Source organism: Microcaecilia unicolor, chromosome 1, assembly GCF_901765095.1.
Source record: "Microcaecilia unicolor chromosome 1, aMicUni1.1, whole genome shotgun sequence".
NCBI lineage: Eukaryota > Metazoa > Chordata > Amphibia > Gymnophiona > Siphonopidae > Microcaecilia > Microcaecilia unicolor.
In genome coordinates this window covers 504,157,539-504,301,717 of record NC_044031.1, presented here as the reverse complement: position 1 = coordinate 504,301,717, position 144,179 = coordinate 504,157,539, and the positions used below count along the sequence as shown (strand labels likewise).

The 144,179-nt window shown below is 44.9% G+C and overlaps 1 protein-coding gene across 3 annotated transcripts; it reads left to right on the top strand.

Annotated features, from left to right (window-relative positions):
* The first annotated feature begins 39,490 nt into the window (after positions 1-39,490).
* LOC115477848 (alpha-tocopherol transfer protein-like) lies at positions 39,491-130,786 on the top strand. 3 transcript variants are annotated; one of them, XM_030214971.1, is made up of 5 exons: positions 39,491-39,753; positions 70,141-70,294; positions 76,524-76,717; positions 110,603-110,713; positions 130,752-130,786. In XM_030214971.1, the coding sequence occupies exons 1-5, from the start codon at positions 39,550-39,552 to the stop codon at positions 130,776-130,778; spliced, it is 690 nt and encodes a 229-aa protein (XP_030070831.1). In that variant the 5' UTR covers positions 39,491-39,549; the 3' UTR covers positions 130,779-130,786. The 3 variants fall into 3 exon arrangements, with proteins under 3 accessions (XP_030070831.1, XP_030070816.1, XP_030070823.1); XM_030214956.1 differs by lacking the exon at positions 130,752-130,786 and adding an exon at positions 124,838-125,103; XM_030214963.1 differs by lacking the exons at positions 110,603-110,713; positions 130,752-130,786 and adding an exon at positions 124,838-125,103.
* Positions 130,787-144,179: the final 13,393 nt, after the last annotated feature.

Below are 144,179 nucleotides of genomic sequence, written 5' to 3'. Positions count from 1 at the left end.
GTGCTTTTCCCCCTGCCTACTGGGTCAGAGTGTGCCCTGTTGTGTTTCCTGTTGTAGTCCATGCGGTAGTGGCCATTTTTGTAAGCCAGTTTTAGTTCCCTTTCCTGTGTTAGCCACGTTAGACAACTTAGTTCTTCCCTTGAATGTGGCTGAAAGAGGGCATTGTACAGCATTCTGCCAGCTCTGACCTACTGCTCATCTCAGTACCAGGGAGACTCGTTGCCAGTGGGGCACAACCTCTGATCTGCAGTTAACTGTGAGTAAAGGCGGTTATTCCAATAAAGGATGTTTTCGGAGAGATTAGTCTTCAGGTGTCAACTGGTGTGCCAATGTTTTATAGCAGCAACCAGTCCTAGAGGCCTGCGTGTATGCAGGTCCCTGGAGCACTTTTAGTGGGTACCGCAGTGCACTTCAGCCAGGTGGCCCCAGGCCCATCCCCCCCCCCCACCTGTAACACTTGTACTGGTAAATGGGAGGCCTCCAAAACCTACTGTACCCACATGTAGGTGCCCCCTTCACCCTAAGAGCTATGGTAGTGTTGTACATTTGTGGATAGTGGGTTTTGGGGGAGGGGGGTTGGGAGCTCAGCACCCGTGGTAAGGGAGCTATGCATGTGGGAGCTTTTTCTGAAGTCCACCGCACTGACCTAGGGTGCCCAGTTGGTGTCCTGGCATATCAGGGGGGCCGGTGTACTACCAATCCTGGCCCCTCCCACGACCAAATGGCTCGGATTAGGACGTTTTTGAGCTGGGCGTTTTTAGTTTCCATTATCGCTAAAAAAAAACAAACGCCCAGCTCAAAAACGTCCATTTTTTCGAAATTTCGGTTCGGCCCGCCCATTCACGGACCCGTTCTCAGAGATAAACGCCCATGGAGATAGGCGTTTCCATTCGATTATGCCCCTCCACGTCAACATGGATTTAGTGAAGGGAAATCTTGCCTCACCAATCTACTACATTTCTTTGAAGGGATGAACAAACATGTGGATAAAGGTGAGCCAGTTGATATTATGTATCTGGAGTTTCAGAAGGCAATTTATAAAGTTCCTCATGAAAGACTACAGAGGAAATTGGAGAATCATGGGATAGGAGGTAGTGTTCTATTGTGGATTAAAAACTGGTTAAAAGATAGAAAACAGAGAGAAGGATTAAATGGTCAGTATTCTCAAAGGAGAAGTGTAGTTAGTGGGATTCCCCAGGGGTCTGTGCTGGGACCGCTGCTTTTATCTTTTTTTCTTTATTCATATATTTCCATATATCATCACAATACATGAATATGCAATCGACATTTATACAAAAGGCAAAAATAAAAAATAAAGAGAGATATCATTAACAGCCTTTCTGTCCACAAGTTTAGGAAATTTTGGAATCCAAGAATTTAGAATTTAAAGTAAAACATATAGCAATAATTAAGGACTAGTTGTTGCAACCTCTGGTTCAGACCCCAGCCTGCATTTAGGGAGGGCACACAGCATTCAATTCCACTCTAGCATCTAGAAATTGTTTTAACTGTTTTGGGTCTACAAATTGAAACTGTTTACCCTCAAGCATTACATTACAATAACAAGGAAAACGTAATATGAAAGTTGCCCCCAGTGCCACCACCCTAGGGCGGAGTTCCAAAAAGGCCCTCCATCTCATCTGTGTAGGCCTTGAGAGATCAGGAAAAATACGAATTTTTGAGCCCAAAAACAGATTTTCTAAGTGTCTCAAGGAAAGCCTTAATACGGCATTCCTGTCAGGCTCCAGCACAAAAGTAACAAGCAGTGTCAACCTCTGAGTAATTATCTCCAATGAACTTTCAAGGAAAGAAGTAAGATCCATTCCTTCCCCTGCTATCGGGGGATTTTCTTCCACCACTCCACCACTCCTGATGTAATAAGCCCGAGTAAGGGGAGGCAGTGAGTCCTTATCCATTCCAAGAATATCAATCATATATTTTTTAACCATGTCCAAAGGGGAAATTAAAGGCGATTTGGGAAAATTAAGAAACCTGAGGTTTAATCTTCTAGTCTGGTTTTCTAGGTACTCCAATCTTTTATGTAGGAAATTATTATCCTTAACCAAAGCCGTTTCTACAGATCCCATTTCTTGAATTTTAATATTCACAGTCTCCAAATCTAAGATTTGCTGTGCAGTCTTTTGCGCCTGAAGCAGGGCAGCCTCAGAAAGAGTCTTTATGTCAGAAGTATTCATTTTTAAAGTAGTTTGCATAGAAGTGTGAATGCTGTAAACCATATCCCATAGTGACTCTAATGTCACAGTTGCTGGTCTATTCACACCACTAATGGCTGGAGAAGGGTGAGGTTCAACACAAGCAAGTTTAGAAACTATATCCTGAGGCAATACCTTTGAAGCTGATTGTAGCAATAGTTCTCGGTGTTGAGATTCAGCCTCCCTTACTGCAGACACTCCCTCAAACAGGTCGGGCTGAGCCCCTTCGGCTTCCTTCCCTGTCAGAGCTGCCAGCAACTCCCCTCCAGGCTGGGGTGGAGCAACTCGTTCCAGGGGGCTCAGGGAAGCCCCGTTTCCATTCTCAATCGACACCGAAGTGCCGAGAGTTGCAGAGGGGGTCGAAAAGCCCTGAGGACCTGGTTGCTGTCTGAAAAATTGCAAAGTTGTCTGCCTTGTCACTGAAGAAGTCACAGGAGCTGAGGGATGTTCCTTCACTTTTCCCCTCCGTTTCCCCATGCTTAATGAGGCGACAGAGGCGCCGTAGAGGACCTACAAACAGAGCAACTTCCAGGAGCTAACACAGGTGCGTCCATTCACAACACCATCTTGGAATCCCGGGACTGCTGCTTTTTAACATATTTATAAATGACTTAGAGATGGGAGTAACTAGTGAGGTAATTAAATTTCCTGATGACACAAAGTTATTCAAAGTCATTAAATCGCAGGAGGATTGTGAAAAATTACAAGAGGTCCTTACGAGACTAGGAGACTGGGCATCTAAATGGCAGATGACATTTAATGTGAGAAGTGCAAAGTGATGCATGTGGGAAAGAGGAACCCGAATTATAGCTGCGTCATGCAAGGTTCCACGTTAGGAGTCACAGACTAAGAAAGGGATCTAGGTGTCGTCATTGATGATACGTTGAAACCTTCTGCTCAGTGTGCTGCTGTGGCTAAGAAAGCAAATAGAATGTTAGGTATTATTAGGAAAGTAATGAAAAACAAAAATGAGGATGTTATAATGCCTTTGTATCGCTCCATGGTGCGACTGCACCTTGAATAAGTGTGTTCAATTTTGGTCGACGCATCTCAAAAAGATATAGTGGAATGTCAGCAGGTCTCCCTTCTACTCATTGGCCATGGTCAACCCTGCTTAGCTAGGCTATTCCAACACTGACTCCTGCTCCGTCTTCCACCGGGCCACTCTCTGTCTGATCTCCACCTCCGTTTCCTCCTTACGTCAAGGAACTTCCCCACGGTGATTTATGGATAGTATATCCCCAAAGGATGACCAAAGATTCCAGTCATATTCAGTGGCATAGCCAGACAGCCAATTTTGGATGGGCCTGAGCCCAAAGTGGGTGGGCACAATATTTTCTCTGCCCTGCCCTACCGCAAAATATAAATACATTAGCTAATAAGGATCCTCAAGCTCTGTCAGCTGAAGACTTTCTCTGAAGGTGACCAGAACTCCCTTTTACCAAACTTGGCAAGCAGCAGCAACATCCGTAAGCCACTGATACCAGCACCCTATGCGTGCTTAGCTGTCGGTGACTCAAGCATGCTGTCACCGACTGCAGAGCTTGGTAGGAGGAAGTTCTGGCCGTCTTTGGAGGAAGTCCTCAGCTGGGGAGGCTTGGGATCCCTACCAGCTATACAGCAAGGGTCAGAACTGGTGTTAGACAAGCAAGGGCCCCCTCCCTGAACCCTTCTCCTCCCTTCCTTCCCTGCAATTTTCCAACCTGCCATTACTGTCACACCAACAGACCCTCACCAAATACAGAACATGGGATCGCGTATCAGAAATAAAAATATTTAGACAAAAATTGAACTCAGAACCCCAAAAAGTTAAACTTAGCATGTACTTCAACACTGGAGAAATAAAAACAGAAATGCATTTCCTTTCTCCTGAAAACAATACAAACACATTTGTTATGTAGATTTCCCAAAGCCAACATATTCCATTTAAAACATTCAAAATACATTGCTTTTTTCTACCTTTGTGGTCTGGACATTGTATTTTTCCATCATGTTGGTTGCAGTTTCTTTTCTGCTTTCCTGTCTGTTGTCTTCTAATTCTCTTTCGAGTGGCTGCTGTCCATTTGTCTTCTTTTACCTTCACTACACCTGCTTCTGACATATTGGCTTCTTATTTTTAGTTCTTTCCTCTCTTTTTTCTTCTTTCTGCCTTGCTGTCAACTCAAATTTCACCCTCTCACTGTTCTCCTCCTTTTTAGTTTACAGCTACCTATCAGATTTTCATCTTTTTCTTTCACCCACTAGCTTTTCCATTTCCCCATCTCACTCCTTCCTCAGCCCTCCATTCCCTTTCATTACCATATTTCTATCCTCTGTAATCACTATCTTTTTATTTATTTATTTATTTATTTATTTATTTATTTATTTATTTATTTATTTATTTCCTTGCCACCCTCTTCCTCTCCCTCCTGGCCTCTCCCACATGGTTCCACCATCTTCCTTCCCTCCACCCTTCTAGCCCAGCATCTGCTCCCTCTTTCTCCCCACCCCACTCTTGTAGTCTTACATCTCTCTGCCCCCTTCTCTCTTCCCTCCTGCCCTCTCCCCATGTTCCAACATTTCTCCCTCTCTCTTCCCTCACTCCCACTGTCCGGCATCTCTCCATCACCCTTCTGCTCCTGAATCCAACATCTCCTCCTTTCTCCCCTCTCCACCTCCTGTGTTTCTCTCTCCCTCTCATTCACCCCCAGGTCCAATATATCTCCCTCTCTCCCACTTTCTACCATTTCTCCCTCTCTTGTGCCATGGGTCCAACACTTCTCTTCCCCCCTCCCCCCATGCAGTATTTTCTCTCTTCCTCCCTTCCACTGCCATGTCCAACATTTCTGCCTCTCCCCCTCCCTTGTGCCCAATCCAACATCTCTCGCTTCCCCCTACAACATCTCTTCCTGCCCTCCACCATCATGTCCAATTTTTCACCATCTATCTTCCCCTCCTCACCACCCCCTGTCCAACATTTACCATCTCTCCCTCCCCACTACCCCCCTATGTCCAACATTTCTCCCTCTCTTGTCCCTCTCCCCTCCCCATGCAAGAATTTTTCCTTTCTTACCCCTCTCTACCCTACGTCCCACAATTCTCTCTCTCTCTTGCCCCTCTCCACCTCATGCCCTCCCATGCAGCATCTATCTTAAGGAGACCTCCTCCCAACTCTCCCTCTCTTCAATGGGGCACCACCCTTAGCAGGCTGAGCTCCGATCCTGCATCTGTACATAAGTAATACCATACTGGGAAAAGACCAAGGGTCCATCGAGCCCAGCATCCTGTCCACGACAGCGGCCAATCCAGGCCAAGGGCACCTGGCAAGCTTCCCAAACGTACAAACATTCTATACATGTTATTCTTGGAATTGTGGATTTTTCCCAAGTCCATTTAGTAGCGGTTTATGTACTTGTCCTTTAGGAAATCGTCCAACCCCTTTTTAAACTCTGCTAAGCTAACCGCCTTCACCACTTTCTCCGACAACGAATTCCAGAGTTTAATTATACGTTGGGTGAAGAAACATTTTCTCCGATTTGTTTTAAATTTATTACTCCTTCAAAGAATTGAAGTAAATTTGTCAGGCAAGATTTCCCCACACAAAAGCCGTGCTGACTCGGTCTCAGTAATCCATGTCCTCGGATGTGCTCTGTAATTTTGTTTTTAATAATAGCCTCTACCATTTTCCCCGGCATTGACGTCAGACTCACCGGTCTATAATTTCCCGGATCTCCCCTGGAGCCTTTTTTAAAAATTGGCGTTACATTGGCCACCCTCCAATCTTTCGGTACCACACTCGATTTTAAGGATAAGTTGCATATCACTAGCAGTAGCTCCGCAAGCTCATTTATCAGTTCTATCAGTACTCTAGGATGAATACCATCCGGTCCAGGAGATTTGCTACTCTTCAGTTTGCTGAACTGCCCCATTACGTCCTCCAGGTATACTGTGAAGTCAGTAAGTTTCTCCAACTCGTCCGCTTGAAATACCATTTCCGACACCGGTATCCCACCCAAATCTTCCTCGGTGAAGACCAAAGCAAAGAATTCATTCAGTCTCTCCGCTATGTCTTTGTCTTCCCTCTGCCTCCCTCTGCCTCCCTCTCTCACGGCAGCTCTTCCCAGATGCTGCCTACCTACCACCGCCACGATCCTGCATCTACCTCACATCTCAGCAGCAGTGGACCAGCGGTAGCAATTCATGCTGCCTCTTGCTTCGTTCTAACCTGGAAGCGTCTCCTCTGCCGCGCGCCCATGTCCTGCCCCAGCAGAAACCATGAAGTTGTAATAATGGGGCGGGACGCAGCAGAGGAGACGCTTCCAGGTTAGAACAAAGCAGGAGGCAGCATGAATTGCTACCGCTGGTCCACTGCTACTGAGATGGGAGGTAGATGCAGGATCGTGGCGGTGGTAGGTAGGCAGCGTCTGGGAAGCGCTGCAGTGGGAGAGAGGGAGGCAGATGCAGGATTGGAGCTCAGCCTGCTCCCTCCGTTGCCGTTCAAATGAAGGTGCTCCACTGCTGGGTGGGCCTGAACCCAACCTAGGTAGGCCTAGGCCCACCCGTGACTACGCCCCTAGTCATATTATTAAAAGAATTCCTCTTTTATTTTTCACATAACACAGTTCATCTTGCTTGCAATACTTGACGTTATTTCACCCTTCATCATTAACCCTTGTTAAAATTCACAGGGTTACATAAGTGTTCCTTCACTGGCTGGTAAAATAAAGTTCACATTTCAATCATTGACCTTTGTTCCTTCCAGCCTGCTGCATATAACTCACAGCAATTCAATATTATCTTCCCTTCTCCCCAGCAGTATTCAAGCCAACCTGCTGACAACCTCCACCCGACAGGCAGCTTCACTCTCTCCTCCACCTAAGTCTCTGGGTTACTTTCTGCCACAGCCTCTTCTCCAGCTGCCTCAATTCATTTCTTCCAATACCACTCAGTTTAGGAAAAACAGCAGCCAGCAAACCTCTCATCTTGGCTCCTCTAGTCTGAGCCCATGCAGACACCTCCATTCCTTCCTCCTCCCTCTCCCCTGACTCTTCCACTTTATCTCATTCCATTACCTCCTCCTCCCACTCAGGTTCCCCCAGCTGTTCATCATCACCCTGATTGGAGCTCATCTCCCAATCCTGCTCCTCCTCCTCCCCCACTGCTTGCCCTTGCTGTCTTGGGTCAGATGCATTATGGGACTGGTAGTTCCTCACCTTATCCCTTCCTTCACCCACTCTTTTACCCACCAGGGGGTGAGCTTCCTGCTCATACGGGACATGTGCTTTCCTCCTTCGCTCTTTCTTGGGCTGCTCTCGCTTTCCTTGCGACCGTCCTCTCAGTAACCTCCCACAGGAATTAGAAAAGGTGCAGAGAAGGGCAACAAAAATTATAAAGGGGATGGAACGACTTCCCTATGAGGAAAGGCTAAAGCAGCTAGGGTTCTTCAGCTTGGAGAAAAGGCGGCTGAGGGGAGATATGATAGAGGTCTATAAAATAACGAGTGGAGTGGAACGGTAGATGTGAAGCGTCTGTTTACGCTTTCCAAAAATACTAGGACTAGGAGGCATGCGATGAAGCTACAATGTAGTAAATTTAAAATGAATGGGGGAAAATGTTTCTTCACTCAACGTGTAATTACTCTGGAATTCGTTGACAGAGAATGTGGTAAAGGCGGATAGCTTAGTGGAGTTTTTAAAAGGTTTAGACGGCTTCCTAAAGGAAAAGTCCATAGACCATTATTAAATGGACTTGGGGAAAATCCACTATTTCTGGGATAAGCAGTATAAAATATTTTGTACTTTTTTGGGATCTTGCCAGGTATTTGTGACCTGGATTAGCCACTGTTGGAAACAGGATGCTGGGCTTGATGGACCTTTGGTCTTTCCCAGTACGGCAATAGTTATGTACTTATGTTATGTTATGTATGTTCACCCGTGAAAGAAATGTAGTAGGTTGGTGATGCAAGATTTCACTTCACTAAATCCATGTTGGCTTTCAGGCTCATTTTCGAAAGAGATGGATGTCCAAAAAGTAACATTAAATCAGCACTTGGTCGTCCTTCTCACAGAGAAGTCCAAATCAGTATAATCGAAACCCGATTTTGGACATCTTTGTCAGAAGTCTGTCGCAAGGATGTCTAAATCTCAAGGGGGCGTATAGGAGATGTGTTCGAGGCGGGACTTGGGCGTTCCTAAGACTTGGACGTCTTTGAGCCATAATGGAACAAAGCAAAGTCGTCCAGCACTAAAACTTGGACATTTTCACCTAGACCTGTCTTTATTACGAATAAGGCACAAAAAGGAGCCCAAAATGACCAGATGACCACTGAAGGGAATCGGAGTTGACGTCCCGTTACCTCCCCAGTGGTCACTAACCCCCTCACACCCCCAAAAAGCATGACTAAAAATATTACTTGTCAGCCTCAGATGTCATACTTAGGTCCATGACATCGCATGCAGGTCCCTGGAGTAGTTTAGTAGTAGGTGCAGTGCACTTCAGACAGGTGGACCCAGGCCCCCCCCCCTACCTGTTACATTTGTGGAGGAAACATCAAGCCCTCCAAAACCTACCAGAAACCCTCTGTACCCACATATAGGTGCCCCCTTCACCCGTAACGGCAATGGTAGTGGTTGGGGGTAGTGGGTTTTTGGGGGGTTTGGAGGGGCTCAGCACACAAGGAAGGGAGCTATGTACCTGGGAGCATTTTTATGAAGTCCACTGCAGTGCCCCCTAGGTAGCCCAATTGCTGTCCTGGCATGTCAGGGGGACCAGTGTACTACAAATGCTGGCTCCTCCCATGTCCAAATGGCTTGAATTTGGATGTTTTAGATTTGGACGTTTTTGGTTTTGAAAATGGACAAAAATCAAAGACGTCCAAATCCAAGGACGTCCAAGGATGTCCATGGTATTGTAATTTAGGGGTAAGTTAGGATTTAATTTTAAACGAAATTTCATTTTTTTACATTGATTCCTATGGGAAAAGGTAAAAGTAGTATGGAGACTTGGTTGGGTTAGTTAGGATTCCAATGACCAGAGGAAAAAAAAAAGGAATTCTAAGGGACATTCTTATTGGCTGGGAGACCACTGGTGCTCCAACTGAGATTCCGTTGCCTTGGCAACACTGCTGCTGGCTGTTGGCAGAAGGAGCTGAAGCTGAGGGAGTGAGAGGGTGTGTGATGCTGTATGTGCAGACTGATTTAATTGCCGAGTTAGGATTTAATTCACTAATAGAGGTTGGGGATTGATTGAAGTGAAAGAGTGGGCTCTGAGAGTGGGTTTTGAAGGTAAGGTGTTATTACCTCCTTCAGTTTAAAAAATAAGTACATATTATTAGTGGGGTGACTGGTTGCAGAATAGTAGCAGGGTGAATGGATGTGTGAGATATTGACACGGGTATTACAGGGATAAGGTTCTGGAACTGGGGTAATTAAGGAGGAGTGAAGGAGTGTCTGATTGGGTGAAAAGGAGTGAGAAGGATAGAATGTGCTGTGAAAGAGAATTTGAGAGGGTTGCTGCATGAGAAATAGTGAGTGGGATTTCATTGGCCGCTCCTTTTAGAACAGGGTAACAAAGTGAGAATAGGTTTGAAAGAAAAGGGTATTTATTTACATTTTGTTTGAGTTAGTACATGGCCAAAGTCTTTGAGTCCCGAAACTTAATGTCACATAGAAGAGGGTATGCTGTAAGGATAGGGAGAGAGGGTATTGCCTCCCATTTTATTTTATTAAGTAAGGTGTAGGAGGAAGAGGAATTCGGGAGATCGGACGTCTAGAAAATTTCCTGGGCCCCCACGCAAGCAAGACTTCATTCTGCAACTTCCGAGAGACTGAATAACAAACTTTCACAGCTAAGTGATATGTGAACCAAAACAAATACAAGAGAAAATACTTACCTAGTGAATAGGTCAGGTCCTACATTCATGAGGAGTGAGGGTCAAGGCCCTGTAAAACAAAAGTGGTGCACAAAGATCAAATTCTTCACCAATATAAAAACAATAAATTAAAGAATTTAAAGGCACTCAGTTACAAATTTGTAAGGGTATATAAGTAAGGGTGAAGGGAAAATACGTATCTGATGGAGGTGGATGGATGTTGTGGTTGAAGTAAACCTGTTAAAATACAAAGAAAAACCAATGAGATTTGTTTCAATTTAATCTTTATGTATCTATATAAATAAATAAATAAGGGAAAGATTAGTTGAGGAAAAGAAACACTGTTCTTTAAATTCAGTAGAGTTACAAAGTTCTGAGTGTTACTGTTTCATTTAAAAAATACATAAGGGAACATGCGGCTATCCAAGATGGCGGCGTAGCAAGATGCACAGAACAGCAGCTCTGAGCCCGATCTGGTAGTAAAAATACTTTTAAGGGTCCCAAAAAACAACAAGGCAAACGATCTGCAAAATCCAATATGGGAAAGAAAGCCAGCAGATCAATGTCACAACAAAAAGATTTTATTGAAGATACCGTGTATGAACAAATCTTTTTGTTGTGACATTGATCTGCTGGCTTTCTTTCCCGTAAAACTACTTTTAAGCAGAATGCCACATACAAAAAGAAAGGGGTAGATGGCGTCCTAGCTAGACCTACAGCAGTCTCTGTGCTAGGGGGGGGTGGCAAGATGGCGTCCTAGCTAGACCTACAGCAGTCTCTGTGCTAGCGGGTGTTTTGGTTATTCTGCTTTTTTTTCCTCCAAACTCGATATGCCGCATACAAAAAGAAAGGGGACAACAAGGGGCCAACCGTCGCTTCCTTTAACATCGTCTCCTGCCCAGCTAACACTCGACCGATATGTAAGAAGCTTACCTCCCGAACAAGGATTGGCGCGCCCCGCATTGAGCGATGTCGAGGGAGCGGCATCCACTCAGGGGCTGGATACTACTCTATCGCCGCCTATGCTGAGACCGCCTCCTTGCCCAGCCGCTTCCAGATTTGAAGAAGCAGACCAGACAGCGTCCGATGAGTCGAGTTTGAGCCTGCTTGGCGGTTTATCGTCTGGAGGAGCGGTTGGAAACATCGAGGAGCAGGAAATGCTCAAGGAGGCGTCATTGGAAGTTATTTGGCAAGCAGTCCAGAGGCTGACGGTTGAGGTGGCAAACTCTACAAAGCAAATGTCTACAGTTGTGAGTAAACTGACGGTTATGTCAGATTCCTTAGACAATATAAAGCAAGAACATACTAAACAGATTGGGCAATTGGAAACGGATGTTAACTCCGTCAAAAATGTAATGGATTCTCTGGTTCAAGATAAAATAATTTCGGCTCGAAAGTTAGAGCAGTTAGAAAATTTTAATCGAAGACTAACTTTGAGATTGTTGAACTTCCCAGTGCTACCAACTATGACACCTCGTGATTTCCTTAAGAAGTACTTTCTAGAAATATTGAATCTTTCTTCAATGGATATTCCCCCTTGTAATAGAGTGTACTACCTCCCAAATGTTTCAAAAGAGAGAGATGTCCCTGAGTCAGCGAAGGTTGCTTTGGATATTGACACTCAAAATTTAACTGCTATCTTAGAAGATTCTATGGGAGATGTTACAACAAGAGGAACTTTAATTATGACATTAGTCTTTGAACAAGATATAAATTTGTTGATGAAACTTTATTTTAAATATTCCTCAAAATTATTTTGTGGCCAGAGAGTCTGGATGTTTCCAGATGTAGCTAAGATTACACAACAAAGGAGGAAACAGTTCTTACTTTTGAGGAATGATGTTAAGGGATTGGGAGCAACATTTATGCTGGCCTATCCCTGTAAATGTTTAATTCGCCTATCTGGAATCAAATATGTTTTTTTTGATCCACTTCAATTAAAGACGTTTCTGGACTCTAAAAGACCATCTAGTTGAATGATATAAATAAATCTCAGTGACGACGTATTGGGATGAAAATCAGGATTAGCCTCAGTGGAAAAAGTTTGCTTTAGTGTTACATACTCCCTGAATTGTACTTACAAAACCACTCTCCCCCCTCCATATTGTGGTCTGAGGAAGAGTAAATACAGATGTTTCATTTAATTTTGATGTATTTTTCGTTTATATAATTTCTCTGTATTTCCTTACAAATGATTGTTTGTTTGTATTATTGAAATCATATAAATAAATAAATTAAAAAAAAAAAAAAAAAGAAAGGGGGTAACGCGGGTAGTTCCCCCACCTACCTCGACTGCCATGGTGCCTCAATCGGGTATCGAATGCTTTTTTGTGCCAGTCTCTCATACAACAGGAGATACGGAGCCTTTAGCGGGGTTCTCTGGGGAAGCGGAGGCCCTGCAAGGCAAAGAAATATCTCTCTCTCCATCTGCAATTGTGAAACCTCCATGCCCAGCGTCTACGACAGAGCCCGATGAACAGGGACACCCTACCGGAAGTGTTGTGGGAGAAACTGCTAGTGAGGGGCAGGAAACATCGGGGCAGTCGCCAAAAGCAGAAGAAAGATCACTAGGAACATTGAAGGAGGTAAACCTGGCAATGATATGGACAATGCTGAATAAAATGGACGATATGGACAATGCTGAATAAAATGGACGCAACATTACAACGAACATCAGAAGTGAGTACTTTTGAAAAAAAATTTCAAGAATTGAATTTTAAAGTTGACCAGTTAAAAACAGACATTGCTGAAAAAGTACCTGATCTCCAGAATAAAGTAGACTCTTTTCAAGAATTTAAATTTGGTGTGGTTAAAGATAATGCAGATATTCGAAGAAAGTTGGAACAAATTGAGAACTTCAACAGAAGATTAAATTTGCGTTTATTGCATTTTCCCAAACTCCCGGGGATTAATCCTTATGATTTGTTTAAAAGATACCTAAATTAAGTCTTAAAAATGCCCCTGGAAGCGATGCCGCCTGTAAACAAGATTTATTATATCCCAAGTCCCAAAGGAGAGAAAGGGAAAAAACAAGATGAATTACACACCAATTTAGACCTTGACAATATCTCAGCAATATTAGAGTCTTCAATGGATGAAAAAGCAGAGCGATCAACTTTGATAGTTTCTTTCATTTTTGAAAAGGACTTGAACAATATTATGAGACTCTATTTTAAAAACGTACAAACTCGTTTTGGTGGGGTGAAAGTACAAATCTTCCCTGATGTTACAAAATTGACCCAAAAGAGAAGGAAAGCTTTTTTAGCACTGAAAGTAAGAACGTTAGAGATAGGCGGGTTGTTTTTCCTCGCCTACCCGTGCAAATGTTTAGTTAGGTTGGGTCAGGTTAAATATACCTTTTATTCACCAGAAAGTCTAAAATCATTTCTAGATTCTAAGCAATTGTAAATAGTTAAAGTAAATGGGAGTATTTACGCCACCTAGTTTCTTTTGTGTAGAGATATGAAAAATTCTTCCCTAACTCTGATCGCCTCATGATTTTAAATGGGGTCTATGGAAGCATGAAGATTCTGTTTGATAAGATTTTGAAAAGTATGTTAATACTTTCTCTTGTTTTACTGTTTATATGAAGAGTTATTAACTTCTGATTAACCAACTATTGCTGTATTTAACAAGTGTATTCTTGTTAAAAGTGAAAATTAATAAACAAATTGAAACAAAAAAAAATACATAAGGAGGAGAATTTCACCATTAAATATTTATCATTTATGATATATAAAGCATGGGATTTTATTTCATACCAAAAAATAGGGAAACAATCCTGAAATTAGCTTAAATTCCTCTCTCGCTCTTTGAGGGCGGGAAACGTGGTTAGTTTTTTTGTGTCATCTCTCCAGTCCTGGGTAATGTGTTCTCGGAAGCCGACCACGACTACTATCATCAGCTGAACCGTGTTTGTGCTTTTCGTGCCGCATCCAGAGTCTCTAATCACGGCTGGGCACTATTCACACAAATGCAATCCCCTCGACCGATACCTTAAAAGAACCAGACAACTGGTAGCACTATTTAGACTGCAACAAAGACAAAAAGAGACCAAGGAAGCGCTTCCTGGGGTTAACACAGGTTTATTTAATTATCCAGAGATTAGGATAAAAAAATAAGAAAATATTCAAGTATAGTCTAGTATAGAAAAGAGGAGAAAAAACATGAAAGGACAATGGAAATGATCAGGTCAGGCTCTCCATCCCCTGGCATGGGGCAGAGTGCACTAGACACTGACCAACTTCTTATCTGACAAAGACATAATATATAGAACTTTCTTTCCCTTACAGTACAAAAGAGCAAGAGAGAGGGGAGGGCTTCCCTCACCTCCTCAATTAGTATCCCACAGTCAGTCAGGATCTCCCGTCAATAAAGAAATATATAGCATCTGTTTTGAGGAAAACATTTGGTGTGTTTGTCCATCTTTACAGCTTTTCTCACACAAGGATATATTTCTCAGAACCTATGATCTTTTATCTTAGTATTTCCCCTTATTCTAAAAGAGGAGACAAAAGTTAACTACTACAGCCTTACTTCCAAGGGGCATGGGAAAATAATTCTGTCACCTGAATTTCCCTGAGACCGGTCACACTTAATGGGTGAGATTGGGGGCAATTCAGATTTACAATTCACCTGGCTTGGCAAGAGGGGGGGAGGTAAAGTGCAAGCTCTGTTTCTCATGATTTGGAAGGAGAGACGCCTTCATTCCTCTCTGTCCAATATGAGAAAATTAATTCTGTATATTAAATATTTGGAGGCCTTCCACCTCTATATTAAATATTTGGAGGCCTTCCACCTCCTACAACAATCCTACAACAACCGGAACATATTAGTATGTTAACTTAACCCAGGAGTGGGGGAGAGACTACAGTATTTTCGAACACAAAGACAGACGTCCATCTTTTTTCGAAAATTATCTTTTCCCCACCTCCAAATTTGGATACTTTATAAAGACGTCCAAATTCCAACTTAGACGTTTCTTTCGAAAATGCCCCTCTTTGTCTCATTAATCCATGCTTATGCATATGCTCTGTAATTTTGTTCTTTATAATAGTCTCTACCATTTTGCCTGGCACTGACGTCACGCTCACCGGTCTATAATTTCTCGGATCTCCTCTGGAATCTTTTTTTTTTAAATCGGCATTACATTGGCCACCCTCCAATCTTCTGGAACCATGCTTGATTTTAAAGATAAATTGAGAGGTGTGGTAGCCGTATTAGTCCATTCTTAAAGGTTATCAATAGAAATCAAACAAAAAAGGTATCGTCTTATTTTCTTTTCCAAAGATAAATTGCAAATTACTAACAATAGTTCTGCAAGTTCATTTTTTAATTCCATCAGTACTTAGGGATGAATCCCATCCGGACCAGGAAATTTGCTACCCTTCAATTTATCAAATTGTGCCATTACATCCTCCAGGTTTATAGAGATTCCATTCAGCTTCTCTGTCTCATCAGCTTTGAATGCAATTTCTGGCACCAGTATCTCTCCAAAATCTTCCTCGGTGAAGACTGAAAAAATAATTCATTTAATCTCTCTGCTATGGCTTTGTCTTCCCTGAGTGCCACTTTTACCTCTCGGTCATCTAGCGGTCAAACTGATTCTTTTGTGGGCTTCTTGCTTTTAATATACCTAAAAAAATATTTTACTATATGTTATTGCCTCCAATGCAATATCTTTTTCAAAGTCCCTCTTTGCCTTCCTTATCAGTGCTTTGCATTTGACTTGCCATTCCATATGCTGTTTCTTATTATTTTCAGTCAGATCCTTCTTCCATTTTCTGAAGGATTTTCTTTTAGCTCTAATAGCTTCCTTCACCTCACTTTTTAGCCATGCCGGCTGTCGTTTGGTCTTCCTTCCTTCTTTTTGGTCTGGGCTTCCAGGATGGTATTTTTGAAAAGCAACTACTCCTGATGTAATTTTTGAACTTTGCAGCTGCTCCTCTAAGTTTGTTCTTCATTGTTCTTCTCATTTTATCATAGTCTCCTTTTTGTGTGTACTTACTTCAGAGCTTATATCAAATCTGATCTTGTTCTGATCACTGTTATCAAGAGGCCCCAGCACCAATACCTCCTGCACCAGATCGTGCGCTCCACTAAGGATTAGGTCTAGAATTGTTCCTTCTCTTTTTGGCTCCTGAACCAGTTGCTCCAAAAATCAGTCCTTGATTCCATCAAGGAATTTCACCTTTCTAGAATGCACTGATGTTACATTTATCCAGTCAATATTGGGGTAATTGAGATCACCTATTATTATTGTGTTCCCCAGTTTGTTAGCCTCCCTAATTTCTGATAACATTTCTACATCTGTCTCTTCATCCTGGCCAGGTGGACGGTAGTACACTCCTATCACTATCCTTTTCCCCTTTACACATGGAATTTCAATCCATAGGGATTCCAAGATGTGTTTCGTGTCCTGTAGAATTTTTAGTCTATTTTATTCAAGGCCCTCCTTAACATATAATGTTACCCCTCCACCAATTCGATCAACCCTATCACTGTGATATAATTTGTATCCTGGTATGACAGTGTCCCTCCCACTGGTTTTTCTCCTTCCAAAAGGTCTCAGAAATGTTTATTATATCTATTTTTTCATTTAGTACTATATATTCTAACTCTCCTATTTTATTTCTTAGGCTTCTGACATTCGCATGTAGACATTTCAGATTATGTTTATTGTTCTTGTTACATCTTGCTCAGCAGTTGACAGTGATAATGTGCAATCTTGAAAATCTGTCTGCTTTTTATTTAAAGACTCATGGTCTACTATGCTTTCTATTGCAACCTCACTATCGGGATCCCTATCTTCCCTGTATTGGTGATATCTTTGAAAGATACCTTATTCTGAACCATGCACTTTTGAGCAACTGTCGGCCTTCCTCCAGTTTCTAGTATAAAAGCTGCTCTATCTCCTTTTTAAATGCTGATGCCAGCAACCTGGTCCCACCCTGGTTAAGGTGGAGCCCAGTTCCTAACAAATCTAAAACCCTCCTCCTCCCTGCACCATCTTCTCATCCACACATTGAGACTCTCACATGGGTGCAGCCACTGGATGATAACTGGACTTCGTCCAAGCCTATGGATCCCAGTTTGTGTGAACAGACACCCTTTCATTTCCATTGTGAACCTCATCAGTTTAAAGAGACTGACAGCTCCTGCTAGAACAATTCTTTCTCCTGCTCCCTGACTGCCAAACTCTCATACTCACTGACTACCTCACACATTTTGTACTACCTTGGAGCAGGACACTTATTTTTTTATCTGTTCTTTCCCCAAAATATTTGTTTTGATTGCTCCATGCGTACAGGACATTCATCTTCCTAAGAACACTATGCTGTATAATTCAAACTAGTTACTGAACAATACCTGGTGCAGTCAAACACCTCTGGTCTCTATCACTATTTACAGGACAACATATTCCACACCTCTGGTTACCAATGACTCTATTGACATTCCAGACTTTATCTCATATGCATATCCTGTGCATCCATTACTTCTTAGTATGGGAGAAGAGACTTTACATAAACTGCTGAACTTTACAGGACATCAGGCCTGTATTGATCATCTTAAGACAACCTCCAAAGAAGTGAATCATACCATCACTTATCAGAACGGACAGATTCAACAAACTGTTGAAAATTTGCTACAAGATGCTCATGTCTCTGTTTGGGAACTTTTATTTGGTGTTCACCTACTGCTGATCATGTCTTTAATATTCTTCTTCACCCTATCATTATTTTAACTGTTGTACAAATTTTGTTATGCATTGTCATGATCTTCCTGTGCTGTAAAATGAGACACATGTACATCTCCTTGCAGTGTATCTCCTAACATTTTAAGTTAGCTTCACATATTTTTTTCCACTATTTTTCCAATACCTGCTTTTTTCTAGCATCTCCCTCTGAAACAGTTTAATTTGGCTTTCCTAGTTGGCCTTTTCTATTGCATTGCATTCTGGGAGTCAGCTGTAGTATATTGTTGTTTCCCACTCTCTCATATCCTCACTCATGGCATCCTGGTTCCGTTAGGCCTTAACCCTCTTCAGAAAATTCCTGCATTCCTTATGCTCTGTTCATTCTCTCTATGATGGGCACTGAGATGGCATATTGGGTTTCCTCACCCAGTAGTGGCTGCCCTACCTAATGCAAGAGGTTTGGACTCATAAAGGGACTTGCTTATCTCCTAGCTATGGAGATAATACTGTGCAGGACAGGGACCTGCTGGCATGAGCAGCAGAAGTAATATTGGAGGTATGTAAGGCATAAATGTATGGCATGCTGGCCACTGCTGTGTATGAAGCAGGCGTCCATGTACTGCACTTTATGTAAACTTGTTTGGAAGATATGCAAGTGATACAAATTGAAGCTGTGAAGTGGTTAGAATACAAAAAGAAGTCTGGATTTGAGTGATGTTATAAATAGACTGAAACATTAACAGCTGGGTTGTTGATTACTTATATTACTTGTGCATGAAGCAGTGGCAGATATGAATACTGTATCAAGTATCCAGGTTTGCCTCCATGGTTTCCCCTGCAAACAGAAAATAAATAAAAGTGTGCATGATATCAGTATTACTTTGTGCTGTTCAAGGCCATGAGACTTCAGGGTCAGAGTGTCAGCCTAAAGCCTCTGGGAGAGAATACACAATCCCCCTCCTAGTCTGATCCCTGGGAATGTCAGTGAAAGATAGGATGTCTTAGAACACCTGGGCTTCTGAGTATTAAAACAAACCAGAACCATTGCTCAGGAAAAACAGTAGAAATAAACCACTGTCTCCATGTACTGTGCCTTCACAGGAATTTACACTTCCTTGGTGAATCAGGAGACATAGGATCAAAGCAAACCAAATTATATCACAGGCTAGGTGTATGGGAAATGAAGTCAGTTATTTAAACCCACAGAGGGACAAAGAGACAGATACCAGACACATACAAATGAACACACATCCATACACACCCTCCCACCCGCATCTGTTCCAAGCACATCCCCTTGCTCAGCACAGACATTCATTCACTCACAGACAGGCAGACCCTGAGACACACTGCAGCAGTGCTGTATTATCTTTCTGCCCTAAGTGCTGTAAGCCTATCCTATATAATAAAAAGCACCTCCAACATTCTGAAGCTGACTCCCTGGCACTGTGGAAGTGTAGGGTTCCTAAGTCTGTAGTTCAGCATTTCATTGGTTCTCACTGTCAACGAAGAACCAATCAGACAGAACGGAACTTGGAGGAGGGCAGTGGAGTGGATTGAATCTCTAACAAACAATCATATACAGGGAGGTACGAATATCAGTGGAGGCAAGTGCACAGAACGGAAGGGAAGACAAACATTTAATCACTTTGTCACTCACACACATCACACACACAGACATCACACACACACACTCAATCACTCTGTGTATCTCTCTCTTACACTGTCTGTAAAACACACTGTCACTCTCAGTCTCTCACATGGGCAACTGTATGTTGCATTCTCACAAGTAAAGAGCTCTTTTGATGTGATTGTTAAACTGATTGAAGGGCATAGGCGTAGTTTGAGTGTTTCATTTGGAGGGGCAAAGGATGGGGCGGAGCATATTAGCATATTCATTTGCATATATATATATATATATATATATATATACAGTATATATGCAAATGAATATGCTAATATGGAGGAAGGAAGGAAGGAAGGGAAAAAGCTGGCTTTTTTGGGGAATAACCACAATGAATATGTATGAGATATCAAGCCAGCTCTTTCTCCCTTCCTTCTGTAAACCCCCTAGTTGTGGAGCAGGTGAATTACAATAATAATTAAAGAAATAAATATATGAGTGTCACAGTTTTAAATAGGGTTTCCAAATAAACTCCACACAACCTAGGGATTTAACAAGAAAAGAAATATTAAAGGTTTTATTAAAGGGTAAAGTAAATAGAAACACTGGGATATGTTTCTTAAAGTTGGTACCAATTTTAAAGCTTTGATGGTATTTTACAAAGAGAATAAAAATACGAACATGTTCAAAAGTACAATCACAGTTACCAAGACCCCAACCCCACTGCCGCAACGACATAAAACATCCCAAACATGTATACAGCTCTAATTATTGCACTCAGATCTGATATATATATATATATATATATATATATATATATATATTCCCCCGTTTGTGTGCACACAATAATGTTACTGGTATATCAGAATCTTCGCTAGCATCGCTGCTTTCTTGCGTTGGGTACCTTGGTCTTCTCCACATCCACGTCTCCTCGGCTGGCAAAGTCAGCTCACTGGTTCAGGAACTGCAGGGTACCTACTGCTCTGACTCAAAAAAACTCAAAAAAGGAAAACCCTGACTTTCTGTGGAACTTGTGGACTAACTAGATTCAAATAAAAAGATAAGCAGGGAGATTTCCTATCTAAAACCTCCCAAAACACGACCCCTTTTTTTGTGTTCTGCTACACCACCCCTCTAATCACACTGATGGGCTGCTAAACTAAATCCCCTAAAGGCAGGCAGGGTTTTAAATGCAGGGCTCGAGGGCAGGCTTAGGCTGGACAGTTTTCTTCCCAGGACAGGCTTCTGATATTTTCTCCTGAGGCAGACACTTGCTGGCAGGTACTCAAAAAAAAGTTCCTTTGGAGTCAGGGCATTCACTGCAAGGGGAGGGGATGTCTCTCTCCCTTTGTGAGGCTTCTTCTCTCTCCAAGACAGACACTCACAAGGCTGGCTTTCTCCTCTGCTCTGGACAGGCAAGCACACATACGGAGGGATGCACTGGGTGGGCTTCTGGGATTCAGGGACCTCACTAAGTCTCTCTCTCTCTTCAGCACTGCACTGCTCCCAACACGTCTCAGCTTCCCCTTTTCTTCCTCTGCTCCTCTCTACCCGAAGAACGGCCTCTTGTGACTACGGTTACAGCTCCTCTTCTGCGCACAGCTCGCTCAGACCCCCTTTTCTCCTTCCCCTCTGCTTGGGTGCCCGTATTTCTTTCAGGACTCACCAGCTCACTCCAGACCCCCTTTCTCCTCTTCTGTTCCTGTCTGCTTCAGTGCCCAGCCACACTCACCAACACACTTTTTCTCTTCATCTGGGGCTCATCAGTGGGTCCTCTATCAGCCTGCAGCTGTCTCTCCTTGTCTTGATTGGATCTTATCCTCACCCAGCCTGTTTGAGCATGCCCTCTGCCTGAGTCCGATTTCTCCTCTCAAGCCATGCTTGCAGTCTCCATTGTCTCCGATTGCCTTCTTCTTCCCAGGCAGCCTCTGCACTGTAAAACTTCTTTGTCCCACCTCTCTGTCCCCTTGATTGGCTTGAAATTTGCGCCAATCTAAGGATCAGACTGCCTCCTGCTATCCCATTGGTCCAAATTTGTGCCCTTTAGCAGATCCTGGCTCCTATTGGCTGTCTTCCACACTGTCCCTCCTCTAGCCCTCAGCTCACTCTGGGCTCTCAGACAGCCAATCGGAAGGCTTGTAACAGATTTCCCTGACCCTTCCACACAGATTCAAACTCGTGAAACTTTAAAAACACACACATCTAGCAGCCATGGACATCTGAGTCCTTTGTACAACAGTGCTGGAGCATTTTAAACACTCTAAACATTTTAACTAAAAGGTGTCAGTGCTGTGCTGCCCTGAGACCTCTGTACCTCCCTGTCCTCTGCAGGATGCCCCCCTCCCAGGAAAAAAAGGGGGGGGGAAGACAAGGTAAAGGCTTCTTTTTTTTTCTATATTTACACTTCCTTACTTCTTTACTCCTTACCCAGCACTCCCTCTTCCTCTCCAGTAGTATTTCCACACCCCCTTTCCCATACCATGCCAGTGTTGACCTTAGAAATGCATAGGCTCTATATGTAGATCCTTCCAGAGGTAGTGTGTCATGATTTATGCTCTACACCCTTTCTGATGTTTTGGTGCCACCTCAGTAAGGCCAACACACAATCTCTCCACTGCAAAACGCTATACACAAACTTGTGCAAAAACACACTCATAGCCTTACTAAACCAAAACAGCACTAATTCCAAGGACAGGACGAGCTACAACCTTATGCGTGAAAAGGCAGAACTGTAATTACACCAGGCTCTAAAACACCAATACACTACCCCGTGAAAAAAAAGCAAAACAAAAAGGGCTGCAAATACTACACGCTAGCAGCATAGTGCACCTTGATCACACATGAAAAACACATGGCACAACAGACATGACACAAGGAACTACAAATTAAAAAACATGAAGGCAAAATACTGAACTGGAAAGTTAACTCAAGAAGTTAGACTCAGCATGCAGCAATACCAGAAAAATTGCAACTTACATGCAAAATACCATAGATGCACATTTCAAAAAGCTGACATATTCCAATTAATAAATTTTGAATAAAATACTTTTTTCTACCTTTGTTGTCTGATCATTAAGTTTTTCTATTCGCTTTGGTCCTAGTGTCTTCTGATTTATGCAGTGTCTTCTTTCCATTTGATATTTTTTCTCTCACCATGTCCACCATCCTCCTGTGTCCTTATGTGTCCTGTCTACCATCTGTAGCCCTGTCCCTATCCTTCCTCGAGTTTCAGCATCTGCCCTCAATGTGTTCCAAACCAGCCCTTAAACTCAGCAGTTTTCCCTCCATCCACATCCAGCATTTCTCCTCACTCTCCTCAATTCATGTGCATCTACTTCCTCTGTCTTCCCTTCCCTCCATCCATGTCCAGCATTTCTCCTCTCCCTTCCCCTCCATCCATGTGCATCTCCTTCTGTCTTTCCTTCCCTCCATCCTTGTCCAACATTTCTCCTCTCTTCCCTCCTCTCCATCCATGTGCATCTCCTCCCTGACTAAGTTCTCTCCCCTCCCTCCCTCCGCTCCATGTCCAGCAACTCTCCATTCTCCCCTGCCCTCTCCTCCATCCACCCACATCCAGTAAATGTCCTCTCTCACCTGACCCCCTCCATTCATCCATCCATCCATCCATGTTCAGCAATTCTTCTCTCTCCCCTGCCCTCCCCTCCATCTATGTCCAGCAACTCTCCATTCTCCCCTGCCCTCTCCTCCATCCACCCACATCCAGTAAATGTCCTCTCTCACCTGACCCCCTCCATTCATCCATCCATCCATGTTCAGCAATTCTCCTCTCTCCCCTGCCCTCCCCTCCATCTATGTCCAGCAACTCTCCATTCTCCCCTGCCCTCTCCTCCATCCATCCATGTCCAGCAATTCTCCTCCTACCCCTGCCCTCCGCTCCGTCCAGCAACTCTCCATTCTCCCCTGCCCTCTCCTCCATCCATCTCCAGCAAATTTCCTCTCTCCCCTGTCCCCTCCATCCATCCATCCATGTCCAGCAATTCTCCTCCTTCCCCTGCCCTCAGCTCCATCCAGCAACTCTCCATTCTCTCGTGCCCTCTCCTCCATCCATCCTTCCATCTCCAGCACATTTCCTCTCTCCCTTTTCCCCTCCATCCATCCATTTCCAGCAATTCTCCTTCCCCTACCCTCTCTGCTCCGTCCAGCAACTCTCCATTCTCCCCTGCCCTCTCCTCCATCCATCTCCAGCAAATTTCCTCTCTCCTCTGTCCCCTCCATCAATCCCTGTTGTCCAGCAATTCTCCTCTCTCCCCTGCCCATGCCCACCCTTTTTCTGTCCATTCCCTTCCCCCTTCTATCCAGCATCTCCCCCCCCTCTCTCCCCCTTTGCAGCCATATGTAAAGAACGACAACGTGGATGCAGCAGCTCACAGGTTTGCTTGCTGTATTTTAAGTGAATGGTGACGGCTGCGCGGGGGAGTGGAACAGTGATTAATCAAATGTCTTCTCTTCCTTACTTACAGGCTGGCTCACTTCCATTCTCCTGAAGTTGCAGTGACGAATGGGTGGGCAGCGCTGCGGTAGCAAAAGCAACAAAGAGCAGCTTCGACTCCGTGCTTCGCTTCCCTGCCCTCTCAGCGTCCTGCCTGAAAGGAAATGACATCAGAGGAAGGTGGGACGCAGAGGGCAGGGAAGCGAAGCACGGAGTCGAACTTCGAAGCTGCTCCTTGTTGCTTTTACTACCGCAGCACTGCCCACTCATTCGTCGCTGCGACTTCAGGTAAAAGTCGCAGTTCCACGTTCCAGTCGTCATCGTTGTTTGGAGGGCAATGCCCCCGCTCGCCCCCCCTCAGTCTACGCCCATGTTGAAGGGCCTGAACAAGGAAAACTTTTACCACATTGTAACAGTTTACACAAAAAATATTGTATATAAAGAAATCTTACACATGTAAACAACAATTATATTCAGAATACAACCGTGGAAACATTAATGACAGGAACTCATTACATTGCTAGCGCCCATTTCATTGCGTTAAGAAACGGGCATTTTTTACTAGTTTCTAAATAAAATACCTTTTGCCAAGCCACACGTGTGTTGTTTTATTGTACCACCAAACCTACTGCCCCTAAGAAGTGGACCCAGGACCAAGGAAAGAAACTCAGAACCAGACAAAGCCAAAGGCTGATATCTGACCTTTGGAGCTTATAACTTACAAACCCATTCAGAGCTAAGTTCCGGTCCAGGCTTCTGCATACAATGCCATCTTGGATCCTGAGCCACTGGCTTCTTCATGGAGCTAAAATCATCACACATCGCTCTCTTATATGAATGACAGCTACCCCACAAATCACTTCAAAATTCCTACCAAACAATGGCGTATTTAAGGTAGGTGCATCATGGTATTTGCACCCCTGTCAGACACGCTCCCCTTAGAATCTTCTCGGCTTCATCCAGGCAGCAGGTTGCTTCAGGGAGGAAGTCCTGGAGCAGTCAGCTGGCAGCCTTTGAATGATGCTGCCCAGGTAAAGCCGAGAGGACATTATGGTGAGGGTGAGGGGCGGGGAGATGGGGCAGCATAGGGGGGTGGGGGAAAGAGGCACCCCTGTAAAAAGTTCCTGGCTATACTACTGCTACAAAACATACAAAATGAAATCAGTCCAAAAAATCAAAACAAAAACAGTACAAAATAAAAATAAATCCTATAAACGTTCAACAATATCTTACTTTGGAGCCATGTTTCATTTACAATTTACCATATGATTTAACTGATAAAAGATGCCAAACCCCAATATATAACTGATAAAAGAGCCAATCAATAGTCAAAAATGTCACATGATCCAAGATGGCCAATAACCACTCCCTTCCAAAATTCAAATATTATGATATACAAATCATTACATTACATTACAGCATGTCTTATATTCCGCAGTTAACCTCTCGGTTCTACACAGATAACCTCTCGGATCTACACAGATTACACTTTTCAAGAGGTGGACAATTGCCAGGAACAGAGTATGCTAAACATTTACCAGGAACAAACTGTGCTAAACAATTGCCAGGAACAAACAGTGCTAAAAGCAAATACAACCATAGAATCTAACAAAGCTACAGTACTTAAAACAGTATAATATCACCAGTTTAGGATATCATTCTCTAGCATTCTGGATGTATCTCTTGAATAGGTGTGTTTTGAGACTACTTCTGAATTGCGTATCATCAGTTGCAGTTAACAAAAGTCCTAAGAGCTCCTTATCTAGTCTTGCTGCTTGAAACGAAAAGAAACAACAATTTTAGCTCTCTTTTTGATTTTCAAAGAGGGATAGGCAAAAAACGTAAATTTCCTAGTAGATTTGGTAGATTTTTGAAAAGAATAATGGATAAGTAGGTATAATGGTTCAGCACCAAAAATTATATTAAAAGTTAGACATAAGAATTTTAAAAAGGCTCTGGCATATAGTGGTAGCTAATGAGTTTTTATGTAGTGAGATGATAAACTATCATATTTATTCAGGGAATTAAACCTATATAATAATTCTCACCTCCAATGTTCTGAAGTTGCCTGGGACCGTGGCTTCTGCCGAAGGTGGTCTGCTAGGTGCGGTAGATCACGATGATGTCATGACTTCCACACTGCAGAGAGAATCCAATGAAGTGGCACGCGCTGGGTTCGTAACAGGCCCCGCCCTCACGTCAAAACATCGCTGGACCCCCGCCCTCCCTCACCTGGACTCCGAGTCAATGCTGGACACCACCCTCTCGCTCCGCTCCCTCCCAGTCGCCACTGGACCCACTGATCTCTCCCTCCCCCCTCCCGAGTCACCGCTGCACCCCATCCCCCCACCCACAGTCCCCCTCACCCACCCTCCTCCACGATGGACACTCGCTGCAGCCGCACACTCGCCATTCCACCGCTCTCCCTCTCCTCTCCAAGTCTGAGTTCGGAATCTCGGAGAGGACGAAGAGGGAGGGCGGCGAGACAGCGAGCGAGCGGACTGCGGCGAGTGTCCAATGTGGAGGAGGCGGGTGAGGGCTCAGGGCGGGGGTCGGGGTCCAGTGGTGACTCAGAAGAGGGGGGATGGAAAGAGCAGCGGGTCCGACTCCAGCGTAGCTGTCATCCCCACTCATTCATAGCAAAGCGAGCAAACCTATGAGATGCTGCAGGACGTTTAATAGACAGGAGTGGAAGTGAGCCAAGCAAGTCTAAGGTAAGCAAGGAAGCCCATTGGTTAATATCTGTTTCCACTCCCCACGCAGCCGTCATTGGTATACACTCAAAAACAAGCAAACCTACGAGCTGCTGCTCCACATTGTTGTTTTTAAATTGTTGTTCCATCTGAAGCAAGTATAAAGCTGTTTCAACTGGATAGACAGTGCCTTACAATGTGGAGGACAAAAGGAGGGGGGAGACAGACAGACCCTGCAACTGGAGGGAGGAAGGGAGGGGGGACCCCCCTGCAACTGGGAGGGAGGAGGGGACGACAACCCTGGAACTGGGAGGGAGGGGGACCCTGGCACATACTCTCATTCTCACACACACACACACTCGCACCCAGTCTCACTCTCTCTCTGTCACACACACCCACACTCGCACATTCATTCTCTCTCACACAGTCACTCTCACACACACTCTCTCAAACATACACACTCCGAGAAAAACCTTGCTAGCGCCCGTTTCATGACCTCCCGTTAGTATGAGGTACGTGGAGGACAGCTGGGAGATGCGGGGACAGCAGTGGGGAGAGCGCTGCAAAGTTGAAGCGCAAACTCGGAAGGGAGGGAGGGAGGTAGGGGGTCTGGAACTCGGAAGGGAGGGAGGGAGAGGGTGTCTGGAACAAGGGAGGGAGGGGTCTGGAACAAGGAAGGGAGGGTGGTGGTGGGGGGATTACCTTGCTAGCGCCCGTTTCATTGCCTACCGAAACGGGCTTTTTTTACTAGTTGAACATAAAACAGTGCTTTGTATAGTTTGATGCCTTTTAAATACTTGTTTGGAGTAATCCAGATAAGTGATACTACAAGAGATTGTACTAATAGATGGAAGTCTTCATGGTCAAAATATTTTTGAACATGTCGAAGGTTTTGCACAACAAAAGACGCCTTTGGAGTTAAGGTGCTATCTACATAAGTACATAAGCACCGCCATGCTGGGAAAAGACCAAAGGTCCTTCAAGCCCAGCACTCTGTCTCCGACAGCGGCCAATCCAGGCCCCAAGAACCTGGCAAAAAACCCAAAATTTAATAACGATCAATGGACTTTTCCTTCAGGAATCTGTCCAGACACCCTTTAACCTCAGCAAGGCCAGCTGCCATCACTACCTTCTCTGGCAATGAGTTCCAGAGTCTAACTATGCGCTGAGTAAAGAAAAACTTTCTCCGATTTGTTTTAAACCTACCATATTCTAATTTCATCTTGTGTCCCCTGGTTCTATTATTGTTAGAAAGTGTAAACAAACACTTCACATCTGTCTGTTCTACCCCACTCATTATTTTGTAAACCTCTATCATATCACCCCCTCAGCCGCCTTTTCTCCAGGCTAAAGAGTCCTAGCTGTCTTAACCTCTGCTCATAGGGTACTCGTCCCATCCCTTTTATCATTTTTGTTGCCCTTCTCTGCACCTTCTCCAATTCCTTTATATCTTTTTTTGAGATGAGGTGACCAGAACTGAACACAATACTCCAGATGCAGTCGCATCATGGAGCGATATAACGGCATTATAACATCCTCATGCTTGTTTTCCATCCCTTTTGTAATAATACTCAACATTCTGTTCACCTTCTTAGCCGCCGCATCACATTGAGCTGAAGATTTCAACGTCCTATCCACGATGATTCCCAGATCCTTTTCTTGGTCCGTAACTCCTAAAGCGGAACTCTGCATAGCATAGCTGTAATTCGGGTTCCTCCTTCCCACATGCATCACTTTGCACTTATCAACATTGAACTTCATCTGCCATTTGGACGCCCAATCCCCCAGTCTCATGAGATCTTCTTGTAATCTTTCACACTCCTCCTGCGACGAGACAACCCTGGATAACTTTGTGTCATCTGCGAATTTAATTACTGCACTAGTTACTCCCATCTCGAGGTCATTTATAAATATGTTAAAAAGCAGCAGTCCCAGCACAGACCCCTGAGGGACCCCACTAACTACCCTTCTCCATCAAGAATAATAACCATTCAACCCTACTCTCTGCTTCCAATCTTTTAACCAGCTCTTAATCCATAATAATACACTGCCTCCGATCCCATGACTCCAGTTTCCTTTGGAGTCTTTCATGAGGCACTTTGTCACATGCCTTCTGAAAATCTAGATATACAATATCAACCAGCTCCCCTTTGTCCACATGTTTGTTCACCCCCTCGAAAAAATGCAGTAGATTTGTGAGGCAAGACTACCCTTCACTAAATCCGTGCTGACTTTGTCTCAGTAGCCCATGCTTTTGTATGTGCTCTGTAATTTTATTCTTAATAATAGCCTCCACCATTTTTCCCGGCACCGATGTCAGACTTACCGGTCTATAATTTCCCGGATCTCCTCTGGAACCCTTTTTAAAAATCAGCGTTACATTGGCCACCCTCCAATCTTCCGGTACCACACCTGTTTTTAGGGATAAATTACATATTACTAACAGTAGCTCCACAAGTTCATTTTTCAGCTCTATTAATAGTCTGGGATGAATACCATCCGGTCCCGGTGATTTACTACTTTTCTGTTTGCAGAACTGCCCCATTACATCCTCCAAGTTTACAGTGAATTCGTTTAGTTTCTCTGACTCACCTGCTTCAAATACCCTTTCCGGCACCGGTGTCCCTCCCAAATCCTCTTCGGTGAAGACCGAAGCAAAGAATTCATTCAATTTCTCCGCTACAGCTTTGTCTTCCCTGATCGCCCCTTTAACACCACAGTTGTCCAGCCAGCAGCCCTACCGATTCTAAAAAAATGTTTGCTATGTGTTTTTGCTTCTAACGCTAACTTTTTTTCAAAGTCCTTCTTAGCCCTCCTTATCTCCTTTTTGCATTTGGCTTGACATTCCTTATGTTTTAACTTATTGTCTTCAGTCGGTTCCCTTCTCCATTTTCTGAAGGATTGTTTTTTGGCTCTAATAGCTTCCTTTACCTTACTGTTTAGCTACGCCGGCTGACGTTTGGTCTTTTTTCCTCTTTTTCTAATACGCGGAATATATTTGTCCTGTACTTCTAGGATGGTGTTTTTGAACAGTATCCACGCCTGATTCAAGTTTTTTTACCCTTTCAGCTGCTCTTTTTTTCACCGTTCTTCTCATTTTATTGTAATCTCCTTTTCTAAAGTTAAACCCTAGTGTATTTGATTTCCTGAGTTCACTTACTTCGTAGCCAATATCAAAACTGATCATATTATGATCGCTGTTATCAAGTGGCCCTCGCACCGTTACCCCCTGCACCAGATCATGAGCTCCACTAATGATTAAGTCTAGTATTTTTCCTTCTCTTGTCGGCTCCTAAACCAGCTGTTCCATGAAGCCATTTCATCAAGAAATTTCACCTACCTTGCGTGTACTATTTCACCTCCCTTGCATTTGTAATGTTAATCTAGAATCAAGAAAAATTCCCAAAATTCTAATAGGGAAAAAGTATAAGTTATTTGATTTATAGTCACCTGTTGTTCCTCTTCTACTAGTGCATTACTGATAAGCATGAACTTTGGGGTTTTTTTTGTATTGTTTTAATTTATGTGATTGCATCCAATGATGTAGGATATTTATTATGAAATATTATTCAACTTCATGGTTCTTGGTTCAAACCATCACTGTCATCCATCAATAAATTCAACATTGCTTTTTTCTGAATAGTATCCTCAAAATATTGTCACCTCAAGGCAGCAACACTACTTTTCTACTCAGAAATATTTAAAATCTGGAGCTGGGTCTTTTTGCCAAGGGATGTGAAAGCTGAGCCATTTCTTCATAATCCTGCTCTGATTGTAAGGATGTTGGCCCCACTCCCCCCTATAATGTGATGTCATATCTTTTTAGACAGAGCTACAAAGGTCAAGGATCTCCTAGATAGTCAGTGAAGACAATAGGTACAGTCAAAAGTACTAATGTGGCATATGAGCTTGGCATACCTATGCATTGTTGTTCACCCATCTCAAAGGATTTATGGATGTCCTACTCCCCACCCAAATCCACTGTTATAATAGGTTCTATAAATCAAACAACCCTGCCCTTCTGATATCCCCATCCCCCAATCCTGTATATCAGCTTTGTGAAATTCTGAAAATTCTCCAACAGCATAACTTGAGTAATTTATGTGATTTGCTCTTAGAATGATTCAAGAGCATTTTGAGGAGAGCCTTTTACTCATTTTGTTTCATGCCATGCATTCTCTGCCCTACAATCACAGTCCTGATGCAGTATTGCAGGATGTACTCAGGAGCAAGACAGGCCACTGGTGAAAATATAGTACTTTGAATTAATCACAGGACTTGCTTGGGGGATCTATACTGGAAAATCATTCATAGTGTCCTCAGCAAGAATGATATTTCTCACACTTTCCTCACCCTCCCCCCCCCCCCCCCCCCATAACATTTATGAATGGATGGTGTCAGTGTTTCATGTGTTATATCTGTTTACAGCTGAGCTTTTAATTTTTAATTTGTAAAAATATTTTTGGCCAAAAATTCAAAAGGGTTTAACTGAACAGGAGAGGCTCCTACCCAGTTAAACCCCACTGAGCGACCCAGTACCTGATATTCAGCGGCACTAAAACTAGTTAGATTCGCTGAATATCACCACTAACCGGCTATCTTCTAAACCGGTTAAGTTATGGGGCGGGCTGGATGTGGAGCATGGGTGGAGTGTGGCTTAGCTGGTTCATGGCAATTTTCAGTCCACTAACCGGCTAAGTAACCACATAAGTTAGGACAGCCAAAATATTGTCCTAACTTTATGTACTAAGCCAAATGGGCAACGGTCTGATTATCAGCCAGTGCCCAGTTAACTACCAGGTGAATGTGATACCCAGATATTTAATGCCAGGAGCCGTGCATGTCCTAGCATTAAATATCAGAGGTCAGGTCAGCCTGTGGCTGTGAGCAGCTCTGATGCTGCATACCACCAAGGGCTGAATATCAGGCGGTTTGTTTCTGAAGTTCTTCTTAAACTTTCCTCCTCGCTAGGCTAAGACAAATCAACTGTTTACCTGAGAAAAACCTGTTGGACTGCAGTACCCTTTTTAGGATAGTGGGGTAGTTTATAGGAGATGAAGAACTTATGTGCACAGAATATTATGATCTGGAGATGATCAGATCTGATTTTAAGATGGTTTATTTATTTACTAGTAAAAAAGGCCCGTTTCTGACACAAATGAAACGGGCGCTAGCAAGGTTTTCCTCGGAGTGTGTATGTTTGGGAGAGTGTATGTGAGAGTGACTGTTTGAGAGTCAGAGTGAAAGTGTGAGTGTGTGTGCGTGAGAGAGAGAGTGAGTCTGGGTGTGAGTGTGTTTGTGAGAGTGTGTGTGTGAGCCGTGCCCTCCCAATCCCTGCCCATCTGTCCCCTGCCCCCTCCATTCATCTTTTTCCAGAAATTCCCCTCTTTCCCTGAGCCCTGCCCTCCCAATCCATGGCCATCCATGCTCCTCTGTCACCTGTCCCCTCCATTCATCCCTATCCAGCAATTCCCCCTTTCTCCCTGCCCTGCAATCCATATCCATCCATGCCCATCTGTCCCCTCCGTTCATCCCTATCCAGCAATTCCCCTCGCTCCCTGAGCCCTGCCCTCCCAATCCATGCCCATCCATGCTCCTCTGTCACCTGCCCCCTCCATTCATCCCTATCCAGCATTTCCCCTCTCTCCCTGAGCCCTGCCCTGCAATCCATATCCATCCATGCCCATCTGTCCCCTCCATTCATCCCTATCCAGCAATTCCCCTCCCTGAGCCCTGCCCTCCCAATACATGGCCATCCATGCTCCTCTGTCACTTGCCCCCTCCATTTCATCCCTATCCAGCAATTTCCCCTCTCTCCCTGAGCCCTGCCCTGCAATCCATATCCATCCATGCCCATCTGTCCCCTCCATTCATCCCTATCCAGCAATTCCCCTCTCCCTGAGCCCTGCCCTCCCAATCCATGCCCTTCCATGCTCCTCTGTCACCTGCCCCCTCCATTCATCCCTTTTCAGCAATTCCCCTCTCTCCCTGAGGCCTGCCCTCCCAATCCATGTCCATCCATGCTCCTCTGTCCCCTGTCGCCTCCATTCATCCTTTTCCTGCAAGTCCCCTCTCTCCCTTCCATGACCCCCCCTCGATCCATGCTCCTCTCTCTCCCATGTCCCAGCCTGGCCCGCCCTCTTCTCCCCCCCCTTCGCATCCTTGCCCTCCCCCTTCGCATCCATGCTGTCGTTCTTCTCCCCTGCCCTCCCGCTCCCATGTTCTTCTTTACTGCCCATCCTCTTCTCTTTCCCTTTTTTTTTTTTCTTCTTCTTTTTAAATTTACCTCCGTGGCGGTTCCGGCAGCGCAGCGTCAGGGAAGGAGGCGGCGTTCCCGACGTCTAGCCTTTCCTCGCTGTGTTCCGCCTTCTTCTGACGTCAAGATGACGTCAGAAAGAAGGCGGATCTCAGCGAAGGGAAGGCTGGAGACGTCGGGAGCGCCGCCTCCTTCCCTGACGTTGCGCTGCCGGATTTGTTTGTTCTTGTTTCCGCTCCGCCCTCGACGTCATGATGTTTGACGCGAGGGCGGGCAGAGACGGCTGGGTGGCTTCACACCACGAACGCCACGAACCCTTCACTCAGGGAGTGTTTTAGTGACTTCAGAACGTTGTCCTCAATAGAACGTTCACGGTGCGTTTATTATATAGATGTATTTGTTACATTGTATCCCACATTTTCCCATCCATTTGCAGGCTCAGTGTGGCTTACCAGTACCGTACAGGCAATCGCCAATATCGGTATGAAACAAATACAGAGTGATGTTGTAATATAGACGGTTCATGTGTTGAACAGATTGGGAAAAGTGACGGCAAGAACCAGGAGGTTGCTTGGGTGCATAGGGAGAGGAACATCTGTGAAGAAACAGTGTGTTTTAAGCCTGTAAAATGTATTGGATATTTCCTGTCTTAAATATGTCCGAAGTATATTTCTCCTATTTGGCCAGCAGATGGAGTATGTTTATGCATCAAGCTGTTACAGAGAACTGACTTCTCTTTCTTTTATTGGCACATTGATAATAGGAAGTGCCTGTAGTGATGTCACCAGTTTTTTTTTGTTTTTTTTTTTTTGGGGGGGGGGGGGTTATTGTTCTCTGCTCTGATTCACCTGGAGTTTTGAAATTACCCAGCAGTGGCTGTCTGTTGCTTCAGTCTTAGCCTGGAAGAAGAAGGAGATAGATCTCTTTGCTAAGGCTCTGTGATCAATTATATGTCCTGATCTTCCCAGGTACTGTTTAGACAGTATATAGATGTTTATTTCATTTTCTAATTGATCCATTTTTCAGTTACATGTTATTGTTTGCTACTTTCTCATTTTTGTTTACTATTCAATATTTTTATGAGAATAAACACAATTGTTTGTTCATTCTGCCCGTCTGGACTGATAAAGAATCCTGGTGGTTTGTTTGTTGGGTTTGTGAGTGCTTTCTGGGAACTAAGGGACCACTGGGAATGTGGCCTCCAGTAACCTAGAAATCACTGGGATAATTTAGGAGCAGGAGACACCCAGACGCGGTTGTGACCCAGTCGGCGGGAGGAGAGTGCTAGTATAGAGCACAAGCGGCAGGTGCAGGCAGGCCTGAGCTGTGCTGGGGATAGACCCTCTGAGTGGCTGCAGGGTAACCCCAGGCAGATGGCTAGGTGTTTCATCACAACATTCATCAGCAAAAAGGAGGCAATAATGTCTCTATAAGTCCCTGATAAGATCTCATTTGGAATGCTATTTAAAATTCTGGAGAACACACCTTCAAAAGGATATAAACTGAAAGGAATCATTCTAGAGGGAGACTACTAATATGTTCTATTGTCTTTGTCATGAAGAGCATGAGGACATACTTAATTCCAAGATTTACATTCCACCTTTTCAATCAATATGTATACTCTGGAAGAAGGTGGAAGAGGAGAGATATGATAAAGACAATTAAATACCTCTGTAGTATAAATGCATAGTAGGCAGGCCACCTTGAAGTGTAAGAGGATCTTAATATTTAGAACAGTGGGCTCAGAACCAAGAAAGCCTGGTTCAAATTCCACTTTGGCTCCTTATGTTCTAAGGCAGTACAAACTTAGATTGTGAACTATAGGGTAACCAAAATCACTTTCTTCAGTTTCAGTCAAAATTTGCCCCTTATCCTACTGTCCACTGTCCTGGTGATCTAGTAGGTAGTCAGCTTAAGAGCAATTCCCAGTCACTCCTGCTCCGGTCCTCCCTGTGGCAGTTTTGCAAGACTGCCGTTGGAGTTTGCAACAGCCATTTTGAGATTGGAGGCAACATGGGAAGGTGTGACTGGGGATCACTTCTGCCTGTGCCGGTTCCAATCTGAAAATGGCTGCCACAACTTCCAGCGGAAATCTCATGAGACTGCTGCTAGAGATTGCTGCAGCCATTTTGATGGTAGAGAGGACATGGGCAGGAGCAACTGGGGATCACTCCTGCCCTGACCCACCACGGCATGGATGGTAGGCTGGGAGGGGGGCTCATTCTGTGTGTGTGAGGTGGGGGGGGGGGGTGAGATCTGTGGGAGCCTTCATAATGTTTTGGTTCCAGACAAAAATGCACTTGCATTTTCATCGAAACTGAAATAAGGCTGAACATGAAATTCGAGCTAGTTTCACAGCCAAAAAAGAAATTGAAACCAACAATTGGTCAGCCTCTTGTGGAGGTATAAGCCTAATATAAATAAATTGAAAGGAAGTTCTCGAATGAAGGGCTATAGGATAGATTCTGAGTAATTGAAGGAAATATTTCTTTATGGATAGGGTGGTAGATGTTTGGAACTGAAGTGGTGAAGATGAGGACATTATTGGGCTCATTTTCAAAAGAGAAGGGCGCCCATCTTTCGACACTAATCAGGAGATGGGCGTCCTTCTCCCAGGGTCACCCAAATTGGCATAATCGAAAGCCGATTTTGGGCGCCCTCAACTGCTTTCCGTCGCGGGGACGACCAAAGTTCCCGGGGGCTTGTCGGAAGCATAGTGAAGGCGGGACTGGGGTGTGCTTAACACATGGGCATCCTTGGCCAATATGGAAAAAAGAAGGGCGTCTCTGACGAGCACTTGGCTGACTTTACTTGGTCCATTTTTTTTGCGACCAAGCCTCAAAAAGGTGCCTGAACTGACCAGGTGACCCTGGAGGGAATCGAGGATGACCTCCTCTTACTCCCCCAGTGGTCACTAACCCCCTCCCACCCTAAAAATAATAAACTTTAAAAATATACCCAGCTCCCTGACAGCAGTATGCAGGTCCCTGGAGCAGTTTTAGTGGGTACTGCAGCGCACTTCAGGCAGACGGACCCAGGCCCCCCCCCTACCTGTTACACTTGTGGTGGTAAATGTGAGCCCTTCAAAACCCACCACAAACCCACTGTACCCACATCTAGGTGCCCCCCTTCACCCCTTAGGGCTATGGTAGTGGTGTACAGTTGTGGGGAGTGGGTTTTGGGGGACTCAGCACCCAAGGTAAGGGAGCTATACACCTGGGAGCAATTTCTGAAGTCCACTTAGGGTGCCCGGTTGGTGTCTTGGCATGTGAGGGGGACCAGTGCACTACAAATGCTGGCTCCTCCCATGACAAAAGGGCTTGGATTTGGTCGTTTCTGAGATGGGCGTCCTCGGATTCCATTATCGCCGAAAACCAGGGACGACCATCTCTAAGGTTGACCTAAATGTTGAGATTTGGGCATCCCCGACTGTATTATCGAAACGAAAGATGGCCGCCCATCTTGTTTCGATAATACGGGTTTCCCTGCCCCTTTGCCGGGACGTCCTGCGAGGACATCCTCAGGAAAACTTGGGCGCCCCGTTCAATTATGCCCCTCCACATGAATTTAGGGGGTGAGGAAAGGATTTTAGAGGTGGCATAGATGAGCAGACTGGAAAGGTCATATGGGCTTTCCTGTTATTTTCTACTAAAGATGCCTTAATCTGTCCATTGTTCTCTTTTGGTGTCAGCCCTTCCTGACTTTCCCCTATACCTTTTGTGTAAAGAGTTTTCTGTCTTTAGGTAGTTGACAGGTTTAATTGGGTCTATATGTGAAAAGACAGATACTTAATGAGTTTTAGAAGTGGAGGGAGGACAAACCTTGGAAAAGGGGAGAAATCCAAAAATTCCTCTCACCAGGGTCATGGTATCTCTGCTTTCCTTCAATAGACTTCCAGCCTCATTCTATCCTAATTCCTCTCATCATCAATCTGAAGCTAAGCAATTCTTACAATGAAGCTGGATGAGTCTAGCTTTACTTAAAGTGGACTTTTAGTAGCCTCCTTGGATTAAAGTGGGTGCATCTGTTTATTCACTTAGGAAGAACTGGGTTTGGCAGCAACCCTCCCTCCCCTATCAGTTTGCATTTTCTATGAATAGAAAGCAGAGGCATGGCCTAGTGGTTGGAGTACTGTACTGGCCTGATAACAAGAGAAGCCTGGTTTAAATTCTGCTGTTGCTCCTTGTGATCTTGAGCAAGTCATGTAATCCTCTTTTGCCTCAGATGCAAACTTAGGGGTCCTTTTAGTAAGCTGCAGCGAAAAGTGGCCTAAACGAACCCTAATGTGGATATTTCCCATGTGCTAAGACCACTTTTCACAACAGCAGTAAAAAAACCAAAATTCTATTTTTTGCATTCATGGCCATGCATTAATGTTGCAATAAGCATGAAGCAATTTTTGAAAATTACCAAGTAAGCACTTAACGTCACCTATTTTGTAGGTGGTAAAGCGTGCACTAACCAGTTAGCGCATGGTAATGTAGGTGCTCTAACTAGTTAGCACAGGAGCCCCCTCTCTCTGCCATGACACACCCTCAAAAAAATTAGAAACATTTTTTAGTGTGTGCAGATTTCAATGTTACCACAGGATGCCTGAGCGCACCCTGCGGTGCTCCTTGTTTTGCTGCATTAGGTACATGTTAGCGCTTAATGTGGTTTAGTAAAGTAAACCCTTGGATTGTAAACCCTCTGGGGACAGGGAATATCTACTACACCCGGTGATGTGCTGGAGCTGACTCGCACCAGCTCGCAAGAGCCGGTTGTTAAATTTTGTTCAGACTTGCGAGCCAGTTGTTAATAAGCGCGAGTCGGCTCTCCTCCCTCCCTCCGGATCCGGTCCCTCACCGACCTGACTGAGTCACCCTGCCTGCCTTGTCCATTGAATTCTTCGGGGCAGGCAGTCTTGCCTGCCCGCTGCCGGCGCTGACCCTCCCCCGCTGCCGGTTCGCTCTTTAAAAATGGCCGCCGAGACTTCCAGAGGTGGCCTCGCGAGACTTCTGCTGAAGTCTTGGAGGCCGTCCTTGTAAGTCTCGGCGGCCATTTTGAAGCACGATCCAGCAGCGGGGAAGAGTCAGCGCTCACAGCGGCCAGGCAAGACTGCCCCGAAGAATTCGATGGACAAGGCAGGGTGACTCAGAGTCAAGTCGGTGAGGGACCAGATCCAGAGGGAGGGAGGGAAGGAGAAAAATTCGCTGAACAACTCGGGAGGGGGTGGCAGGGGAGAGAAGGGAGTCGCCCGGCATGGGTGGATGGAGGGGAAAGAAGGGTCGCTGGGTATGGGTGCATGCAAGGCAGGGGAGAGGAGGGTCGCTGGACATGGGTGGATAGGGAAGGCAGGGGAGAGGAGGGTCGCTGGGTATGGGTGCATGCAAGGCAGGGGAGAGGAGGGTCGCTGGACATGGGTGGATAGGGAAGGCAGGGGAGAGGAGGGTCGCTGGGTATGGGAACATGCAGGGGAGAGCAGGGTCGCTGGACATGGGTGGATGGAGGGCAGGGGAGAGGAGGGTGGGTATGGGTGCATGCAGGGGAGAGGAGGATTGCTGGACATGGGTGGATGGAGGGCAGGGCAGGGGAGAGGAGGGTCACTGGGTATGGGTGCATGCAGGAGAGAGGAGGGTCGTTGGGTATGGGTGCATGGAGGGCAGGGGAGAGGAGGGGAGAGAGAAGAAATGCTGGACATGGATGGAGGGGAGGGAAGAGTGAGGAAGGAGATGAGATGAGGGAAAAGGAAGAGAGGAGAAAAACTGCACATGGATGAAGAAAATAGGCAGAAGCTGGATCTACTGGACAGTCAAGTCTGCGGAGGACCAGAAATGAAGAAGAAAGGAGGAAAGGAAAGAAATAAATGGAAAGGAAGCCCTAGAAACGGGGTTAAGAGGACAGATAGCAGCAGAATCGGATACTGGGCCAGCATGATCAGAAAAACAGTCACCAGACAATAAAGGTAGAAAAAAATCATTTTATTTTCATTATAGTGTTTGAAATATGTTCACTTTGAGAATCAGGTGCACAGCATTAAAAGTTTATATTTATTTACTTATTTATGGCATTTTATCGCACATTAAACATGAATTAGATTGGAACCTGGGATCATTTAATTTTTTTTCCTGGAGTAATGCATTGCCACCCCCCCCCCCCCCCCCCCCAGGCTCTCTCCCCGGCTATAGCCAGCTCTGCAATTTGGGGGTAGGGCGCAGAAGGGGACCGGGGAGAGAACCTGTTGTTAAACATTTACCAGCACACCACTGACTACACCTGAATGTACCTCATCTTAAGCTGCTACTGAAAAGGCATGTGGCAAATCCAAATAAATTTCCATGAATTTCATAGTCATATGGTGGACTATAAACACCCCAGGCTGTGGAAAGAGTTAAGATATGTACAACACTCTAATGAAGAGATCCTATACTTTTGTACATGATTTTTACATTCAGATTAGCCAAGGCTTTGGAAACAAGCTGGCTGAGCCACCAGAATTATATCTATAATAACACAATATGAAGAATGCATTGCAAGGGGGCCCGGGGGGGAAGCAATCTTCAAAAACATGGAAACCGGCAGAGGAGAATGTGATGAGGGCTCACCCACTTTGCAATTTAAGTGCTAGTGAAATCCCAAATGCTCCACCCTGTTAGCTTCTAGCCTTCCTATTTTTTTTTCTAGTTTAAGTTAACCACAGCTCCCCTTAGCCAAACTGTGCTGCTACTGGCAACAGCATCTGTCCTGTGCACAGCCTGCAGTTGCTTTTCTGCACTCATTCCTGTCTGTAGTATGTCAGAGGTACTGCCAGACTTCAGCAGGGGAGACCCCGAACTCAACCAGCTGCCAGACCACTCTAAGGTGGTTAGAAAAGCCATCAACCTCCTTAAACAGCGAGCCCAAGGGGAGAGTGAGCACTGGCCACTTGGCTTGGCTGATGACTTCTTATTGCGCTTCCTCAGAGCCAGGGATTTCAACATTGATCTAGCTTACAAGGTAAAAAAAAATTGTATATTTTATTTATATATATATGTATGCTGAGGAAAGGAACAGGAGAGATTCAGTGGAAGATAATCAGTTGTAATTTCCCAGACACAAAGTTCAGGATTGTATTTAGAGTTTGATGAAACAGCTGAGGATCACAAGACGGGCAAACACTTGTTGTCTGTGAAAATAAGATCAGAAAAGTATAATTTGGGATGACCAGTGGCAAAACTACAGGGCTGAGAAGGAGGGGGAGGGAACAGACAGCCCTGTCCTGCTTGACACAGGTGACATACAACAGTGAAAAGTTTGGAAGTCCTGCAGTTTTAGAGAAAATGAGATCTCGTTAAAATGAAATAGAACTATTTTTTTTAAATGGGTTCTACTGGAGATATTAAGAAGATATGAGTACTCAGGGCTTTTTTTTAGGGGGTACTTGGGGGTACTGAGTACCGACACCTTTTTTTCATTGTCTGCTAAAATTAACTCATGGTCCCCAATTTATAGGCTCTACACACCAATTCTGCCTTTTCATAGATTCTGTGACTGGTTGCAGGGGGCCTGGCTATTGTGGGGTGGGTCCCTCAGTGATCACCCCAGCTCTGAAGGGTGGTCTGGCATTTGAGTACGGGCACCTTTTTTGCTAGAAAACATGCACTGTGAGTACTTGTTATGCAGTAGTAAATCTGGGGTGTTTTTATGAACAGTGGCAAAACTACAGGGCTGAGAGGAAGGGGGAGGGAACAGACAGCCCTGTCCTGCTTGACACAGGTCACATCCAACAGTGAAGTTTGGAAATCCTGCAGCTTTAGAGAAAATAAGATTTGGTTAAAATTAAGTAAAACTATTTTTTAATGGGTTCTACTGGAGATATTAAGAAGATATGAGTACTTGTTATGCAGTAGTAAACTGGGGTGCTTTTATGAACAGGGGGTGTTGGCAAAGGAAGGGCAAAAGGACACAGCCAACTATTTTTGGTTGGTGGGGGGGGGGTGGAAGAAATTAAAGTTTTATGTATACATTTTTGTTTCTTAGGTAAATAAGTCAGAACCTTGGGTTAGTATGTTTGCTGACCTGCTGAGGATCACAAGATGGGCAAACACTTGTTGTCTGTGAAAATAAGATCCGAAAAGTATAATTTGGGATGACCAGTGGCAAAACTACAGGGCTGAGAAGGAGGGGGAGGGAACAGACAGCCCTGTCCTGCTTGACACAGGTGACATACAACAGTGAAAAGTTTGGAAGTCCTGCAGTTTTAGAGAAAATGAGATCTCGTTAAAATGAAATAGAACTATTTTTTTAAAATGGGTTCTACTGGAGATATTAAGAAGATATGAGTACTCAGGGCTTTTTTTTTAGGGGGTACTTGGGGGTACTGAGTACCGACACCTTTTTTTCATTGTCTGCTAAAATTAACTCATGGTCCCCAATTTATAGGCTCTACACACCAATTCTGCCTTTTCATAGATTCTGTGACTGGTTGCAGGGGGCCTGGCTATTGTGGGGTGGGTCCCTCAGTGATCACCCCAGCTCTGAAGGGTGGTCTGGCATTTGAGTACGGGCACCTTTTTTGCTAGAAAACATGCACTGTGAGTACTTGTTATGCAGTAGTAAATCTGGGGTGTTTTTATGAACAGTGGCAAAACTACAGGGCTGAGAGGAAGGGGGAGGGAACAGACAGCCCTGTCCTGCTTGACACAGGTCACATCCAACAGTGAAGTTTGGAAATCCTGCAGCTTTAGAGAAAATAAGATTTGGTTAAAATTAAGTAAAACTATTTTTTAATGGGTTCTACTGGAGATATTAAGAAGATATGAGTACTTGTTATGCAGTAGTAAACTGGGGTGCTTTTATGAACAGGGGGTGTTGGCAAAGGAAGGGCAAAAGGACACAGCCAACTATTTTTGGTTGGTGGGGGGGGGGGGGTGGAAGAAATTAAAGTTTTATGTACAGTGGTGGAAATAAGTATTTGATCCCTTGCTGATTTTGTAAGTTTGCCCACTGACAAAGACATGAGCAGCCCATAATTGAAGGGTAGGTTATTGGTAACAGTGAGAGATAGCACATCACAAATTAAATCCGGAAAATCACATTGTGGAAAGTATATGAATTTATTTGCATTCTGCAGAGGGAAATAAGTATTTGATCCCCCACCAACCAGTAAGAGATCTGGCCCCTACAGACCAGGTAGATGCTCCAAATCAACTCGTTACCTGCATGACAGACAGCTGTCGGCAATGGTCACCTGTATGAAAGACACCTGTCCACAGACTCAGTGAATCAGTCAGACTCTAACCTCTACAAAATGGCCAAGAGCAAGGAGCTGTCTAAGGATGTCAGGGACAAGATCATACACCTGCACAAGGCTGGAATGGGCTACAAAACCATCAGTAAGACGCTGGGCGAGAAGGAGACAACTGTTGGTGCCATAGTAAGAAAATGGAAGAAGTACAAAATGACTGTCAATCGACAAAGATCTGGGGCTCCACGCAAAATCTCACCTCGTGGGGTATCCTTGATCATGAGGAAGGTTAGAAATCAGCCTACAACTACAAGGGGGGAACTTGTCAATGATCTCAAGGCAGCTGGGACCACTGTCACCACGAAAACCATTGGTAACACATTACGACATAACGGATTGCAATCCTGCAGTGCCCGCAAGGTCCCCCTGCTCCGGAAGGCACATGTGACGGCCCGTCTGAAGTTTGCCAGTGAACACCTGGATGATGCCGAGAGTGATTGGGAGAAGGTGCTGTGGTCAGATGAGACAAAAATTGAGCTCTTTGGCATGAACTCAACTCGCCGTGTTTGGAGGAAGAGAAATGCTGCCTATGACCCAAAGAACACCGTCCCCACTGTCAAGCATGGAGGTGGAAATGTTATGTTTTGGGGGTGTTTCTCTGATAAGGGCACAGGACTACTTCACCGCATCAATGGGAGAATGGATGGGGCCATGTACCGTACAATTCTGAGTGACAACCTCCTTCCTTCCGCCAGGGCCTTAAAAATGGGTCGTGGCTGGGTCTTCCAGCACGACAATGACCCAAAACATACAGCCAAGGCAACAAAGGAGTGGCTCAGGAAGAAGCACATTAGGGTTATGGAGTGGCCTAGCCAGTCACCAGACCTTAATCCCATTGAAAACTTATGGAGGGAGCTGAAGCTGCGAGTTGCCAAGCGACAGCCCAGAACTCTTAATGATTTAGAGATGATCTGCAAAGAGGAGTGGACCAAAATTCCTCCTGACATGTGTGCAAACCTCATCATCAACTACAGAAGACGTCTGACCGCTGTGCTTGCCAACAAGGGTTTTGCCACCAAGTATTAGGTCTTGTTTGCCAGAGGGATTAAATACTTATTTCCCTCTGCAGAATGCAAATAAATTCATATACTTTCCACAATGTGATTTTCCGGATTTAATTTGTGATGTGCTATCTCTCACTGTTACCAATAACCTACCCTTCAATTATGGGCTGCTCATGTCTTTGTCAGTGGGCAAACTTACAAAATCAGCAAGGGATCAAATACTTATTTCCACCACTGTATACATTTTTGTTTCTTAGGTAAATAAGTCAGAACCTTGGGTTAGTATGTTTGCTGACCTGCTGAGGATCACAAGACGGGCAAACACTTGTTGTCTGTGAAAATAAGATCCGAAAAGTATAATTTGGGATGACCAGTGGCAAAACTACAGGGCTGAGAGGGAGGGGAAGGGAACAGACAGCCCTGTCCTGCTTGACACAGGTCACATCCAACAGTGAAAAGTTTGAAAGTCCTGCAGCTTTATAGAAAATGAGATCTGGTTAAAATGAAATAGAACTATTTTTTTAAATGGGTTCTACTGGAGATATTAAGAAGATATGAGTACTTGTTATGCAGTAGTAAATCTGGGGTGTTTTTATGAACAGGGGTGTTGGTGAAAAAAGGGCAAAAAGAGACAGCCAACTATTTTTGGTTGGGGGGGGGGGGGTGGAAGAAATTAAAGTTTTATGTATACACTAGTAAAAAAGGCCCGTTTCCGAAACCAATGAAACGGGCGCTAGCATGTGTTTTTTTTTGTGTGTGTGTGTGTGTGTATGTGTCACAGAGTTATTTTTTGTGTGTGTGTGTGAGGGTGCGATGTGTGTGCAGGTTGTTGATGATGGAGGTGGTGCGTCGGTGTGCGGTTGTTTCGTTAGTTTGGCAGCCAGTCTCCAGCGATTCCTAGGCAGGGAAGGAGTACTCCTCCCCTTCCTTGGTTGCTGTTTGCTGCTGGCTGGGTCGTGGGTAATCCTTCCAGCATCGATGTATGCTTTTGCTTGGGTCTGCTGTTTCTCACGACCAGCACTTAAGGGCTTGCATGAGCTTCCTCCTATTTCCAAAACAATCAAAACCGGCAGATTTTGCAGAAAGAATCATGAGAGAAGCATGAGAATCATATGAAAATCTCTCTTTCAACACCCTAACGCCTGCTCTGACCTGGCGTTATTTCTTACAGCGGTAAGGCAGTTTTGTTTCAGGCACTCTTTTCTGAGCATTGGGGAGGAATACAAAATGACCTCATTAACATGAGCTTGACTATATTTGCATGCTGTTCGCACTACTGCCTGGCACGCTCGTCGTTTCCTGTGTTAGACCCCTCTGAACATTCTGCGCTGGTAAATATGGGCGCTAATATTGTGCTAATGGCCTCTAGTACCCAGGTTTATTTTTGAACATGGGGCCTTCTGTGTTCTATTCAGACTGTAGTCACCTTTTACATGTCTGGCAGTGGGGATTTGTAGAGGGATCTGCCGAACTGCACCCTGATCTACTTGGCTTCACATTGATCAGTGAAAAAGTAAAAATAAAACAAGACTGGAGCTTTCGAAACATTAAATAATTTCCTCAGAATTCAAAATATCACATTAGAAGGGTAGGGCAAATTATTTTAATTTTAATTTTAACTGTTTACTGAAATATCTAAGTATACTTCTTGTTGCTTTGTTTGAAACTTTGGGAATTTTAATTATGTTAAGAAAACTTTTGAGTAACAAACTTGTTCACTGTTCAGTAATGCATCAATACATCCACTTCTGAACTCTCATCTCCCGTAATCTCACCTCACTTATACCTTTACTCACCGAAAAATGTATACCATATGTCTTTTTGTTATTATAAATTGCCCTTTTAGCTTCCCGTTGTCTCCTTTCAATGTTTCACGGTTCTTTTCCATTGTTATATTCCTTAACGATACTTTGATTTTGTCTCGCATAACTCTTCACAATGTAATCCATAATCGAGTTGTAACAAATTGTATTTCCATCATTCATAATGTATTGTAAGCCACACTGAGCCCGCAAAAAGGTTGGAAAATGTGGGATACAAATGCAATAAAATAAATAAATAAATATATCAATGAGAGACTTTATATTGACATCTACAATTTGATTTTCTATTGTCACCTTTTGCAAAGGAACATCTTCTGTAAATTGATACTTTTTCAAGGACTAGAACCATTTTTTTTGAATTGCCTGCTAGCAATGTCTGCTAAAATTGTAATGGTATCAGTTTATTATATTTTGCTGGATTATATATACACCAATATATTTGTCCAGCTTTTATATATTTGACACTGCAGCAGAGAAAATAGTTTCATTTCAAGCCCCTCTCTCCCCATTCCTTTTTCTGGGAACTTCTGATAGCAGGGATAGTTAATTACAAACACTTAACAAAGACAAAAGAGAGATATATAACTCTCTCTGCCCTCCCACCTAAAAAGACTGAACAAAAGGTGGGTACCTGGACACTCATCAGGACATCTCTGAAAACCAAAGACCCAAGAAACTGAAAGTCTGGAGAGCCCATTGAAGACAAAGACTTCAGAGGGGAAACCATAAACAGGACATTTGCTTGTCAAAGGTATACCTGCCCCTCCCATCAGCTTTCAGACATGTGCAGAAAGGAAGGACTTATAATGTGGTCATGTGAACAGACTACATTAACCATAATGCCTTGCAAAATATCCAGGACATGCACACACCATGCTTCTCTGCTAACATTATAAAAGGCCTGGAAACAGCCCAGCTCGCTCTCTTGGAACCTGCCTCCTCTTGGGACCTGCTGCTCTCTTTGGGGTCCGCTGATGCCTTGCTCCTGAAACATGTGCTCATCAATCAGCTGGACCACAGCATGCTTGTAACAAGGACTTGTAAGTAACATAACTTTTGATCTAGATCTGCTACTTTGCCTTACTTACGCACAGATTATCTGTAAAGATCTCTTAAAACCTACCTCTCGTGTGCAATTGTATATTAAATCAATCTTTTTGAAGCTGGGATTCCAAGATGGCGGAACGCATATAGCAACGTTGCAGACCGCGTTTGATTTCCTGGAATAATTATGCCGAAACGGAGAGGGAAAACATCGGTCCGTGCTTCCCTGATGCCTACCTCTCCTTCTACAGGTCCGATGGACAGATTCGCGCGGCCTGTGGGTCAAAACATACAAGTTGGGAGCGATACCTTAGGAGGTGCTGTGGCTAAGGAGGGCATTACGGCGTCTCCAGGTCTTGAAGTCACTCTGAGCCCCAATGAAAGAACTCCACCCTCGCAGCCTCAGTGGACAAGCTCCCCCTCCCAGGAATCGGGAGGCCCCGTACCGGAGTGTGAAGGGGAAACCTCCCTGAGTGAAGCTCTTTTAGAACAACCGGTGAGGGAGTCGGAGGGTCGGATTTTACCCTCAGAAAGTAACAACTTGAGCTTTTCTGAGATTGGAGACGCCACGGAATCAGGTCAGACTCTGGAAACACTGTTTGTATTACCTCCTGGAATGTTAGTAAAACCAGCAGAGGTTACCTTGAACTCATTGTGGGACTTAATGGCTCAGATGTCCCAAGCTTTTCTTAAGCAAACAAACTTTATGGTACAGAAATCAGTTGACATCGATAAGAAAGTAGAAAAAAACTCCTTAGATATAAAGACTCTTGAAAAACACTGTGAAAAAATAGAAAAAGAAGTATCTAAGGTTGAAAATATTCAAGCTACAATTCTTAAAGATATATCGAACCTTAGGAATAAGGGGGAGATATATGATAATTATATGCGTAGACACAATCTTAGATCTGTAAATTTTCCAATTATGAACATGATTAGTCCACTAGATATGTTAAAACGATATATGAAAGAGATACTGGAAATACCGGAATCTAATTATCCACCATTTACTCAGTCGTATTATATTCCACAAAAAGAGAAAGTTATGCAGACACAACAACCATCTCTGAATTTAACAGACTTTCTTGAAACATCAATGACAGAGCAGATAACGACAGCAACATTGGTTGCAGCCGTAGCTCTGTTACCGGATAAGCAGTGGATTTTTAGACTTTTCTTTCGGCATAAAGAGAAGTTATTTTTGGGACATAAAGTATTATTGTTCCCTGACGTTGCAAGGGATACTCAAAGAAAGAGGAAACAATTCCTCTTGTTAAAACCTGCTGTTTTACAATTGGGAGGAACCTTTTACTTAAAATTCCCATGTAAATGTATTGTGAATTATAACTCCCTTAAATATGTGTTTATGGATCCGAGTCAATTGTCCGCTTTCGTGGCTTCAAAAAACACTATGGGAGTTAAATGAAAATTGTTTTGCACTAGAATTGCTATATGCTAAGATTGCTTAGTTCTTTCTTTTTTCCTGTTTTCTCCACTTCAATCTTGGAATCTATATAATGAGGACTTAAGTGTTATTATTTAATTTTGTTGATTATAGTGTATAAATGTTTCTTTGATACTTGTGAAGTTATAACACTTCTTATACAAGATTGTTCTTGGAAATGTAAGTTGAAATTGAAAAAAAAAAAAAAATCTTTTTGAAGCTAAAAATACGGTCTCCTTGTGTTCTGAGTATATGGTATCTTATATATATACTTAATTTATTTAATTTATTGCAATTATCACCTTTGGTGATTGGTGGAGAAATTAATATCCTAAAACTTTTAAATACAGCGCCTGCTCTTAAATTATAAACAGTGGTGAGTTGCTCTAGAGCTATTTTCCCCAAAATAAATCCTTTCTTGTAACAAAATAAAGTCTGGCTTCAGTTCCAAGATCAATATTTAAGTTTCCAATACCTGGAATATATATTCACGTGCATCACAGAACTCAGAATGTCAGTTGAGTATCCAGAAGAACCATTCTGGCACTTGAACAAGCTAGGGAGGCCTTATGAAAATAAATAAAATGATCCAGATTGCTGGCTCAAGATGTACCAGATATCAGAAAAACACACAGAGTTTGCAAACCTCTAATATGCTTCAACCTCTCATGTCAGCTAGGACAGTGACTGAAGGTTAATCAAGCACTGCATGTAACCTTCAGTCAATCAACTGAGCAAATATGCCTGGGCTGTGGCAGGTCACAGTGTAACTCAGGTATCAGAATAGCTCTCCCTTTCCCTTGAACCAGCCCTAGGTGTAACTTTAACCCAGCGTGCTGCCACACTGATGAATTCTACCATTTCTAGGTACAGTGCTCTCTATTCTGCATTATTTGGTTATCTTTTGAAAGGGTGGAAGGTGGGAGAGAGATCAGGAGTGGGCAAAGTACAAACCCTGCATCAAATAAGTTTTGTTTATAGCCATAACATTTTTCTTCCCAATACTCACTGGCAAAGTATTTGGGTGGAAATGAAAGGGAATACTAGAGTGCTTGTGCGTAACCCAGTGATTCCCAAACTTTGTTTCCTATGGTGGAACCCCTAAAGTATTTTTCATAAACTGAGGAACCCCACTTCCCACCCTCAGCACAGACTTATTGAATCTCCTTTCCCAGAACCACACATAGGCCCCCTCACCCACTTCCCCCAGTCGATCCTGCCTATGCTGGCTCTGTTGACAAAATGGCTGCCAGGACCTCCTGTAGCTGTCTTACAAAACTGCTACTAGAGATCCCTGAAGCTATTTTGAGATTGGAGCGAACATGAGCAGGAGTGACCCACAGTGTTCCTACCCAAGTTGACTCCACTCTCAAAATGGCTGCTGGGACCTCCAGCAGCAGTCTCATGAAGCTGTCATTTATTTATTTAGTTATTTATGAGGATTTAGTTACCGCCTTTTTGAAGGAATTTACTGAAGATGGTGTATAGTATGGGAGGTCCCAGTAGCCATTTTGTCAGCACAGTCAGCATGGGCATGAGTGACTGAAGGTTGCTTCTGCCACAACTAATGTGGAACCCCTAGAGAAAGTTCACAGAACCCTAGTTTCACGAAACCCAGTTTGGGAATCACTGACCTAACCCAAGGATTCTCAACTCATTACACAGGATATACCCAGTCATGTTTTCAGGATACCTACAATGTATATGTATGAGATAAAGTTGCATGGATTAACTACATTGTATGCAAATCTACCTCATGTCTATTCATTGTCAGTATCCTTAAAACAACTGGCTAGGTATGGCCTGAGAACTGGATTGAGAACTACTGGTCTAATCCCATCTAGTGTCTGCTATTGAAGTAACTAGCAAATGGTACCAGAGCTAATGGGGGAGGGGGGCTAAAAAGCAGGGTAATTGTCCTGGAGCACCTGTGCCACACGGAGTTCTCAAACTTCTCTAAAGCTGAATGAGGCCCCCTGCTAAATTTCTGCCCTGGGCCTCAGCATATCTAACACCAGCTGTGGGTGGTGCAACAGTGCAGAATGTGCTGCTTCTCAATCACTCCCAGCTACTTTGTTAAACTGGAACATGAAGCTAAATAGGAAACTATTAACACTGCACTCTTTAACTGAACACTGAAGGTCCACCCGCCTTTTTTTTTTTTTTTTTTTAAATCCTTGGAGGATGCTACAATTTATGTAGTCCCGATTTCAACATATTGGAACCCTGAGGGGCGTTGACTCATTTTTCCTTCACTAAGGGAAGGCAAAATGGCCAAATATCAGTCGAATGTACCTAACAAATGATTTGGTATTCAATGGAGTAAAATATAGTGGAATCTCAATTGAAAATCTTAGGTGTTATATTAGACAATCATCTAACTTCTGAATCTCATGTCCAGTTGTTAACAGCTAAGGTATTTACGTGTGGAAGTTAAGACATTTTAGATTCTGCTTTCAAGCAAAAGACTTCCAATTAATTATACAGACACTATTAATGGCACATTTGGATTATTCTAATCAATCACAGAAGAACTATTTCCCACAAAAAAATGCCAAGTTAAATCACCAAAACAGTGAGAAATGCACACTCAGGAAAAAAGCTTCGTGTAACCTTCTTAATAATTATAATATCAAGTCACATTATTTACTTCATATTTCCTTTTTTTGTTTGTTTTTTTCATATTAAAAAAATGGAGGAAAAAAGGGCTCAGTAGTAAAAGGCTACAAGGTGCCATAGTAATACGCACTATGGCTGTATATAAATGTCACCATTCATTTGACGGCTGCATTTTCTTTTAAATAGAACCAGTCATCAGCCAAAAACCTCCTACAAAACTTTATTTTTGTGTTTTCAAATTTTGCATTTTCAAAATGACTTTTCAGTTCTTTAAAGTTACCACTAATACTACAATAATGCAGGATATTGCAGAATAGCGAAGATACTTACCTGTAGCAAGTATTCTCCGAGGACAGCAGGCTGATCTCACATGTGGGTCGACGTCTGCGTCGGCCTAGGAATCGGCATTTTGCAAACAAAATATTAAAAATTTTTTTGCCAGAGTCTTCTGTTGCGCGTGCAACACGTACCGCGCATGCGCGGACTGATTTCCCATCACGTGAGCATGTTCCCTAAGTTAAATCAAAAAGTATAGAAATAAATAAATGACAATTCCAAAGGGGAGGTGAGTGTCACGATCCCAGGCTTTGAACAACCAGGCACAAACTCAGGAACAATGTGAGCCCTTGGCCTACTGTCGTTGAGCGGCAGCAGGAGGCAACATCCCTCAAGCAAGACTGGGCTGGATACAGGATGCACTTGGCTTGGCTACAGTCAGATACTGGAACAAGCTTCGTTTGAGTGGACTGGAACCAAATGCTGGAATGGACTTGGCTTGGCTGGACTGGAATTGGATGCTGGAACAGACTTGGCTTGACTGGACTGGAACTGGATACTGGAACAAGCTTGGCTTGACTGGAATGGGATTCAGGATACTCAAGCAAGATTCAGGATTTAAAAACAAGCTTGGCAGGAACAGGAGCTGAAAACAAACATGGCAGGGACAAGCTGGAAGGGGGCTGGAGCTGAAGGCAGAGGGAACTAGAACAAGCAAGACAGACTAGGCAGAACACACAGCTGACCACACAGACAAACAGCAGAACTATGGCTGAAGCTAAGCTAGAGGTAACTAGAACAAGCAAGGCAGACTAGGCAGGACACAAGGCTGACCCACACAGACAATCAACAGAACAATGGCTGAAGGCAAAAGGTAGAGGAGACTAGAACAGCAAGACAGACTAGGCAGGACGCAAGGCTAACAAACAGAGAACAACACCGGCATGTTAAACAGAACTGCCCATGGGCACACAGGCTAAGAACAAAGCAGAAGTGCCCACAGGGACACAGACAAGAACAAGGCAGAAGTGCACACAGCACATGGACTGACCTGGAGACCTTTGGCATTGCAAAGGCCCTGAATGAAAGTCAACCACTTCCTTATAAACAGGACAGTGACAGGAAATACACAGAACCCAAAGTGAGGCTTGAAACACAAAGGAAGTGGAAACCCTACACACTGAACACCAAAGTGAGGCTTGGAACATGCAGGACAAACACAACAATACAGATAGAAGCCAGCTCATGAGCTGACCAGCAGAAATAAGGTGAGTCAAAAGAGGGGTCAAGGCCACAATCGTGACAGTGGGCGGGTTTGTGAGAACAATCAGCCTGCTGTCCTCGGAGAATACCTGCTACAGGTAAGTATCTTCACTTTCTCCGAGGACAAGCAGGCTGCTTGTTCTCACATGTGGGGTATCCCTAGCAACCAGGCTTATTCAAAACAATGAACACTGGTCAATTGGGCCTCGCAACGGCGAGGACATAACATAGATTGACCTGAAACCATAAACAACTAACTGAGAGTTCAGCCTGGAACAGAACAAAAATGGGTCTAGGGGGGGTGGAGTTGGATTCTAAACCCCGAACAGATTCTGCAGCATTGAGTGCCCAAACCAACTGTCGCGTTGGGTATCCTGCTGAAGGCAGTAGTGAGATGTGAATGTGTGGACCAATGACCACGTTGCAGCCTTGCAAATCTTTTCAATGGAGGCTGACTTTAAGTGAGCCACTGACGCAGCCATGGCTCTAACATTATGAGCCGTGACATGGCCCTCCAGAGTCAGCCTAGCTTCGGCATAAGTGAAGGTAATGCAATCTGCTAGTCAATTGAAGAGTGTGCGTTTTCTCATGGCGACTCCCCTCCTGTTGGGATAGAAAGAAACATACAACTGAGCGGATTGTCTAAAGGGCTTTGTCTACTCCATGTAAAAGGCCAATGCTCTATTGCAGTCCAAGGTGTGCAAACTGCTTTCGCCAGGGTGGGCATGAGGATGGGGAAAAAATGTTGGCAAGACAACTGACTGGTTCAGATGGAACTCCGACACCACCTTTGGCAGAAATTTAGGGTGCGTATGGAGGACTACTCTGTTGTGATGAAACTTGGTATAAGGTGCATCCACTACTAAGGCCTGAAGCTCACTGACCCTATGAGCTGAAGTAACAGCCACCATGAAAATGACCTTCCAGGTCAAGTACTTCAGATGGCAGGAATTCAGTGGCTGAAAAGGAGCTTTCATCAACTGGGTGAGAACGACGGTGAGATCCCATGACACTGGTGGAGGTTTGACCGTGGGCTTTGACAAAAGCAAACCTCTCATGAAGCGAACAACTAAAGGCTGTCCAGAGATAGGCTTACCCTCTACACTAATCGCACTAAGGTGAACCCTTATGGAGTTGGTCTTGAGACCAGACTCTGATAAGTGTAGAAGGTATTCAAGCAGGGTCTGTGTAGGATAAGAAAGAGGATCTAGGGCCCTGCTGTCACACCAGACGGCAAACCTCCTCCATTTTCCTCTTCGTGGAATCCTTCCTGGAAGCAAGCAAGATTCGGAAAACACGCTCTGAAAGACCCAAGGAGGCGAATTCTAAGCTCTGAACATCCAGGCCATGAGAGCCAGAGACTGGAGGTTGGGATGTAGAAGCGACCCCTCGTTTTGGGTGATGAGGGTTGGAAAACACTCCAATCTCTACATTTCCTCGGACGACAACTCCAGAAGAAGAGGGAACCAAATCTGACGCGGCCAGAAGGGTGCAATCAGAATCATGGTTCCGCAGTCTTGCTTGAGTTTCAGCAAAGTCTTCCCTACTAGAGGTATGGGAGGATACGCATACAGAAGGCCTGTTCCCCAATGTAGGAGAAAGGCATCTGACACTAGTCTGTCATGGGCCTGAAGCCTGGAACAGAACTAAGAGCACTTGTGATTGATCTGAGTGGCAAAAAGATCCACCGAGGGGGTGCCCCACACTCGAAAGATCTTGCATGCTACGCCCATGTTCAGTGACCACTCATGAGGTTGCATTACCCTGCTCAGCCTGTCGGCCAGACTATTGTTTACGGCTGCCAGATAAGTGGCTTGGAGAAACATGCCATGACGGCGAGCCCAAAGCCACATCTGGATGGCTTCCTGACACAGAAGGCGAGATCTTGTTGGTGTAAACTTGATTGTCTGTCTGAATTAAGATTACTCGGTTGGACATCCAATCTCTGAAATCCTTTAGAGCGTTCTAGATCGCTCTTAATTCCAGGCGGTTGATCTGCAGACCTTTTTCCTGAAAGGACCAGGCTTCCTGAGTGTGGAGCCCATCTACATGAGCTCCCCACCCCAGGAGAGATGCATCCGTTGTCAGCACTTTTCATTGCTGAGGAACTTGGAATGGTCACCCCAGGGTCAAATTGGATCAAATCGTCCACCACTGAAGAGAATTCCGAAAGTCGGTGGACAGTTGGATTACATCTTCTAGATCCCCCACAGCTTGAAACCACTGGGTAGCTAGGGTCCATTGAGGTGATGTCATATGTAGATGTGCCATAGGCGTTACATGAACTGTGGAGGCCATGTGCCCCAGAAGTCTCAACATCTGCCGAGCCGTGACCTGCTGAGACGCTCAAACCATGGACACCAGGGACAGAAGGTTGTCCACCCTTGCCTCGAGGAGATAAGCTCAAGCTCTCTGAGTGTTCAGCAGAGCTCCAATGAATTCCAATTTTTGGACTGGGATGAGATGGGACTTGGGATAATTTATGATGAACCCCAGTATTTCCAGCACCTGAATAGTCATTCGCATGGACTCCAGAGCACCTTCGTTCGAGGTGGTCTTCACCAGCCAATCGTCGAGATAAGGAAACACATGCATTCCCAGTCTGCGTAGCGACGCTGCAACTACAGCTAGGCATTTTGTAAACACTTTGGGCACAGACGCCAGGCCAAAAGGCAGTACATGGCACTGAAAGTGCTGGGTTCCCAGCCAAAATTGAAGATACTTCCTGTGAGCTGGAAGTATCAAGGTCTGTGTATAAGCATCCTTTAAGTCCAGAGAGTATAGCCAATCGTTTTCCTGAATCATGGGAAGAAGGGTGCCCAGGGAAACCATCCTGAACTTTTCTCAGATAAGAAATTTGTTCAGGGCCCTTAGGTCTAGGATGGGATGCATCCCCCCTGTTTTCTTTTGCACAAGGAAGTACCTGGAATAGAACCCCAGCCCTTCTTCCCCTGGTGGAATGGGTTTGACCGCTTGGGCCTGTAGAAGGGCAGAGAGTTCCTCTGCAAGTACCTGCTTGTGCTGGGAACTGTAGGACTGAGCTCCCGGTGGGCAATTTGGAGGCTTGGATTCCAGATTGAGGGTGTATCCTAACCGGACAATTTGAAGAACCCACAGGTCAGAGGTTATAAGAGGCCACCTTTGGTGAAAAAACATTAACCTCCCCCCAACCAGCAAGTCGTCCGGTACGGACACGTTTACTAAGGCTATGCTGAACTGGAGCCGGTAAAAAGCCCGTCCTTTGCTTTTGCTGGGGAGCCGCAGTGGCCTTAGGTGCATGCTGTTGACGAGAACGAGCGTGCTGGGACTGAGCCTGGGCAGGCTGCCGAGAAGTAGGAGTGTACTGTGAGAAGTCAGGTTTTGGGGAAGAGGAGGGGGCTCAAGAAAGAAGTAAAGGGAAAGTTTTTCCTTCAAGAAGAACAGACTACAAGTCCGAGAGTTCTCGAGGTAGGGTGGATCGCCCCCTGGTGGGAAGGGATCAGTCGAGGTTCAAAGGGAAGACAGAACTACAGATCCCAGAAACCCTTAGAGCGGAACAGGGAACAGGAAGGGCAGAACTACAACTCCCAGCAGCCCTCAGAGGAAGAGGAAGATTTGGAGATGGGGTCCTATCAAGTAGAGGAGGAGCACCTGTGAGATGAGCCAGGTGAGGAGTTGAAGGACTGGGATAAGGCTATGCAGGGAGCTGAGGGAGGGGGAGACTAGCTGGAGGAGGAGTAAGAAGGGCTAATGGAATACTCGGCTCTTGCTTAGGTACAGCCAAAAGGATTAATAAGTGATAAGAACTGTTACAACAGCTGTACTAATTTTGATAGGCTGTTGTGGAGGAGTTGAACACAGCCAAATTGATCCTTGGGGTGGTTGTTAGGAGGTTATTGACTGACAATTGAGGGAGGAGGGTCTCTTTTCCTTAACACAACTTGAGGAGAAGAAGTTACAACTTACAAAGAAGAACAACTTACAAAAAAACTTCAGACCGCCCAAAACACTGCGGCCAGGCTGATATTTGGTAAAACATGCTTCAAAAGTGCCAAACCCCTCCGAGAAAAACTACATTGGCTCCCAATCAAAGAACGGATCACCTTCAAAATCTGCACCCTGGTCCACAAAATTATCTGTGGTGTAGTCCCAGGTTATATGATAGACCTTATAGATCTACCAACCAGAAACAGATTCAGATCATCTCGTACATACCTAAACCTCCATTATCCAACTTGCAAAGGACTCAAATACAAAACAACCTATGCATCAAGTTTCTCCTATATAAGCACACAAATATGGAACACACTCCCAAAAGCTGTGAAAACAATTCATGACCACTTAAACTTCAGAAAATCGCTAAAAACCAACCTCTTCAAAGGGGCCTACCCTACTGATCCAACGTAAATCCCCACATCCGGCCACACAACTATACCAAAGAACAAACTGGACAATAAACAACCCCACTCAATTCGACCCTACCGGAGCCAAGAAATCAGCTACCTTATTCGAACACAACATAACCTTGTATCTGCTCTCTACCGGATTGGCAAACGCCTTTACGGTACTGTGTAAGCCACATTGAGCCTGCAAATAGGTGGGAAAATGTGGGGTACAAATACAACAAATAAATAAAATAAATAAAGTGAGGAGTTTGGACTGTGTTTTGAGAGATGGAGAGAGAGAGAGAGAGGAAGCACTGACATAAACTGTTGTTGGAGTACATTAACACCCTGCTCCCTCGGGAGAAAGGGGTGAGCAGAGGGACAAAAAGTTATTAGGACTGGCTGTTTGAACTGCAAACCTACAGTCTTGTGGGATGGGTACTGCATTCCACCAAGGGGGGAACAGACTGAGTGGGGATGTCAGCCATTTTGGGAAAGAGGATATTTTGCTGGGTAGGACGCTATCCTCCTAAAGTAATTCACTGCGGAAAAGAGAGGCAGACACAGCTCAGCATCAGAGCTTGGAGGCTTGGGCAGACAAGTGGGAGAGGAATCCTGCAGCAGCCCAGCAGCAGAGGTCAGAGGTTTGGACACACCCGTGGGAGAGGAGTCCTGCAGCATCCCAGCATCAGAGTTGGAGGTTCGGACACACCTGTGGGAGAGAAGTCCTGAGCAGCCCAGCAGCAGAGGTTGGAGGTTCAGACACACCCATGGGAGAGGAATCTTACAGTACCTACACCTAGCATAGGAATAGGGAGCACTCCTCTTCTCTCCAAAAAAACCTCCTAGATGAGGAGGTATTAGCAGAAGATGCCTGGCGGGAGAGAGAATCCATAGCATCATTGTGCTTCTTGATCTGGTCAACTAGATCCTCTACTTTCTCACCAAAAAGGTTATCCCCCCTGGCAAGGAACATCCGCCATCCACTGCTGGACCGAATGATCCAGTTCAGAGACACGCAGCCATGAGAGTCTGCGCATCACTATACCTAGGGCAGCGAACCTGGATGCTACATCAAAAGTGTCGAACATATGTACCCCTGGCCAAGAATTTTCAACACGCCTTCTGCTGCCTGACCACCTGGCGAAAAGGCTCAGCCTGCTCCGGAGGGAGTGCATCAACCAAGCTGGACAGTTGCCTCACTGAGTTCCGCAAGTGGACGCTCGTGAAGAGCTGGTATGTCTGAATCTTGGCAGCGAGCATAGCGGCCTGATACGTCTTCCTCCCAAAAGAGTCCAAGGTTCTAGATTCTCTGCCTGGGGGCACCGAGGCATAGTCCCTAGAGCTCTTGGCTCTTTTGAGGGCGGAGTCCACCACCATGAAATTGTGAGGTAGCTGAGACCTCATCAATCCAGGTTCACCATGGATCTGATATTGGGATTCAGCTTTTTTCGGGATCACAGCAGGGGCGTAGCTACGGGTGGGCCACCCAAACTATACTCAGGCCCACCCAGTTGTCCTGATAGGATGTGCGCTTTGGTGCCTTTGTGCCACGGCTCAGTTGAGCCTCCACGACGTGCAGCGTTTCGGTAGCCAGCAGCGCCAGTCCTACTACCGCTCCTACTAGACTTAATTTTTTTTTCTTAATTTGGGTCCCCTTTCCTGATCTAGACCTGGCCAGTCTACCGCTGCACACTCCCACGACGCTACTCACTATGAGGTCTGACTCTATCTTCACTCTGGACTCTGCTGCTTTGCCTTGCTCTCCTTTCAGCACAGTGCAGAACTTGCTTTGGTAACTGCTTAGTAAATCAGGAAAATTCCTTTGAAAACTGCCTTAATTTCTGCCTCCGCTTTCTCTTTATCCCTTCAGAGGCACTTCTATGTTGCTTCTTTCATTTGCAAAGGGAAGGTACTTAAATTAGTGTTGCTGCAGCTCCTTTACTGTGCCCTGGCTAGAGCAATATCAGCCTTTTCTTGACCCTGCCCCTCCCCGGCCACCCTCAGCACTGCCCTGCGGCCCCAGGCCAGAACAGGCATAGGAGCCAGCACACACAGAACAGAGCAGGGTGCTCCAGTCTGCACTTCCTGCCACCACATGCAAGCCAGCTGTCCTCCAGGTAAAATAAATAAAATGTTTTAATTTTAATGTTGGCTGGTGGTGACTTCCTGGTGGGGGTAGGCTGTTCACTGCCTAGGGCAAAAAAAGGTATGTGTAATCATTAATATACCTTTTTTTCCTACAGTGAAGAGTCCAAAATATACCTTTATTTTGCCCTAGACAGTGAACAGCCCACCCCCCCACCCAGAAACCCACCAACAATAAATTTTAGTAGTGACCAGGTTAAAATTTTTAAAAGGTTGTAAATGTTGGTGGGTTTTTGGGTGAGGTTGGTCTCTGCATTGCCCAGGTTAAAAAAATTTTCTAAATTTAATGTAGGCAGGTCTCTGGGTGTAGGTGGGCTCTGCAGGGACCAGGACATTTAAAAAAATTATATTTAGTGCTGGTGTCCTTTGGGGGAGGGGGGAGGAGATGATAGACCATGGGGGATGGCTAGGGGGTAGGACAGGGCTGAGACTAGGCTACAGGGAGGAGTGGGAGAGAGGGTAAGGTAGGGCTGATACCTGGCTATGGGATGGACGGTGGGGATGGGCTGATACTGGGCTATGGGGATGGTTGGGGAGGAGAGGGTAAGGTACAGAAGGGAATGGCTGATGCTAGCTAAGGATGGACTTATGTCTGGTCAAGTTTGATATGGCATAACATAACTATATTTAAAAATATTGTTTTTTCCATTAAATATGTTTGGGGTTTATGTTGATGCAGGGCAGCTGTTGGGCAGAGAAATCCATCATCAAGTGCATTCTAAGGCATTATTTTGTAGTATGCCAAGAAACACTACTCATGCTTATATACATAGTGCCCACCCATGTTAGCTCTGGGCCCACCCAAAATGTCAGGTCTGGCTACGCCACTGTATCACAGGATTAGACAGAGGGAACGACCAGTTTCGCAAAAGGACTTCCTTCAGTACATTATGCAAAGGAGTTGTTGCAGCCTCTCTAGGCGGAGAATGATAATCCAGGACCTCGAGCATCTCAGCCCTGGGTTCTTCCTCAACCTCCATAGGGAAGGGAATAGCCGCAGCCATTTCCCGGACAAAGGAGGTAAAGGATACACTCTCTGGTGGAGAAAGTCTCCTTTCTGGTGGAGGGGAAGGTTCAGAGGGAATCCCATAGGACTCGTCAGAAGAAAAGTACCTGGGCTCTTCCTCTTCCTCCCACGAACGCTCATCTTCAGTATCGGAAAAGACATCCCTCAGAGCAGTCCGAAACTGAGCCTGTCTCGATGCCGAGGAGCGATGTCCTCAATTGTGGTGCCGAGAAGTCGACGCCTGCCTGGACTGCGGTGAAGCTTCCTCCACCAACATCGAAGGGGAGTCGTCCTGGCTGGCAGCTGACACAGATGCCACAGGCGGCACCGAGGTCGGGGACCTCGTCACAGGCGAAGGGCCAGATGCCGTTGCAGCAGACAGTACGAAAGGAGCAAGCACCCCCGACACCAAAGCAGACTGGCGCAGCAATCCTTCCAGAAGCTCTGGAAGCAGGGCCCTGATGCGCTCATTGAGAGCCGCCATCAGACAAGGCTGCGGGGCTGGTAAAGGAGCCAGTGGCAGAATCTTTCGAGGCTCGGGAGCAGGTACCGGGTTGCCAGAAGACCGACGCATTGGCATCTCCTGAATAGAGGGGGAGCGATCCTCTCGGCGCCGACGCTGCTCGGGTGCCGATTCCCTCGATGCCCCGCACCTCCCGGCACCGTGTGTCGAAGGAGAACGATGATGGTGCTTCTTCGCCTTCACTCAATGCCCGTCATCGAGATTCCTCGGTACCAGTGAGGACGCGGAATCCTCACACCTCCTTGGGGCCGGGTCCGACGAAGGTCGGTCCCGGGGGGGCCTGCATAACAGGAGGCCTCGAGGCAGGTGGAGACCCACTCAATGCCTCACTGCTCCCAGCGCGAATTGGTCTTCCAGCAGCTATTACCTCCGCTCCCGACTTCGATGCTTCCCTCGATGTTGATGTCGACGATGACGACCTTGGTACCGATGTCGATGTCGAAGGACCGGGCCAAGCCCCAAATAGCTTTTCTCGTTGGGCTTCTCGAGACACTTGGGTCCATTTCTTCATACGAAGACACAGACTGCAAGCGGCTGGGCTATGGTCGGGCCCAAGGCAGTGGATACACCAGGCGTGAATATCGGTACCTGAGATGGTCCGGTTGCACCGAGTACAATGTTTGAAGCCGCTGGGTGTCTTCGATCACATGGAAGGAAAAGCGGCTTCGGCAAAATCAAAAGATGCGATTGTGCCTGATAAAAGAAAAAAAGAGTACTACTACTACTACTATTTAGCATTTTTATAGCGCTACAAGGGGTACGCAGCGCTGCACAAACATAGAAGAAAGACAAAAATAAGGGAATAACCTGACTGCGCGGCCTAAAAACCGGCCGTGACGAAAAATAAAGGAAACTCGAAAGGGGACAAAACTAAAAGTACACTACAGGAACTTTTTTTTTTTTTTTTTTTTAAATAATAAAATAAAGAAAAAATGAGGAGAAAAAAGTGAAAAGTCAAAGACTCTTTCCTGGGCCTGAGAGGAGCGCAGAAAAAAACTACCGCACCTCAACGCGGAGAAAAGAAAACTGAGGGAACGCGCTCACGCGATGGGTGGGAAATCAATCCACGCATGCGCGGTTCATGCTGCACGCGTGCCAGAAGACTCTGGCAAAACATTTTTTATATTTTGCTTGCAAAATGCCGATTCCTGGGCCGACACAGACGTCGACCCACATGTGAGAACAAGCAGCCTGCTTGTCCTCAGAGAAATTGCCTTTTCATCAAACATGTAGTGAAAAAAGGAGGTATTCAATTTCTACTTAGCTTAATAAATCCCAAGGGGAACCCATTTCACCACAGGACAGGCTTCTTCAGGGGATTTTCCACAATTGTTTGAAATACTTCCTGCATAATCTTACACTGTGCTGCCAGGCAATACCCAGACAGTGTGGATTAAGTTTATACAGGAAGTATTTCAAACATTTTCAGCCATCCATCTCTCCCTGTCTCTCATCCGCCCAACTCTCCCTGTTTCTCACCTAACTACCCCTACTCATCCTGTGAGACTGTCATTGGAATGCTTTTGTGTTTCACTTATACTGATATTTGTCAACATTTGCTTATTTGCAATCTGAAGAAGAGGGGTTACCTTCAAAAGCTAATCAAAAAATGTTTTAAGTTAGTCCAATAAAAAAGGTATCATCTTATTTTCTTTTCTATGTTTTGAATTATTTCTATTTATTACCTACATTACTATGAATGCTGAGCACAGGTGTTTATAGTAAAACTGATAAAATCCCTCAGTTATAAATCCTAAACGCAGAGACAGATAAAGAATGTTGTAATGTGTATTAAGGTGTTTCATCTGTATTATGCTGTCATTGTGAGAATCATATCTGTATTATATGAATGTTTTTCCATGTTATGGTATCATTTTTATTCTGCTTATGTTTATCATATTTCTGTTAGATGTAATCTGTGTTATATTCTGTACATTATTATGCTTTATTCACTTTATTGTTTGTAAGCCACATTCAGCTTGAGTCTATTTCATGCTAATGTGGGGTATAAATGTCATAAATAAATAAATGTTTCACAGTTCTGATAAATACTGATGATACTGTATCATATTAGTCCTATTACTAGAATACTATCTCCAACTTTGTCTCACTGCCGATATTTGGTCATTTTACTATTGTCATGCTGCTATCAAAATGGTAAATTTTATTTCTAGCTGCATGTGTTGTATACTGCCTTGGGGAGGGGGAGGGGACAATAATGTGCATAGCTTTGCATCTTCAAAACTAAAAGAATAAGGTTGAAGGGATAAAGCATGATCTAATTTCTGTGTATGGTCTTCTCTGGGGCAATTTTCAGGTAAAGGATTTTTTTTAATTGGGCTAGAAAATGGACGTGTGGCAAAATGAAAACCAACTCTGCGGTAAAAGAGAGAGAGAGAGAGAGAGAGAGAGAGAAGTGGTGCTGGAGCAGGGACTAGTGCCCAGTCTGTATTGCCTGAGACTGGGAACTGGCTAATGGAGTCATTGATGTTCCCAGTATGCTTATGCATAATGAAGCTCCTGGTGCCACTCTCAAAACTGCTGTGCTCGATTTATTTACCGCCTTTTTGAAGGAATTCACTCAAGGCGGTGTACAGTAAGAATAAATCAAACATAAGCAATAGACAGTTACAGCAGTAAAAATCCTATATAATAATTCTCACCACCAACGTTCTAATGTGTCTGCCTGTGTCCGTGGCTCCTTCGGAGTTGCTGAGCTAGGCTCCATAGCCAGGCTGATGTCACTCACAGTTGATTCCCAGCAGGAACCCCCTAAGTTTCCCTAACGATGGGGTTGACCCTGTAAAGATGAATACAGTTTGACTTGTGTTACTCTACCTGTAATCTGTATTTTTCTCTTTATTATTTCACAGTGGCTTACCTAGCATATTTGACACCCAGAGTGGGTCATTTTTTAAACATCCCTTCAAGCATGTCATTCTTCATCCCCCTTCCCCCCACAAGCCCCAGCGTTTCCTCCATTTTTCTGCCCCTCCACCACCCCACAGGTCTGGCATCTCTGTAGTACCCTCTCCTCCCCCCTCCCCCGTGGTCTTCAAAACATATGGGAGGTCAATAGAGGTAATGTCATATACAGACTGCCTCCAGCTGGCCCCACCAAGGGGGTCTCTCCTCTGCTGCATCTCACCCATAGGAAGTGACAATTCACTGCCTCTGTAGATTGCTCAGGCTGAACCAGCTGAACATCAAAGCGCAGAGAATTGTGGCCTTAGTCACAGTGCCAGTCTACATTGTCACTATAATGCTACTACTACTACTACTTAGCATTTCTATAGCGCTGCCAGGGTTACGCAGCGCTGTACAAGTTTAAACACGGGGAGGGACAGTCCCTGCTCAAGAGAGCTTACAATCTAACAGTAATGACAATCAGCAACAAAGGATTTGACAACTGAAAGAACTGAAGAAATGGGATTAGAGAAATTTATTATGGTTGTGTATGACTCTGAATTCAGAATGTTGAATCAGTTGCATACAATATGCTGTGGTTTCAGCTTGTTGCATAGCTAGTCATGAAATGCTACTGTAGTACTGAGCAGCTGTCTTTTGCAAGAACATGACACCTTTTTTCAACAAAGATTTCAGTACCAGTGGCATAGCCAGGCCTGACATTTTGGGTGGGCCCAGAGCTAATAAGGGTGGGCACTGTGTATATAGGTATATAGGTAGGTAGGAGAATCATAACAAAGTGGCCCTTTTACTAAAGCTTAGCACTTCCACCCCCACAGTCTAGCTCAGTTATTCTCAACCATAATGTTTATGTAGGCGAAACACTGAACGCTGCAGTTTGTGGTACAAAAAAAAAAGGGCATGAGGGAAATATACAGTGGCATGCCAAGGGGGAGGCGGTGGGGGCGGTCCACCCCGGGTGCATGCCGCTTGGGGGGTGCCGTGGCGCGCGCCTGCTGCGAGAGTTCGCTAACTTCTCTCGTTCACTGCAGCTCCCTCTGCCCCGGAACAGGTTACTTCCTGTTCCGGGGCAGAGGGAGCTGCAGCGAACGAGCAAAGTTAGTAAACTCGCAGCAGGTGCGCGCTGCGGCACCCCCCCCCCCAGCGGCATGCACCCGGGGGGGGCTCTTTCGTGGGGGGGGGTCTTTTGCCGGGGGGCGCTGCACCCAGGGGCGGGGCGCCGCCCCGGGTGTCCCCCCCCCCTAGGAACGCCACTGGAAATATAGAGTACTCTTTACAGAATTTACTTTTATTTCAACAACAATTTATTTACACCAGTTAATAAACTTACAGTTTTCAGAACTGTTAACCTTTGTCTACTCTTCAACACAACAAAAACGCATGAAACAAAGCCCCAGATTTCTAACTAATGAAATAAGAAAATCACTGTCAACGTTAAGATTTGTTTCTACCTACTGTGGAATCTGTAGCATACAGAACATAACTAGAATGTTTCCTCTTACAGCTTTCCATAGGAACAGTTTATTCAAATTCTGGTAGCACCTCACTAATAGCAACAAAAAAATCCCTTCACTGCCAGGTGCTTTGTGAAATAATACTAAATCCTGCAAAGAGGCTTCTCAGAGCCTATGTTGCAAGCCATAACACCAATTCCAGTAACAAAGGCACAACCCTCATCAATTACAGAACTGCCATGAGTGGAAAAGCGCGGGGTACAAATGAAACAAATAAAAAAAACTGTCTGCTCTCAACAACCACAGTATGCAAAATACAGGAGGAAGATGTCAAGTTTCCAAAAACGAGTGGGGGAAAAAAAAGCAGGGAAAATTCATCAACCTTGATTTGCTCTCTCTCAGAAATTGTAATTATTCATTAAGATCATTAAAAAAAAAAAAAGCGAATAACCAGATCCCTTAGATCCAGGAAGGAATACAACTTTAGTTACCCACAAAGTTTTCTAATAACACACACACACACTTGAATCCAACAAACTATGAACTTCTAAAGCAAAGCTAAACTTCAAGCTAAAGTGACAGGTCGCTCAGTTTTGGCTGGCTGCGTGCTGCACTTTCCAAAGTGATTGGTTCAATGGAGCCGCCCGGACCTGGCGGGATCCCCAGCTTTTACTCACCCAGGCCGGCAGATGCTGGACTTGCAGCCCCCTGCTACTGGCTCCCACCTCGTCTTCCAAAAGCTCATGGGCGGCGGCCAGGCGGGACTGTTTCCAGTTCTTGTTCTTCTTCCACTACATCCACAGGAAGAGCCCGATCAGGACCCAGCTGACGCTGAAGCCCAGGTAGCCGACCAGGTAGATGGGGATTAGGTAGAGAGACGCCCAGACCAGGTAGGAGAGCACCTCCAGCATGAGCTGGTTCATGGCTACCGTGTGCTCCTTCTCCCCAGTGGACTCCCCCGGCTCTTGCTTGGATTTCGGGACTGTTTCCCTGCTCCTCTTCGCGATGCTCCTGCTGGCTTACACTAAAGGGCAACCGCTTTCGCTGCCGGTGTTTTATCCCTCATGGTGACGCTGTTGTGGGGCCGCGGAGGAGTGCTGGGGCCTGTGGAGAAAACTGATCTTTCCAGCCACAGCGGGAACTGCGGGACACTGACGGCAGACAGCAGATTTGTGCACTAGTCTGTGGCATTGTCAGGCGCACGGGGGGGGGGGGGGGGAGAGAGAGGAAAGCGAGCACGGCAAAGCAGGAGCAGAGTAGTCCACACACCGGATGGAGGCAGTGAGCGATGGTAGTGGTAGCAGCACCGGTGTGCAGCTGCAGCGCTATGGCCTACAACTTTCAATTCTGGACCCGTCCAACCCGCCAGCATTAAAAAAACAAATGTAAGCACAATCGATTCGTGGCAGGCCAGGTAGGACTGGAGGAGGAGGACCGGAGAGCTGCTGGCTGCCTGGGTGGGCCTGAGCCGAGATTGGGTGGGCCTGGGCCCATCCAGCCCCACCCGTAGCTACGCCCCTGTTCATTACTGGCTCAAGGGGTTGTGGTGCCCAGAGCCAACTGTTATTGCTGCCTCCTTCCCCCCAGCATTGACTCTACCTGCTTTTTCACAGCAGCGAGAGCATGTTGCTCTACTTTCATCGCTATGCCCTCCTCCACTCTTGGCTGCTAGCATTTCCCCCAGATTTAAATGCAATCAGGAAATATCTGTTCTCGCATTTAAACCTGTTGTAGCATTGGTGGCTGTGCAGAGTAGAGAAGACAGTGGTAAGAATAAATCAATATGCTTTCACTGCTGTGAAGGCTATTTGGCACCCAGAGCCAGTGCCTCACTTGACTCATGCCTTGAGCCAGCCCTCACAGATTCAAATGGCTATGTGAAATTTTCAAATGAACAATATTAGATACAATTGAGTGATATTTATGCTGTAGATAAACCTTTCCTTCTGTGCATTAGTAGAATGGAAACCTGTTCTTTGTTGATGAGTATCAGTTTTGACAGAATGACCAGTGTTTGAGAAATTCCTTCATAAATGTCACTTTTTAAAATGCATGGAAGCAATTCATAGTATGTGTTGCTTTGTTCTGTTGTGATATTACTGTAGCTTTGATATGATATTTTGGGAGGGAATTCCATTGCTTACTAGCTTGATATGAAAAACTGGCATGATTGAATTGATTTGTAGAGGAGATTCTTACAGTTCAGAAAATGGTGAAGTAGATAGTCTCTCGACACACGATGGGCATTGCATGATGGTAATTGCAGCAACTGTTGTATATAATCAGGGAGAAGACCAAACAAAGACTGTTCTGTGTATAAAACAGCCTTTACATGAAGAAAATGCTGTATAAATTACTGTCATAATGGGCAGTCTCTACTCTTTAGTGTTTACAGTCTGGTGAAAACCAACAAACAAGGTGCACTTTCACACACTCTCTCTCTCTCTCTCTCTCTCTCTCTCATGGTTTTGAGTGTCATGACTCTTGGAACTTGGTAATTAGAAGCCCCAATATCATGGAGCATAACCCTGGCACAGCAATCACCTGAAGTCTCTATTATTTTATGAAGTCTCTTTTATTGAATAAATCACAGATAATTTACTCACAGATGGATGTTCAAAGATGCTGCTTCAGGATACAGAGACTTCTTAATCTGGAGGCTGTGGGAGGTGGAGATCTGAGGGGAGGTAGTTGTGTTGCAGGAGGGGGAGAAAGGTAGTTGAACAGGTAGAAATAGTCCAAAGCTAGGTGAATGGAATGTGCAATATCTCATTTGGGAGGAGATATCTTCAGGGTAAAAATCCAGGTTCGTTACAGGGAGTTTCAGCAGGACAGAGCTATCTAGCATAAGATGATGCATGCTCTAAGTCTCTGGCTAGATGGTATTAGAAAGCCTCGTGGCTGAAAGGACAAAGAGGTGTTGGGGGGTTGCACAGGCTCAGGGAGGAGCAGATAGAGTCCAATGGGAACAGAGCCTGCCATTGGGTAGGAAGGGGTGGTCCTAGAGATAGGAGGGAAAGGTCATACCTGGCTGACCTCTCAGAACAGAGATAGTAAGACTGAACAGGGAGTGATAGGAAGACAAGAGAGCCAAGACTGTCAGAGAGAGAAAGGATGTCTGGGCAGCCTCCCAACCAGTGGTAACAGTTCTTACACAGCCAAGCGAGTGTGGTTGTACTGCCTATGAACTACATTACCCACAGTGCATTGCTCATGTATCTTGCAATAAGAGACTGCAGCAGCGAAAGTCCTTAGAAATGAGAATTATAGTAAAGGCCTTACACACATTTCAGGATCACGTTATGAACTAGTGCAAGGCTGTCGGGGGACAGAACATTGAGTTATGGCAGAAAAGCAGGGCCGTGCCGATGCGGTAAGCGAGGTAAGCGCCGCAGGGGGGCGCCCACCTCTGGAGGGCGCCACCGCGGTGCTTACCCTCGCCCCGCGCCCCCGAGGACTTTAAATTACCTCGGTCGCAGCCGCTGCAGCAGCGTCGGTGAAAGCGCTGCCGACGTCTCCCTTCCCTTGCACTCATTGGTTCCCTCAGTGTCCCGCCTTCTTCTGACGTCAGAAGAAGGCGGACACTGAGGGAACCAAGAGCGCGGTGGGGGCGATGCGCCCCGGGTGTCAGCGGGTGGGGGGTGCGCCGCTCCCGCTGCTCCCACCCTACCTTCTTTTAAAAAAGAAATCAGTAAAGCGGCGTGGCAGGCAGCACAGCTTCGCGTCTGCCCTGCTTGTAAAACAAGTAGATCTCCTTGTCGGGCCTTCGCTCACTGGGTCCCGCCCTCGAGGAAATAGGAAGTTACCTCAGAGGAGGGCGGGACCCAGTGAGCGAAGGCCCGACAAGGAGATCTACTTGTTTTACAAGCAGGGCAGACGCGAAGCTGTGCTGCCTGCCACGCCGCTTTACTGATTTCTTTTTTAAAAGAAGGTAGGGTGGGAGCAGCGGGAGGGGAGCACCCCCCCCCCCACCCGCTGTCATCTGGACAGAGCTGGTAGTGGGGTCGGATCAGGGGTGCCCAGATGGCAGATGGGGATGGGGAGGGGAGCCCAGATGGGGAGGGGAGCCCAGATGGGAGAAGGGGATGGGGTGGGGAGCCCAGATGGGAAAAGGGGATGGGGAGGGGAGCCCAGATGACAGAAGGGGAGGGGAGCCCAGATGGCAGAAGGGGATGGGGTGGGGAGCCCAGATGGCAGAAGGGGATGGGGTGGGGAGCCCAGATGGGAGAAGGGGTTGGGGTGCCCAGATGACAGAAGGGGAGGGGAGCCCAGATGGCAGAAGGGGATGGGGTGGGGAGCCCAGATGACAGAAGGGGATTGGGTGGGGTGCCCAGATGACAGAAGGGGAGGGGAGCCCAGATGGCAGAAGGGGATGGGGTGGGGAGCCCAGATGACAGAAGGGGATTGGGTGGGGTGCCCAGATGACAGAAGGGGAGGGGAGCCCAGATGGCAGAAGGGGATGGGGTGGGGTGCCCAGATGACAGAAGGGGATGGGGTGGGGAGCCCAGATGGGAGAAGGGGTTGGGGTGCCCAGATGGGAGAAGGGGATGGGGTGCCCAGATGGGAGAAGGGGATGGGGAGGGGAGCCCAGATGGGGTCTGGGGCTGAAAGGGGAGGCCCTAATGCAAGGCATGTGGATGAAGGGAGCTGGAGCTGGAACTGGGGGCTGAAAAGGAGGGTAGGTGGGATAAGGGGGCTAGTACTGGGACTGGGGGCTGAAAAGGGACAAGAGCTGAAACTGTGGGGACTGGGGGCTGAAAAGAAGACAGGGAGAAGTGGCTGGGGCTGAAGCTTGGGACTAGTGAGAGAAAAGGGCTGGGTTTGAAACTGGGGGCTGAAAAGGGGACAGGGAGAAGTGGCTGGGGGCCGAAGCTCAAGACTGGTGGGAGAAAAGGGCTAGGGCTGAAACTGGGGACTGGTGGGATAGTGGGGCTGGAACTGGGGGCTGAAAAAAAGGGGCAGAGAGAGGGGACAGATCCTAGATGGAAGGGGGAGTCAGAGGGAGGGCAGACCTTAGATGGATGGGAGAGGGAGGGCAAATGGTGGATTGAGCGGACAGAGAGAAAGGGCAGACAGTGGATGGAAGCGATAGAAAGGGCAGACAGTGAATGGAAGGGGGAGAGAGAGGGCAGACAGGGGCAGATGGTGGATGGAAGGTGCTGAGATAGAGGGCAGATGTAGATGGAAGGGGCAGGGAGAGAGGGCAGACATTGGATGAAGGGGACAGCAGAGAGGGCAGACACTGGATGGCAGAGAGAGAACAAAGACAGATGCTGGATGGAAGGAAGGAAGACAGTGAAAAGAAGATGAGGAAAGCAGAAACCAGAGACATCAAACTGTAAATAAAATATTTACTTTTATTTTTTTTGCTTTAGGATATAGTAGTATTGTAGCTGTGTTAATAAATGTTTATAATAGGTAATCTTTTTATTGGACTAATTTTAATACATTTTGACTAACTTTCGGAGAACAAAACCCCCTTCCTCAGGTCAGGATAGGATACTGTAACAGCACTATACTGTATTGACCTGAGGAAGGATGTTTTGGCCTCTGAAAGCTAAATGTATTAGTCCAATAAAATGGTATTATTTTATTTTCTATATTTGTTTTATTTCTATTTGTTAATTTGTAAAGTGGTGATTGGTTCTTGTTAGTTTTTTTCAAATTTACATCTGCAGTCTTTATATTTTGCACAGTACTAGGGGACATTTTCTGTTTCTGTGGTGTTGCATTGTATGCAGAGTCTGGCATCTTGGGGGTTCAGTTTAATTTTTGTCTAGCGTTTGGAATATGTCCACTTTGAGAATTTACATCTGCTATCTTATTTTGCAATGTATAGCAATTTGTTTCTAAGAATATTGCTGACAATTCCTGTCAGTGTGGCAAGTGGTGAGCGATCATTTTCACCGGGGGGGGGGGGGGGCGTGATCATTTTCACGGGGGGTAGGGGCGCCAACTGATAGTCTGCAGGGGGGCGCCAGAGACCCTAGGCACGGCCCTGCAGAAAAGATTAGATTTCTGTCTATACCACCTATTTTAGTCTTTGTCATATCACTGCTATTTAGAGAAATCAAAATATGGGTGGGAGTTGCCAGTTGGTTGTGAAGATAAAGACCTTAAAGTTTTCGCTCATTGTACCATAGATTCTGGGTTGTATCATTTCTCATTATATGTCCTTGAGTAAATCAAATCTCTTTCCAGCTTTTGAAGAACTATCACAAATGGAGAGTTGAGTGCCCTGAAATCAGTGGAGACTTGCGTCCGTCTTCCGTCATGAACCTGCTTTCCGCTGGTTGCCTTGGTGTTCTGAGGTCAAGGGATTCCTCAGGTAGCAAAGTCCTAATTCACAGGATTGGTAAGCAGTTTTTTTAAATTATTAGGTAACTATAATAGGAAACCAGTTTGTGTAGTTGTTCCCTTCACTCCAGAACCTAATTGTTTTCCATCATTTAAGAACATAAGAACATAAGAGTAGCCATACTGGGTCAGAACAATGGTCCATTAAGCCCAGTATCCTGTTTTCCAAACAGTGGACAAGCCAGGTCACAAGTACCTGGCAGAAACCCAAATCGTGGCAACACTCCACACTACAAATCCTAAAGCAAACAGTTGCTTCTCATGTCTGTCTCAATAGCAGACTATGGACTGTACCTCCAGGTATTTGTCCAAACCTTTTTTAAAACCAGATATGCTAACCGCTGTTACCACCTCCTCTGGCAAAGAGTTTCAGAACTTAACTATTCGTTGAGTGAAAAAATATTTCCTCCTATTTGTTTTTAAAGTATTTCCATGTAACTTCCTCAAGTGTCCACTAGTCTTTGTACTTCTACTATATGATATTACAGTATTATGCAAATCCCTTATTTGGCAAGAATTAATGTTAATATTTTCCCACAAGGCTTTGGGTTTAATTGAAGCAGGGTGGGAACATTTGTCACTGCCGGTAGAAATCCGTTATTAACAGAGATTTTCTGTGTACAAAACTAAATATACAGAAATAGGGTACATTTCACATTTCAACTTTGAAAAACCACAAATAAAAATAATTATCTAAGTTGTTTACAATAATTATAAGGAAAAGGCGAAAGAACTGATTAGGAGGTCTAGGTTACAAAGAACGATTATAAGAGGTGCAAGGGGGTACCTTAATAAAACAGTGACAAGTAAGGGAGATCTGCTACTCAGAAGGGCCAAACCCCATGTTAGGAAGGAACAGGTAATAAATCAGCTAGTGGGAAAGGCCTGTTTAAAGTAATACGTTTTAAGAGCTATCTTAAGTTTTAAATTATGAATCTGTTTAATAGATGATTGTGCCTGATAAATATATCAAGTGTGATATTATGGGATTTTAGATTTGGCTCACTCATTTTCCAGGTGAGTTATGTTTAGGTAAAGTAGGTATTTTTCTGTCCCTGGAGTCTATTCCTCCTCCTCTTGGGTATCTTTGGGTATCTACAAACACTGCTAATATTTTCATTTCTTTCTTAATATGACTTTTATACATTCTATATTTCATTGCTACTTTCTTTCAGCTCAGTAAACCACTCTCTTCTATGCAGTCTTAAAGCACAGGGATTCAATGACCATTCCTCAACCTGGTGTAAGTCTGGTTTCTTCTTTTGGTCAAGGTATCCAAGTGCACTTAATTTTGTTTCACCTTCAGCTGTTAGTATAAGTGTCCAAATCACAGGATGAGGTTAATTTCTTTGACTTCTGCCTCTTTCATCAGGCATTTGCCCTGCAGCATGGGTGCTGTGTGGTCTCATGCAGTTCAGCTTCTTTCTACTCTCTTCTTCCCCACTACCTGTGACAATATTTAGATCTGTGGCCTGCATTTTAGAATCTCTATTCATGTTATGCCCACATTGTATGAATGTCTAAATAGGGATAGGAGATGGGACCTGATATACCACCTTTCTTTCCTTACTACTACTAGTAATCATTTCTATAGCACTACTAGATGTATGCAGCACTGTACCCATTATATGCAGGTACTTTCTTTGTCCCTAGAGGGCTCACAATCTAAGTTTTATGAAAAACTGGGACAATGGAGGGTTAAGTGACTTGCCCAAGGTCACAAGGAGCTGCAGTGGGAATTGAACCCGTTCCCCAGGATGAAAGTCCACTGCACTAACCACTAGGCTACTCCTCCACTGTCGCTTACAATCAAAGCATCTATCTAACTATATAAATGAGAGGTGACCGACTCACCCGCAAATGCGCAGTAGAGACTTCCCTCTCTGTCCCGCCCCCGCGTCAAGACGTGATGAAGTCAGAGGATGGAACAGAGAGGGAAAGGAACGCTGCACTGAAGGCCAGCTGACAAGAGGACTCACAGGAGGTAACAGGAGTAAAAATTTTTGTGCCCTCCCACTCTGGGCTCAGACCCACCCAAAATTGTCTGTTTGGCTATGCCACTGCTCTGGTTGATTTCATTTGGTCTGCTAAAACTCCCAGAAAGCTCTTAGTATAAGTGTCCAAATCACAGGATGGGGTTAATTTCCTTGACTTCTATCATCAGGCATTTGCCCTGCAGCATGGGTGTAAATGGTTTAGCACTACTGAGGCTGGGACAGGCCCACATGGCTCAGGCAGGTAGAAGAGTTGCTAACTGTTCTACCGACCCTGGTATGAAAATCACGGATAAACTTCTCAATAAACATTTGCTTGAGGCAAGATGGCCGATCAGAGCAGACGCAGGTGTCTGAGCTCCTGACTTACCAGGCCCTTGATCGTTAGGAGGTTCGTTCCCTCGTGCAGGACATGGGGAAGCGGAAAGGAAAACCCAGGGCGTCGGCCTCTTTACTCCCTGGGAGTGTTCCCCCCTCGCGACAAACAGTTCTGGAACAATTCGGGGTTCAGCCACTGATCATGCGGCAACCCGCTACAGAACGCTTCGTAACAACATCGCCGGAGACCAGTGAGGAGGCGATTTCGCTTACCCCGCCTGGGAACATCAATCCTCCACAACCAGGAAGTAGAGTGACCCCGACGGTGAGAGCGGATGGGACGTCCGAAGTGGTCGATATTTCCCTACCCTCAGGAGGCCTCGATGGTGGTCTTTCCCTAATCGGAGCGGAACAGCAAAGGGGTCCGGTGACTTCTACCCCTTCTCCGATGGGAACTACTCCGGTATTATTGGAGGTAAAAAAGCCTAAAGTAGTGACTTTAGAGGCCCTATGGGATGTTATCCAGGGAATGAACGCTATGCTTTCTCAGGTAACTTGTGACTTTTCACAAGATATTGATAAATTATAGCAGCAGCAAAATCAACTTGTGGATAATTTTCATACCCAAGAAGTGCAAATTGAATCTTTGAGAACTGAACTTTCCACTTTAAAAAACTTTGCGGGAAATGTGGCGAAGGACAGAGAGATTCTGGCACGTAAGCTAGAATTTCTTGAGAATCAGGGGAAAAAAATAATTTGAGGTTTATTAATTTTCCCAAGTCGCCATTAATTCCAGCTATGGACATGTTGAGAAAATATTTCAGAGAAATTCTGGGTATACCAGCAGAGGGATTTCCGCCTATTACTCGAATACAGTATATAACCGGGAGAACAGTGAATCCGCTGAATCCTCAGTCACAGCAACCAGAATTTAATATTATAGAGTTTCTAGAAAACTCATTGGAATTAATTATGGAAAGAACTACTCTTATCGTTTCATTTGCACTGGAAATGGACAAAACAAATATCTTTAAGCTTTATTTTAAATTTTTGAACAGTAAATTTCTTGGGCAAGCCATTCGAAGTTTTCCAGATTTAAATAGGGAGACTCAAGCCCGTCGGCGAGAGTTTCTCGGTTTAAAATCCAAAACTTTAGCTTTGGGAGGATTGTTTAAATTAGTTTTTCCTTGTCGTTGTATAATAACATTAAATTCTGTTACATATATGTTTATGGATCCCAAGAAATTGAAGGAATTTTTGATTTCTAAAGAAAGTGTAGAATGTTCGACCCAGGTAACCCAATAGGGTGTGAGAACTCGCTGAAGTCTGGCTGCGGATTGCCTTTTTTGATCCTGCTCTTATTTGTTTTCTTTTTCCTAATATTTTTGCCTTGTACCTTGTCAAGTTGTGGTCTAAATGAAATTAATTTTTTCCATTAAGTTGTGAAATTATTATATTTCTGTATCCAACATTTATTGTTTAAATAGATGGATGTTAAATAAAATATATAATAATAATAAAAAAAAATAAATAAACATTTGCTTAAAATATCCAAAACACATTCAAAGAATTAGAAAGTAAAATGGATTTTGAGGAAGAGTACTTTGAAAAAATACCTATTTGGGGCAATGGGATTATCTTCAGATCCAAAACTAAAAGATAAATAGGGTGTGCTGGCAGTCACATGGGATGTGGCATTTAAAACAATTAGTGGTTGTGAATCAGCTAAAATCATTTGCAGAGGTGCAATGGGATTATTGTACCACTAAAATTTTGCTTTCCGTGGCTCCAATTGTGACATATCATTCAATCTGACAAAGTAAGGGATCCTTTTACTAAAGCATGCTAATGGATATAGCACATGCTAACAATTAGCGTACGTTAAATCCATTAACATGCCTCAGTAAAAGGACCCCTAAATCTTTCCTCATTATCAGACTATTGGCAGATTTGAGGATTTCTCTAAGGGAGCTTTGGTTTTGTTGGTGGAGGTGAACTTTGTACTTATGAAGGCCTAGACCAAGCAGTTTCAGTACTGCTAAATATCTAGTATCTAAGAAGTAGTCTATAGACAAAAAGAAGTGATTTCTTTTTTTCTGCAAATTACAATGATATTGAGCAGGCCTGTGGAGCAAGTGCCCCACCTCCTCTCCACCTTTCTCTGAGCAGGCAAGTAAAAGACAATGAGCCCTTGTCATTCGCTGTTTACATGAGTGTGTTTATTAGCCTTTGAGAGACTTTTAGGATGCAGATCAAAGCGAAGTTCCAGATGACAAGGGGGCAGGGCTGACAGAGGAGAGGGATAGAAAATCCTGCAATTCAGGACAGGATAGGAGAATGGCATGATTGCAGAGGGGGTCCTGAGAAAGGAATCCTAAATCCTTTAAAGTGAGATACAGATTGCTTTTATTTGAAGATGTGCTGAAGATGTAACTTTTAAGGAAATGCAATATATATTTTTATGTGGGCAATTGTAAGAAACAAATGGCATATCCTGCATGACATATGATGTGTTCCTGAGAACCAGTTCTTTGTACTACAGCCTATATAACTGCCTGGTCTGGAAGACAAAGGGAGTCCATATAAATCTTCCTCAGTCTATCTCAATAGATTAAGGAATATGAGACCATTTCCATGGCTCCTCCATTTTTTATGTTTCCTCAATACCCTGTTTCTTATGTGCTGCTCCTAATTTTATTATTCCTTATTTTTCTTGTTCTTGGGTAAGAATAAAATGTTGATAATGTGAGAAGCTTCTCTTGTTTATAGTTTTTGGTACTTATCAAGCCGGAGGGTCTAAGAAATCAGTTGGGGGAATTTGTATGGGAAGGGTGTCGGGTTGCAGGTTCTGAGGCCCAACACCAACAGGCCCAAACAGTTTCTAGGAAAAGGGTATCATATTTTATACACTATTATGTAAGTGGAGTGGAGGAGTGGCATAGTGGTTAGAGCACCGGTCTTACCATCCAGAGATGGCTGGTTCAAATCCCACTGCTGCTCCTTATGAGCTTGGGCAAGTCACTTAACCCTCCATTGTTTCAGGTACAAACTTAGATTGTGAGCCCTCCTGGGACAGAGAAATATCCAGTGTACCTGAATGTAACTCACCTTGAGCTACTACTGAAAAAGGTGTGAGCAAAATCTAAATAAATAAACAAAAGCTTAACAGTCCATCTATGGGGATAGAAAAATATTGGGGAAAGATAAATTATACTTTGGTGCTATTCAGAGGGAGTTCTTTTGGAATCAAATAGCCCAAATTTCCCACTTTGCACTGATCACAATCTGTGTATTTTATTGCACACAAAGGTGTCTGGACCTCAGTTAAAACTTCTAAAAGTGACTCATATTGCTACTGATTCCTGTTGGCCATGTAAAAATAAAACATATGCTCTCCCTTATATTAATTTGTTTTTCAAATCTATCATGTTTTTGGTCTGCAATATGGGAGAGGGTCTGTGATGTATGGAACATTCATGAACAATTGATGTATAGAACTGTTATATGGAAGTTTATGGGAACGCAGAGAAAAATGAAGACAGATAAAAGACCATACGATGGTCTGCACATCCAAGACATCTTCTACCCCTTCCTCTCCCTTAGAGAACTTACATACTTGTCACAAGCTTTCTTGAACTCAAATACCGTTCCGCTTTTGTTGGCCGGCAAACTCATCCTTAGTAACTGGAAGGCTCATTTGGCCCTAAGTTTTAATATGTGATGGAATTTTTTGTTTGTCATACTTAGAAGTTTGAAAGAGCTGCAATAAAAAAAATGGGCCTTGTTAGAGCAATATATTGATTGCTATGTTATATGTCTCATTGCACTGTTTTGATTGTTGTGTTACTTGTTAATTTGAAAAATATCTAATAAAAACATTTGGAACCCTGAAGTTTAAATGAATTTCCTTTACAGGGCAATGTGACCCAAAGCTTTTTACAGCATACGAAGTGTATCGTGTATGTGTGATCACATCAGAACTCATTGTGAAGGAAACAGAGACACAGAGGAATGGGGCCAAAGTTATCTGTGATCTTCAGGACTGGCAATATGCTCACGCATTTCAATTAACCCCCCAAATTGCCAAGAAAATAGCCAGTGGGCTCACAGTAAGTTTAATGCTTTCTAATTAAAAATCTACTGGGGCTGTTTCTTTGTTTCTCATCTTAGTTGGAACATAGTATTAGTATTTCTGATGTATTGCTCAAAGTGTTTCTACATACTCTAATGTACAGAGAGTAGAAGAGCTAACATGAAATGTCAGCTGTTGTGTTTTTGTATTCTATCTTGTAGTTCGATTCCCACTTCAGGCACAGGCAGCTCCTTGTGACTCTGGGCAAGTCACTTAACCCTCCATTGCACCATGTTAGCCGCATTGAGCCTGCCATGAGTGGGAAAGCGCGGGGTACAAAATTAAAAAAATAAAATAAATAAAAATATTACATTTTAAGGTAGTGTTTTTCTCAAGTTGGTCCTGGAGTACCCCCTTGCCAGTCATGTTTTCAGGATATCTACAATGAATATGCATTAAATTGATTTGCATACACTGCTTCCACTTTATGCAAATAAATTTCATGCATTTTCATTGTGAATATTCTGAAAACCTGACTGGCAAGGGGGTACAACTTGCGAAACACTGTTTTAAGGGATCAATATTCAAAGTGATTTAACCGGCTGGAAACAGCTCTTGGACGGTTAAACCACCTGTTAAGAGCTAACCAGTCATTTTCAATGGCAGTTGACAAGTTAGTGGCATTGAAAATGACTGGTTAGCACTTAAAGCAAAACCAGATATTTGGGAGGTATTCTGTGGATGGAATTTGCATATAGCTTGTTAAGTGTCGATACTCAGCACTTAACCAATCAAAGACACTGCATAAATAGGACTCTATAAAAGTCAGTGCTGAATATCGTACTTAACCAGCTATGGTGTAACTGGCTCCAGAAACCCAGAAATTCAATGCTGAATCCTGGAATGGCCCAGCATTGAATTTCAGCCATAACACTAGCGACAGTCAGCAAAGCACTGAACATCATCAGCTGAATATCGACCTCTAAATTATTATCACTGCTTAATATTAAACTTACCTTGTCTTTGTTGATGCTTTAGTTTGGGCAATTCCCATTGTGTTTAAGGGTAAAATAACAAAGCTCAGAACAGTTTAAAAAGGATGGTTCAGACCTTGTAGATGCTCCTTGTGACCTTGGGTAAGTCACACAGCTGCTAAGTCCTGAGGAATCCTTTGTGCTGAACAGCTCCAAACTGCTAGGGTCCTGAGGAATCCTTCTCACTGAATGGCTCTGAACCTAGCAGGTTAGAACCATTCACCAGGAAGGAGTATTATAAAAGGCACACTGCATGCAGTTGAATGAAATAAAAGAGCTATTGTGACTCCTGAAGCAGGCATTTGATGCCGAAACATGGCTCTGTGTCGTCCCTTTTTATTTATGTTTTTATGCTTATGCTTATTGTAAACACTTGATTAATCACCAAATTTGGGCATGGCAAGTCTAGGCAATGTACAATATAAAGTCATCAAAGAAAGGAAAAGAACTACAAATGGACAGGACAGATATACATTCAATCAATCAATCAAAGAGAAAGAAACCAACATGCAAGCATAGAACATAGTGACTGCCCCTATCAATCCCCAATCCTACATTCCTTATGTTTTAATTGCCTCAATGAAAACATATGTTTTTAAATCTATCTTAACTTGTTTGTAAGGCATTTCAGTGCAAAGTCCTAGAGGCGAAGTATTCCAGAGAGAGGGTGCTGAAAAGAAAAAAGGTACTCATAGTAACATAGTAGATGATGGCAGATAAAGACCTGTACAGTCCATCCAGCCTTCCCAACAAGATTAACATTAACAATGTAACTTGTATTCCGCCAATACCTCATGGTTCAAAGTGGATCACAGTAGTAGAAGCTTGGCATATCCAGGAATCTGCAATCAATAGGAACAAGAATACACATTCACAATAAAATAAAATCTACTAATCCAAACTAGTTAGTAGATTGCAAGATGAATTTCTGGAAAAAGTACGTTTTTATATATTTTTAAAATTGAAATAACTTGAAGTAGAAAGCAAAAAAAGGCTGAACATTTTTATCAAGACAGGCTGCTGGAATGAAAATAAAGTATCTAGCAATCTGAATCTTTTTGTGTTTTTGAAAAAAGGAAAAGTAGAGCTATTGATCTTGTAGTTCTAATTTTTCAAAATGATCTACAAAATACAGTGGAGCTAGTCCATAGGTAACTTTCTAAATAAAACAATAAAGTTTGAATAGAACACTTGCATAAACCAGTAACCAGTGACTCCTTATGAAAAATTGAGATACTCTATCAGATTTTTTCAAAGAATAAATCAAAGTGCCAAGTTCTGAATGATCTGTAACCACTTCAATAATTGTTTTGAGACACCCAAGTAAATAACATTACAGTAATCTAACATACCCAGGGTCAAAGACTGCACTATTAGATGGAAATGATCTTGATCAAAATTTGTGTAGCCATCTGAGATTACGCACAGTGAAAAAGCTTTCTATGTTAGCATATTGACAGAAAATCAAAGAATAACTTAGAATCTAATAAAATACCCAACACTGATATAACGTCTGATTAATTCTTACACTATTTTCTTTTTCCAAAGCTGAATTACTAATGAATAAAAATTTAGTTTTGTCTGTATTTAACTTAAGTTTGTGCATTTTCATTCAAGAATCTAAAGTATCAATGACATTGTGAAGTAAAACAGAATAAGATGCAACTGTTGAATTAATAGGTATCATAACATATCAGTAGCATAACTATAAAAATAGACCCCCAATTTCTCCAGAACATACCCCAACAAATACATATAAACATTGAATAAGAGTGGGGACAAGGGAGAGCCATATGGCATACTGCTAGGATTACTCCACTTCTCTGAAACATTGAGATACTCTATTAGATTTTTTTTCAAAGTGGAGGAGTGGCCTAGTGGTTAGGGTGGTGGACTTTGGTCCTGAGGAACTGTGTTCAATTCCCGGCACAGGCAGCTCCTTGTGACTCTGGGCAAGTCACTTAACCCTCCATTGCCCCATGTAAGCTGCATTGAGCCTGCCATGAGTGGGAAAAGCGTGGGGTACAAATGTAACAATCATCAAACGAAGTTCCATGGTATGATGTTATACTTCATATGTGTTCCTGATCTTGATTTCTCCTTGTAATTTCAAACTGTAGAAGTCTGTCTGGTGCTGTCCTTGTTCTAAATTTCTGAATTTGTCAAAGCCCCTGAAAAGCTCCACTGCAGCCCATCCAAATCTATTCAGCCATGATCAAGGCACAGACCATAGAAGTCTTGCCCAGTACTGGCTTTGCTTCCCAATTAGTGATGTTGCTACCTCATCTCCGCTAAGCTTCTATGGATCCATTCTTCCCAAACAGGGTTCCTTTTTGTTTATCCCATGCATTTTTTAATTTTGCTACATTTACATCTCCACCACCTCCCGTGGAAGGGAATTCCAGGTACCTACCACCCTCTCAGTGAAAAAATACTTCCTGACATTATTCCCGAGTTGGCTCCTTTTCAACCTCAATTCATGTCCTCTAGTTCTATCGCCTTCCCATCTCTGTAAAATGTTTGTCTGCAGATTTATACCTTTCAAATATTTGAACATCTGTACCATATCCCCTGTTTTCTCCATTCCTCCAGGATTTACATGTTCAGGTCAGCAAGTGTCTCTTCGTAAGTCTGGCTATGCAAACCCCATACCATCTTTGTCATTTTTTTCTGAATCGCTTCAAGCCTTTTTACAACCTTAGCAAGATACGGCCTCCAAAACTAAACACAATACTCCAAGTGGGACCTCACCAATGACTTGTACAGGAGCATCAACACCTCCTTTCTTCTACTGGTTATAATCCTCTCTATGCAGCCTACTGCCCACAGCCACTGCTTTGTCACATTGTTTCATCACCATGAGATGCTCAGACACCATCTCCCCCAGGTCCCTTTCCTGAGTTGAGCTTACCAATCTCTACCCTCCTATCCAGTACATCTCGTTTGGATTTCTGCACTCCAAGTGCATCACTGTGCACTTCTTTGCATTCAGTTTTAACTACCAGACCTTCAACCATTCTTCCAACGTTTGAAGATCCCTTCTCATTGTTTCTACTCTCTCTAGGGTATCTACTCTATTAGCTATCTTTGCATCATCCACAAAAAGGCAAACTTTTCCTTCTAACTCTTCAGCAGTGTCTCTCACAAATTTGTTAAACTGAATTGGCTCCAACACTGACCCCTGAGTCACTCCACTACATACTTTCCTTTCCTCTGAGTGGATTCCATTTACCACCACCCTCTGTTGCCTGTTGGTCAACCAGTTTCCAATCCAGTTCACTATTTTGGGTCCTAAGTTCAGCCCTCTCAGCTTATTCGTCAGTCTTCTGTGAGGGACCATATCAAAGGCTTTGCTGAAATTCAAGTACATGACATCTATTGTATGTCCTTCATCCATTTCTTTGGTCACCCAGTCAAAGAAATCAATCAGATTCATTTGGCAGAATTTTCCTTTGGTAAAGCCATGTTGCCTTGGATCCTGTCAACCCGTTGGCTTTTAGAAATTCAACTAACCTTTCCTTCAGCAGTGACTCCATTATTTTTCCTACCACCGACCTGAGGCACGCCGGCCTGTAGTTTCCCACTTCTTCCCTGTCTCCACTTTTGTGAAGAGAGATTACATCAGCTCGTCTCCAATCCCGTAGAACCTCTCCCATCTCTAAAGATCTATTGAATAAGTCTTTAAGAGGTCCCACCAGGACTTCTCTGACCTCCCTTAGTACCCTGGGATGAATCTCATCCGGCCCCATGGCTTTGTTCACTTTCAGATTTTCAAGCTGTTTATAAGCACTTTCTTCAATGAACGACACAATATTCACTGCATTCACAGATATTGCCTCAGCAGACTGTGGTCCTTCTCCAGGTTTTTCTTCCATGAACACCAAAGAGAAGTATTTGTCTAGTACATTTGCTTTATACTCATCACTCTCCACATAGCTATTCTCAGTATCTTTCAGTCTTACAATTCCATTCCTATATTTTCTCCTTTCCACAATATATCTGAAAAAGATCTTGTCACCTCTCTTTGCATTTTTAGCCATTTTTTATTCCACCTGCGCTTTCACTAGCCATATTTTCCTCTTCACTTCTTTGAGTTTAATCTTGGAATTTTTTCCATGACCCTCTCGTCGCGTTCTTCTGTATTTCTTGAACGAAGCTTCTTTTGCCTTTATTTTTTCAGCCACTTGTTTGGAGAGTCATATAGGCTTCCTGTTTCTCTTGTTTTTGTTTACTTTCCTTGTGTAAAGATCAGATGCCATATTTATAGCAGTTTTTAGCTTGTACCACTTCTGTAATGTCTACCCCTGCTATTAGCTTCTTCTTCAGGTATTCCCCCATTTTACCAAAATCAGTACATCTGAAACCCAATACTTTGAGTTTTGTGTATCTCCACTCTGCTTTTGCTCTTATATCAAACCATATTGTGTGATTATCATTATTACCTAGGTGAGCACCCACACGGACATTGGAAACACTTCCTCCATTTGTGAGCACTAGATCCAGCGTTGACCCTTCCCTTGTGGGTTCCATCACTATTTGTCTGAGCAAGGCACTTTGACAGGTATCCACGATCTCTCCACTTCTTTCCAATTCTGCTGATGGGACGTTCCCGTCCACATCAGGCCAGTTAAAATCTCCCAATGGTGCCTCCCCTTTCATACCAAACTTATGAATATCTTCTATCAGATCCTTGTTCAGCTTCTGCATTTGTGCCAGAGGTCTGTAGATAACACCTATGTGAATATAGATTCCATCTTCTCTTTCCAGGATGATCCATATAGCCTTTTCCTCAGGTTCCCCGCATTTCAGCCACTCCTGATATTGTTTTTTTTACGTACAGCGCCACTTCACCTCTTCGGTCCTCCCTATCCTTCCTTATATCCTGGTATGGTCACATCCCATTCATGGGAATCATTGAACCATGTCTCTGTAATAGCAACAATATCCAAGTTTTTCTCAAACATCGAGGCTTGCAAATCTTGAAGCTTTTTACTTAGACTAAAAGCATTTGTGCTCATTGTTTTCCATGTGCTATGTGAGTTTGGATGGTTTTCTATATTTATATGACCTTTGCCTCTGCCATCATGTTTTTTCTGGGAGTGACTTTCTGAGTTCCCTTGTTTCTTTTGTCACCCCCATCCCCTAGTTTAAATGTCTAGAAATATACTGAATTTGTCCCCAAGGATCCTTTTTCGTGTCACAGGATGTAGCCCATCATTACAGTACAGCCTGTTATTTTCCACATACTACCCTATCCTCCTACATATCTAAAACCTTCCTCTTTACATCAAGCTTCAAACCACTTATTGAATTCCTCTGTTTTACGTAGTCTTTCCTCTCCCTTCTCACATATATGAATTACTTCAGAAAAAGTTGCAGTCTGAACCAAAAATGTATTATTATTATTATTTTTATTTGTAGCATTTGTATCCCACATTTTCCCACCTATTTGCAGGCTCAATATGGCTTACATTTGCCGTAGTTGCGATTGCCATTTCTGGACTACAGAGTTGCACATGGTTTTACATTCAAGTGCGTACATACATAGTAGAAGAATACATTGTGATCTTGCGTAGATGTCAGCATTATGTTGTTGCTCAGGTATCGACATTAGGGTGAGAGTGATAGTGTTTGGCAGTTAGGTTAGTCAGCATTATGTGGTTATATAGTAATCGATTTTAGATTAGAAGTGGTATTGTTTGTTCATTAAGAGCATTGAGGTTATTCGGTCGCGTGGTTAAGGTCGATCCAGTCTTATTCTTCATTCTTATTGTTTAGTAATTAGGAAGGTTGTTTATTGTATGCCTTCTTGAATAAGTCAGTTTTCAATAGTCTTCGGAAGATAGTTAGGTCTTGCGTTGTTTTTATGGTCTTCGGAAGTGTGTTCCATAGTTGCAAGCAAATGTAGGAAAAACTGGTTGCATATATGGACTTGTATTTTAATCCTTTGCAATTGGGGTAGTGGAGGTTGAGGAATGTGCATGCTGATCTTTTTGCGTTCCTAGCAGGTAGGTCTATTAGGTCTGTCATATAGGCCGGAGCTTCCCCTTGTATAATTTTGTGGACCATGGTGCAGACTTTGAACGCAATACGTTCTTTTAATGGAAGCCAGTGTAGTTTTTCTCTTAAGGGTTTGGCGCTTTCGTATTTTGCTTTCCCGAATATGAGTCTGGCTGCTGTATTTTGGGCTGTTTGAAGCTTCTTAATGACTTGTTCTTTACACCCTGCGTAAATTGCATTACAGTAGTCTAGGTGGCTTAGCACCATTGATTGTACTAGGCTGCGGAATGTTTCCCTTGGGAAGTAAGGTTTGATTCTTTTAAGTTTCCACATGGTGTAAAACATTTTCCTTGTTGTATTTTTCGCATGGTCTTCTAGTGTGAGATTTCGGTCAATCGTAACTCCCAAAATTTTCAGGCTTTCAGAGACCGGGAGAGTATAGGTTGGAGTTTATAGTATTGTTTTTATTTGGGTTGTATTGGGAAGATAAGATGAGACATTGTTTCTTTTCTGGTTTAGTTTCAATTGGAATGAGTCCGCCCATGAATTCATTATTTGGAGGCTGTGTTGGATTTCTTTTGTAATTTCAGTTAGGTCATGCTTGAACGGGATATATATCGTGACATCATCTGCATAAATGTACGGGTTGAGACCTTGGTTGGATAGCGATTTAGCTAGAGGTGTCATCATTAGATTGAATAAGGTTGGTGACAATGGTGATCCTTGTGGAACTCCACATTCTGGTGTCCATGGTGTTGACATTTCTGATTTTGAGATCACTTGGTAGGTTCTAGTTTCTAGGAATCCTTGAAACTACTTTAGTACGTTTCCTCCAATTCCGAAGTAGTCTAGGATGTTCGAGAGTATTTGGTGGTTAACCATGTCAAACGCGCTGGACATGTCGAATTGAAGAAGCAGCACACTGTGTCCGGTTGCTATTAGTTGTTTGAATTTAGTTATGAGGGTGATTATCACTGTTTCCGTACTATGGTTGGATCTGAATCCTGACTGTGATTCATGTAGTATTGTGAATTTGTTTAAATAATTGGTAAGTTGTTGTGTTACCATACTTTCCATTATTTTGACAATCAGGGGGATGGATGCCACTGGTCGATAATTGGTTGTCTCATTTAATTTTTTCTTTGGGTCTTTGGGTATCGGTGTGAGTAATATGTTTCCTTTGTCTTTGGGGAAGCGTCCCTGTTGTAGCATGTAATTCAGGTGTGTCGTGAGTTCTGTTATGAAGCGTTTGGGGGCGGACCTTACTAGATAACTGGGACAAGTGTCCAATTTGGAGTGAGTTTTGGAAAATTTGTTGATTGCTTGAGAAATGGTGTTTTGGGTTAGTAGATCGAAGCTGTTCCAAATTCGATCCGCTGGGTATTCACCGGGGGTTGAGTCCTTCCCCAGTCTTCTGGAATGCTCTCTGTGCTCTAAACTTGCTATTGTTGGCCAGGTCATTTATTCCCAGATGGATTACAACATCAGCATTAGAATCCTTACTCTCCTCTCGGATCATGTTCAGTATTTGTTTGATACTTCTGGTGGCTGAGGATCCTGGAAGGCATTTCACGAAGTTGGGTCCTTTGAACTGTGTTCCTAAGTTAATGCCTCTGATAACGGAGTCTCCCAGTAGTAAGAATTTTCTGGTTTGCACCAATCTGTCATTGTTTCTGGTTTGCACTGATCTGTCATTGTTTTGGGGATGTCTCTTGGATTATGTCACATTCCTTGCCTCTGGTTCTACATCAGTGCTTCTTTTCTGAGCATCATAATGCTCCAGCGCAGCAAAGAAATTATATAAAGGCAAAGGTTGGGAGGGCAAATGCCTCTATGTCACAGGTCCTAACCTACCCAAGTTTACTGTGACTCAATCTATTCCTCTGTTCTTTATTCTCTATGGAAGTGCTGGTGGTAAATTGGCTGAGAATTGGGTAATCCTGGATGCTTCATTAATTGTAGCCAATTCCTTCTTGAGGTTGTTGATTTCATCTTTAATAGCTGATATTTGGAGACAGATGGGGCAAGATCTAAGGTTCCAGATGGTTTGCTTTAGGACTAAAGCACAACATGTATTTCATTGAATGAAGATCATGTTGATGTGTTTCACAAGGGTGAAAAGGTGAACTGTGTTAAGGGATATAAATAAGTAGGATTGACTACTATAGGATTTATTGAAGATACTTGGCTTTTGAGTTGCCTATATAGGGAGAGTTAACCCAAGGGAGGGTGGGAGAGGAGTGTGTAGGGAGGGACTATAAAGTCAAGATGAAGACAGATTTAGAAACATTTCAGAGGCCAGAACCTCTGTAAGTGAAAAGAAAGGAAATTTTTTTTTCTTTTCTTATAGGATAGATGGAGGTAAAGCCAGCAGATTATCAAGGCGATATTGACACACAGGTAATAGCAGATTAGAATCTCTGAATCAAACCAAACTGTAATCTGAAAATTCAATGTTTAGCAGTCTGGCAGCACTCCAAAGCAAAACTTTTCTCTTCAGGGTTTACCAAGTCTCTAGAGAGCCGCTTGCCCTTTAAAAGCACACAGTCTATTAGTCACCAGATATAATGGAACCAAATTGATTAGATTAAAATAATAGGCAACACTGCAGTAGAATGGAGGTACAAAACACAGTTCTGATAAAAAAGGCATCTTTAAAACAATTTCAGCATAAAATATAAAGACACAATGTAAGAGAGCAATTATAAATTATAAGTAATAAATCAGGATGAAGACAGATTTAGAAACATTTCAGAGGCCAGAACTACTGCAAGTGAAAAGAAAGGGAAGTTTTTTTTAAATAGGATAGATGAAGGTAAAGTCAGCAGATTATCAAGGGAATATTAAGAGAAGGACACAGGTAAGAGCAGATTAGAATATCTGAATCAAACCACACTATAATCTGCAAATTCATGGGCAGATGATCAAAAGCCCCGTGGTATTCCAAACAGCGCTCTAAAAATAGCGCTGGAACAGCATGGGGCTTTACCGCCTCCATGATCAGAGAAAATTGCATGCAAATTTAAGCACGTAATTCTCTTTGATCGTAGGGTGGAAGTGCAAGAGGATTGTACCTGAGCGCATCCTCCCACACTTGACAATCCTCCCGCACTTGTTTGACAAGTCTGAGCTGTCAAAAGCTCAGCCCTGTCAAACACAGGGGCTGGAGGTTCATGGGAACACCAGACCCCAACTACCCCCACCCCAAGCCAAGCAAAATGGGGGCTGGAGGTCCGGAGGACCTCTGGCCCACTAACCCCCCCACAAGTTCAGGGGGGCTGGAGATCTGGGGAGTCTCCAGCCCCCTAACCCCCCCCCCCCCAGCATCCCTCAGATGTCCCTGGTGGCTCAGTAGGCCACGGATCAATCCCCCCCACCTGGTGGTCTAGCAGCCCTTCCCCACCCCCCTACCTGTGTCAAGGGTCCTCCAGCCCCCTGTCACTGGGGAGGGGTCAGGTTCCTGTGGGGGGCTGCTGCATTGGGGGAATAGGAGCCTGCTAGCATGCAAATGCATGCTGGACAGGGCTCACCATTCTTCCCCAATGGTCTGCAAACCCTAATGCCAGCTCCAAGCTGGTGTAGGGTTTGCCGCGGTCAGTGAGCCAATCTTTGTTGTGCTGGCCGCTGATCATTGGGGATGAATAGGTTTAGCATACATTTGCAAGCTACTTGCACTAAGAACCCTGTTTTGCATGCATTTGCATAGTTGTGTTCAGAGCCCGCGAGCGCATTGTTTCACACGCTCGGGGGCTCTGATCATGGGGCAGTAGCAAACACAGGCACTAGTATGGTGCTAACAGCCTCTAGCGCCTGCATTTGCTTCTGATCATCGGCCCATCAATGCTTAGCTCTCTGGTAGCACTCCAAAGCAAAACTGTTCTCTTTTCAGGATTTACCAGTTCTCTGCAGAACTGCCCCGTCCTTTTAAAGGCACACGGTCTATTAAGTCACAAGATACAATGGAGCTAAACTCATTAAATTAAAATAACAGGCAACATTGCAGTAGAATGAAGGTACAAAACTCAGTTCTGATAATAAAGGAATCCTTAAAACAATTTCAGCATACAATATAAAGACACAATGCAAGAGAGCATAGATTCCCAATGTGCCTGCATAAGAGAAGGAAGGACCAAGCGATGGTCATGTGATGACCGCAAACTCCGTGCAATGACATAGGGTGTAATAAGATTAAATGGATAATCCAAATAGCCTGTTCAACACTTCAATAAAGGTTGACCTCTGGTTGCATCCTTGAATTACTCTTGGTTCTTTTTTGGAAGGTCTATTGCACTACCCTACTCTGTTGGTTTGCCTATGTTCTGAAATACCAATAAACACATGTATGCAGTGGAAGAAAAACTCCACCCCTGTGCATGCCCCCAGTGAAAGTCAATGTTTGATAATAGGTCATAAATGACTACAATATCACCATTTATATGTGCTCTTAGCACTTAAATCTAGGCAGCTCCTTATAAGATTACCCCCCTAATCACATTTTTCTATTTTTGCCTGTTTTTTCTATTTTACTATACTATATATATTTGCTTTTTAGGGGCATCACAAAGGTGTTTTTATATAAAGTATCCCTGGTGTATACTGAGAATTATTCTAGAAGCCCTTTGGGAGTTTTGCTGAGTTGACTAACGAGTCTCCCCTGTCCATCAGAACCCTTTCCTTTTGCCTTTTCTAATTTTTGTGTACCTTCTGGGGAAATCCTCACCATACCGAAGGAGAGCCATTACTTGAACATCCAGAATGATATAATCCTCTTCTTTAAATATGTGATGGAGAATACATGATTCTCAATATCTCATGTACACCATCATCATTGCAGGTTTAATAGAAAGCTATCTGCAAAGAATTCAATTTTTCTATAACCACCACGGTTAGAAAAACTCTTGAAAATACTGAAAGCTTTGAGATCCTATTTTTTTAAAACATTTATTTATATGTATCAGAACCCTGTCCAAAATATGCTCCAGGGGCGCGATATTCAGCTGGCAGCAATCATCATTTTGCTGACCACCATCAGCGTTATCTCTGGAAATTCAGTGCCGGGCCATGTCTGGGTTTCAGCGTTGAATTTCCAGGTTTATGGAGCCAGCAAAAACATAGCTGATTAAGTGAAATGTTCAGCGCTTAACCAGCTACAAAGGACTGTGTAAAGATAGGACTGACTTTTATGCGGTTCTATTTATGCAATTACCATGGCCGGTTGAGTGCTGAATATCAGCAGTTAAGCGGCCAAGTGCTGACTCCGTCCCCAGAACACCCCAAAACAGCCAGTTTCGAGTTGGGCGCTAAGTGGACATTTTCAGTGGTGCTCTGTCTAAAGTTCACTTCATATGTAATCTGTTACACAGACTTATAAGAATATTTCCAACTCAAAACTGTGCTAAACAATTCCTATACCATTGTGGTTCTTCTACAATGAGTTTAGAAAAACTAGGAGGAAAAGACCTCAGAAGCTATCGGTGCTCAGTGCAAAAGCAGAGACAATTTTAGCACTCAATGGGCATTTGCTTAATCATAGGTCAGAAAAACCTCCATATTTTTATTATCTTGCATCATTTTATCTTTTGAATTTTTCAATTTTGCATTTAGAACAACAAAATAATCAAAAGCATATAGCGTCAGGCACTTAACATCAGGCTAAGTGCCATTGAGTGTGACCAGTTAGCCCTGAACAAGTGATTTAACCAGCAAAGAGCTGCATTGAATATCAACCCGCAGATTACTTACAATAAACACATTTAAAATACAGTATTAAACATTATTAAAACAGACATATCATAAATAACATTTAAAATCAGATGAAAATCAAACAATCATGACAAATGACAATGAAAATAAATTTAAACAGAAAAAAAAGTCAAGCAATTGCCTGCTAAAAGTCAAAAGCAATACTCTACAGGCTTTCCTAAATGAAAGCAAAGAAAAGCAGAACCTGAGCTCCATAGGGACTTTTATCCAAACAGTAGGGCACAACAAGAAAAAAGCTCATCTCCATGTATGCCTAAAACTAGTAGAAGAATTTGAAGGGATTTGGAGTAACAAACAGGTCAGACCCTCCTTAAATGAGGCATTTGCCTTCACAAGAAGACTACTACTACTACTACTATTTAGCATTTCTATAGCGCTACAAGGCATACGCAGCGCTGCACAAACATAGAAGAAAGACAGTCCCTGCTCAAAGAGCTTACAATCTAATAGACAAAAAATAAATAAAGTAAGCAAATCAAATCAATTGATGTGAACGGGAAGGAAGAGAGGAGGGTAGGTGGAGGCGAGTGGTTACAAGTGGTTACGAGTCAAAAGCAATGTTAAAGAGGTGGGCATTCAGTCTAGATTTAAAGGTGGCCAAGGATGGGGCAAGATGTAGGGGCTCAGGAAGTTTATTCCAGGCGTAGGGTGCAGCGAGACAGAAGGCGCGAAGTCTGGAGTTGGCAGTAGTGGAGAAGGGAACAGATAAGAAGGATTTATCCATGGAGCGGAGTGCACGGGAAGGGGTGTAGGGAAGGACGAGTGTGGAGAGATACTGGGGAACAGCAGAGTGAATACATTTATAGGTTAGTAGAAGAAGTTTGAACAGGATGCGAAAACGGATAGGGAGCCAGTGAAGGGTCTTGAGGAGAGGGGTAGTATGAGTAAAGCGACCCTGGCGGAAGATGAGACGGGCAGCAGAGTTTTGAACCGACTGGAGAGGGGAGAGGTGACTAAGTGGGAGGCCAGCAAGAAGCAGATTGCAGTAGTCTAAACGAGAGGTGACAAGGGTGTGGATGAGGGTTTTGGTAGAGTGCTCGGAAAGAAAGGGGCGGATTTTACGGATGTTGTAAAGAAAGAAACGACAGGTCTTGGCGGTCTGCTGGATATGAGCAGAGAAGGAGAGAGAAGAGTCAAAGATGACCCCAAGGTTTCGAGCTGAGGAGACAGGGAGAATGAGAGAGCCATCAACAGAAATAGAACACGGGGGGAGCGGGGAGGTGGGTTTGGGGGGGAAAATGAGAAGCTCGGTTTTGGTCATATTTAATTTCAGGTGGCGTTGAGACATCCAGGCAGCAATGTCAGACAAGCACGCTGAAACTTTGGTTTGGATGCAAGGTGAGATATCAGGGGTAGAAAGGTAGATTTGGGAGTCATCAGCATAGAGATGGTAGGAAAAGCCATGGGATGAGATTAATGAACCAAGAGAAGAAGTGTAGATAGAAAAGAGGAGGGGACCAAGAACAGGCAGAGGGATAGAAGTAGAAGAGGATCCACCAGAGTGAACACTAAAGGTGCGGAGGGAGAGGTAGGAAGCGAACCAGGAAAGGACAGAGCCCTGGAATCCAAGTGAGGACAGGGTATCGAGAAGTATGCTGTGATCGACAGTGTCAAAAGCAGCGGAAAGATCAAGAAGAATGAGGATGGAATATTGACCTCTGGATTTAGCCAGTAATAGGTCATTGGAGACTTTAGTAAGTGCAGTTTCGGTTGAGTGGAGAGGGCGAAAACCAGATTGTAATGGGTCAAGAATAGCATGTGAGGAGAGAAAATCAAGGCAGCGGCGGTGAACAGCACGCTCAAGTAATTTGGAGAGAAAAGGAAGGAGGGAGATGGGTCGGTAATTAGAGGGACAGGTAGGGTCAAGTGAAGGCTTCTTAAGGAGAGGTGTGACCACAGCATGTTTAAAGGCAGCAGGGACAGTCGCAGTGGAAAGTGAGAGGTTGAGAATGTGACAGATAAAAGGAATAAGAGTAGGAGAGATGGCATTAAGAAGGTGGGTGGGAATGGGATCAGAGGAACAGGTGGTACATTTTGAGGAAGAAAGGAGAAGTGTAGTTTCCTCAATAGTAACTTCAGGAAAGGAGGAAAGGGAATGAGGGGAAGGAGAGAGAGGGGAACGGACTAGTGGAGGGAGAGCTGATGAGGTAGAGAAAGCAAGGTTTATCTTTTGAACCTTGTTGTGAAAGAATTCAGCAAGGGTCTGAGGAGATAATGAAGGGGGAGTTGGGGGAGGGGGCACCTTGAGGAGAGAGTTCAATGTGGTGAAGAGAAGTCGAGGATTAGAGCCAAGAGCCTAAGGTTAACACTTTTAAACTAAATCTAGTATGAAATGGGGAGCCAATGAGTTTCCATCAATATCAAATACAAAACTTCTTATTTTGGAAGTGTTATTCATATTTTAGATCGTGGGCATAAATTAGCATTTAAATGTTTATATTGCTTATGTGTCTAAGGACACTGTTTACTAAGCTGCGTTATAGGCGCATTAGCGTTTTTAACACACGATTACTATGTATGTGCATTAACTGTGTATGCGTCTACAATATCCCTACAGACACCTACATGGTTAGGGCGCACGCTAATTGTAGGCGTGTTAAAAACACTAACACACCTTAGTAAACAGGGCCCTAAATCCAATTTTACAAAGCTGGGATAAATAAGTTTAAAACTGAAAAATGCACGTATGGTAAGGGGGTGTGTTTTGGGCAGGACTAGGATAGGCCTAAAAATTAAAACTTGTATTCTCCATTTCAGAAGGGCAGTTCATGTCCATGTCCAGATTGACGTTGGGATTTATACCTGTTATCCGGGATGTCTGTTTCAGAAATGTGCTCATACTGAGCCCACCCAGAATGTGAATGGTAAAAGATATTGAATCCTGCAACATGGGACCTTTCACAAGCTGTGACAAAAAGTGGCATTAGCGCACCCTCACATGGGTTTGTCCCGTGTGCTAAAGCCATTGTTGCTGCAGCCATTAAATTGCCGATTTTTCCATTTTTTTGTATTAATAACCATGTGCTAATGTTGGCATTAGTGCGGGGATATTTTAAAAAATTACCATGTGAGCACTTACCACCCCTCATTTATAGACGGTATGGGCTCGTGCACTAACCAGTTAGCACATGGTAATTTAGCTGCACTAGCTGATAAGCACAGGAATGCCCCCTGACATGCCCCCTCCAAAATAGTAAAAGACATTATTGTAGTGTGTGGATTAGTGCGTGGTAAATTGACACTTATTGCAGAACGCCTGAGTGCATCTCATGGTACTCCATTTTAAGTTGCATTAGGCGCAAATTAGTGCCTGTCGCAGCTGAGTAAAAGGGCCCCTAAAATACCTGATATAAAAGCCTTTCGTCACATTTTCTGTATTGATTAATATGTACAATATTTGAGGAGAAGCCTAAGTAGGTTCCATTTATGTTGAATGTTTTCCCAATGTAGGAAGCGGTAGGAGCCTATGATATGTGCTTTTACAGTTTACAGTTTCTTATATAGCACATACACGTGAAATAGAGTTCTATATTGGGGAGATAGGACAAATGCTAAACACAAGAATCAACTCACACAGACACCAAATCAGAAACCCCAAAGCACCTGCATGGGTGAGTATTTTTCAGATCCTGGACACTGCATCAAAGACCCCATGGCCAGAATACTAAGAGGTAACTTTAAAACAATCCAGGAACCTAAGACCTTTGAAGTTAAGATGATGAACAAATATTTTGACATCCATCAGACAGGGCTTAACAAGCATCTGGGTTTTCTATCACATTACAAGCCATAAAATTATACTGCATTGTCACCTTCTGATTATTCATCCACCGAATATAATATTCCTATGGGCATCTACATGGTTAGCACGTGCTAATGTTTTGCATGTGCTAAAAACACTAGCACACCTTCAGGGCCAGTCTTAGCAAGTGCGGGGCCCTATGCAGACCAATTTGACGGGGCCCCACCCTAGCCCCGCCCACCATAGCCCCGCCCCACCCTCTCCGCCCCACCCTAGCTCCGCCCCCACCCTAGCTCCAGAGCCGGCCACCCCTCCCTCCGAGCTCCAAGGCCCCCCGCTCCAGGGCTTGTCGATCCTGCACAGTCAATGCCAACTGAAAACCATGTCTTTTTCACAAACACAGATACACCCTAATCCACTATAGAATAAGTAGTAATATTTAAACTTTCTATTTAGACAAAAATTAAACGGAACCCCCAAGATGCCAGACTCTGCATACAATACAACACCACAGAAACAGAAAATGTCCCCTAGTACTGTGCAAAATATAAAGACAACAGATGTAAATTTGAAAAAAAACTAACAAATACCAATCACCACTTTACAAATTAACAAATAGAAATAAAACAAATATAGAAAATAAAATAATACCATTTTATTGGACTAATACATTTAGCTTTCAGAGGCCAAAACCTCCATCCTCAGGTCAATACAGTATAGAGCTGTTACAGTATCCTATCCTGACCTGAGGAAGGGGGCTTTGTTCTCCGAAAGTTTGTCAAAATGTATTAAAATTAGTCCAATAAAAAGATTACCTTATTTACATGTTCTATTATAAACATTTATTAACACAGCTACAATACTATATCCTAAAGCAAAAAAATAAAAATATATATTTTATTTACAGTTTGTCATCTCTGGTTTCTGCTTTCCTCATCTTCTTTTCACTGTCTTCCTTCCATCCAGCATCTGTCCTCGCTCTCTCTCTGCTATCCAGTGTCTGCCCTCTCTGCTGTCCCCTCCATCCAATGTCTGCCCTCTCTCCCTGCCCCTTTCGTGCACATCTGCCCTCTATCTCTGCCCCTTCCATTCACTGTCTGCCCTTTCTATCCCTTCCATCCACTGTCTGCCCTTTCTCTCTGCCCCTTCAATCCACCATTTGCCCTCCCTCTCCCATCCATCCGGGTCTGCCCTCCCTCTCGCTCCCCCTTCCATCCAGGATCTGCCCCTCTCTCTGCCCCTTTTTTTCAGCCCCCAGTTCCAGCCCCACTATCCCACCAGTCCCCCGTTTCAGCCCCAGCCCTTTTCTCCCACCAGTCCCGAGCTTCAGCCCCCAGCCACTCCTCCCTGTTCCCTTTTCAGCCCCCAGTTTCAACCCCAGTCCCCAGCCCTTTTCTCTCACCAGTCCCAAGCTTCAGCCCCAGCCACTTCTCCCTATCTCCTTTTCAGCCCCCAGTACCCACAGTTTCAGCCCCTGCCCCTTTTCAGCCTCCAGTCCCAGTACTAGCCCCCTTATCCCACCTACCCTCCTTTTCAGCCCCCAGTTCCAGCCCCCTTCATCCACATGCCTTGTATTAGAGCCCCTCTTTTCAGCCCCAGAACCATTCTCCCACCTGACCTACGCATGCCCTATTTTCCCACCAGCCCCATGCATGGCCCCCATTTCCCATATGGCCCCTTCTCAAACCCCAGTTCCAGCCCCCTTCTCCCATCTGAGTCCCCCTTACCCCCTCCCCCATCTGAGAACCCCCACCCTGCAACCTTCTCCCATCTGAGTCCCCCTTACCCCTCCCCCCATCTGAGAACCCCCACCCTGCAACCTTCTCCCATCTGAGTCCCCCTTACCCCCTCCCCCCAACTGAGAACCCCCATCCCACACCCTTCTCCCATCTGAGTCCCCCTTACCCCCTTCCCCCTTCCCCCAACTGAGAACCCCCATCCCACACCCTTCTCCCATCTGAGTCCCCCCCCCCGACCCGACCCACCTACCAACTCCTGCTGCACCCACTAACTTTAAAAAAAAATTGAGAATTGCTGAATAGCAGGCAGCGCCTCGCGTCTGCCCTGCTAGTAAAAATCTCCTGCACGTCGTCAGGCCGGCCTTCCCGCATTAAGTCCCGCCCTCCTATGAGGTAATAGGCTCTTCCCGCATTAAGTCCCACCCTCCTCTGAGGTAATAGCCTATTACCTCGGAGGAGGGCGGGACTTAATGCGGGAAGAGCCTATTACCTCAGAGGAGGGCGGGACTTAATGCGGGAAGGCCAGCCCGACGACGTGCAGGAGATTTTTACTAGCAAGGCAGACGCGAGGCGCAGTGTTGCCAGGTGGGCGGTTTTACCGCCCAATTGGGCGGTTTTCCGCGACCCGCCGCGGGAAATTTTTGCCCGCGGCGGGTTGCGGTTTTTTGGGCGGTTTTTTAGGCTTCCGGGCGGCTTTTTGGGCGGCTTTTTGATTTTTTTCGGCCGCGGGGGGCGGGGTTAGTGACGTTTTTGGGCGGGGTTAGTGACGTTTTGGGCGGGGCCGATGACGTGGGAGGCGGGGCCGATGACGAGGAGGCGGGGCTGATGACGGGGAGGCGGGCCCGATGACGTGGGAGGCGGGGCTGATGACGGGGAGGCGGGCCCGATGACGTGGGAGGCGGGGCCGGTGACGGCGGGGGCGGGGCCGGTGACGCGGGGGTGGGGGTGTCAGGGGCGGGGTTTGTGTTTGGGCGGGTTTTGGGCTGGTTTCTGGCCCGGATTGGGCTGGAAAAAAAATTTCTACCTGGCAACCCTGGCGAGGCGCTGCCTGCTACTCGGCGCTTCTCAAATTTTTTAGGGAACAGTGATCGATCGTCGTGGTGGGGGGGAGCGGCGGGCAGGGCGACCCCAGGCGCGCCGCGCGGGGCCCCCTTGAGCACGGGGCCCTATGCGGCCGCCTCGGTCGCCTCGCCGTAAGACCGGCCCTGCACACCTTAGTAAACACCTATTTACAAAGGCATGGTAGTGTTTTTAGCCTGCGCTAGGAATATTATGGGCATCTACACGGTTAGCACGCGCTAAATTGTAGCACATGCTAAAAAGTCTAGTGTGCCTTTGTAAACAGGGCCCTACATTTTTACTATACTGTCTTTTGACTGAATACTGAAGCAGTTTATATCATAGTGTACATTCAATGAAATAAGCAAAATTTCATATAGTGACACCCTGTAATCTGAGCACTTCTGATGGATTCTACTAGTTATTATACCCATAGGTTCTCAACCCAGTCTTTGGGAATATCTTTGGGGGTTTAGTTTTCAGGATGTCTATATAAATGCCTGGTGGGAAGAAAGGGGAATGCAAGAGAAGTGAGCAAGAACATGGGGGGAATGAGTGTGAAGAGTGGGAGGGGAGAAAGGAGGGGACACTAGGAATGCCCAAAGAGAGAAGAAAAAATTTGAAAGAAATAGGGAGAAGGAGATTGCAATGGAGAGGAAGGTGCAAAGATGAGATCAAAGGGAGGGAACAAATTGTGAAGACTGCGGTGTAGGTGGGAGAGGACGGAAAAGAGGGAAGCGGGAGAACAGAGATGACAGGAGATGGCAAGATTTTTGGACTGTGAGGGAAAGAAAAGTAAATTAATCCAAAGTGATAATATAGAAAGAAGGGGGTGAGGAACAGAAGAGAAAGTACAGGAGAAAGAATATAAATGAAGAGAAAGGGACAGAAAAAGGAAGAGAATATAGTAAAACATCCCCTACTGAAAGAAAGAGAGACTGACATAGAAAAGGAAGGTGCTACCAGAAAGAAAATGAGGGGGAAAAGTAATAGTGACAAGGATACCAAAGGTTAGAAACAATCACCATTCACTATCAAATAATAAAATAAAGAAGAAAGTACGTAGTTGACTTTATGCTGGTGGAAGGAAGCAAGGGGACACCTATTGGGGAAGGAAGCGGTGCTTCATTGTTTAACCTCTATATAGTAACATAGTAGATGATGGCTGAAAAAGACCTGCACGGTCCATCCAGTCTGCTCAACAAGATAAACTCACATGTGCTACTTTTTGTGTATACCTTACCTTGATTTGTACCTGTCTTTTTCAGGGCACAGACCGTATAAGTCTGCCCAGCACTATCCCCGCCTCCCAACCACCCGCCCTGCCTCCCACCACCGGCTTTGGCACAGACTGTATAAGTCTGCCCAGCACTATCCCCGCCCCCCCCAACCACCCGCTCGGCCTCCCACCACTGGCTCCGGCACAGACCGTATAAGTCTGCCCAGCACTATCCCCACCTCCCAACCACCAGCCCTGCCTCACACCATCAGCTAAGCTTCTGGGGATCCCTTCCTTCGGAGCAGGATTCCTTTATGTTTATCCCATGCATGTTTGAATTACGTTACCGTTTTCCTCTCCACCACCTCCCGCGGGAGGGCATTCCAAGCATCCACCACTCTCTGCGTGAAAAAATACTTCCTGACATTTTTCTTGAGTCTGCCCCCCTTCAATCTCATTTCATGTCCTCTCGTTCTACCACCGTCCCATCTCCGGAAAAGGTTCATTTGCGGATTAATACCTTTCAAATATTTGAACGTCTGTATCATATCACCCCTGTTTCTCCTTTCCTCCAGGGTATACATGTTCAGGTCAACAAGTCTCTCCTCATACGTCTTGCAACGCAAATCCCATACCATTCTCGTAGCTTTTCTTTGCACCGCTTCCATTTTTTTAACATCCTTCGCAAGATACGGCGTCCAAAATTGAACACAATACTCCAGGTGAGGCCTCACCAATGTCTTATACGGGGGTATCATAACCTCTTTTCTTCTGCTGGTCACACCTCTCTCTATACAGCCTAGCAATCTTCTAGCTACGGCCACCGCCTTGTCACACTGTTTCGTCACCTTCAGGTCCTCAGATACTATCACCCCACGATCCTTCTCCCCGTCCGTAACTATCAGACTCTCCCCGCCTAACACATACGTCTCCCGTGGATTTCTACTCCCTAAGCTTTTGGTGATTTATTTGCTGATGTGCAAGTAAGTTACAGAATGTACGTAGATGATCAAGTTTTTTTCACTATTTTAGTAGGAGAGGATGTGGCTGGAAGAGTGAAACAATATATTGATTGTGTAGGGAATCCGATGAAAAGTCACAAGTTAATGTTGAATTTAATGAAGACAGAAATTGTGTTGATTGGTAATAGAGCCAGGTAAAATGTGATTTAGATGGGATTGTAGTTTTTAAACAGCAGACAGTGAAAAGCTTAGGTGTGATTATTGATTCCCACTTATCTTTTTGTGCACAGATAGGGCAAGATGTGAGTTGTGAAGACCTGTTTTATTTGTGTATCGCTGTAAAACTAAGATCAATGTTTAGTGCATGGTTCTGAAAGTCAAATGCAATTTCCTCACTGTGTTTTCTTCTTTTCAAATAGTAGTACAGTCTTTTATTTTGAGTAGATTGGATTTTGTAATATGACATATCTGGGTGTTGTGAAAAGTCACTAATTAGAGCACTCCAGGTTATTCAGACTGCAAAAGCTAGAAAGATAACTGGTGATAGCAGAAAAGAACATGTGACACCAAAGTTAAAACAATTACATTGGTTTCCAGTTGAGTATCAGATATATTATAAAGTCCTGATACAAATAATACCAATGTTTATTTTCATCAGCACCTTGGCATTTGAAACAGGGTAATTCAGTTTTATAAGTCACCGCGGCAGTTGAAATCTGATACTGAAAAGAAGGTATTTGTGCTAGATTGAATAAAATACACTATGTTGAAACATCAGCAAGTTCATTTTCTATTGCTGGACAACTATTGTGGAATAAATTTCCTGAGCATGTTTTTTTTTGCACCTTGTTGCAACAGTTTAAGAAGGTATTGCAAACCCATCTACTTATACAGGCATTTTCTGATATGTAAACGTTTAAGTTTTGATGAATCTCTGATTTGGCAAGATTATTGACAGTGTAACTCTAACAACAAAATAATAAGGCCCCCTTTTACCAAGCTGCAGCAAAAGGGGGCCTGCGTTGGTGCGTGTTTTACACACGTGCTGAGGCCCCCTTTTACCACAGCTGGTAAAAGGGCTGGTCTTGCTTTCCTTCAGGAAATAGCTGGGTGGCAAGTAAAACACTTGCCGCACTGCCATTTTGGGGGGGGGAGCCATTGAGGTGGTGGTAAGGGCTCCCGTGCTAACCCGGTGGTAACCGGTGCTACAAATTTGCATAGTGCCAGAAATGATGGAGCGGTAGGGGTGGGAAGTAACGCTGAGCTGCTGCATTAGCCCGGCGGTACTTCCTAAATAGCGAAGAGTAAGCCTGCATTGGGCTTACCGTCGCTTAGTAAAAGGAGCCCTAAGATCTATTGCACCAAATAGAAAATCAGAAAAATCTAAAATACACATTAGTGAATGTCTGGAAAAATACAGGAAATATATATGACCTTTTCAAAAATAGGGAGGAAAAGACCTCATAAAGACCATTATCAATGATACTGAGGCTCAAATTTCAATGTAGCCACTCAATATTGTAATCAATCAAAACATAATCATAGGTCTAAAAAAACTCACCAAAATTCTTTGATAGTTTCAATAATATCAAACTTTTATCCTTATCTATAGTATCTATCAAACAAATAATATGTCAAAAATGAAAGTCACACTTTGGAAGCACAACAGTGTAACTTCACTGTATGAAGGGTTAACAGCACTGTCAAATCTTCAGGCGATAATATCGGTTGTGCTCACTGTGCAGTTTCGCAAATGGCTTCTTCTGGAGACCTCACCAAAAATTAACTGGTGCTGTCCACTGGTTTAATTCCTGATGTAAAAAGCTTTATTAGCTAGTCTCCATAGCCTTTACCCCATAGTTTTAAAACTTTAATTTAATTTTCTGCCACAGACTCTAGAAGGACATTAGGGCCTAGTTCAGTCTTAGAAAAATAAAATAAAAGAGAGAGAAGCAAGTATTATTAACTAGCTTCCATAGTGTACAACCCCTTTTCCTATAGTTTTAAACTGAAACTTTAACAGCCACGAGTATTAAAAAGGATAGTAGCAAGGCTCAAACTGTCCTAAAAGAAAGTTATATTCTGTTCTTTGCCTGCTGGAGAGGTAGCACTGCTTCTGACCTGAAATATGTGTTAATTAAGGTATGAGGAAGTAGAATATTTGTAAAGGGCAATCTGATTACTGGGCTAGCTTCAAAGGGTTTGTTTGAAGCAGTCTTCTTAGAATCCAAGCAATATATAGAGGAAAGATTCCACTTAACTTCTGAGAAGTTCTGAGAGAAGAGGAGATTTTTCTGAGTAAGTGACATTATTTTGCTCTGTGTTTGGAATTCGTTCCTAGAGAATGTTGTAAAAACAGCTTAGGGGGGTTTAAAAAAGGATTGGATGACTTCCTAAAAGAAAAGTCTATAAGTCGTTATTAAAATGGACTTGGGGAAAATCCACTGCTTATTTCTAAGATAAGCAGCATAAACTGTATTGTACTGTTTTGGGATCTTGCCAGGTACTTGTAACCTGGATTGGCCACTGTTGGAAACACAATGCTGGGCTTGATGGACCTTCAGTCTGTCCCAGTATGGCAGTACTTATACTTATGTACTTATGTATACTAACCCAGTATCACCTTTTGTACTGTTAATCACAATAAGTTTTTAGCCACTTTGGAATTGATCTATTGGGATAATGTGGGATATAGATGAAATAAATAAATAAACTTTAATGCAATTGATGCAATGCATGTAAATGCATCTCATGAATGCACTGTATTGGCTGGCAGCACTTGAGGATCAGAGCTTTTTACTTCTGGTTTGGTACATCATCCTGTAACAGTCTCCATGAGGGTGAAAAGTCTGTTGCAAGCCAGTGTGAAATGCTGTTAACAAGGACAGTCTGCACAGACATTGTGCTACTATGAGATAAGGAGCAGCAATAAGATTTCAAGATGTTACTTCATTTCTTAGAAAACTACAAAATTTTGGATACATGACTAATTGCTGGGAGTCATAAAGAGTTATAGATATATTTTTAAAAGTATGACTACATTGTGGAGAAATCCTGAACTTCAGGAATTTGTGTCACAGGACTTGCAAATTAGAAACATACTTCAAAACAAAAGACTCTCTAATGGGAGAAAAGAGAGCATTTAGTGCAGGACTTCCCAAACCTGTCTTGGGGACCCCACTGTGAATATGTGTGAAGTAATGTACATGCACCAGAAATACAGGATATGCAAAGTTACCTGGCACATATTCATTATGGATATCCAGAAAACCTGGAGGCAGGAAAGTGGTAGAACTAGAGATCATGAGTTGAGGTTGCAGAGTGGTAGACTTTGGAGCAACATTAAGAAATACTTTTTCACAGAAAGGGTGGTAGATGCCTGGAATGCCTTCCCAGGGGAGGTTGTGAAGAAAAATGGTGACAGAGTTCAAGAAGGCATGGAATAAACACAGAAGATTTCTATGGAGAATAATGATGGAATCCAGTTGAAATAAACCTTAAATGACTCCATAGCTGGAGTGAGCTTTGATGGCAGCTCCAGAAATTGGAAAGTAAAACCAATACCTGAAAGACTACAGTCTGGGTCCCATATATAGCAGAAAAAGATCAGGATCAAGACTTAAGTGGGCTTCGAGGCAACTCCAGTAATTGGGAAGTAGGACCACTGCTGGACAGACTTTTACAGTGACCCAAAATTGGTAGGAAGAGGTAGAAATTAAGTATGCCAATGTTTAATCATTCAAAAGTGAAGCCTGTGCAGACAATTCTGGCCACTTTGTTGGGTAACTGGGTTATATATTTTTTAGTCTGGTGGATTTGTTGGAAACTGTTGATTTATCCACACCAGGTTGATTTTACTGAAACCCTTACATTTCCACTTTGTTGGGTAGAGTGGATGGACCATGCATGTCTTTTTCTGCCAACATTTACTATGTTACAATGTAACTTGACTGGCTGTGGGGTCCTCAGGACATGTTTGGAATGCCCTGACCTGAAAGAATACAGGTGGGTGTAAGCTAGTTTAGGCTTGGATTTCTTGGTGCTTTTTCATGTTTTTTTTCAGATCCTTTATGGTTTCACATCTGATTTATTGATTAATAGAGTTTCTTCTTCATTATTTGGATTTTCATCTAGATTGCAAAATCAATTAGTACTGTGTCCGCCCTCTGGTAAGAATGTGTAATTAATTGCTAGTACTATATTCTCAATTAAAGGGGTATCATTACGAAATTCTTTTCCATCTTTTATTAGAACAGAAAGGAGTTATTTAATATTTAGAAAAAAGGTGAAAACTTTCTTGCTTCCTGATAACTCCACTAAGTAAATGTGATTTAGTGAGTGTGTATTGTAATGTTATGCTAATCTGTTTTATTGTGTAAACTTAACTGTTAATGTAAACCGCATTGAACCCTGGAAAGGGGAGTTGAGCGATTAATTAGAATTATTTTGATATTGATATTAACTGCAGTGCATTTGCCATTTATGCAGAGATGGGCATATGTCTTATCCACAGCTTTATGGAACTGAATTTTTCTAGTTTGCACCCTTTGTATACAGTCTGAGTTTCACAGCAGAATAAATATAGTTGGAGAAAAAAATGCAAAACTTTGTCAGTTTCTCTCTGCTCCTTTGGACTTCCAGCTAAATTGGCTCTACTAGTTCTGTGGCAGCATGACCTTTCACTGGGAGCTACAAACATTTTGCCTTGTTTTTTAAGTCCTTTCCATATAACCAAAGTCACTGAGGCACCTTTTACAAAGCTGCAGCAAAGGTAGGCTGTCGGCACGTGTTTTTGATGTGTGCAGAGGACCCTTTATACCGCAGCGGGTAAAAGGCAAGGTTTTTTTGAGGTGGCTGTAAGAGCTCCCACACTACTCCAGCAGTAACTGGGCAGCAAATAGCACTGCCCGATTACCGCCAGGTACACATCAGTGCTACAAAATTTAAAATATTTCTGTAGCAACAGATATGATGTGCACTGCGATTCGGAACTACTGCCAGGCTCCTGTGGTAGTCTGGTGGTAGTTCCCTTTTAGCGAGTGGTAAGCCTGCGTTGGGCTTACCGCCACTTTGTAAAAGGGGCCATGAAAGAATAATTTTCAGTTAGAGGCCTCAGGCCATGTGACCTCTGAAACCTGTAGAGTTCATCGAGGGGGTATTTTACTAAAGATTACCTCGAATTATCTGAAGCAGTTCCCATAGGAATAAAATGGGACCTGCTGCAGATAACTCGAGCTAACCTTTAGTAAAAGACCCCTGATATGCAAAATCCTGAGAGCTGTGCCTCATCCCTGAAGCAAAAGTAAGACTCAGGAACAGGGCCACCGAGAGGGGGGGACAGGGGGGACAAAATTCCCCGGGCCCGGGCCTCCAGGGGGGCCCGGTGCCTGAGTCCCACCCGCCCTCCGTCATCAGGACTTTGCGCCTCCTGGGGCCCCGCGGTGCTTCCTGGCACTCCCTCCCTACCACATCGTTGCGACGCTCAGCTTCATTTTTTCCAGCCGCCCTGCATTTAAAAAGTTGCAGCAGCAAAAAAGCAGGCTCGCCTCTTCTTTAAGCCCTTCCCCTTCTCTTTCAGCGTGCACTGATGCAATTTCCGGTTTCCGGTTTCCGTGAAGGCGGCACAGTGCATGCTGAGAGAGAAGGGGAAGGGCTTAAAGGAGAGGCAAGCCTGCTTTTTCACCACTGCTGCAACTTTTTAAATGCAGGGCAGCTGGAAGGAAGGGAGGGCTGTGGTGGAAAACTGAGGGCACAGCTGGGGCTGGGAACTGAAATGGGGGGGGGGTGAAAAGGGGGGTAAGTTGGGGCCTGGGGGAAGGGAGGGAGGACGGGGAGCAAAGGAGAATCACTGGGGATGGGTAGGGAGGGCAGGGGAGTGAGGAGAGTTGCTATGGATGGATGGAGGAGAGGGTAGGAGAAATGCTGGACATGGATGGAAGTGAGGGAAGACAGGAAGGAGAGGCACATGGATGGAGGGATAGAGGAGAGGGCAGGGGACAGAGGAAAATCACTGGATGTGAATGAGAGGGGAGGACAGGGGGCAAAGGAGAATCACTGGACATAGATGGGAGGGGAGGGCAGAGGAGAAACGGTGGACATGCATGGGTAGGGAGGGCAGGGGAGAGAAGAGAGTTGCTATGGATGGATGGAGGGGAGGGTTGGAGAAATGCTGGACATGGATGGAAGTGAGGGAAGACAGGAAGGAGATGCACATGGATGGAGGGGAGAGGAGAAATTCTGGATACGGATGGAGGAGAGAGAAGAGTTGAAATGCTGGATATGGATGGAGGGAAGGGGAGGGAAGAGAGGACATGAGATGAACATGGATGGAGGGGAGGAAAAAGAGGATAAATGCTGGACATGGATGGAGGAGAGGGAGGAGAGGGAAGAGAGAGAAAGGAGATGCATCCTGACGGAGATGAGGGAAAGGGAAAAGAGGAGAAAAAACTGCACATGGCTGGAGAAAATAGGCAAAAGCTGGATGCACTCTATACCTCCTCCAGTCAAGTCCACGGAGGACCCAGCTTTTACCTATGGATGTAGGGCAAGAAATGAAGAAGAAAGGAGGAAAGTAAAGAAATAAATGGAAAGGAAACCCTGGAAGTGGAGTTAAGGGAGCAGATAGAGAGCAGCAGAATCAGAGACTGGGCCCAACATGATCTGAAAAACAGTCACAAGACAACAAAGGTAGAAAAAAATCATTTTATTTTCATTTTAGTGTTTGGAATATGTCCAATTTGAGAATTTACATCTGCTGTCTTATTTTGCAATGTATAGCAATGTTCTGTTTTTCTGGTATTGTGCTGCATGCAGAATCTGTATGCTAATTTGGTTTCTGTCATTTTGTGTATACTGGAGCGGGGAGGGGTGGGTGAACTGGTCTGCACAGCTCCCTGCAGTTGCTAAGACAAGCCCTGTCCGTCATCGACCGTCTGCCACCAAGCTGGGCCCCCTGCATTGAAATCACAGTGCCTCTTACCTCCGTGTGAAAGCGCTGCAGGCAACAGCAGATCGCCTCCCTTCGGGCTTCCTTCCCTCTCTGTGTCCCGCCCTCACGGAAGTTACGTCAGATGAGGGGGGTCACAGGGTGGGAAGGAGGCCCGAAGGAGGGAGGCGATCTGCTGCTGCCTGCAGCGCTTTCACATGGAGGTGAGAGGCACTGTGATTTCAATGCAGGGGCCCGGCCCAGTGGCGGGCGGAGGGGGAGCGGCGGCTACCTCGAGGGGGGGGGGGGGCGGGGTGGCCTTGTCCCAGGCCTGGCCCAGTCTCTCGGCAGCCCTGCTCAGGAATGAAATACAAGGCCTCATGTGAGAGTGCATTGTTTTCAGTTGGGCTTCAGCTTGATCCAGATCTACTATTTTTAAACTTGATCTCTGGGAATGAAAACCTTCGCTCAGTCACATAGGGGGGTTACTGTGTGCCCCAGTTAAATATAATAATAATCTAACTAGCAATGCTAATGTAAAATACCACAGAATAACATGGGTGCTCTATTTCCTTTTCATGTTAAAAAAAAAACATACAGTATATATTTAAAAAAAATAGTTTAGTGTACCACCAATATGCATTATAAAAATGACCTCATTAGAGGTGGGGAGGGGGACATATAATAAAATATTGATGATAACGCTGAATGTTAGCTATTCGAGATGTGGATATGTTAACTAACATGGTACAAGTTGAGTTTCTTGGTTGTATTGTACCTGTAATATCATCAATAAAAATTGTTGAAACAAAAAACGACCTCATTAGTAAAACATTCTTGAATACTTACCTGTTCTTTGTTTTAACTTTTTATTTATACAATTATATGAATAATTTCACAAGTATCCACTTGATTAGGAAATACAGGGCTAATACATTGTAAGAAAATAACATAAACAAAAATAATTTTAAAAGAAGATGACAGAGAAAATAAGGAATCTGTATGCACTAACCTTTCCACAGACCACAATAATAAAGGGAGTAACTACATATTATTAAGAAATTAATAAAAGAAAAACTTTAATCAATGAAACGGCGTAGCCCAATTTCCCACAGTATAAACTCTCAATAACCAATGATGAATTTAACCAACTCCAGATAACTTCTTCAGATCAATGAAAGACTTTAGATGTTTCTGTTCAAAGAACATGTACTTCACACCTAAATATAATAATACATTTACAGGGATATGCAAGAAGAAATGAAGCACCCAACACTTTAGTGTCAGCCCTGAGTCATATCCAGGAAATGTCTTCTCCTGTCCTGCGTATTTTTGGTCACATCAGGATATAACCACATTCTTTGACCACAAAAAGGTTGCTGAAAATTCTTAAAGAACAGTCTCATAAATCCATTTAAATCTTGTTCAGACACAAAGGAAATAAGCAAGTAGCTCTAACTGACATTTCTGAAACAGAATCCTTCAATATAGCAGATAAAACTTTCAAATCATTTTGTTCCTGACCAGGATCTTACAGTGTCCCTCCCCCCTTCTCCACTTGCATTTTTAGTAGATAAATAATAAATCTTGTTAACAGGAGGAATAGAATTTGAAGAAAGTTTTACCTGCTCTTTAACAGAACTAAAATTGGGATATTGCAATAAGGTAATCACCAATGTGTTCTACCTGCCAATTGAAATACTTCATCTTTGGCTAAATGCACAAGTAGAGGGTACCCACTGTAGGTTAAGTGGACCTGAAGACATCTATTTGTTGTTATAAAACATTAGCACCGAGCTTCCCAGACTGTGGGTCAGGACCCCAAATGGTGTCACAATACTCAAATATTGAGTCACATTATTCTGCACCTCCGGGGGGTTATACAATTTTATTTGGCCACTATTAAGGGGTCACAGCCACAAATAGATTGACAAACACTGTCCTAGTATAAATCCTGCAGATACTTCATATGTACTTGACTGAGGACTAAACCACAATATTATATAGAAATACTACTATGAGTATTTCTATATAGGTTTCTATGGAACTTTGGGAGGCTAAGTGCTTTGAAAATGAGCCTCAAATGTGTGTCAAAGTGGTTTATGAATAACGTGGTAATAATTCTTATATGTGACAGAGAAAAAAGCCTCTGTAACCCCGGTCAAAATTTATAATCTTGTGACCCACAGGATGAATTCTTCATTGGCCAAAAACGTCCAAAATTTCATTTTCATTAACAAATTAACTTTCTGAGTCATGTATCTAAGTTATGCATCTCTCATTATTGTATTGAAGCATAAGCCTGTAGCACTTATCTTAGTCGTCCGACGGGGTCCCGTTTTGCAGTATGGGCTTTGTCAAGGAGACCAACTTTGTGCTTATGCTGATGTCTGCAACAATTGAAACCATAATTAAAAAAACATCCTCCAAATTTTTCAATATCAAGGTTGTTACCAATTCAGCATTAATGCTCCTTACAACACAGCATTTAAACTTTAAATGTCAGGGTAATATCAAGTTACTTGGATGCAGCTTAAAATCTCTCCGCTGTTCCAAACAGTCCGCTCAAAAATGGCACCTGAATTTATAGATGCTCATTAATGCACAGCAATGTTATTGATTCAAAACATTTAAAGGGATAGCATCATACTGAAGGCAATAATTTTTTTTTAATGTTGCCCATTGTATAATCGTATTGAGCCCCTTAGATTCCAAGGATTTCAACCTAAAGATCCATCGTCAGGGGCGTAGCCACGGGTGGGCTTGGGTGGGCCCAGGCCCACCCATTTCCACCCAAGGCCCTCCTAAAAATAGTGGATCGCAATCGGGCATCCTCCATCGACGTTGAGGGGGAGTCAACCCGGGTAGTAGCCGGCTCCGGTACTGCAAGTGGTACCGAGGGCGGGGACCACCTCACAGGTGATGGCCCAGATGCCATCTCAGTAGTGGGTACGGGAGGTGCAAGCACCCCCGTTACCGGAGCAGATTGATGAAGCAATCCCTCCAGAAGTTCTGGAAGAAGGGCCTGGATACGTTCATCGAGAGCTGCCATCGGAAAAGGCTGTGGGGCAGGTTCAGGAGTCAGTGCCAGAATCTGAGGAGGCTTGAGAGCCGGTACCAGGCTGTCGGACAACCGACGCATCGGCACCTCCTGAATGGAGGTCCAGTGGTCCTCCCAGCGCCGACGATTCTCGGGTGCCGACTCCCTTGGCTCCCCGGAGCTCTCGGTACTATGTCTGGAAGGAGATCGATGATGATGCTTCTTCGCCTACGCTCGACGCCCATCATCGACACTCCTCAGTACCGATGAGGAGGACGTGGAATCCTCACGCCTCCTCGGGTGGCCTGCATAGCAGTAGGACTCGAGACGGGTGGAGACCCGCTCAATGCCTCGCTGCTCCCAGCTCTAAGTGGCCTCTCGGCAGCCATTACGTGGACTGTGGATGCTGCTTCCCTCGACGTCGATGCTGAAGCCGCCGACCTCGGCACCGATGTCGATGCCGACATCGAAGGACCAGACCGATCCGGAAAATCCGCTCACGCTGAGCCTCTCGAGCTACCTGGGTCCTCTTTTTTATTAACTTACACAGCTTACAAGCAGCCGGAAGATGATTGGGCCCAAGACACTGGAGGCACCACACGTGCGGGTCGGTACACGAGATGGTCCGGTTGCAGCGAGTACAGCATTTGAAGCCACTGGGAGTCTTCGATGGTGGGAGGCGGGGCTGGTGGTTGGGAGGCGGGGATAGTGCTGGGCAGACTTATACGGTCTGTACCAGAGCCGGTGATGGGAGGCAGGGCTGGTGGTTGGGAGGCGGGGATAGTGCTGGGCAGACTTATACGGTCTGTGCCCTGAAGAGGACAGGTACAAATCAAAGTAGGGTATACACAAAAAGTAGCACATATGAGTTTATCTTGTTGGGCAGACTGGATGGACCATGCAGGTCTTTTTCTGCCATCATCTACGGCTCGATTGTGCGAAGGAAAAAGGCACAATAAAAAGGGGAAAAGGCGCAGCCGAGCAGCCTAAGGGCGGCCGCAAACGGAAAAAGAAAGGAAACTTCCAACCGGGAAGAAAACTTAAAAATAAAGGAAAATAACCTTTTTTTTAAAAAAATGTTTTGATACTAGAAAGAAGAAAAAAAGGGGTGCGTAAAATGCAGAAAAACACGGTCTTCTGAGCTAACGGAGAGCAGCGCAAAGACAACTCACCTCAAGCGCAGAAGAAAAAGAACTAGTTTAGTCACGCTCGCGTCGCGGGCGGGAAGCGACTCGTGCATGCGCGGTGCACTCAGGCCCGCGCGGGCGAGCACTCTGCAAACTTCTAGTTTTTTCTAAAGAAAAGTAACGGTCTCCTGGGCTGTCGCGGACGATGACCCATACATAAGAATATGGAGCCTGCTTGTCCTTGGAGAACCTTCCTTTATAGTGTCCCAACAAATCATAATGTGCAAATTGTAATCCCATATACTACCCCATTCTATCAATAAATAAATAAATGTAAGGATGCCTATAAATTGTAAAATATTCAAAATCCATCAAAAGGGCTGATCACTTATCTTTTTCTTCAAAAATGGGTTACTGCCCAACAGAGACTCCATTTTGTTATATCTTCATCAGGAACACTCCCCAAATTTTCCTATATACATCCGATAAATAGTCCAACTTGGCATCTTCCAAAATTGTTAACTTCTACTTAGGTCAATCACTTGCCCCTCTGCCTTTTTCCCCCTATAGCTCTTAATATTTTACATGTATGGAATTGATGCATTTTAAGAAAGGAAAAACATCCTCACTGCTCATTGCCTAGTAGTTGCAAGATTTAGTGAGGGGGGTCACCATGGGTGAACTGACCATTGGAACAATAGGGCAGTGCTCGAGCAGCCAACAGTAGGGGGTCCGCTTTCTCCTAATTTCCATCTAGTTAGTCATCTTTGATAAGTGGTTAGGGGTCCATGACCCTTAGTGCCCAGAGGCCCAGATCTCTGTCAGCATGGGTGGCATGTAGAGTGCATTGGTGTCAGCTAATATGTAGTTTAGTATATATAATCACAGTGCCATAATGTGTTAACACAATGGTATTCACTCCAATCCTCAAGGGCCATACTTGGGTTAGGTTTTCAGGTTAACCCTGAAGAATATGCATGAGATAGATTTGCATGCATACTACCTCCATTGTGTGCAACTCTATCTTATGCATGTTCATTAGGGATGTCCTGAAAACCTGACCCACTTGCAACTCTCAAGGTCTGGAAGTAAATATTACTGCTTTAAAAATAAGATTATTATATCAAAAGAAAAATAATGAATTCAGACAGAATGGTAAAAAAATAACTATACTTGCATCTGTAACAAATATGGATCAAGGTGATGGTGGGATCATAGGGAGATGATGATTTGTTGTATCTATAATTTTGTTGCTTGTTCTTTTCTGCCTACTGATCATCTTCCCCCCCCCCCCCCCCCCCCGTTTTGACAGGATTCCTTTCCAATAAAAGTCCGTGGCATTCACCTGATAAATGAGCCTTCATTGTTCCACTCTGCTTTTGCACTAATTAAGTCCTTACTGACAGACAAAACGAAGAAACGGGTAAGTGACCAAGAATACATCTTCCTAGAGCATTCCCAGAGATTAAAACCTGTTCCTTCAGTGTGCACTGAAGTGAGCAACAATACAGTTTCATGTTTTAGCACAATAATAAGCTCCCTCTATCCTCAAATCATCCAGTGAAATGTCATTGGGCCAGGCCGTTTTTGGTTTGTTTGGTTTTTTTTGCTTGGGTCTCACAGAACATATTCATTAGCTAAGTCACTGCAGAGGCAACCTAATTTATTTGTTACATTTGTATCCCACATTTTCCCAACTATTTGCAGGATCAATGTGGCTTACATTGTACCGTAGAGGCGTTCGCCAACTCTGGTAGAGAAATAAATACAAAGAGTTGTTGTGGTCGAATAAGGTTCATGTGTTATAATCAAAATGACCTACCATAAGCAAACATAAGCAACCCATCCATTTACCGGTTCATCTTATCATTAACAACAATGACTTAGAAATTACCTCCTACCAATCTTCTTACCCTCCATACTCTTTCCCTACCTCTTCTTTATCGCTCTACATCCTTACCTATCCATATCCTTTCTCTCATACCTCTTTTATCCCATTTACCCCTTGTTCATTTGTCCTACCACACACCTCCTTTGTTGATTCTGATACTACAGATTGTATTCTCTTCTTACTATGTAAGTCGCATTGAGCCTGCGATGAGTGGGAAAGCGCGGGATACAAATGTAATAAATAAATAAATAAATAATTTGTTACCCATGAAGCTGTGTTCTTTCTGCAAGCGACTTGAGCCAAATGAAAGACTCCTAATGAGAAATTAGTTTTCCACTCTCATGATATATGGTGTGTGATGTGGAGGAGGATAATCAAACGGGGGTGCCCATCACTAAGGGCGCCCATCTCTAAGGACAGCCCTGTAAAGGGGCGGGGCAACCCGTATTATCAAAACAAGATGGACATCCATCTTTCATTTCGATAACACGGTCGGGGACAAACAAATCATGAAATTTAGGTCAACCTTAGAGATGGTCGCCCTAGTTTTCGGCGATAATGGAAAGTGAGGACGCCCATCTCAGAAATGACCAAATCCAGGCCATTTGGTCGTGGGAGGAGCGAGCATTTGTAGTGCACTGGTCCCACTAACTGAATGGAAAAAGCCCTTCCCTTTCCGGAAAGGAACAGGCATGCATGAAGGAAATTGCATGCTCGTCCAAAATGTGGATGTTTGTGAGAAGGACATATACACCTGCTATGCCTCTGACAGCCCCTTTATTTATGTGGATTTTGGATCACAAGTAGTAGTAGTGGGATTTAAACCAGCCACCTCGACATTGTAAGAGCACTGCTCTAACCACTAGGCCACTCAGCCACTCCACTCTACACTACTCTACTCCACTCCCTTGAAATTTGGCCATCCCTTTGGTGGGCAGTTCAGGATGTCCAAAATGTTTGAAAGAAGGACGTCCACACCTTTGTTATGCCTCTGCTGACACACACATACCCCCCCCCCCCCCCAGGGACCTGCATACTGCACCCCCCCCCCCCACAGGGATGGCCAAATTTCAAGGGAGTGGAGTGGCATAGAATGGTGGCAGAGTGGCCTAGTGGTTAAAGCACTGCTCTTGCAATCTAAAGGTGGCAGGTTCAAATCTCACTGCTACTACTTGTGATCCAAAATCCAAATAAATAAAAAGGATGTTGGAGGCATAGCAAAGGCATGGATGTCCTTCTCACAGAGACATCCTCAACTGCCATCGCAGGGTAGGAGGCATAGCAGACATACTCTAAAAAAGATAAAAGTTTTTGAAGTTGTTTTTTCAGGTTGGGAGGTGGTTAGTGACCACTGGGGAAGTCAGGAGAGGTCATCCCCGATTCCCTCCAGTGGTCATCTGGTCAGTTCGGCACCTTTTTGATGCTTGGTCGTGAAAAAAAATGGACCAAGTAAAGTCGGCCAAATGCTCGTCAGGGACGCCTTTCTTTTTTCCATTATCGTCCGAGGACGCCCATCTGTTAACCATACCCCCGTCCCGCCTTCTGTACACTGCTGACATGCCCCCTTGAACTTTGGTGGTCCCCACAATGGAAAGCAGTTGAGGATGCCCAAAATCGGCTTTCAATTATGCCAATTTGGGTGACCTTAGGAGAAGGACGCCCATGTCCCGATTTGTGTCGGAAGATGGGCACCCTTCTCCTTCGAAAATAAGCAGGGTAGATTTTCCTAGCTTGATTGGTTATGAAATAGCTGAAACTAATAAAACCAGCTTTAATATGGGAATTGAACTGACATGAGAGAGAGAGAGAGTAATGGAAAAAATGTGCTCTCTTCAGCACCCTTGGCTTGTTTTATAAGAAGGACTCATTTCATCTTGTATGGTTTAATTCTATAAAATGACTTGAGTGTTTTGCACCAGCATCTTATATGCTCCAGTAAATCCTTAGAAAATTGCCTTGGGTTATACACACATAAAAATTAAAGGGGTAAATTCTACAAAGGATGCCAACAATATGAGCAGTAAGGGTGAGATTCTATATACAGCGTCTATAAAATAGGCGTGGAAATAGATGCCGACTAAGCGTATTCTATAAGTGGCATCTAGATTTAGGTGCAGAATATAGAATACGCTTAGTTGATATCTCAGCGCCTAAAACTACACGCCTCCACTTACACCAGTGAAGATGTAGCGTAAATCGTGGCACGTAGATTTAGGTTCACTGTGCCATATTCTATAACTACACATGTAAATTTTAGAATACTCATGAAACGCCCATTTCCCCACACATTACCACATTCCTTTTTGCCTGTGTACATTAGAAGTTAGGTGCACTGCATTACAGAATGCGCTTAGTGAGTTGTGTGTGTAAATTCTAATTATTGCCAATTCTCGTTATTGCTTGTTAAGAGCTGTTATCAATGCTGATTAGTTTGTTAAGCCAATTAAATTACGTGCATTGTTATAGAATACACTTTGATTTTGGCGCGGATCTCTAGGCGCACTATATAGAATCCAGGGGTAAGTGCCAATTCTGTAACATCAAATTGTGCAAAATTGGCATGTGTTTTTTCACGGAGAGGGTGGTGGATGCTTGGAATGCCCTCCCGCGGGAGGTGGTGGAGATGAAAATGGTAACGGAATTCAAACGTGCGTGGGATATGCATGAAGGAATCCTGTGCAGTAGGAATGGATCCTCAGAAGCTTAGCCAAAATTGGGTGGCGGAGCAGGTGGGGGAAGAGAGGTTGGTGTTTGGGAGGCGAGGATAGTGGAGGGCAGACTTATACGGTCTGTGCCAGAGCCGGTGATGGGAGGCGGGACTGGTGGTTGGGAGGCGGGAAATACTGCTGGGCAGACTTGTACAGTCTGTGCCCTGAAAAAGGCAGGTACAAATCAAGGTAAGGTATACACATATGAGTTTATCTTGTTGGGCAGACTGGATGGACCATGCAGGTCTTTTTCTGCCGTCATCTACTATGTTACTATGTGTGCGCCTATCTTTAGGCACAAGCACTTATGTCATGTCAAAGACTGGTATAAATGCTTGCACCTAAAGTTCGCAGTTGTGCGTGTGATAGTATTCTGTAACTTATGCACGCAAGTGCAAGATACGCTTCTGATTCAGCCATGAGCACGCCTCTTTCTAGTTTAACACTATAGCATTTAGGCACTAATCCTCCAATATTTAAAGGCCAGTTAAATAGCATATCGGCATCTAACCTCAGATATTCAGTGGGAAATAAGTTATCTCCCGCTGAATATCAGTGATTATCAGCTAGCCGGCTAGATATGACTATTCAGCGTTTAACTGTCTGTGTTCAGTAGTTAAAATAGCTATTTATGTGGCCTATCTTTAAGCGCCAAAAAGTTAACTGGTTAGCGCTGAACATTGGCTTAACTGGTAAATTTTTCAGCGGTTAAAAAAAAACCTGGATATTAAAAGCCAGTCATTGGACCTGGCCTGTTATTGAATATCTGGGTTTAAAGTTGGTAACCGACAGCAAATGTGCTGCCTGCTGCCGGCTGAATAACGGGCCTTATGTTTATTGAATAATGCCTAAGTGCAGTCATGTGTATAACTACAGTTAGTGTCAATTAGCACCAATTAATGCCACTTAAGGGCTACAATTGGTACTTAATGACAACCGGCACCTAATTTAACAATTAACTTAGGCACACAACTAACACTATTCCATAACTTGCATGGCCAAATTTGCGTACTTATTTCCCAGCCTTACAGAATCTGGGGGTAAATGTTGAAATGTAGCATGCGGTTTATCCTGTGCACACAGCCAGTTCTGGGGATGGAGCACGGATGGAGCAAAGGTGGGACTGGAACTTATGCATGTATTTTACAGCATGCATGGGTCTATGTGCTGATTTCTACCAGCAAATACATACACAAAAATACTCACGTTTCAGAACAGGCAAAACTATGCATGTTTATGGTATAGTATTTTATAAAGGCACATATTAGTTGTTTATGGATTTACTAGTAAAAAAGGCCCGTTTCTGTTTGAAAGGAAACGGGCGCTAGCAATGGTTTATTTTTGTTTGTTTGTTTTTGGTAACTACAGAGTTGTTAGAAAAGTATTATAATGTCTCCATATTCTTCTCCTTCCAGCAAGCCCTTGCAGGAGTACGGGGGTGGGCAGTGAATCAAAGTGTATATGTGTGTGAGAGTGTGGGTGTGACAAAGAGACTAATTGTGTGTGTGTGTGTGTGTGTTTGAGTGTGTGTCACAGTGACACACAGAGAGTGGAAAAGTGTGAGTTTGTGTGTGAGAGAGAGTCTGTGTGTGACACTGAGGTACAGTGTGCCATAGTATGTGTGTATGTGTGTGCATGACCCCCTAATACTGTCAGAAGTGCAGGTACCCCCACCCTTTGTGTTTTAAGTTCTGGGACCATAGCAGCGAGCAGTGAGTCTGAGTGTATGTGTGAGTGTGTGTGAGAGAGTGTGTGTGACAGTGAGACACAGAGAGTGAAAGACTGGTTGCAAGTGAGAGAGAGCGGTTATGTGTGTGTGAGACTGTGTGTGTGTGTGTGTGTGTGTGCGTGACCCCTTTCTTCTGTCCGAGGTGCAGGGTCGTTCCCCCCCCCCCCCCCCCCCCCCCGTGTTTGGTTTTTCAGTTCCTTTTCCTTTTTTTAATCCAGCAATTGTGTGTGTGTTTGAAAGAGTGTGTGTCACAGTCAGACACAGAGAGTGAAAGACTGTATGTGAGACAGAGATTGTGTCTGTGTATGACACTGTGCTACAGTGTGCCAGAGTATGTGTCTGTGTGTGTTCATGACTCCCTCATTCCTTCGAAAGTGCAGGTACCCGCACCCTTTGTGTCTGAAGTTCTGTCACCAGAGGGGTGGGACTGAGACAGAGTGTATGTGTATGTGTGAGACATAGTGTGTGTGACAGTGAGAAACAGAGATTTGTAGAGTGGTTGTGTGTGAGAGACAGGGGCGTAGCCAGCCTTCCGTGGGAGAGGGGTCCGAGCCCGGGGGGAGGGGGCACATTTTAGCCCTCCCCCCGGCGCCGCCCCCCCACCGCCGACATTGCCGCCCCCCCCTCCCGCCGCGAACCCGCCTCCGCTGCATCCTACCTTTACTTTTGCTGGCGGGGGATCCCACTCCCCGCCAGCCGACGTCTTCTTCTTAGTCGCTTCCCGCTCTTCAATTTGTTTGCTGACGTCCTGCACGTTGTACGTGCAGTACGTCAGACTCAGAGAACAGAACTGTTCTCTGAGTCTGACGTCCTGCACGTATAATTACGTGCAGGACGTCAGCAAACAAATTGAAGTGCAGGAAGGACTGAGAAGACGTCGGCTGGCGGGGAGTGGGATCCCCCGCCAGCAAAAGTAAAGGTAGGCGGCGGCGGGGGCGGGTTCGCCGGGAGGGGGGTCCTGGGGTGAATCTGCGGGGGCCCCGGCCCCCTCAGGCCCCACGTAGCTACGCCACTGGTGAGAGAGAGCGTGAGTGTGTGTCTCCATATCCTTCCTTTAAGCTGTTGCAGGACCACAGGGGTGGGCATTGAAACAGTGTATGCCTGTGTGAGAATGTGGGTTTGACAGTGAGACAGAGTGTGTGTGTGTTCGAGAGAGTGTGTGTCACAGTGACACAGAGAGTGAAAGACTGTGTGTATGTGTGCATGGCCCCCTCCTTCTGTGTGAAGTGCAGTCCCCCCCTTTCTGTTAGTTTTCCCCCCTTCTCTCCTGTGAGTGGCAATGTAAGGGTGCCCCCCCCCCCCCCCATGTTTCTGTTTTGAATTCTTTCTTTTATCCAGGGATTGTGCTCTCTTTACCATGCCCTCCATCTGCTTAATTTTTCCTCTCCCCTTCCCTCCCATTCTGTTCTCTCACCCCCTCTCCATGTGTTTGTCTGTCTCCCCTTCAAACACAGGGGTGGGCATTGAAACAGTGTATGCCTGTGTGAGAATGTGGGTGTGACAGTGAGACAGAGTGTGTGTGTGTGTGTGTGTTCGAGAGAGTGTGTGTCACAGTGACACAGAGAGTGAAAGACTGTGTGTATGTGTGCATGGCCCCCTCCTTCTGTGTGAAGTGCAGTCCCCCCCTTTCTGTTAGTTTTCCCCCCTTCCCTCCTGTGAGTGGCAATGTAAGGGTGCCCCCCCCCCCCCCCCGCCATGTTTCTGTTTTGAATTCTTTCTTTTATCCAGGGATTGTGCTCTCTTTACCATGCCCTCCATCTGCATAATTTTTCCTCTCCCCTTCCCTCCCATTCTGTTCTCTCACCCCCTCTCCATGTGTTTGTCTGTCTCCCCTTCAAACACAGGGGTGGGCATTGAAACAGTGTATGCCTGTGTGAGAATGTGGGTGTGACAGTGAGACAGAGTGTGTGTGTGTGTGTTCGAGAGAGTGTGTGTCACAGTGACACAGAGAGTGAAAGACTGTGTGTATGTGTGCATGGCCCCCTCCTTCTGTGTGAAGTGCAGTCCCCCCCTTTCTGTTAGTTTTCCCCCCTTCCCTCCTGTGAGTGGCAATGTAAGGGTGCCCCCCCCCCCCCCCATGTTTCTGTTTTGAATTCTTTCTTTTATCCAGGGATTGTGCTCTCTTTACCATGCCCTCCATCTGCATAATTTTTCCTCTCCCCTTCCCTCCCATTCTGTTCTCTCACCCCCTCTCCATGTGTTTGTCTGTCTCCCCTTCAAGTTCCATGCCCCCTCCCTTAAAGTTTCTGCCCCCTTAATTGTACCTGTTCGTTTACACGTTGCACTGCTGTCTGCAGGATCGGTGTCTGTGAATGTCATCCAGCTTGCCCTGTTGTTAGTGCTGCAGCATCAGGGCGGTTCAGGGCGGCTGTGAACCTCGTCCAGAGAAGACTGCAGTTGGTTTTATCTTCTTGCTTTGCTTTTTGTGAAGTCCCCTGTTGAGGCGGCTGGAGGCTGTTTCTTCACCTTTTTTTTTTGTTTTGTTTTGTTAGTGTGGGTCCCGAAGGCTGCTGGAGGCTGTTTCTTCACGGGGTTTTTTTTTTTTGGGTTAGTGTGGGTCCCGAAGGCTGCTGGAGGCTGTTTCTTCACGGGGGTTTTTTTTTTTTTTGGGTTAGTGTGGGTCCCGAAGGCTGCTGGAGGCTGTTTCTTCACTTGTTTTTTTTTTTTTTTTTTGTTAGTGTGTATCCCGAAGGCTGCTGGAGGCTGTCTGTTCACTTTTTTTGTTTGTTGGTGCGGGTTCGGATGGCAGTTCGGAGCGGCAGGTTCTGCAGGATAGCACTGTCAGGGCAGTGGTATTCTCCTCAGCTGGCCGGCAGTCTCGTGCTGTGCGAGCCGTAGGTCCGCCCCTTCTTTTGTTTGAGTTGTTTGATAGGTGCATGGCGCGTGATTGCATTCCGTTGCGTGGCAACGGCGACTGACGCCTTCGCCTCAGACGCTCCTCCCTTGTTGTATTCCTATTGGTGTGACGCTCATCCGTGTGTGTTAAAGCTGTGACGCTCGTTCAGATCATGGCGGCGCACAGATGTAGTGTGCTTAAAAGTGGTTACAGAGCTTCGAACATACGAACTTTTGAAGCCTCAGAGTGTGGTTCAGAACGTTCATGGTGCTTTTTATGTCCAGTTGGGGCGTGGCGTAGGTCGCAGATGGGGCGTGGCTGAGGGCGGTGGTGAGTAGTCCGAATAGCCAGGAGGACTACAGCAGTTCAGGACTTCACTGCCACAGTTGGAGGGAGTTTCAGAACGTTCAAGGTGGGATTTATTTATATAGATAACCTGCTGTAGCTGGGTCACCCATCCAGGACCCAGCCAGGCTTGACCCTGCTTAGCTGCCTCTTCCTCCACACAACTTCCTCTGAGCCTTGGCTCCAAGCCCTGTGAACTCCCAGGACTTCCTCCTCCCTCCGTTCCTTTCACAGAGGCACATTCAAAGCCCAATGTTTAAAAGTAAGAGCTTTTATTTTCTTGCTTCAAATCAAACAAAACACCTTTCACTCCAGGTTGTTTAGGCCAGCAGCCCAGAGCACAATTCAGGTTCAACACAGTCAAATTCAGGTTCAAAAACAGTCCATATAACTTCACTTTAGCTCAGATTACGTCACTTAGGGAACAGTACATTATCAGAGGGGAAAACCCAATAGCTTGGTAGGTTGCAGCCCAGACCTTTTTAGTATGAAACAGTTTACACAGTCTTTCTTGCACCTTCTTACAGCACGGTTACACAGCTTTATTCCCACCTGGTTCAGGCTGGGGTTTCAATTGTGCTTAGCTCTCTTTCTCTCCCACAGGCTGCACCTGTTTCCTCTTTAGTAGAGATTTTCCCCAGTGCCTCAGCCTCTCTCCTCCGGTCTTCCACCAGTCTCTCCAAGGTACAGCTAGCCACCCTCTTACAACAGCTTTTTGGGTTTGAGCCAGGGCTCCAATCTCCATCTGTTCCTCCCCTAGCCCTTCAGTAATCTCCATTTTATCCTCCTCTCCAACTTCCCCCGCCCCCAACCTCTCCAGCTGGCCCTCATCACCTTCCTCAGAGACCATTTCCCAATCTTCTATCTCCTCTCCCAACTCTTGCACAGCCGGGTGGGGAAGAGAAGGATTCTGGGACAGGTAATTCCTCCCCTTCTTCCTTAACCCAGCCAACCTCTCTGCCTCCGGTAGCCCAGCTTTCTGAATATGGGTGTTGTGCACATGAAATCTGCCCGGTTGGGATTCCCCGGCTCCCTGTACCCCCTTTCTTCGTGCCTTCCCGGATTCCCTTTCATCTGCACTCTCACACTGCTAATCCAAAAAAATGGGAAGAAAAAAAAAACATTTGTCCAAAGCAGCTCACAAAGCAATATACTTAAGAGTACAATCAAAGCAAACTATTTCATTACATTTTATTTCACTTATAATAGGCCCATCTTAAACAATCCTAAGTGGTATACAACAAACATATATAATAATATTTCATACCAATCAATCTGAAAAAGTTACAGTAAATAAATGTGCCTTCACCTGCCTATGAAAAGAAAGAAGATTCTGTTCCACCCAGATTGGGAAGGACAAAGAATTCCGTAGCTGAGGTCTAGTTAAAGACACAGGCATGATCACATGTGATGGCTAAGTGGGCTTGTCAGAACGAAGGGACTGTTAACAAACTTATATCAGATGACTGCAAAGACCTCACCTAGAATTCACTTGAGGTTTCATTAAAATTTGCAGTTAAGAGAAGGCATCTGTATTTAAAGCAGATATCTGGAAAATAACTTAGGCCCCAACTTTCAGTGGCAGTTAATTGAGGTAGGAGCAGCTCCCATCTACCTTTTCAGTGGCCACCATTTTTCACCAAGAGGAGCAAGTGGGGTTTTCTCCTGCCAAGAAAACCCCCTAGACCACCAGGGATGCTAACATAGGCCTGAAGATGGGGAGAGGGGGATTTGGGAGGGTGGCATGCTCTTGCTCAGAAGGGAGAAGATAGGAATCTACAGGCCACTATGGGAAGTTAGGTAGGTGTTAGCCAATATTCAGTGCCACTGCCAGCACCCACATAGTTAAACACCTATCTGGTCGTTTAGCTGTGCAGACACTGACTGAATATTGCCAGCACCCATATAACTCCTGGCTCCTCCCTGACTCTGCTGCTGGACACCGCTTCACTGCTTGGTTTTGACATGGCCAGTTAGTGCCAATATTCTATGGCACTGCCTGGTTAAGTGCTGCTGAATTTGAGCAGCTAACCCACTCAGCACCAGTTAAACCCCTTTGTGTTTACAGTGGAGACAGCCAGAGACAAAATCCAGGGCCTCCAGCATACGATTTTTAGGCGGGTTGCAATTTGGCACCTAAGAATTGTTGAGACCTGCATTCCCCCATAATACTGAGATTGAGAAAACATTACTCATGTGCCTTCCCTACTTAGATGTACCCAGTGGTGTGCTGGAGCCGGCTCGCACTGGCTCGCACGAGCCCCTTGTTAAATTTTACTGATTTTTGGGAGCCGGTTGTTAGAGTCAGGCAGCAAGTACACAAGCATCTGGTTTTTTTTTTCTCCTCCTCTCTCCCTCCTCCCCAAGCCCCCACCCTCCCATAGGCTCCCAGCATACCTCGTCATGTCATGCCTTAGGATCATCATCCCCCCCTCACCACTGCCTGACCAACCCGGAGCCTTTTCTCTGCTAGATCCCACCCACAGGAAGTTGTATCAGCAGGGCTGTACACCAGGGGCGTATCTGGACTCCGGCGGTAGGGGGGGCCAGAGCCAGAGGGAGGGGGCACATTTTAGCGCCCCCCCCCCGCCCCCCCCGCCGCCGCCGAGCCCCCACCGCCACCAATAACTTAGTCTCTCCACCCCCCTCCCGCCGCCAACCCTCCCCCGCTGCCGTTCTTACTTTTGCTGGCGGGGGACCCCAACCCCCGCCAGCCGAGGTCTGCTTCCACCTGCCGCTGCCTTCAAAACTTCTTCTTCAGCCGGCGGGGGACCCCAAACCCCCGCCAGCCGCCCCGCGCTGTTTAAAATTCATCTTCGGCCTCCGTGGCCGTGCTGCTGGGATAGGCGGCGCTGTTGAAATCCACTTCGGAGTCTGACGTCGTTGTACGTTGTACGTGCTGCGACGTCAGACTCCGAAGTGGATTTCAACAGCGCCGCCTATCCCAGCAGCACGGCCACGGAGGCCGAAGATGAATTTTAAACAGCGCGGGGCGGCTGGCGGGGGTTTGGGGTCCCCCGCCGGCTGAAGAAGAAGTTTTGAAGGCAGCGGCAGGTGGAAGCAGACCTCGGCTGGCGGGGGTTGGGGTCCCCCGCCAGCAAAAGTAAGAACGGCAGCGGGGGAGGGTTGATGGCGGTAGGGGGGCCAGGGCAAAATCTGCGGGGGCCCAGGCCCCTGAGGCCCCACGCAGATACGCCCCTGCTGTACACTCACTCGGCAAAGGGGACGGTGTAAAAACCGGATACAGCGGGATCCTCGTATTTCCGGTGATCGGTGATCGCTGCGGCCGTCAAAACAAAGTCGGTGATCGCTGCGGCCGTCAAAACAAAGGAGCGCCCGTCAAAACAAACAACCGCTTAAGGTAGTACTTAGATCCGGAGGATCCCGAGGATCCCGCAGATCTGGCTTTTACACCGTCCCCTCGGCAAAGAGAGGCTCCGGGTAGATCTGGCAGCGTCTTGTGTTACCACTACAGGTGCTGGAACAATGGCCAAAGGGAATGGAAGCTGAGAGAGAGGTAGGACTCACAGAGGAGCAGCAGGAGGGAGATGATGCTGGGTTTGAATGAAGACAGCATGAAGTAAAAAAAAAAAAAGTTGAAGCTATTTAAGTTAGTCTGTTTCCCCTTCCCGCGCATCTGTCTTCGCCGTTAAACTGAAAACAAAATCAAGCAAACTTATGAGCTGCTGCATCTAGGTTGTCGTTATTTATTGTTGGTAGCATTTTAATTCAATCTCTCTTATATTTTCAAATATGCCAGCTTTGGCAGCATACAGATGTACACAGAGGTCAGAGGAAGTATAGTAATGGAATAACTTTTCATAGATAGAGTAGTAATTTGTTATCAATCATATTCAGTGTGTCATTTAGAGGGGCTGGTTATAGGGACACCCTAGCATGTATTATATTTGTGCAGAGATCTTTTTTTCTCCTGGAAAAGGGCCATTAAAACAGATGTCATATTATAAGGATCAGGTGCTCAGCATTCAGAGTTTCTATCTATCTATTTATTTATTTATTTAGTTACTTATTTATGACATTTAACCCTGCAGAGATTTTTTTTTCTCCTGGTAATGGGATTCTAAAACAGACATCATGTTATGGGAATCAGGTTCTCAATGTTCAGAGTTTCTGTCTATTTATTTACTTATTTATGGCATTTTATCCCACGTTAAACTTGAATTAGATTGGAACCTGGAAGCATTTAAAAATAAAAAAATTTCCTGGAGAGAGTAATGCATGACCCCTCCTCCGGCTCTCTCCCTGGGTATAGCCAGCTCTGCAATTTGGGGGGGGGGGGGGGGGCGCAGAGGTGGACTGGGGAGAGAGCCTGTTGTTAAAAATTTACCAGCGCACCACTGGATGTACCATTATAAAATTACCCTCCTTATGAATAACTGAGCCAAACCTCTTTTAGATTTGTTCATATTTTTTGTGGTTGGGAATATATTTTGATCCAGTTGATCCCCTATCTTATCAAAATACTGAAAGAGGCTTCTATTCAAAATAAAACTAAGATCCAGAATGTATGCATGTAATGTGCCTAAGTACTGTATGTCCTTTATTTTTTAGCCAAACTTAGCATTAGTTTAGGAGCTGAATGTTCTCCTAAATTTACGACTGCTATTCATTTGACTAGATTTTGGAGTCTAAAACTTAACACATGCTAATGGAATTAGCCCGGGCTAAATGCTGCATGGCCTATTTTATACTTATGGACCATATGACACTTAGTGCAAGCTAATGTCTAATGTACTTTAATAAATAGGCCTCTAAGGCCGCAATGCTCAGAGTTTATCGTGCTTGCAACATTTGATTTGGACTGGTTGTAACCATCTACTACTACTACTACTACTACTACTACTACTACTATTTAGCATTTCTATAGCGCTACAAGGCGTACGCAGCGCTGTACAAACATAGAAGAAAGACAGTCCCTGCTCAAAGAGCTTACAATCTAATAGACAAAAAATAAAGTAAGCAAATCAAATCAATTAATGTGTACAGGAAGGAGGAGAGGAGGGTAGGTGGAGGCGAGTGGTTACAAGTGGTTACGAGTCAAAAGCAATGTTAAAGAGGTGGGCTTTCAGTCTAGACTTAAAGGTGGCCAAGGATGGGGCAAGACGTAGGGGCTCAGGAAGTTTATTCCAGGCATAGGGTGCAGCAAGACGGAAGGCGCGAAGTCTGGAGTTGGCAGTAGTGGAGAAGGGAACAGATAAGAAGGATTTATCCATGGAGCGGAGTGCACGGGAAGGGGTGTAGGGAAGGACGAGTGTGGGGCTCTTTGTCACTTTTACCATTCACAGTAGCAGCTACCAATAATCCTGTGCAAATATATTACAATGAGTTCATTAGTATTAAAATGAGCATTCTGTGCAATGCACAGAAAGGAGCACCTACCTATAATGTTCAAAATGTTTTGGCAGGTCTGGAGCTGTCATTGCCTACCCCTATTGTCAGCCACTTTTAAAGAGTCTAGTGAAAATAGAAACATAAAGGGCCCTGTTTACTAAGGTGTGCTAGAATACTTATATATTCCTATAGGTGTCTCTAGCGTTAGCATGTGCTAAAACGGTAGCGTGGCTTAGTAAACAGGGGTGTTTGCAATCCTATTGTTGGTTTCCTTGTGGAGAGCTCACCTTCTGTGGGTGTTTGCTTAGTAAACAGGGCGCCATGTTAGGTATGTACTCATCTCTAGTAGTAAATTTCAATTTTAGGATCCTAAAACCTTTGAATATTAATCCCAGAGTCTCAGTGCAAGGTTTGCAAATTCACTTCTGTATCATACCTTAAGTTTTGGCTCCAGGAATAGGCAAACAGTGAACTGTAGGTGAAATTCCCTACCCAATCCTCATTTTGCTAAAATAGATATTTGTCTAGAAGGAAGGTACTGTGGGCCAGACAATTGAATACTGCAATGCAGGCTGTGAAGTATGAGGGACTCTTAAGTAAGCCACCAGCAGCTGATGGTGGCTTACTTAAGAGCTTAACAGCTCTTACTTAACAGCTGATAGCAAACCTTCAACTTTTTGTTTCAGATACACTTGCATGGGAGCAATTACATGCAAAGCCTTCACCAGCACTTCCAAAAGAGCATTCTTCCAAAGGAATATGGTGGTACCTGCTCTTCTATGGATGAACTTTGTGAGGAATGGACAGATTTTGTAATGAAGTCTCAGGACTATCTTCAACAAATCTCTTTAGTTCATCAGTGAGAAGGAAATAAGCCTTCCACGACGAAAGTACAATGCATACATCTATGCAGATGATGTGCAGCTGCTCATACCCATTGAACCTGACTTACCTACAGCCTTAAATTGATCACCTCTTTAACATCAATTCAAGAATGGGCTAAACGCAACAAACTTTTCCTGAACCCAAGTAAAACCAAGTTTCTCTGGGTCCCTAACATAAGTGGATACAAACCTGACATCAAAATCCCTTTTTGAAGTATGAACTCCCCCTCAAATCACAAGTCAGGAACCTAGGAATGCAGTTGGATTCAACACTTACTCTGATTCCTCAAATCCAAGCAACCTTCAAGAGCTGCTTCTACTATTTGTGACAGCTACGCTGCCCATCTCCTTACAACGAGAAAATAAAACTTATCCCAGTTGTGCATGCCATGATAACATCAAGACTGGATTACTGCAATGCACTATACAATGGTCTGACTACAAAGAGCCTGCACCAGCTCCAGCTGATTCAGAATGCAGCAGCAAGATTCATAAAGGTTGCAAGCAATGTGACCACATCACATCATTTTTGCAAAAACTTTATTGGCTACCAGTACAATACAGGGCTAAATTTAAAACTCTATGTCTGATCTTCAAGGCCCTCAAAGGAAATGGTCCTGAGTACCTGAAGAATAGGATGATCCTCTACACACCACCAAGGACACTAAGGTCCTCTCAAGGACTATCACTAACCACACCCTCTCCAAAAGACATTACATGATGTGATACCTGCAAGCGAGCCTTCTATGGAGTAGCCCCCACAGTCTGGAATGCACAGTTTGAAAGGCTCTACTTAACACAAGACTATCTCTATTTCAGGAAGCAGGTGAAAGCTTGGCTCTTCAACCAGGCCTTTAATGGAAGAAGTAATTAACTTGTTAGTCTCACTTGTGTGTGAGGAGTGACTCGGGAGGCACATACTGCAGCAGGACATATTTATCCACTCCTACCCTAGTGAGATAATATTTAACCATCTCTCTGACCTTATGTGCACCTTTCTTTAAATCAGTCACCTTACTTTTTAACTCTTCTTACTTTCTAACTCTTACTACTTTCACCCTCTTGTAGATTTCAACCTCTTCTTCTACCTCAGTCTCACTGTTTTTCTTCCTTCGAAGTCCACTCCATCCGTCTATTTGCTCCTCTGCCTCTCCGAGTAGCAGTCATTTATCGACCCCTTGATAAGTCCCTTTCTTTCTTTCTCACTGACTTTGATGCTTGGCTTTCCTTCTTTCTTGAACCTTCATCTCCTTCCCTCATTCTTGGGGATTTTAACATTCATGCTAATGATTCCTCTGACTCTTATGCTTCGCAGTTTCTTGCTTTAACATCCTCTTTTAATCTTCAACTGTGCTCCACTGCCCCCACTCACCAGAACTGCCACTGTCTTGATCTTATTCTCTCCTCAAACTGCTCACTCTCCAGTTTCTGTGCCTCAACTCTTCCCCTCTCTGACCATCATCTGATAACTTTCACACTTAAACACCCTCCTCCCCAGTCCCGTCCAATCTTAACCAATACATTTAGGAATTTTCAGGCTATTGACCCTTCTACTCTGTCCTCCAATGTTTCAAATCTCTTCTCTACCACTATGTTATCCAAGTCTGTCAATGAAGCTGTCTCTTCCTATAATACTATTCTCACCCTCTGCTCTGGAGACTCTCACTCCTCTCATTCCCTGTTCTGTAAAACGTACCAAACCCCAACCTTGGCTGACCTCTAGAATCCGCTACCTATGTTCCTGTGCCCGCTTTGCCTAACGTCTTTGGCTGAAATCACGTGCCCATGCTGACTTCATACATTTCAAATTCTTGCTGACCTCCTTCCAGTCTGCTCTTTTACTTGCCAAAAAGGACTATTACATCCAGTTGACTAATTCTCTTGGCTCAAACCCTCGTCGTCTCTTTGTCACACTGAACTTTCTCCTCAAAGTGCCTTCACCTCCAACCCCCCTTCACTTCCCCCCCAGACTCTGGCTGAGTTCTTTCATGATAAGGTTCACAAGATTAAACTTGAATTCTCAGCCAGGTCACCTCCACCTCTCCTTCCCTTAGTCCATTCTCTCAACCCTCCAACCCCTGCCTCCTTTTCTGAAATCACTGAAGAGGAAACTACACATCTTCTTTCCTCCTCGAAACTAATTACCTGTTCCTCTGATCCTATTCCCACCCATCTACTTAACACTATCTCTCCTACTGTCATCCCGTTTATCTGTCATATCCTCAATCTTTCATTGTCCACTGTGACTGTTCCTGATGCCTTCAAACATGCCGTAGTCACACCACTCCTTAAAAAGCCTTCATTGGACCCTACCTGTCCTTCCAACTATCGCCCCATCTCCCTCCTCCCTTTCCTATCCAAGATAATTGAACATGCTGTTCACCGCCGTTGCCTTGACTTTCTTTCATCTCAAGCTATTCTTGATCCACTTCAATCTGGCTTTAGCTCCCTTCATTCAACTGAAACCGCGCTTGCTAAAGTCTCCAATGATCTGTTCCTAGCCAGATCCAAAGGTCTCTATTCTATCTTCATCCTTCTCGATCTATCTGCTGCTTTTGACACTGTTGATCACAGCCTACTCCTTGATACGCTGTCCTCACTTGGATTTCAGGGCTCTGTTCTTTCCTGGTTTTCTTCTTATCTCTCCCAGCGTACCTTTAATGTATACTCTAGTGGATCCTCTTCTACTTCTATCCCACTGTCAGTTGGTATACCTCAGGGATCTGTCCTGGGACCTCTTCTCTTCTCCATCTATAGTTCTTCCCTTGGTACTCTGATCTCATCCCATGGTTTTCAGTATCATCTTTACACTGATGACTCCCAGATCTACCTCTCCACACCAGAAATCTTAGCCGAAATCCAGGCTAAAGTATCAGCCTGCCTGTCTGACATTGCTGCCTGGATGTCTCAGCGCCATGTGAAACTAAACATGACCAAGACTGAGCTTCTTATCTTTCCCCCTAAACCAACCTCTCCTCCTCCCCCATTCTCTATTTCTGTGGATAACAATCTCATCCTTCCTGTCTCATCAGCTCGTAACCTTGGTGTCATCTTGGACTCCTCCCTCTCCTTCTCTGCACATATTCAACAGACTGCTAAAACCTGTCGCTTCTTTCTCTATAATATCAGCTAAATTTGTCCTTTCCTTTCTGAGCACACTACCAGAACCCTCATCTATGCTCTTATCACCTCTCACTTAGACTATTGCAACTTGCTTCTCACAGGTCTCCCACTTAGCCATCTCTCTCCTCTTCAATCTGTTCAAAATTCTGCTGCACGACTAATATTCCGTCAAGGTCGTTATGCTCATATTAGCCCTCTCCTCAAGTCACTTCACTGGCTTCCTATCCATTTCCGCATACAGTTCAAACTCCTCTTATTGACCTATAAGTGCATTCACTCTGCAGCTCCTCAGTACCTCTCCACTCTCATCTCTCCCTACATTCCTCCCCGGGAACTCCGTTCACTGGGTAAATCTCTCTTATTTGCACCCTTCTCCTCCACTGCTAACTCCAGACTCTGTTCCTTTTATTTTGCTGCACCATATGCCTGGAATAGACTTCCTGAGCCGGTACGTCAAGCTCCATCTCTGGCTGTCTTCAAATCTAAGCTAAAAGCCCATCTTTTTGATGCTGCTTTTAACTCCTAACCCTTGTTCACTTGTTCAGAACCCTTATTTTATCATCCTCACTTTAATATTCCCTTATCTCTTGTTTGTCCTGTTTGTCTGTCCTAATTAGATTGTAAGCTCTGTCCAGCAGGGACTGTCTCTTCATGTTCAAGTGTACAGCGCTCGTACGTCTAGTAGCGCTATAGAAATGATAAGTAGTAGTAGTAGTACTTACCCCTCTATCTGTTAAACCTTTGCTTTACACTTCACTATCAATTAAAATGTTCTATTACATATTGACATTGTAAGTAGTATACTGTCCGCCTTATTTTCGAAAGTGATTGGCGCCCAGATTTCGACCCAAAAGGCATGTAGACATGTCCATGAGCAAAGAGCGCCCAAACCTAATAATTGAAACAGGACTTTCAGTGCGCTCTCAGCGCACGAATGCCCAGCTACGGACGCCCTAACAAGGGGCGTGTCGGGGACGTGTTAGGGGCGGCGTTACGAGATGGCAGCCTCCAACGTATAACGGATAGCGATATGGTTTTGCATGGGCGGGAACATGGGCGTCATTGATTAGACCCGAAATAAAAGCGACCAGAGTAAGGGGGAATTCGTCTTTAGACCCATTAGCAATTGTGTGGAGTTGCAGAGTGGCAGGATCGTTGTTAGGAGAGCTGAATTGTTGGTTAAAGAGAAAGCTGAGTGTGTTGAGTACCTGTTACCTTTGTCTGTGTGCCCTAGTTGGAATGTTTTCACCCTCACCTGCCTCGTGTGTGTTTTACCTGTTCATCTTTTCTTACCCCTTCTAGTCCCCAAACCCAGATACCACTACTTCTTCCTCTATCAGCCCTTCCCCTCACCATTCACTGTTCCCACGTTTGTATTATATTCCCTTACCTCCGTTTGTCTCTTTCTTCCCTGTACTGCTGCAGCTGTGTGTGTGAGCACAGTCATTTCCTGTTTGGCGAGTGAGTGGCCAGAGGATGTGGTGGGAGTGAGCTTCTTTTTGGTGCTGTTGTTGGACTACTACTACTACTTGCACTGGTGGGGAAATGGAGGCACTAAATTCACTGGCGGCTTGCATGTTGGAGGAAGAGGCCACACACCGCAGGAGGTACTCACGGCCCCGAGTGTTCAGGCCCCGCACCACTTTCTAGACCTCACTGACCAGCAGTGTCTGACAAGGTACCGTTTCAATAGGGCTACCATTCAGCAGCTTTGTGAGCAGCTCCAACTCCTCCTTCAGCCCAGGACCCGTAGAAATAACTCCATCCCTGTCCACCTCAAAATCACTGCATCTCTCTGTGTTCTGGCCACTGGGAGTTTCCAGTCTGTATTAGCTGTTAACACAGGTCTCACCCAGGCTTCTATTTCAAACTGTCTCACCCAGTTCCTGGATGCTTTCCTTACCCACACCTCTCACTACATCACTTTCCCCGGCACCCCCCAGGCCCTGCACAACAACATGGCTGCCTTCTATGCTGTATCTCACTTCCCCTCAGTCATAGGTGTGATTGTCTGCTGGGGAGGTGGACGATCTTAGCCGGTGGTTGCTGGCCACTGGAGGCTGGAGTAGGTGCTGTGAGGTCAGGGCACAGGCCCTCGATGCTATGCTCCAGCCGTTGGAGTTTCTGGAGCATAGCATGTTGGGCCTGGATCACTTCCTGGTGGGATTCCCGCTGCGCCTGGAACACTTCCTGGTGGGCTTCCCGCTGTGCCTGGAGTGCTTCCCGCTGCAGCTGTAATTTCTGGCGCCGGTACTCCTCCATGTGCACATTGTGCCGCAGCAATTGAGTGGCCATGCGCAGTAGTTGCCGCTGGCGAGGAGGTGCCCCCCTTTCTGCATACTCTTCATCAGCAAAGGCTACAGGTGGTGGAGGTACAGCCTCTACCTCTGCTGCTGCTGGTGCAGGTGGTGGAGGTAGAGCCTCTACTGCTGCTGCTGCTGCTGCTGCTGCTGCTGCAGGTGGTGGAGGTTGAGCCTCTACTGCTGCTGTACTGCTTTGCTGGGCCACTAGGGCCAGCCTCATCAGAGTCATCACCTGTATAGCACAAGGGGAGGAAGTGTGTTGGTGAACATAACCCACTTTTCTTTTTCAGCCTTCATATACATTGCCCCACAGTTGATGACCCAGCAAAGAGATGGTGAGGAGGAATGGGATTGGCACCGATGTGAAAGAGAGCCCCACAGGCAGCTGGGTAGAGGTGGTGGACGGAGAGTCAAGAGAAGGACACCGCTCACAAATTGTGGACAAGCTGTTTGTTGTATATTTGTTAAAGTGAAGGACATTTGAACATGTCTTGTTTTACTACTGACTTGCTAGACTGCCTAGAACTGCTTTATAAACCAGATTACTGGCTCCTTAAGTTTCATGCATGTGGCCTACAGTGACTAGAGCACAGAGGTGTGGGAAGGAAATATGCACAGTTTGGTGATGGGAAAAGAGGAGGGAGTGGGGAAGGGCCCCAAAGCTGTGAAACAGTAGTAACCTACACACACTTCTACTACCACTAATCAAATAGAGCTTACAATCTAATTAAGAAAGACAGACAGGACAAGAGGTAAGGGAATTACTAAGGTGGGGATAGTGAGTAAGGGTACTGAGCAAGTGATTAGTGGTTAGGAGGTAAACACAGCATCATAAAGGTGGGCTTTTAGTCTAGATATGAAGACAGAGACACACATTGCTGAAACTCCTTCCCCCACCTCCCTCCTCTTGCCCCCACTCCCCACCTCCCTCCTCCTGCCCCCCACTTGTGTAACACGTAGTGCAGCACAACAAATACCCCGGCTTCATAATGGTCAACCTACCTGAGCCCTCAGGCTGTGCAGAGGTGTCAAGGGACCCGATCCCGTGGATGCCCTCCTGGGGTAAGAGGCCGTGGATCATGCGCTCCACAGAGGTGAGGTTCGCGGTGTTATCTGCTGGGGGGGGGGGGGGGTTGCCACCAGCCTTCCTCGTGACATCCCGCCTCAGCTTGCACCACTTGCGTTTTCAGTCTTTGACTCTCTCCCACAATGGAAGACTGCATTCAGCTGGTCCCTTACTGCCTCCCATTCGCGCTGCTTTGTAGTTGCAGCCAGCCACTGACCTGTGGGAGCAAAGAGATTGCTGTGTCTTCGCTTGATCTCCTGCACCAGTAGCTCGACTTCACCATCACTGAAATTACCCTTCCGGGTCAGGAGCTGGCGTGGCGGCATTGTACCAATGGGTTTCGAAAATACGGAGAGGGGCGTCTAAATAGTCGCCAGGAACACCCATGTAGGAACGGGATAGGCGGGCCTTAGATGGGCGGACTAATTTTGATTATGCACAAAATTCCTAAATGTGTCCAGCTGCTCTAGCGATTTGGGCCACATGATTTTGATTATGGGTAGAGAACTATGGGCGTCCCCAGCTGCATTCCCTTTATTGATGGCCCTTTAAAACAGCATTCTCTGTGCTTGCACCTTTGCGGTTTTTCTTTACATTATTTCAAAGTGTTTTAGCTTCACTTATAGTAACCTTTGTTTTTGGCACTGTATGCTTTTGTACACCTGTTTATTTTGGGGGGTTGTTATTTGTGGTTGCCCTCAGCCAGCACCACTTCCGTTTCCACATCCCTTGAGCCTCTCTTACTATCTCCCATTCTCTCTGCCTGGTTGTAGCAGCCAGTCTGTGGGAGCGAAGAGATTGGTACAATGGCACCAAAGCAAGCACCCACCGGTAAGGGTCATTTCACTGAGCTGCAAATTGAGCTATTGGTCCAGGAGATAGAAAGAACACACACCAATAATGTACACAATCTTGAAACACAAGTTCAAGGAAAGCTCATACTTCTCAGCCACCTCTTCTCTTTCTGCTCATGATCAAGGACTCTCCATTCACTGTATGTACTCTGCATTCAACTCTGACCTCTATTTTCACCAGGTTGCTGGTTGCTATGCAGTGGTTGGAGCAGTGATGGTTGGAGACCATCAGGGCTGTACTGTGTGGTTTTGCCATAGGTCCTCAATGCTGTGCTGCAGGCGTTAGAGCTGCTGTACCCCTCCCCGGTAGGTTCCATCCTTCGCTATGTGGTGAACCCCAGTCCCCATTTATAACGTGCCCACCCATTTTCAAGGTTGCTGGGAGGGGCAGGGGGAAGAATATGCAATGAATGTCTTTACCACATTATTGAACACAGTCCTACAATCCTCCATAGTTATGGGACATCAACATTTCTAAAATGTAGCCTAGGCTATGCCCAGCTGCCCGGTCATTCGGACTGGTGGTCTAGTGGAAGTCCCCCAGAGCCCCATACCTTGAAGGAGGATGCCCACTCACTCCTGCTTCTCTGGGTGCCATATTCAAAATGGCGGGGCCTAACAACCATATAGTTTTAATTTGCTGCTCTCAAATTTATCTCATTTATTGTATTCATGTTTATATTTGGCCATTTTTACTATTGTTATGCTGTTAACAAAATTGTAAGTTCTGTGTTAAACTGTACCTGCTGTACACCACCTTGGGTGAATGTCTTCATAAAGGTGGTTAATAAATCCCAATAAATAAATAAATATAAGGAAGAAGCTAGGCTAGATAGGCCCCACTCAGTACATCCCCAGATGCATCACGCAGTGTGGGGCACCAGTATTTTGAAGATGGCATCCAGAGAAACAGGAGCAAGTGGGCATTGCTCTTGCCTTCTACAACGTATAGGGGTCTGAGAATGGGTGGGTTTCACTCTAGCATGAATCTTTGAGTGTTGGCCCCTAAATGCAGTAAGAAAAGCATCTGTTTTGGGAGTGGTTCATTGAGTAGATGGACTCTTACTGGAGAACAGATTTTGCACATGTGAAGGGTAATTCTGTAACAATATATCTATTTTTAGGCACTAAGAATATGACAAGAATACTACGCAACTATAGCCCAGTACTCAGATATACCTTTAAAGCCACAGACCTCTCAAGCATACAATTCAACGGCCTTAACGGTGACTCTTTTCACATGAGCACACAGGCTCATGGCTCACCTGCCTCCTCTTCGGACATAGTTTTATATTTTTATATCAAAACTTTATATCAAAAATTCACTTATAATATTAGCTATATAAATAACAAACTCTTATGCACTTATCTTAAAAAAGATCAATCAGACTGTAGGACAGGTGTGCAAGTGGATTAATCCCTTCACTGTCAATTAAAATGTTCTATTGCGTATTGTGTTGACATTGTAAATAGTATACTCTGCCATGCTGTATTGTTATTTGAATATTGTTACTGCTGTAATTGCCTGTTGCTCATGTTTGATCTATTCTTATTGTACACCGCCTTGAGTGAATTCCTTCAAAAAGCAGCAGACCAACGTATTGCTAATTACAAAGGCCCAAACCAAGACTTGGGGATAAATAGGCTCAAGGGTTAGGCCCACAGTAGACATCAATATCTTTGATGGAAAGGTTACAGAATCAATTCCCACTGCCTTATTTCTGCCTTATAATTGATCTACAAGCAGAGCTGTTGTGAGCCTTTCCAACATAGAACAATACCACAATATCTCCCTTTAGCGTCACTCATTAGACATGGGCAATATACAGTCCTCTTTATATACAGAATGTTAACAAATGCAAGAGTGGCCTAGTGGTTAGTGCAGCAGATCTTGTCACAATGTATTGATTTTGAATCCCCTTCTAGCTCCTTGTAACTCTGATCTAACCATGTCACCCTCCCTTGGCCAAGTAGCACATTAAATGTCTATATTTAAGAGGTACACCCATTGGATTGTTGCCACAGAAAAGCTAATTACCAAATCATTTTCTCTTTCCTTGTCCTTATAAGGGAAGAGTCTAGGTGACATTGCCATGCTCCAACAGCTCCTACAGGCACAGATTTATCTTTGGATATGAGGTGTATAGTGCATCAGTGCTACAAATTAAGCCTTGCATATTTGCCACATTGTACTCAACTCTTGGTGTACCGGTTTTCCTATAATTCTTTATGTACAGAGCTATGTTACTAATGCTAATAATATAATGAGAATCACATGGATCCAAACAGATTGGGGACAGCTGTTTGGCAGTGTGTGTGTTTGTGTGTGTCTCCTTCCCATCCCCACCCTCATCAGCTTGAGCACTGCTTGTGTTGTAACCCCATCTTGCTAAAGTATTTGTGCTGACAAGTCATTCTTTGCTAATTTACTAGATGTGTTACATTGAGTGTTGTTGAATGATCTTTTCCTGCACTGTGATGTGCCAAAGTCAGTGGGACAGTGATGTATATGTGTGACACATCAACTCCTTAATGAGCTCAATATCATACAATCTGCCTACAACATTACATGGTCCATAGTATGTTGTTGTACATCATATCTTACACTTATGGGGACAGTATTCAATTCAAATTCAATTCAAAGTGGGTTTTATATACTGCTAAAATCCCCTATCCAGGGTTCAGTGCAATTTACAACAATTAGATGACTTGACTGATAACATGGCAACAGAGGTCGAGCCTATGAGTAGTTGGGGAAAGGGAGAAGGCATAGAACAACTGCATAAGAGTATCCCAGGGAGTAGGACAGAAGTGGTTAAACACATGGCGGCTTTGGGATTAGATATGTTTCAAGCTTCTTCCTGAAGCTAAGATAGTTGTTGTCAGTCCTGATGTCAGTAGGAAGAGAGTTCCAGAGGGAGGTTCCTAGCATCGGGAAAAGTGAGCTAAAATTCTTCAGAAATACGATTCCCTTGTGATGATGAGAGGATAAGAGCAGTTGATCACTAAGTCTATTGGAGCAGGCAAGACATAACATAACATTGAAATGTTAATCAGGAGTGTGGATGAAATATCATATTGAATATGAAAAACAATACAAGTGGATTTAACTTGACTCTTTCCACTATGGGGAGCTAATACAATTTATCAAGTATGATGAGACACTGTGGTATCTATTTAATTTGAAAATCATTCTTGCAGCAATGTTCTTTATTATCTGTAGTTTCTTAAGATATTGAGACTTAATGCCAAAGAATAGGATGTTGCAGTAGTCAAGGTGTGGCGCGCGGCACCCCCCCAGCGGCGTGCGCCCGGGGTGGACCGCCCCCACCGCCCCCCCTTTGTACACCACTGGCATTTCGACCAACAATATGAATGCTTTCTGGTCAAAGAGTGATTGGACAAGTTGTAGCTGTCTCATTTTAAACAGCATTATTTTCCATACGTGATTGATGTGTGAGGAGAGTGATAAAGAGGAGTCAAGAATTACACCCAGTACTCTTGCTTCAGGTTCTACTACAAATGATCTGTTGGTGTACTGTACACTTTTATTGAGAATGGGACTTCTACTCTCTGGTTGTGGAACCATAGTATGGCCACGTGCTGAGGATTTCTCATAAGCCTTCTGTTGTCACATCTGTATATGCATCAGTCATTCACACAATCCACTGATTTAAAGCAATGTTGGCTCATTCGGGTTCTGGACTAACCCCAGTGTGGCACGTTGGCCAGATCCAAAGGTCCCTATTCTAGCCTCATCCGTCTTGATCTATCTGCTGCTTTTGACACTGTTGAACACTGCCTACTCCTTGATACGCTGTCCTCACTTGGATTTCAGGGCTCTGGACACGGGAGATTTTCAATGATAGAGAAACTCATCCACCCTCTAGGAATAGCCTTTGACCCTACGGTGACATGCCGCTTGGGTGAGTCTTCACTCTGAGAATTTCTCCTTCTCACACAAAATTTTTTATTAAAAAAATTATTTTTGTTTATTAAATTGTTTGTAGGTGAAGCTTTCTACCCATGACCTCTTTGATAGTTCTAAGCAACCCTGGTTTACATTATTAATAGATGATTTATATACCAGTGGTATAGTGGGGAATTATATTATCCAAATAGACTTGTGTCATTTCAAGTCCAGAACCTCCTTGGTATCCAGATCTAAGTCATCTGGTGATGTTGGAAATTGATGGCATTTGCACATGTGATCAGGGATAGTGGCAAAGTGAACAAAGAATGCACAACATCCACTATTCCAAAAAGAGTAAACATACCTGCACGTTCATAGGCTGAATCCAGCTCTGGAGGCAGGCCTTCAAAGTATGTAGGCCCCAGCTTCTGCACCAGCTCTTTTTCCACTGGTGTGAGGGTCAACTCACAGGGTGCTCCTCACCCAGACCCCGCCACATGCGCCCCGATGAAGGCCATTTTTAAGCCTAACCTTCATGTCCCAGAACCTGTGTTTTATTTGCTCAGTGGTGCATGTGGTGGCAGCAGTGGCGTTCATGGCCCTGGTGATACAGCACCAGATCAGCTCCTTGGAGGCAGAGGACAGACTCATGCTCATGGCTCCAAACATCTCCTCAAAGTTGGACACAACCATATGCATGAAGTGGTCATTCTCCTCCTCTGAGAATCGTGGAGCCCTGAGTCATGCGTCACCCTCCTTCCTGCTTCTCCTGCTGCCCACTGGTAGGCCTCCTTGCTGGTTACTTACCCTTCCTGCCTACTACTGACATTGTCCCAAGGGTTGTGAAGGCTACTTTTCACACCACACAGGATCCACCATGTATTCTACATCTCCCATTTCCTGTAAGGTGACCACATCATACAACCAAAGCTTACCTGTTACACTTGTTTTGTTAAGAATGTGTGTAGGCACATGTTTTCAAAATGTAGCCATCACTAAGAGAGTGGTCAGAAAAGGACACATATGTTATCATTGATACAATTAAACACCTTATTACCTACCTACAACTAAGTGGCATACCAAAGAGAAAACACCTTGAATTTCATTGTCAAAGGGGGGTTGTGGGTATGATATGGTGTGCCTATAATGTGCACACGCATATCAGATGGATGCATTCCAGTGACATCATATCGGCATGCCAACACCAGTCTATATGAAGCGCACCATGGGAAGACCACATTCTTTGGGATAAAAGGGCGTGCATGCTGTGCTGTCTGACTCCAGGTAAGTTCTCCCTGATCACACTTGATCTTACCAAGTCCTGCCTCTTAATTATTGCTGTGACCTACACAGGGTGGACGTTGGCTTGCAATGCACACCTAGAAATTAGATGCAATGTTATTGGAGTCAGTGTTTGCAGGAAGGATGTATCTCATGTTTGTAACACATTGGATGAAATGATGTGGGCCACAGCCCTTTCATGATGGACATTGGTGCCATTTTTTCAACCTGTGGTGTGTTTTATTCCCTCACTCACTTTCAACTTATGATGTGTGCTAGTAGCTGTGACCTGATGTGTTCCCTGCACAGATGACCTTGTTAGAGAATAGTGGCCACTCGCACAGATGAGATGAATGTTTGGAGTAATTTGTCAGAAATCATGTTTGTGGTAAGGATTCTGCATGTTGGCAAGGGGTGGCATGTTTGTTCTCATAGTCATTAGATATGCCTCATGAATTTTCCCTGAACAAATAATCTGATAATGTATTACCCTGGAATGGCGCTGCCATAACAGGTCTTTGTAAGCCACATTGAGCCTGCAAATAAGTGGGAAAATGTGGGATACAAGTGCAATAAATAAATAAATATTATACTGTTTTGGGATCTTGCCAGGTAGTTGTAACCTGGATTGGCAACTGTTGGAAACAGGATGCTAGGCTTGATGTCCCAGTTTGGCAACACTTATGTTCTTATGTAACCCCTCACTGTGATCCAGCCCCCAATGAAGCTGGTGGTAAGATATTATAAAGGTGATGAAGTGTTAATTTGTTAATATACAGTGTGACTGACTTTTCCATCTGTTTGGATTTGTGGTATATAATGAGGCAGGTCTAAGTATGGCAGTTGTATCTATGTAGGTGTTCATCTGTACATTGCAGAATAAGAGAAGAAGGTGTGGGAGAGAGAGGCGGTCAGTCCTACCATTTGGTTAGTAAAACAGCATGTCTGGCCCAACAACTCATGATAATGGGAATTATCATAATAAAACGGACTATAAATATGGAATGTCACCAGGTAACTGAGATTGATATGCATTTGACTGTTTCTGACTGTTTTTGCCAAGTTAGAGACCATGGTTGGCTGTAATCTTACAAGGACAAAGGGAAGTAATGCATGGATCCTCAGCACTGACATGTTTGGCTATGCAATTGGAGGAAGATAAGGTGTATAAATATCTCATTCTATTTGGCGTTCCCAATCATGTGGGGGTGGCACTGTAGCACTCATTAAGAGACAATGAAAAGAGCAGCAGACGGTGACCAAACAATCTTTATTGTAACATCCAAGACTTGACATAAGTCGTGTTTCAGCCTAAAAAGGCCTTCCTCAGGAGTCTTCTATTGGATGTATGATGATACTTAGCTAGGCTTAATGAGGTACAGATGATGTCTGATGTCTTTTTGCTTACTTCCAAGAAAACTTGTATGAAAGCTTGGACTCTTGTTTTTTTGAAAAGGACTGCATTAACAGGTCTCACAGGGAACAGCACGACCCCTGTCCATCTATACTAACATCTGATGGCAGGGTGTGTCAGGCCAGACCTGAGGACCTACCTAGGCAATCAGGTTGCCAGGATACCCCCAATGAGTCTGTGTGACATTAATATTTGCTGAAAAATGACTCGATTAATGGGGAAAAGGCCTCAAAGAGCTCCGAGATCAGAAATTAATCTCACGGGGCTTAAACAGACACTATGGTCTTCTCTTCAACATAGGCCAAAAAAAACCCCAAATGCCACAGATCTACAGGAAACATTTTTAACCTGTGATCAAAAAACATTCTCTCTATATAAAACACACCTCCAACGTTCTAATGAAGCCTCCACAAGTCCCAACGTTCTAACTGCATGGTGGTGAAACCACAATTTGCCCATGAGTGTTTGCTCCGCCCTCGCATCAAACGTGATGACGTCGAGGGCGGAGCATTGGCACTCAACCAATCGCAGGGGCAGACATCGATATACACCACTACGAGCCAGGCAGGGGGAGGAGTAGGGAAACACGCGGAGCGTGTTTCCCTACTCCTCTCCCTGCCTATGAAACAACTCACAGAGCCCCCCCAGCGCAACATCCAAGCCCCTCTGCGCCAGCGCATCACACAAGCCCTCCCCACCCCACCCCCAAACAAAAAGCAGCCAAACGGATCCCTCCGGCGCTCAACCCCCCCCCCCTGAGCTGACGAAGGCCAGCGTTTCGCTGCTTCTTCAGGGTCTCAGGCTGCAACTGGAAGAAAATCAAAAAATATAAGTCCAGCGCTCAAACCATACACAGAGCAATCGAAAATAAAACTCAAAACAACACAATACATGGAACACTCGCACAGCTCTCCACGGCAGCGTACGACATCTGAACAGACGCTACTGTGTGCTGTAATGTAGTAGCTGTGACGTAGGACGCCAATACCCCAACAGCCAATCAGCTGACTAGAAAAAATGACACCATTCTAGGCGGGCGTTCAAACCCCTTGGTTCTAAAGAATGGAGTTTAAAAATCCATTTTTGTTCATACTGCAGTAAACATTTCTGATGATCACCATCTCGCGGGGACTTCAAAACTTCCTGCAGAACTAAACACTTCAAATCTTCAAAGCTGTGCGATTGAGCAGTGCAATGCGGTACCAGTGGCAGACCAATCTTATGAGTATTAATTGCACTTCTATGTTCTGTGAGGCGAGTAGCCAGAGTTCTTGATGTCTGCCCCACGTAGATTTTCTCACAGGGACAGTGCAAACAATAAATGACAGAACTAGATTTGCATGTAGTGTTGGTGCAGAGAACATAACTTCTCTGATCTACCGGGTTCACAAAGGTAGATGTCTGTAACATCACAGGACAGAAAGAACAGCCATCACATTTTGAATGGCCTGTCAAATCACTATCCTGCTTATAATCGAACGAGAATAACGCCCAAGTTCCGACCTAAATCGGGAGATGGGCGTTCTTCTCACAAAAACGAGTAAATCCATATAATCGAAAGCAATGTTTCAGTGCGTCCGTGTCGCTCGTACGTGGACGTAAAAACGCCCAAATAAGAGGCGTGTCGGGGGCGTGTTAGGGGCGGTGATACGACGTGGACGGGTACAACGTATAACGAATAGCGAAATGGCTCTGGTTGAGCGGGAAGATGGGCGTAATCTGATGGACCCGAAATAAAAGCGACCAGAGCAAGGGGGAAAGCGTCTTTAGACTCATTAGCGATTGTGTGTAGTTGGAGAGTGGCGATATTGTTGGTGGAAGAGCTGAAGTGGTGGTTGCAGAGAGAAAGCCGAGCGTGTTGAGTACCTGTGACGGTCGTCTGTGTGCCCTGCCTCTTTTTGTGTCTTACCCTTTCACCGTTCCTTACTCCTACTCCTTTGCTCCATCGCCCCCTTCCCCTCCCCCTCCCCCTATCCTTCCCCATTCACTCTTCCCACGTGTGTACTCTATTCCCTGACCTCCGTTTGTCTCTGTGTGCCTGTACTGTTTGGCGAGTGAGTGGCCAGAGGGCGTGGTGGCTGGAAGTGACAGATCTGTGTGTGTTGCTGTTTGACTACTAATCCTAATACTTGCACTGGTGGTGGGGATATGGATGCACTTAATGCACTTGTGGCATTCATGCTACACGAAGAGGCCACCCACCGCAGGAGGTATTCACGGCCCCGAGTGTTTAGGCCCCGCACCACCTTCCTACAACTCACTGACCAGCAGTGTCTAACAAGGTTCAGGTTTGATAGGGCCACCATTCGTCAGCTGTGTGAGCAGCTGAAACCCCTCCTTCAGCCCCAGACACGTAGGAATAACCCCATCCCTGCCCACCTCAAAATCACTTCCGCTCTCTCTGTCCTGGCCACTGGCAGTTTTCAATCCGTATTAGCTGCTAACACAGGCCTCACCCAGGCTTCTATTTCACACTGTCTCACCCAGTTCCTGGATGGCTTCATAACTCACACCTCACACTACATCACTTTCCCCACCACCCCCCAGGCTCTGCACAACAACATGGCCGCCTTCTATGCTGTTGCTAGATTCCCCTCGGTCATCGGTGTGATAGACTGCACACACGTAGCCCTCAGACCCCCCCGGGCACACGAAGCCACCTACAGAAATAGGAAGGCATTTCATTCTATGAACATGCAAGTTGTATGTGATGCCCAGGGGGAGATATTAGACGTGTGTGCCAGGTACCCCGGCTCCAGCCACGATGCCTACATCCTACAGCACTCGGGCATCTTCCGCAGGTTCGAGCAAGGGGAGTTCACTGGTGGATGGCTACTAGGTAAGTGCAACATGCATGTACCACCCATACTAGACCTCCTCCACTGGGCAACCCTCCGCCCTGGCTTCCTCCACCACAACCCACTATCCAAATCCCCCCGCCCCCCCTGTACCTGCTCCAAGCGATACACACTCATCTATCTCATTCTGCTTTTCTGCAAAGGTGACCGAGGCTACCCGCAGAGGACATGGCTTATGACCCCCCTGATCCACCCACAACCAGGGCCAGAAGAAACCTACAACAGGAAACATCGCAGCACCCGGGGGATCATTGAGCGCACCTTTGGTTTATTGAAAAACCGCTTCCGCTGTCTGGACCGGTCTGGAGGAGAGCTGCTCTACAGTCCAGAAAAGGTGGCCAAGATCTTTGTGGCGTGCTGTATGTTACACAATTTGGCCCAGCGCAGAGGACAGCCTCTCCCAGAGGAGCCACAGCCACCACCAGAAGAGGCCCCAGATGAGCTGGAAGAGGAGCCCCCTCCACCCCCAGCCCACAGAGCAGAGCTCAATGCCTACCAGCTTGGCGTAAGAGCAAGACAAAGACTCATTGAAACAAGTTTTAGGTGAATGTAAGTGAGCATTTATTTTTTACATACAGTGCATATGTGTTTGGTCAACCCCACCACCACCACCACCACCACCCTCCCACACCCACCCCCCTCCCACCAACCCTCACCCTACAGCATGTCCCATCATTTTCCCCTTCCCTTCCCCCATCCCCTCCTACCCCTCCCACGCCCTTCCTTTGCAGCTGGTGCTGCACGGGAAGTCTCTTCCCCCTCTTCGGAGCTGCTGCTCCCAGTGTCCTCCTCCCTATCCCCACGGCAGCCTGCGGCTTCGGCTGCACCGTGGAAATCGGGCCACCTTCTTGGTTGTAGTGGTCTGGCCACAGGACCCAGAATGGGAGCAGCAGGAGTGGGTGCAGAGGCTGAGGAGCGCAATGCCCACCTCTTAGCTGGTGGTTGCTGGTGGTCAGTGGAGGAGGAGGTTGATGGCAGGGGCTGCTCCAGCAGCACGGGGGCTGGAGTAGGCGCGGTGCCCTGAGGGTGCAGGTGTTGGATGCTCTGCTCCAGCCGTCTCAGTTGCTGGAGCACCTCCTGGTGGCCTTCACGTTGCACCTGGAGGAGTTCTTGGTGTGCTCGCTGCTGTGCCTCCAGTGCTTGGCGCTGCAGCTCCAGTTTCTGCTGGCGGTACTCCTCCAAGCGCACGTTGTGGCGGAGTAGTTCCGTGGCCAGCCGCAGGAGTTGCCTCCTTTGGGCGGATGGCCTCTGGCGGGGAGCTGGGCCCTCCTCCTCCTCACCAAAGTCCTCCGGTGCTGGAGGTGCGGCCTCTGCTGGTGCAGGTGGTGGTGGTGGTGGCAGAGCCTGGACAGCTGGTGCAGGTGGTGGTGGTGGTGGCAGAGCCTGGACAGCTGGTGCAGGTGGTGGTGGTGGTGGCAGAGGCTGGAGAGCTGGTGCAGGTGGTGGTGGTGGTGCTGGCAGAGGCTGGACAGCCGGTGCAGGTGGTGGTGGTGGTGCTGGCAGAGGCTGGACAGCCGGTGCAGGTGGTGGTGGTGCTGGCAGAGGCTGGACAGCCGGTGCAGGTGGTGGTGGTGGTGCTGGCAGAGGCTGGACAGCTGGTGCAGGTGGTGGTGGACGTGGAGGATGCACAGCTGGTGCAGGTGGTGGAGGCTGGACTGCTGGTGCTGCAGGCTGTGGAGGTTGAGGCTGGACGGATGGTGTAGGGCGTTGGCCTTGCAGGCCACTAGGGCCAGCCTCCTCTGAGTCTTCACCTGTATAGCACAAGAGTGAGGAATAGTGTTGGTGCAAATAACCCACTTTTGTCTTTCAGCATTCATATACATTGGTATGTCCCCCCAACCTGATGACCCAGCAAAGAGATGGTGAGGAGAAATGGAATTGACACGGGTACAAAAGAGAGACGCCCGCAGGCAGCTGGGTAGAGGTGGTGGATGAGCAGCCAAGAGAAGGACACCACTCACAACGTTGTGCACAAGCTGTTAGTTGTATAATTGTTAAATTGAACAACATTGCAGCATGTGTTGTGTTACTAATGACTTGCTAAACTGCATAGAACTGCTTTATGACCCCCATTACAGGCTCCTTCAGTTGAATGCATGTGGCCCACACTCAGTAGAGCACAGAGGTCACAGGAGGAACTAGGCACAGTTTGGTAATGGGAAAATAGGAGGGAGTAGTAGGGAAGGAAGGCCCCCAGAGTTCTGCCACAGTAGTAACCTACACACACCCATAGGAGCCAAATGGAAAGTAGTATTGGGGGTGCTAAGCCCAGTGACCAACACTCCTCCCTGCACAGCTACATGATCTTTCCTCAATATTGGGGGTGCTCACA

Excerpts from the sequence above, each read along its gene's own strand:
- LOC115477848 (XM_030214956.1), top strand. The coding sequence starts at position 39,550 with ATGTCAGAGGTACTGCCAGACTTCAGCAGGGGAGACCCCGAACTCAAC. Across the intron at positions 39,754-70,140 it reads ACATTGATCTAGCTTACAAG|CTTTTGAAGAACTATCACAA; the intron begins GTAAAAAAAAAT and ends ATCTCTTTCCAG. Across the intron at positions 76,718-110,602 it reads AAATAGCCAGTGGGCTCACA|GATTCCTTTCCAATAAAAGT; the intron begins GTAAGTTTAATG and ends CCGTTTTGACAG.